At 49.0% G+C, this 119986-nt stretch overlaps 3 protein-coding genes across 4 annotated transcripts; 1 reads left to right on the top strand and 2 right to left on the bottom strand.

Annotated features, from left to right (window-relative positions):
* Nucleotides 1-559: 559 nt before the first annotated feature.
* TMEM9B (TMEM9 domain family member B) lies at nt 560-18979 on the bottom strand. Its single transcript, XM_040409487.1, has 5 exons — nt 18818-18979; nt 11563-11654; nt 10473-10581; nt 9620-9754; nt 560-1467 (listed from the first exon to the last, which is right to left on the bottom strand). Exons 1-5 carry the CDS (start codon nt 18890-18892, stop codon nt 1312-1314), a joined length of 567 nt encoding a protein of 188 aa, XP_040265421.1. The 5' UTR covers nt 18893-18979; the 3' UTR covers nt 560-1311.
* Nucleotides 18980-19610: 631 nt separating this feature from the next.
* LOC120980829 (tetraspanin-8-like) lies at nt 19611-114259 on the top strand. Of its 2 annotated transcripts, none has more exons than XM_040410147.1 (9): nt 19611-19630; nt 100995-101057; nt 102084-102208; nt 105656-105730; nt 105823-105918; nt 106519-106626; nt 112072-112155; nt 112407-112519; nt 114069-114259. In XM_040410147.1, the coding sequence occupies exons 3-8, from the start codon at nt 102122-102124 to the stop codon at nt 112458-112460; spliced, it is 504 nt and encodes a 167-aa protein (XP_040266081.1). In that variant the 5' UTR covers nt 19611-19630; nt 100995-101057; nt 102084-102121; the 3' UTR covers nt 112461-112519; nt 114069-114259. The 2 variants fall into 2 exon arrangements, with proteins under 2 accessions (XP_040266081.1, XP_040266080.1); XM_040410146.1 differs by lacking the exon at nt 19611-19630 and adding an exon at nt 96786-96826.
* NRIP3 (nuclear receptor interacting protein 3) lies at nt 29108-62500 on the bottom strand. Its single transcript, XM_040410145.1, has 7 exons — nt 62188-62500; nt 32890-33063; nt 32674-32756; nt 31014-31150; nt 30422-30474; nt 30136-30221; nt 29108-29374 (listed from the first exon to the last, which is right to left on the bottom strand). The coding sequence occupies exons 1-7, from the start codon at nt 62359-62361 to the stop codon at nt 29356-29358; spliced, it is 726 nt and encodes a 241-aa protein (XP_040266079.1). The 5' UTR covers nt 62362-62500; the 3' UTR covers nt 29108-29355.
* Nucleotides 114260-119986: the final 5727 nt, after the last annotated feature.

Below are 119986 nucleotides of genomic sequence, written 5' to 3' on the forward strand. Positions count from 1 at the left end.
GTATAGGGAGCAGTGATCACTCGTCCTCATACAGACGTGTTCCTTCCAGACAGTCTGCTCCTCGTCAGTGGAGGAGACACATTTACATGCAGAAATCTCCTCCACAGTATAGGGAGCAGTGATCACTAATGCCACCGCTTGTCCCCATACAGAAGCGTTCCTTCCTGACAGTCAACTGCTCGTCAGTGGAGGAGACACAATTACATGCAGCAATCTCCTCCACAGTATAGGGAGCAGTGATCTCTAATGCCATCGCTCGTCCTCATACAGAACCATTGTTTGCCGGCAGCCGATCACATTTACACAGGACAATCTGATTATTTTTGTGTGCGCTCAAACTATCCAATTAACCGATGAAGAAGCGCTCCGCTCGTTAACGGGGTAATCAGCGGTACATGTGCACCGGGCGTTCTGATGAAGGCTTGTTAGCGGTTATCTTTTGGATTCTCGGCCCATTAGAAAAAACTGCTGTGATAAGTATTATTTTGTGACTGGTTTTCACTCTAGAGCCGACCACTACGCAGACACAGCTGTTTAACCGGGCGACGGAGGGAAGATCTTCCATCCGACTGCAAGACAAAATCTGTCGGCTAAAACGATCATTCCTTGTTAAATTTCCACTGACGAATGTTCGTTTAGGTTGAAATTGTCCATTTTGATCAACTTAAGGCGGCCATAGACATCAGTCTAAAATGAAAACAAAATGTTCCCTGTATGCCAAATGCAAGCAGAGATCTTAACTGTTAAGGAATTGAACACAAATTGTATTACAAAGTTGCAGAAGGTTTCATTATACAATCAGGGGTCGTGCAGAATGACTGAATACTGGCTGGTGTGGCGGGCTCATGCACATGGCTGTAAATGTTTTGCGGTGTGCTGTCCACATCTTTTGCGACCCCACTGAAATGAATAGATCCGCATCTGATCTGCAAAAAAAATCACGGATCGGATGTGGACAGAAAATACGACCGTGTGCATGAGCCCTAATCCTTTCCAACATCCGTGTGTTGCAGTGTAACGATACGATCCTACGGTGTGAATAACGGGGGGATCCTGCGGCAGAATGAAAGGAATGGAGCGTCCGATACTGTCCAGTAATCAGTGTGCAGGCAGCGGGACTGATGCAGGAATATGAAGAAGTAACTGCGTCCGCGGTGCTGGCATTAACCGCTGTATTACTAGGACGTGGTCAATACTCAAAAATCAGCACATTACAGGGGCTCCTGCACATTGAGGGGTGGGGGGAGGCATGTGAATCCTGCAGGTACGGTATTGTGCAGGAATCTGAACTGCGGTGTCGCCTCCCTCTGATTAGCTCAATACAACATGGCGGTCGAAGACGGACTTGCGCTGTTCCTGCACTTGTAGTTTCCAGCGCTGCTGAGCGTATTCCACCTTGTTCAGCACATTGGCGCGGCTCCTGGAGCGGGCCAGCACATCATGGGCGTTGGCAAAAGGTTGGTGATCCTGAAAGGGAGAAACAGACAATTATTCAGCCAATAATGTACCGCAACTGCCCGGGAAAATCTGGAGCCCCACCTTTCCGATCTGCACCTAGTAGACTTTGTGTAAGACCTCTGCTTACTGTCAGTGAATGGGTGTAAGTAGGATGATTAAGCTTCTTTCACAGAAGACTGGACGCTGGCTCTTTCAATCTACTCACTCACATTCAATACTGCAGTCACATCCAGAGCTGCAACCCTTTAGCATAGATCTTCTCCTAGACCTCCACCTACAGGACATACTGTGTGCACTGGATCTGTAAGAATGAAATTCACACAAGCGTCTCGACCGTGGTGTGGGATTAACATCATGAGAAGGTGGAATTAATAGGTACGCTGTGTGCCCCCTCCCCCGCACACCTGTCAGGCGACACTCTGCCCGGGGGCAGGAAAACCAGGGGTCATGACCATTGTCACCCGACTTGTGGACCCTGCACTAGGAGCCCCCACACTTCTCTTTGCTGTTGCCTTTCTTACATATTATGCGATGAGACCATTGTCACACTGCATGTTTATGCAACACCCGGCAGCTGATGGATCAGGTTACCACTTAATGCCCGATCTGGAGCCAGAACACGGCGTGGCATGAACGCGGTATTATCATCACACCTCGCCTCTGCTTTGTAAACAGGCGCCATTGTTTGGGGAACTTGTGTATAATGGCGATTTATCGCCTCAGCCTCCAAAATAGTCGGTGTCTGCCAACTGAGACATGACAGGCGATCAAGCTTCAGATACATTCTAGTTTAAGGGCTCGTGCACACGACAGTATGTATTTTGCGGTTCACAAAAAAATAAATAAAAATGACATCCGTGTGCATTCCGAATTTTTGCGGAAAGGAACAGCTGGCCCCTAATAGAACAGTACTATCCTTGTCCGCAATGCAGACAATGTTAAGACATGTTATATTTTTTGCGGAACGGACATACGGAAACGGACTGCACGTGGAGTACCTTCCGTTTTTTTGGCTGACCCATTGAAATGATTGTCTCCGCATACGGTCTCCACAAAAGGACACGGAAACACAATACGTTCGTGTGCATGAGCCCTAAATCTGGGCATTAAAGTTGAATATTTTACAGACGCAAAATGCACTGCTCTGGCTTCAGGAAACTAGCAGCATTCTGAATTTAGCTTTAGACATGAACAGAGAGGAAAACCTCCATTCTTTATACTGCAGGCTGTAGTGAGATTACACTAATGGCTGACTATTTATATCGGTTAGAGGCCTTTAGAACAGCTAAATCTTGGGATTGGCATATTATAAGCACACTGAAATAAGTGGCACAGACCCCCTGCTGTGAGCTCAGGCCCCTCTGTCCTATAATACTGATTTATACCGGAGGTGGATGCCCCGTACTGTACGGTATATACAGTGTAGATGGGATACTACTATACAGTACAGATCCCCTGCTGTGAGCTCAGGCCCCTCTGTCCTATAATACTGATTTATACCGGAGGTGGATGCACCGTACTGTACGGTATATACAGTGTAGATGGGATACTACTATACAGTACAGATCCCCTGCTGTGAGCTCAGGCCCCTCTCTCCTATAATACTGATTTATACCGGAGGTGGATGCACCGTACTGTACGGTATATGCAGTGTAGATGGGATACGACTATACAGTACAGATCCCCTGCTGTGAGCTCAGGCCCCTCTGTCCTATAATACTGATTTATACCGGAGGTGGATGCACCGTACTGTACGGTATATACAGTGTAGATGGGATACTACTATACAGTACAGATCCCCCTGCTGTGAGCTCAGGCCCCTCTGTCCTATAATACTGATTTATACCGGAGGTGGATGCCCCGTACTGTACAGTATATACAGTGTAGATGGGATACTACTATACAGTACAGATCCCCCTGCTGTGAGCTCAGGCCCCTCTGTCCTATAATACTGATTTATACCGGAGGTGGATGCACCGTACTGTACGGTATATGCAGTGTAGATGGGATACGACTATACAGTACAGATCCCCTGCTGTGAGCTCAGGCCCCTCTGTCCTATAATACTGATTTATACCGGAGGTGGATGCACCGTACTGTACGGTATATACAGTGTAGATGGGATACTACTATACAGTACAGATCCCCCTGCTGTGAGCTCAGGCCCCTCTGTCCTATAATACTGATTTATACCGGAGGTGGATGCCCCGTACTGTACAGTATATACAGTGTAGATGGGATACTACTATACAGTACAGATCCCCCTGCTGTGAGCTCAGGCCCCTCTGTCCTATAATACTGATTTATACCGGAGGTGGATGCACCGTACTGTACGGTATATACAGTGTAGATGGGATACGACTATACAGTACAGATCCCCTGCTGTGAGCTCAGGCCCCTCTCTCCTATAATACTGATTTATACCGGAGGTGGATGCACCGTACTGTACGGTATATACAGTGTAGATGGGATACTACTATACAGTACAGATCCCCTGCTGTGAGCTCAGGCCCCTCTCTCCTATAATACTGATTTATACCGGAGGTGGATGCACCGTACTGTACGGTATATACAGTGTAGATGGGATACTACTATACAGTACAGATCCCCCTGCTGTGAGCTCAGGCCCCTCTGTCCTATAATACTGATTTATACCGGAGGTGGATGCCCCGTACTGTACGGTATATACAGTGTAGGTGGGATACGACTATACAGTACAGATCCTCCTGCTGTGAGCTCAGGCCCCTCTGTCCTATAATACTGATTTATACCGGAGGTGGATGCACCGTACTGTACGGTATATACAGTGTAGATGGGATACTACTATACAGTACAGATCCCCCTGCTGTGAGCTCAGGCCCCTCTGTCCTATAATACTGATTTATACCGGAGGTGGATGCACCGTACTGTACGGTATATACAGTGTAGATGGGATACTACTATACAGTACAGATCCCCCTGCTGTGAGCTCAGGCCCCTCTGTCCTATAATACTGATTTATACCGGAGGTGGATGCCCCGTACTGTACGGTATATACAGTGTAGATGGGATACTACTATACAGTACAGATCCTCCTGCTGTGAGCTCAGGCCCCTCTCTCCTATAATACTGATTTATACCGGAGGTGGATGCACCGTACTGTACGGTATATACAGTGTAGATGGGATACGACTATACAGTACAGATCCCCTGCTGTGAGCTCAGGCCCCTCTGTCCTATAATACTGATTTATACCGGAGGTGGATGCCCCGTACTGTACGGTATATGCAGTGTAGATGGGATACGACTATACAGTACAGATCCCCTGCTGTGAGCTCAGGCCCCTCTGTCCTATAATACTGATTTATACCGGAGGTGGATGCACCGTACTGTACGGTATATACAGTGTAGATGGGATACGACTATACAGTACAGATCATCCTGCTGTGAGCTCAGGCCCCTCTCTCCTATAATACTGATTTATACCGGAGGTGGATGCACCGTACTGTACGGTATATACAGTGTAGGTGAGATACTACTATACAGTACAGATCCCCCTGCTGTGAGCTCAGGCCCCTCTCTCCTATAATACTGATTTATACCGGAGGTGGATGCACCGTACTGTACGGTATATACAGTGTAGATGGGATACGACTATACAGTACAGATCCCCCTGCGGTGAGCTCAGGCCCCTCTCTCCTATAATACTGATTTATACCGGAGGTGGATGCACCGTACGGTATACACAGTGTAGATGGGATACTACTATACAGTACAGATCCCCCTGCTGTGAGCTCAGACCCCTCTGTCCTATAATACTGATTTATACCGGAGGTGGATGCACCGTACTGTACGGTATATACAGTGTAGATGGGATACTACTATACAGTACAGATCCTCCTGCTGTGAGCTCAGGCCCCTCTGTCCTATAATACTGATTTATACCGGAGGTGGATGCACCGTACTGTACGGTATATACAGTGTAGATGGGATACTACTATACAGTACAGATCCCCCTGCTGTGAGCTCAGGCCCCTCTGTCCTATAATACTGATTTATACCGGAGGTGGATGCACCGTACTGTACGGTATACACAGTGTAGGTGAGATACGACTATACAGTACAGATCCTCCTGCTGTGAGCTCAGGCCCCTCTGTCCTATAATACTGATTTATACCGGAGGTGGATGCACCGTACTGTACGGTATATACAGTGTAGATGAGATACTACTATACAGTACAGATCCCCCTGCTGTGAGCTCAGGCCCCTCTGTCCTATAATACTGATTTATACCGGAGGTGGATGCACCGTACTGTACGGTATATACAGTGTAGGTGAGATACTACTATACAGTACAGATCCCTTGCTGTGAGCTCAGGCCCCTCTCTCCTATAATACTGATTTATACCGGAGGTGGATGCCCCGTACTGTACGGTATATGCAGTGTAGATGGGATACGACTATACAGTACAGATCCCCTGCTGTGAGCTCAGGCCCCTCTGTCCTATAATACTGATTTATACCGGAGGTGGATGCACCGTACTGTACGGTATATACAGTGTAGGTGGGATACGACTATACAGTACAGATCCCCCTGCTGTGAGCTCAGGCCCCTCTGTCCTATAATACTGATTTATACCGGAGGTGGATGCACCGTACTGTACGGTATATACAGTGTAGATGGGATACGACTATACAGTACAGATCCTCCTGCTGTGAGCTCAGGCCCCTCTCTACTATAATACTGATTTATACCGGAGGTGGATGCCCCGTACTGTACGGCATATACAGTGTAGATGGGATACTACTATACAGTACAGATCCCCCTGCTGTGAGCTCAGGCCCCTCTCTCCTATAATACTGATTTATACCGGAGGTGGATGCACCGTACTGTACGGTATATACAGTGTAGGTGAGATACTACTATACAGTACAGATCCCCCTGCTGTGAGCTCAGGCCCCTCTGTCCTATAATACTGATTTATACCGGAGGTGGATGCCCCGTACTGTACGGTATATACAGTGTAGATGGGATACTACTATACAGTACAGATCCTCCTGCTGTGAGCTCAGGCCCCTCTGTCCTATAATACTGATTTATACCGGAGGTGGATGCACCGTACTGTACGGTATATACAGTGTAGATGGGATACGACTATACAGTACAGATCCCCCTGCTGTGAGCTCAGGCCCCTCTCTCCTATAATACTGATTTATACCGGAGGTGGATGCCCCGTACTGTACGGTATATACAGTGTAGATGGGATACTACTATACAGTACAGATCCCCCTGCTGTGAGCTCAGGCCCCTCTGTCCTATAATACTGATTTATACCGGAGGTGGATGCACCGTACTGCACGGTATATACAGTGTAGATGGGATACTACTATACAGTACAGATCCCCCTGCTGTGAGCTCAGGCCCCTCTCTACTATAATACTGATTTATACCGGAGGTGGATGCACCGTACTGTACGGTATATACAGTGTAGATGGGATACTACTATACAGTACAGATCCTCCTGCTGTGAGCTCAGGCCCCTCTCTACTATAATACTGATTTATACCGGAGGTGGATGCCCCGTACTGTACGGTATATACAGTGTAGATGGGATACTACTATACAGTACAGATCCCCCTGCTGTGAGCTCAGGCCCCTCTCTACTATAATACTGATTTATACCGGAGGTGGATGCCCCGTACTGTACGGCATATACAGTGTAGATGGGATACTACTATACAGTACAGATCCCCCTGCTGTGAGCTCAGGCCCCTCTCTCCTATAATACTGATTTATACCGGAGGTGGATGCACCGTACTGTACGGTATATACAGTGTAGGTGAGATACTACTATACAGTACAGATCCCCCTGCTGTGAGCTCAGGCCCCTCTGTCCTATAATACTGATTTATACCGGAGGTGGATGCCCCGTACTGTACGGTATATACAGTGTAGATGGGATACTACTATACAGTACAGATCCTCCTGCTGTGAGCTCAGGCCCCTCTGTCCTATAATACTGATTTATACCGGAGGTGGATGCACCGTACTGTACGGTATATACAGTGTAGATGGGATACGACTATACAGTACAGATCCCCCTGCTGTGAGCTCAGGCCCCTCTCTCCTATAATACTGATTTATACCGGAGGTGGATGCCCCGTACTGTACGGTATATACAGTGTAGATGGGATACTACTATACAGTACAGATCCCCCTGCTGTGAGCTCAGGCCCCTCTGTCCTATAATACTGATTTATACCGGAGGTGGATGCACCGTACTGCACGGTATATACAGTGTAGATGGGATACTACTATACAGTACAGATCCCCCTGCTGTGAGCTCAGGCCCCTCTCTACTATAATACTGATTTATACCGGAGGTGGATGCACCGTACTGTACGGTATATACAGTGTAGATGGGATACTACTATACAGTACAGATCCTCCTGCTGTGAGCTCAGGCCCCTCTCTACTATAATACTGATTTATACCGGAGGTGGATGCCCCGTACTGTACGGTATATACAGTGTAGATGGGATACTACTATACAGTACAGATCCCCCTGCTGTGAGCTCAGGCCCCTCTGTCCTATAATACTGATTTATACCGGAGGTGGATGCACCGTACTGTACGGTATATACAGTGTAGATGGGATACTACTATACAGTACAGATCCCCCTGCTGTGAGCTCAGGCCCCTCTCTACTATAATACTGATTTATACCGGAGGTGGATGCACCGTACTGTACGGTATATACAGTGTAGATGGGATACTACTATACAGTACAGATCCCCCTGCTGTGAGCTCAGGCCCCTCTCTCCTATAATACTGATTTATACCGGAGGTGGATGCACAGTACTGTACGGTATATACAGTGTAGATGGGATACTACTATACAGTACAGATCCCCCTGCTGTGAGCTCAGGCCCCTCTGTCCTATAATACTGATTTATACTGGAGGTGGATGCACCGTACTGTACGGTATACACAGTGTAGATGGGATACGACTATACAGTACAGATCCCCTGCTGTGAGCTCAGGTCCCTCTGTCCTATAATATTGATTTATACCGGAGGTGGATGCCCCGTACTGTACGGTATATACAGTGTAGATGGGATACGACTATACAGTACAGATCCCCTGCTGTGAGCTCAGGCCCCTCTGTCCTATAATACTGATTTATACTGGAGGTGGATGCACCGTACTGTACGGTATATACAGTGTAGATGGGATACTACTATACAGTACAGATCCCCCTGCTGTGAGCTCAGGCCCCTCTGTCCTATAATACTGATTTATACCGGAGGTGGATGCACCGTACTGTACGGTATATACAGTGTAGATGGGATACTACTATACAGTACAGATCCTCTTGCTGTGAGCTCAGGCCCCTCTGTCCTATAATACTGATTTATACCGGAGGTGGATGCACCGTACTGTACGGTATATACAGTGTAGATGGGATACTACTATACAGTACAGATCCTCCTGCTGTGAGCTCAGGCCCCTCTGTCCTATAATACTGATTTATACCGGAGGTGGATGCACCGTACTGTACGGTATATACAGTGTAGGTGAGATACTACTATACAGTACAGATCCCCCTGCTGTGAGCTCAGGCCCCTCTGTCCTATAATACTGATTTATACCGGAGGTGGATGCACCGTACTGTACGGTATATACAGTGTAGGTGAGATACTACTATACAGTACAGATCCCCCTGCTGTGAGCTCAGGCCCCTCTGTCCTATAATACTGATTTATACCGGAGGTGGATGCACCGTACTGTACGGTATATACAGTGTAGATGGGATACTACTATACAGTACAGATCCCCTGCTGTGAGCTCAGGCCCCTCTGTCCTATAATACTGATTTATACCGGAGGTGGATGCACCGTACTGTACGGTATATACAGTGTAGGTGAGATACTACTATACAGTACAGATCCCCTGCTGTGAGCTCAGGCCCCTCTGTCCTATAATACTGATTTATACCGGAGGTGGATGCACCGTACTGTACGGTATATACAGTGTAGATGGGATACGACTATACAGTACAGATCCTCCTGCTGTGAGCTCAGGCCCCTCTGTCCTATAATACTGATTTATACCGGAGGTGGATGCACCGTACTGTACGGTATACACTACGTGGAGGAGCACCCCCGTGTCCAGACTCACCCCGACATCATCTTCACTTTGTATGAGCTGAGAGTGACCAAAGAGGCGTCTCTTCAGCATGGGCTCCACCAGGGTCAGGTACAGCATGTAGAGCAGGAGGAGGCCCAGGATGGACAAGTAAATGATGATCGTCACCTGCAGAGATACGAACAGCAACTATGTGCAAGGAGCCAATGATAGGAACAAACTTCCCCCAAAATCTGGTTAACTATCCCTGGAAGAGCAGATGAAAGGGGTTTATCCTCAGGAAAGGTCATCAGTAAGTGATCGGTGGGGGTACGACACCCGGTACCCCCAGTGATCCACTGTTTGAGTAGGCAGCAGCGCGCCTGTGAACGCCGGGGCCTTCTCCTTGCTCACCAAGCACAGCGCCATACATTGTATAGTGGCCGTACTTGGTATCGCACTCAGCCTCATTCACTTCAACGGGGCTAAGCGCGATAGCAAGTGCGGACACTATACAATGTGCGGCGCTGTGCTTGGTGAGCTGCGAGAAGGCCACCGCACTCACAGGAGCGCTGCTGCCTTCTCACTGGGGGTACCGGGTGTCGTACCCCCACCGATCCTGAGGATAGCTCATCATCTCCAGTGGTCTCTCAAGATACAATGACCTGACCACAGTGCAGACAAGTACCCTTCATAGCAGTGATGTCTGATTGTCATCTGTGGGATGTATGGAGGCCACACCGAGCAGCGGGACACCTCAGGGGGCTTCTGGAGTCCATGAAGGGTCAGAGAGGGGAGGCAGGGGATTACCTCCATCACTGATGGCTCTCCCGCAGTATGAAACCTCCATGTTTCTGAGACGTCACCTTACATTAGAAAGACCTCCGTCCTTACAGCCGGGCCTCACCTTTATGGTGACAGAGCTCCTCTCCTCGTATTTACATTCACAGCGCAGACAATACGCTTCAACATCCGCTCCGGGAACCGGCATGGGGCTCACCACATGAAGGCAATCGCTGAAACCGAAAGAAAAGAGGACAGGAGAATGGTCACGTGGATGTCAGAACCGTCAGCAGGTCCCGCATATGTGGCGCCCCTCGAGTCTGCTCCCCCCATTACCTGCATCTCTCCTCTCAGACCCTCCCTATACATATCCATCAGTGGCGCCCTCTACTGTCTGCATACGCCATATGACAGGACGTCAGACAGACCCTTCTCCAATCTGTACAACGAAAAGCCCTCACAATTCCTAATACATAGGTTTCTCTCAGTGAATGAGAATCTTCAGTCCAGTGCACACAACTTGGGGTTTGTTACAATGTAGCAGTGCAGACAATCCTCTGTGAGGCACAAAGATCTCTCTCCTTTGCTGGCTCCAAGGGGGGATTTGTTGTCGCACTTTATATCACATTTATCACGCTGTTTGATAAATCTGTCTCATCCTTAAAACACGTAACACTTCTGTCTAGAAAAGCTGCTCCAGTTTTCCTACTGGCGTGAGATTGCACATGTGAAGGAGGGTCGTGTCCCCCTATTTCTCTTCTGGGGTACCTCTGGTTAACATAGCTAGCCACGCCCATCTCCCCACCCATATTTCAAAACTGCAGTGGTGTAAAAATGCAAAAAGTTGCAAAATTTTTGCGCAAGCAAACTCAAGAAGTCCCAAAAGCCTAATTTTGTGACTTTTTGAAGCCAGAATTCTGGAGTGAAGGCATGGTAAATCAAGGCCCAAGCACAGAGCTCTTATCTACACTGACACACTGTAACAAACCGTGAGCAGGACTGTGTGAATGTAGCTATTCACTGACAGTAAGCTGAGATCTAGTCAATATTACCATCTCAGGCAAACACAGAATACCCTTCCTACGCTGGGACCCCCAGTCGACCACCCCTGGCTTTATTCTATCACTGCCCTTTAAGCTGACATCTCTTCATTGTGTGGAGTGGACGCGGGAGATGCTCGGTCTGTGCGTTCCGTATACAAGGCGGGCACTGACCAGTCCTTCTGGGTCACGTTCCTGTTGTATATGTTCCCTGGTTTGTCTTTGTAGGGGGGGCAGATACATTTGCAGCGCACATCCTCCGAATTCTGCAAATCAATGAAAACCGTTACATTAAAATGATTCGGGTCTATACAGGGGAGTGGTATGCGTTTATCCAGATCTATGCAGAGGAGGGATAAGCACTGATCTGTTTATGCAGGGGAGGGATCAGCAGTGAGGCAGGTCTATGCAGGGGAGGGATCAGCAGTGAGGCAGGTCTATGCAGGGGAGGGATCAGCAGTGAGGCAGGTCTATGCAGGGGAGGGATCAGCAGTGAGGCAGGTCTATGCAGGGGAGGGATCAGCAGTGAGGCAGGTCTATGCAGGGGAGGGATCAGCAGGTCTATGCAGGGGAGGGATCATAGAATGTGTCGGCAGATAAGAACCGTGTGGCCCATCCAGTCTGCCCAATATACTGAGTACTATGGATAGCCCCTGGCCCTATCTTATATGAAGGATGGCCTTATGCCTATCCCATGCATGCTTACACTCCTTCACTGTATGTGCAGCTACCACTTCTGCAGGAAGGCTATTCCATGCATCCACTACTAATACTTCCTGATATTACTGTTAACCCTTTGCCCCTCTGATTTAACCCTATGTCCTCTTGTAGCAGTTTTTCTTCTTGTAAATCTTCTCTCCTCTTTTACCTTGTTGATTCCCTTTATGTATTTAGCAGTTTCTCTCATCTCCCCTCTGTCTCGTCTTTCTTCCAAGCTCTACATGTTAAGGTCCTTTAATCTTTCCTGGTAAGTTTTATCCTGCAATCCATGGACCAGTTTAGTAGCTCTTCTCTGAACTCTCTCCAAAGTATCAGTATCCTTCTGGAGATATGGTCTCCAGTACTGAGCACAATACTCCAGATGAGGTCTCACTAGTGCTCTGTAGAGCGGCATGAGCGCCTCCCAATGTCTACTGGTAATGCCTCTCCCTATACACCCAGCATTCTGCTAGCATCTCCTGCTGCTCTATGACACTGTCTGCCTACCTTTAAGTCTTCTGAAATAATGACCCCTAAATCCCTTTCCTCAGATACTGAGGTTAGGACTGTGTCACTGATTGTATATTCTGCTCTTGGCTTTTTACGCCCCAGGTGCATTATCTTGCACTTATCAACATTAAATTTTAGTTGCCAGATTTTTGACCGTTCCTCTAGTTTTCCTAAGTCCTTTTCCATCTGGTGTATCCCTCCAGGAACATCAACCCTGTTACAGATCTTTGTGTCATCAGCAAAAAGACACACCTTACCATTGAGGCCTTCTGCAGTGAGGCAGGTCTATGCAGGGGAAGGATTAGCACTGATCTGTTTATGCAGGGGAGGGATCAGCAGTGAGGTAGGTCTATGCAGGGTAGGGATCAGCACTGATCTGTTTATTCACAGGAGGGATCAGCAGTGAGGCAGGTCTATGCAGGGGAGGGATAAGCACTGATCTGTTTATGCAGAGGAGGGATCAGCAGTGAGGCAGGTCTATGCAGGGGAGGGATCAGTGGTGATCCGTGTTTATGCAGTGTAGGGGTTAGCAGTGATACAGGTCTATGTCGGGAGGGATCAGTGGTGAGGTTGGTCTGTGCAGAGGAGGAGACAGTGATAATCCATATTTATGCAGAGGAGGGTGATACAGATCTATGTGGGGGAGGGGTTAATGGTGGGGTAGATCTATGAGGAGGAAGGATCAGCGGCAATCCATGTGTCAGTAGTGAGGCGGGTCTATGCAGGGGAGGGATAAGCACTGATCTGTTTATGCAGAGGAGGGATCAGCAGTGAGGCAGGTCTATGCAGGGGAGGGATCAGTGGTGATCCGTGTTTATGCAGTGTAGGGGTTAGCAGTGATACAGGTCTATGTCGGGAGGGATCAGTGGTGAGGTTGGTCTGTGCAGAGGAGGAGACAGTGATAATCCATATTTATGCAGGGGAGGGTGATACAGATCTATGTGGGGGAGGGGTTAATGGTGGGGTAGATCTATGAGGAGGAAGGATCAGCGGCAATCCATGTGTCAGTAGTGAGGCGGGTCTATGCAGGGAAGCTGTCAGTGGAGAGGCGGGTCTATGCAGGGGAGAGATCAGTAGTAATACAGGTCTACATGGAAGAATTAGAGGTGAGGCGGGTCTATGAGGAGGAGGTATCAGCGGTGAGGTGAGGGATTAGTGTTAATCTGTGTTTATGCAGAGGAGAGATCAGTGGTGAGCAGTATCTACGAAGGGAAGAGCTCAGCATGAGGCGGGTCTATGCTGGGGAGGGATCAGCGGTGAGGTGGGTCTATGCTGGGGAGGGATCAGCGGTGAGGTGGGTCTATGCAGGGGAGAGATCAGTAGTAATACAGGTCTACATGGAAGAATTAGAGGTGAGGCGGGTGTATGAGGAGGAGGTATCAGCGGTGAGGTGAGGGATTAGTGTTAATCTGTGTTTATGCAGAGGAGAGATCAGTGGTGAGCAGTATCTACGAAGGGAAGAGCTCAGCATGAGGCGGGTCTATGCTGGGGAGGGATCAGCGGTGAGGTGGGTCTATGCAGGGGAGGGATCAGCGGTGAGGTGGGTCTATGCAGGGGAGGGATCAGCGGTGAGGTGGGTCTATGCAGGGGAGGGATCAGCGGTGAGAAGTGTCTACGAAGGGAAGAGCTCAGCATGAGGCGGGTCTATGCTGGGGAGGGATCAGCGGTGAGGTGGGTCTATGCTGGGGAGGGATCAGCGGTGAGGTGGGTCTATGCAGGGGAGAGATCAGTAGTAATACAGGTCTACATGGAAGAATTAGAGGTGAGGCGGGTCTATGAGGAGGAGGTATCAGCGGTGAGGTGAGGGATTAGTGTTAATCTGTGTTTATGCAGAGGAGAGATCAGTGGTGAGCAGTATCTACGAAGGGAAGAGCTCAGCATGAGGCGGGTCTATGCTGGGGAGGGATCAGCGGTGAGGTGGGTCTATGCAGGGGAGGGATCAGCGGTGAGGTGGGTCTATGCAGGGGAGAGATCAGTGGTGAGCAGTATCTACGAAGGGAAGAGCTAAGCATGAGGTGGGTCTATGCAGGGGAGGGATCAGTGGTGAGGTGGGTCTATGCAGGGGAGGGATCAGTGGTGAGCAGTGTCTACGAAGGGAAGAGATCAGCATGAGGCGGGTCTATGCTGGGGAGGGATCAGCGGTGAGGTGGGTCTATGCAGGGGAGGGATAAGCGTGAGGTGGGTCTATGCAGGGGAGGGATCAGCGGTGAGGTGGGTCTATGCAGGGTAGGGATCAGCGGTGAGGTGGGTCTATGCAGGGGAGGGATCAGCGGTGAGGTGGGTCTATGCAGGGGAGGGATCAGCGGTGAGCAGTGTCTACGAAGGGAAGAGATCAGCATTAGGCGGGTCTATGCAGGGGAGGGATCAGCGGTGAGGTGGGTCTATGCAGGGGAGGGATCAGCGGTGAGGTGGGTCTATGCAGGGGAGGGATCAGTGGTGAGGTGGGTCTATGCAGGGGAGGGATCAGTGGTGAGGTGGGTCTATGCAGTGGAGGGATCAGTGGTGAGGTGGGTCTATGCAGTGGAGGGATCAGTGGTGAGCAGTGTCTACGAAGGGAAGAGATCAGCATGAGGCGGGTCTATGCTGGGGAGGGATCAGCGGTGAGGTGGGTCTATGCAGGGGAGGGATAAGCGGTGAGGTGGGTCTATGCAGGGGAGGGATCAGCGGTGAGGTGGGTCTATGCAGGGGAGGGATCAGCGGTGAGGTGGGTCTATGCATGGGAGGGATCAGCGGTGAGGTGGGTCTATGCAGGGGAGGGATCAGCGGTGAGGTGGGTCTATGCAGGGGAGGGATCAGTGGTGAGGTGGGTCTATGCAGGGGAGGGATCAGTGGTGAGGTGGGTCTATGCAGGGGAGGGATCAGTGGTGAGGTGGGTCTATGCAGGGGAGGGATCAGTGGTGAGCAGTGTCTACGAAGGGAAGAGATCAGCATGAGGCGGGTCTATGCTGGGGAGGGATCAGCGGTGAGGTGGGTCTATGCAGGGGAGGGATCAGCGGTGATGTGGGTCTATGCAGGAGAGGGATCAGCGGTGAGGTGGGTCTATGCAGGGGAGGGATCAGCGGTGAGGTGGGTCTATGCAGGGGAGGGATAAGCGTGAGGTGGGTCTATGCAGGGGAGGGATCAGCGGTGAGGTGGGTCTATGCAGGAGAGGGATCAGCGGTGAGGTGGGTCTATGCAGGGGAGAGATCAGTGGTGAGCAGTATCTACGAAGGGAAGAGCTAAGCATGAGGTGGGTCTATGCAGGGGAGGGATCAGTGGTGAGGTGGGTCTATGCAGGGGAGGGATCAGTGGTGAGCAGTGTCTACGAAGGGAAGAGATCAGCATGAGGCGGGTCTATGCTGGGGAGGGATCAGCGGTGAGGTGGGTCTATGCAGGGGAGGGATAAGCGTGAGGTGGGTCTATGCAGGGGAGGGATCAGCGGTGAGGTGGGTCTATGCAGGGTAGGGATCAGCGGTGAGGTGGGTCTATGCAGGGGAGGGATCAGCGGTGAGGTGGGTCTATGCAGGGGAGGGATCAGCGGTGAGCAGTGTCTACGAAGGGAAGAGATCAGCATTAGGCGGGTCTATGCAGGGGAGGGATCAGCGGTGAGGTGGGTCTATGCAGGGGAGGGATCAGCGGTGAGGTGGGTCTATGCAGGGGAGAGATCAGTGGTGAGCAGTATCTACGAAGGGAAGAGCTAAGCATGAGGTGGGTCTATGCAGGGGAGGGATCAGTGGTGAGGTGGGTCTATGCAGGGGAGGGATCAGTGGTGAGCAGTATCTACGAAGGGAAGAGCTAAGCATGAGGTGGGTCTATGCAGGGGAGGGATCAGCGGTGAGGTGGGTCTATGCAGGGGAGGGATCAGTGGTGAGGTGGGTCTATGCAGGGGAGGGATCAGCGGTGAGGTGGGTCTATGCAGGGGAGGGATCAGCGGTGAGGTGGGTCTATGCAGGGGAGGGATCAGCGGTGAGGTGGGTCTATGCAGGGGAGGGATCAGCGGTGAGGTGGGTCTATGCAGGGGAGGGATCAGTGGTGAGGTGGGTCTATGCAGGGGAGGGATCAGTGGTGAGGTGGGTCTATGCAGGGGAGGGATCAGTGGTGAGGTGGGTCTATGCAGGGGAGGGATCAGTGGTGAGCAGTGTCTACGAAGGGAAGAGATCAGCATGAGGCGGGTCTATGCTGGGGAGGGATCAGCGGTGAGGTGGGTCTATGCAGGAGAGGGATCAGCGGTGAGGTGGGTCTATGCAGGGGAGGGATCAGCGGTGAGGTGGGTCTATGCAGGGGAGGGATAAGCGTGAGGTGGGTCTATGCAGGGGAGGGATCAGCGGTGAGGTGGGTCTATGCAGGGGAGGGATCAGCGGTGAGGTGGGTCTATGCAGGAGAGGGATCAGCGGTGAGGTGGGTCTATGCAGGGGAGGGATAAGCGTGAGGTGGGTCTATGCAGGGGAGGGATCAGCGGTGAGGTGGGTCTATGCTGGGGAGGGATCAGCGGTGAGGTGGGTCTATGCTGGGGAGGGATCAGCGGTGAGGTGGGTCTATGCAGGGGAGGGATCAGCGGTGAGGTGGGTCTATGCAGGGGAGGGATCAGCGGTGAGGTGGGTCTATGCAGGGGAGGGATCAGCGGTGAGGTGGGTCTATGCAGGGGAGGGATCAGCGGTGAGGTGGGTCTATGCTGGGGAGGGATCAGCGGTGAGGTGGGTCTATGCTAGGGTTGCCACCTTTCCCAACAAAAAATACTGGGCAAGTTAAGCCACACCCCAAAGGGGGTGTAGTTGTGAGGGTGTGGCTTAACACGGGGTGTGAAGTCACTGTTATACTGTGGCTCCCCAGGAATATTATCGCCCCCAGGAATAGTAATGCCCCCATGAGTGTGCCCCGGTAAGAGTAATGGCCGTATTAGTGTGCCCCAGAATTAATAATGCCCCCAGTAAGAGTAATGCCCCCATTAGTGAACCCCAGTTAGAGTAAAGTGGCCCTCATCCCCCAGGAACCGTCACTCGGGGCCGGCACACTGACTGCAGAGTGTTGTGTGAGAATCTGGCAGCTTTCCTGGGCCCGGTAATGGAGACCGGGGGAGAGGGGAGGTAATAGGAAAGGAGCGCAGCAGAAGAGCCGGGGACGGGAGGAGCGCAGGCCCGCGGCTCGTCTCATTGTTATCCGGCCTGATCTAGGAGTGAGAGCAGCTCAGTCCCGGCGCGGCCGCCATGCTGTGGGGCGAGGGTTTGCTGCTCTCCGTCAGCAGCGTCTTCGTGCTCCTGACCACCCGCAGCCCCCAGCTCTCCGGCTTCCAATCCATCCTGACCGGCGGCCTCGTCCTCTTCAGGTTCGAGACGGTCCGGGAATGCCAGCCGCTGCTCACTCGCCGCCAGCTGTCAGGACCGTGAGCGAGCAAGTCAGACAGTCTGCACTGCAGTTTGAAATGAATCCCGTGCCCGGGCACAGGATTACAAACCCGGACTGTCCGGGTCAATCCCGTACAGGTGGCAACCCTAGTCTATGCAGGGGAGGAGTTAGCAGTGAGGCAGGTCTATGCAGGGGAGGAGTTAGCAGTGAGGCAAGTCTATGCAGGGGAGGGGTTAGCGCTGAGGCGGGTCTATGCAGGGGAGGGGTTAGCGCTGAGGCGGGTCTATGCAGGGGAGGGGTTAGCACTGAGGCGGGTCTATGCAGGGGAGGGGTTAGTGCTGAGGCGGGTCTATGCAGGGAAGGGGTTAGCGCTGAGGCGGGTCTATGCAGGGGAGGGGTTAGCGCTGAGGCGGGTCTATGCAGGGGAGGAGTTAGCAGTAAGGCAAGTCTATGCAGGGGAGGGGTTAGCGCTGAGGCAGGTCTATGCAGGGGAGGGGTTAGCGCTGAGGCGGGTCTATGCAGGGGAGGAGTTAGCAGTAAGGCAAGTCTATGCAGGGGAGGGGTTAGCGCTGAGGCAGGTCTATGCAGGGGAGGGGTTAGCGCTGAGGCGGGTCTATGCAGGGGAGGAGTTAGCAGTAAGGCAAGTCTATGCAGGGGAGGGGTTAGCGCTGAGGCAGGTCTATGCAGGGGAGGGGTTAGCGCTGAGGCGGGTCTATGCAGGGGAGGAGTCAGTGGTGACTGAGGCGGGCTGGAGGGGTGCGCATGCTAATGAGAGTGTGTCAGTGCTGATGAAGAGCTCTGTGCCTAGAAATATCGATCTTCTATATGGAATGGACATGTTGTATGTTTCCACTGACCGCATGCAGGCGCTGTACACACACACAACGGCTTCTCTCACCTTCCCCTCAGCGCTCTGCACCGCCGCCAGCAGCAGCAGGACCGCCGCCGCAGTGTATGCCGGGATTACCGCCATCCTCAATAATACCAGGCAGCACCGATCCCGCGATCACCTGACTCCACAACAACAAGCTACGCCCACTTCCGGCTGACTTCCGAGTAAGTGCGCACCGCATAAACGTTCCTCGGCGTGAGTGGTATTAAGAAGAATAGTTCCGTTCCCCCATTGATCTGCGGTGGGAAGGTCTGCCCTCTGGTGGCCGGCTGAGGTATTACTAGAAGCGATAGCCTTCCGAAGCACTACAAGTCCCAGCCACCAGTATATGAGGGCTCCCATCCTATATATACAGCTCTGGAGAGATCAATGGGGCTATGTGCGCCTCATGGCTGGGTTGTAACAGGTGAGGAACTGAAAGGGTGGATGATGAGAGTAGTTCTCACACGGTGGGAAGAGACTCTGGTGATGATTGTACATTGAAAGGTTATTTTTAATTTCTTATTTTTAACATCCCTGCTTGCTGTCAGTTTATTCAAAGCCTGTTCTCCGGCACACACAGCTGAAGGTTTGTTACAGTACTTTTGACAAGTGGGTGTGGTTTGGCGGTCAGACATATTAGGCAGTGTCCCCTCATGTCCTGGGTGGACGTGGTCGTAGCCGAGAGAGCGGTTTTATCGCTTCTTTTGGTCATTAATCGTCTTTAATGGCATTTTAACAACACTTTTTCTTTTTCACAGCAACCGATCTGAATGAGACAGTCCCCATCGTGATGGCGGCCGTTGTCACGTGTCTGAGTGTTATTTCACATTCCTTACGGTAAGCGCAGAGTTAATTGGACGGAAGTGTGAATTGCGCCGCTCTCCCCCTCACGTGCGGCTGCTGCTGAGATTCCACACATGGATGATGAAGCAGTGACTTGTGCCATTGATTTCATGGGGCTGTCAGTGCCGGGGGGGGGGATGCTGTGGCCTAGTTGTGCACGGTTGCCATGGTAACTGGCCAGGAACTTCTCGGCTCCCGTTTTCTGCTTCGTACATCTGGACGCTGCCGTCCGCCCACCGCCTCTTGTGTTTTAGAAGAAAAGAAGCTTAATTAGATTGTGTGTAGTCAGGGCCGCGCCACGTGCTGAGAGCCTCACATTTATTACATAACCGGGGACGTGAGGGAAGAGGCGGCCGACCCGGCAAAATCTCAGAATGGAAGAATCAGACAGTCAGCAAATTGATGTCAAAACACCATTGTAAGATGCAGAAAACCGGTACGCGTTAGAGAATACAGTTCCCCCGCTCAATACCGGTACACGGTGGAGGGTAACCCTGCGCGGTCCAGAGCATTATTATTCTGACCAGGAGCGGTTACCCAGCTTTTCCAGCTCTGCCTGGTTATGTTGGTGCCCCTGTTTGCCTGCTCTGCCCCCACGCTGGGGCTTCTGCGGGGATCACTCTGTCACCGCGTGTAAAGGGCACGGTCTGCAGGTGATTTGCTGTGTGAGCGCAGCATGCGAGGTGTGTGCGGCCATCAATCACGCAGGATGCAGCGTGACGCCGGGTGACATCAGCGCCGTGGACTGCAGGTGACCATATCCAGGGCGCGGTACGCAGAGCAGCGTCCAGGGGCGCACCTCTACTACGAAGCCTAAATTCTGGAGAAATATGGTGCATCTATTTTTTTCTTGCTTCATTATGTCACAGGAAATATATATAAAACGGCCTTAGTACGTTGCCTTTCTTTTGGTGCGTCGCGAATTCCAGTAGTGAAGTGGGCAATGTTGACATCTATAGACGCGTTTTCTTTAAATGGACCGCGCTGCACCCGGACAGAGCTGGAAAGTCCTCCCGTCCAGATCTCACAGGAATGGGGAAGCTTCACTCGAATTCACCTTTTCTCCAGGGAACCTTATGAGAAATCCGCATTGCTGATACCCCTGACGAAGCTTCCTAAAGCGAACCCGGGTCGGGTGAATGATTTGTGTGCACTGCTCGTTACTGTATCCATCTTGTGAGTATAATAAAACCTTGCAGTTGGAACCTTTTGTGATTGTACTTCACTATTGGCGGCACCTTGATTTCTCATAAGGTTCCCTGGAGAAAAGGTGAATTCGAGTGAACTGACTGCTTCCCCATGTCCAGGAAATCCCTGTGAGATCTGGACGGGAGGACTTTCCAGCTCTGTCCTGGTGCAGCGCGGTCCATTTAAAGAAATTATGTCACAGGACATGACGGCATTCGTGGTTCCCTCAGTGACCTGTAGCCCCCACAGCCGGCAGCCCCAAACCATGACACCCCCACCACCATGCTGGACTGTAGGCAGGACACACTGGTCCTTGTGCTCCTCACCTGGTTGTCACCACACACGCCTGACACCATCTGAACCAAATAGGTTTCTCTTGGTCTCATCAGACCCCAGGACGTGGTTCCAGTAATCCGTGTCCTTACTCTGCTCGTCTTCAGCCGCTTTCTTGTGCGTCATCTTTAGAAGAGGCTCCTTCTGGGACCAATGTGATGTAGTGTGCGGAGTATGGTCTGAGCACTGACCGACTGACCCCCCCCCCCCCACCCCTGTAACCTCTGCAGCAATGCTGGCAGCACTCATACAACCTCTGGATATGACGCTGAGCACTGACAGGCTGACCCCCCACCCCTGTAACCTCTGCAGCAATGCTGGCAGCACTCATACAACCTCTGGATATGACGCTGAGCACTGACAGGCTGACCCCCGACCCCTGTAACCTCTGCAGCAATGCTGGCAGCACTCATACAACCTCTGGATATGACGCTGAGCACTGACAGGCTGACCCCCCACCCCTGTAACCTCTGCAGCAATGCTGGCAGCACTCATGCAACCTCTGGATATGACGCTGAGCAGTGACAGGCTGCCCCCCACCCCTGTAACCTCTGCAGCAATGCTGGCAGCACTCATACAACCTCTGGATATGACGCTGAGCACTGACAGGCTGACCCCCCCACCCCTGTAACCTCTGCAGCAATGCTGGCAGCACTCATACAACCTCTGGATATGACGCTGAGCACTGACAGGCTAACCTCCCACCCCTGTAACCTCAGCAGCAATGCTGGCAGCACTCATACAACCTCTGGATATGACGCTGAGCACTGACCCACTGACCCCCCACCCCTGTAACCTCTGCAGCAATGCTGGCAGCACTCGTACAACCTCTGGATATGACGCTGAGCACTGACAGGCTGACCCCCCCACCCCTGTAACCTCTGCAGCAATGCTGGCAGCACTCATACAACCTCTGGATATGACGCTGAGCACTGACAGGCTGACCCCCCACCCCTGTAACCTCTGCAGCAATGCTGGCAGCACTTATACAGCCTCTGGATATGACGCTGAGCACTGACAGGCTGACCCCCCCCCCCCCCCCACCCCTGTAACCTCTGCAGCAATGCTGGCAGCACTCATACAACCTCTGGATATGACGCTGAGCACTGACAGGCTGACCCCCCACCCCTGTAACCTCTGCAGCAATGCTGGCAGCACTCCTACAACCTCTGCATATGACGCTGAGCACTGACAGGCTGACCCCCCACCTCTGTAACCTGTGCAGCAATGCTGGCAGCACTCATACAACCTCTGGATATGACACTGAGCACTGACAGGCGGACCCCCCCATCCCTGTAACCTCTGCAGCAATGCTGGCAGCACTCCTACAACCTCTGGATATGACGCTGAGCAGTGACAGGCTGCCCCCCACCCCTGTAACCTCTGCAGCAATGCTGGCAGCACTTATACAACCTCTGGATATGACGCTGAGCACTGACAGGCTGACCCCCCACCCCTGTAACCTCTGCAGCAATGCTGGCAGCACTCATACAACCTCTGGATATGACACTGAGCACTGACAGGCGGACCCCCCCATCCCTGTAACCTCTGCAGCAATGCTGGCAGCACTCCTACAACCTCTGCATATGACGCTGAGCAGTGACAGGCTGCCCCCCACCCCTGTAACCTCTGCAGCAATGCTGGCAGCACTCATACAACCTCTGGATATGACGCTGAGCACTGACAGGCTGACCCCCCACCCCTGTAACCTCTGCAGCAATGCTGGCAGCACTCATACAACCTCTGGATATGACGCTGAGCACTGACAGGCTGACCCCCCACCCCTGTAACCTCTGCAGCAATGCTGGCAGCACTCATACAACCTCTGGATATGACGCTGAGCACTGACAGGCTGACCCCCCACCCCTGTAACCTCTGCAGCAATGCTGGCAGCACTCCTACAACCTCTGGATATGACGCTGAGCACTTATAGGCTGCCCCCCCCACCCCTGTAACCTCTGCAGCAATGCTGGCAGCACTCATACAACCTCTGGATATGACGCTGAGCACTGACAGGCAGACCCCCCACCCCTGTAACCTCTGCAGCAATGCTGGCAGCACTCATACAACCTCTGGATATGACGCTGAGCCCTGACAGGCTGACCCCCCACCCCTGTAACCTCTGCAGCAATGCTGGCAGCACTCATACAACCTCTGGATATGACGCTGAGCACTGACAGGCTGACCCCCCACCCCTGTAACCTCCGCAGCAATGCTGGCAGCACTCATACAACCTCTGGATATGACGCTGAGCACTGACAGGCTGACCCCCCACCCCTGTAACCTCTGCAGCAATGCTGGCAGCACTCATACAACCTCTGGATATGACGCTGAGCACCGACAGGCTGCCCCCCCCACCCCTGTAACCTCTGCAGCAATGCTGGCAGCACTTATACAACCTCTGGTTATGACGCTGAGCACTGACAGGCAGACCTCCACCCCTGTAACCTCTGCAGCAATGCTGGCAGCACTCCTACAACCTCTGCATATGACGCTGAGCAGTGACAGGCTGCCCCCCACCCCTGTAACCTCTGCAGCAATGCTGGCAGCACTCATACAACCTCTGGATATGACGCTGAGCACTGACAGGCTGACCCCCCACCCCTGTAACCTCTGCAGCAATGCTGGCAGCACTCATACAACCTCTGGATATGACGCTGAGCACTGACAGGCTGACCCCCCACCCCTGTAACCTCTGCAGCAATGCTGGCAGCACTCCTACAACCTCTGGATATGACGCTGAGCACTGACAGGCTGACCCCCCACCCCTGTAACCTCTGCAGCAATGCTGGCAGCACTCATACAACCTCTGGATATGACGCTGAGCACTGACAGGCTGACCCCCCACCCCTGTAACCTCTGCAGCAATGCTGGCAGCACTCCTACAACCTCTGGATATGACGCTGAGCACTGATAGGCTGCCCCCCCCACCCCTGTAACCTCTGCAGCAATGCTGGCAGCACTCATACAACCTCTGGATATGACGCTGAGCACTGACAGGCAGACCCCCCACCCCTGTAACCTCTGCAGCAATGCTGGCAGCACTCATACAACCTCTGGATATGACGCTGAGCCCTGACAGGCTGACCCCCCACCCCTGTAACCTCTGCAGCAATGCTGGCAGCACTCATACAACCTCTGGATATGACGCTGAGCACTGACAGGCTGACCCCCCACCCCTGTAACCTCCGCAGCAATGCTGGCAGCACTCATACAACCTCTGGATATGACGCTGAGCACTGACAGGCTGACCCCCCACCCCTGTAACCTCTGCAGCAATGCTGGCAGCACTCATACAACCTCTGGATATGACGCTGAGCACCGACAGGCTGACCCCCCCACCCCTGTAACCTCTGCAGCAATGCTGGCAGCACTTATACAACCTCTGGTTATGACGCTGAGCACTGACAGGCAGACCTCCACCCCTGTAACCTCTGCAGCAATGCTGGCAGCACTCCTACAACCTCTGCATATGACGCTGAGCAGTGACAGGCTGCCCCCCACCCCTGTAACCTCTGCAGCAATGCTGGCAGCACTCATACAACCTCTGGATATGACGCTGAGCACTGACAGGCTGACCCCCCACCCCTGTAACCTCTGCAGCAATGCTGGCAGCACTCATACAACCTCTGGATATGACGCTGAGCACTGACAGGCTGACCCCCCACCCCTGTAACCTCTGCAGCAATGCTGGCAGCACTCATACAACCTCTGGATATGACGCTGAGCACTGACAGGCTGACCCCCCACCCCTGTAACCTCTGCAGCAATGCTGGCAGCACTCCTACAACCTCTGGATATGACGCTGAGCACTGATAGGCTGCCCCCCCCCACCCCTGTAACCTCTGCAGCAATGCTGGCAGCACTCATACAACCTCTGGATATGACGCTGAGCACTGACAGGCAGACCCCCCACCCCTGTAACCTCTGCAGCAATGCTGGCAGCACTCATACAACCTCTGGATATGACGCTGAGCCCTGACAGGCTGACCCCCCACCCCTGTAACCTCTGCAGCAATGCTGGCAGCACTCATACAACCTCTGGATATGACATTGAGCACTGACAGGCTGCCCCCCGCCCCTGTAACCTCTGCAGCAATGCTGGCAGCACTCATACAACCTCTGGATATGACACTGAGCACTGACAGGCTGACCCCCCACCCCTGTAACCTCTGCAGCAATGCTGGCAGCACTCCTACAACCTCTGGATATGACGCTGAGCACTGACAGGCTGCCCCCCACCCCTGTAACCTCTGCAGCAATGCTGGCAGCACTCATACAACCTCTGGATATGACGCTGAGCACTGACAGGCTGACCCCCACCCCTGTAACCTCTGCAGCAATGCTGGCAGCACTCATACAACCTCTGGATATGACGCTGAGCACTGACAGGCTGACCCCCCACCCCTGTAACCTCTGCAGCAATGCTGGCAGCACTCCTACAACCTCTGGATATGATGCTGAGCACTGACAGGCTGACCCCCCACCCCTGTAACCTCTGCAGCAATGCTGGCAGCACTCCTACAACCTCTGGATATGACGCTGAGCACTGACAGGCTGACCCCCCACCCCTGTAACCTCTGCAGCAATGCTGGCAGCACTCATACAACCTCTGGATATGACGCTGAGCACTGACAGGCTGACCCCCCACCCCTGTAACCTCTGCAGCAATGCTGGCAGCACTCATACAACCTCTGGATATGACGCTGAGCACTGACAGGCTGACCCCCCACCCCTGTAACCTCCGCAGCAATGCTGGCAGCACTCATACAACCTCTGGATATGACGCTGAGCACTGACAGGCTGACCCCCCACCCCTGTAACCTCTGCAGCAATGCTGGCAGCACTCATACAACCTCTGGATATGACGCTGAGCACCGACAGGCTGACCCCCCCACCCCTGTAACCTCTGCAGCAATGCTGGCAGCACTTATACAACCTCTGGTTATGACGCTGAGCACTGACAGGCTGACCCCCCACCCCTGTAACCTCTGCAGCAATGCTGGCAGCACTTATACAGCCTCTGGATATGACGCTGAGCACTGACAGGCTGACCCCTCCACCCCTGTAACCTCTGCAGCAATGCTGGCAGCACTCATACAACCTCTGGATATGACGCTGAGCACTGACAGGCTGACCCCCCACCCCTGTAACCTCTGCAGCAATGCTGGCAGCACTCATACAACCTCTGGATATGACGCTGAGCACTGACAGGCTGACCCCCCACCCCTGTAACCTCTGCAGCAATGCTGGCAGCACTCATACAACCTCTGGATATGACGCTGAGCACTGACAGGCTGACCCCCCACCCCTGTAACCTCCGCAGCAATGCTGGCAGCACTCATACAACCTCTGGATATGACGCTGAGCACTGACAGGCTGACCCCCACCCCTGTAACCTCTGCAGCAATGCTGGCAGCACTCATACAACCTCTGGATATGACGCTGAGCACCGACAGGCTGACCCCCCCACCCCTGTAACCTCTGCAGCAATGCTGGCAGCACTCATACAACCTCTGGATATGACGCTGAGCACTGACAGGCTGACCCCCACCCCTGTAACCTCTGCAGCAATGCTGGCAGCACCAGATTTTCCACACCTGCTCCCCATTTACACCTGAGACCTTGTAGCACTAACGAGTCACATGACACCAGGGGAGGGAAATGGCTAATTGGGCACATTGTGCCATTGTCACTTAGGGGTGTCATCACTTTTGTTGCCAGTGGTTTAGACATTAATGGCGGTGTGTGGAGTTATTGTGAGGACACGCCCAATGTACACTGTTATACAAGCCGTACACTGACTGCGTTACATTGTATCACAGGGTCAGATCTTCAGGGTTGTCCCAAGAAAAGACAGAAGAAAAGATTTACAGAAATGTGAGGCAGTATCACACAGGATAGGATTAGATACACGGCTCAGCAGGCAGTATCACACAGGATAGGATTAGATACACAGCTCAGCAGACTGTATCACACAGGATAGGATTAGATACACGGCTCAGCAGACAGTATCACACAGGATAGGATTAGATACACGGCTCAGCAGACTGTATCACACAGGATAGGATTAGATACACAGCTCAGCAGACAGTATCACACACGATAGGATTAGATACACAGCTCAGCAGACTGTATCACAGGATAGGATTAGATACATGGCTCAGCAGACAGTATCACACAGGATAGGATTAGATACACAGCTCAGCAGACAGTATTACACAGGATAGGATTAGATACACAGCTCAGCAGACAGTATCACACAGGATAGGATTAGATACACAGCTCAGCAGACAGTATCACACAGGATAGGATTAGATACACAGCTCAGCAGACAGTATTACACAGGATAGGATTAGATACACAGCTCAGCAGACAGTATCACACAGGATAGGATTAGATACACAGCTCAGCAGACAGTATCACACAGGATAGGATTAGATACAGCAGGCAGTATCACACAGGATAGGATTAGATACACAGCTCAGCAGACAGTATTACACAGGATAGGATTAGATACACAGCTCAGCAGACAGTATCACACAGGAGAGGATTAGATACACAGCTCAGCAGACAGTATCACACAGGATAGGATTAGATACAGAGGCTCAGCAGACAGTATCACACAGGATAGGATTAGATACACGGCTCAGCAGGCTGTATCACAGGATAGGATTAGATACACGGCTCAGCAGACAGTATCACACAGGATAGGATTAGATACAGAGCTCAGCACACAGTATCACACAGGAGAGGATTAGATACACGGCTCAGCAGGCAGTATCACACAGGATAGGATTAGATACACGGCTCAGCAGGCAGTATCATACTTGTCAGGATTAGATTCTCCAGGCGGACAGTATCACACATGATGGACTTAGATACATGCAGTACTATTTATTGTAACAATATTGGTATAAATGTTGCTAATTGGTGAAGATTGGCGCGGATTGTCTGTGCAGATGTGGCGAATAGTAAGACTTTCCATTCATGCGTCGCCTGTAGTCGGTGAAGGCGGCCACTTTACGGGTGCATCTACATAATTACTAGGAGTCCGTGTTATCAGGGAGGACGAGGCGCTTAGTACCTCATACCTCTATGTATCACAACTTCCTAGTGACCCTTTTTATTTAATTTTTTTATTATTTTTAAATAAATGCACAAAATGGCAGCTTCCGCTGTATGTAGGTGACGCTTCCAGTTTACAGGCTTAATTAGTAATGCTGCGCATGTAGCCGGACGAGACCTACAGCAGCCAATCAGATGTCAGTATAGCTTGTACACCACTTGCTCTGGGGTTGCCATGGCAATACCCATAGGCTAATGGTTAACGCTGTGTCATGTGACCTCCAGTCTTACAAACCTGATCTTATGAGTCATGATGTCACCATGGCAACCCCAGAGCAAGCGCAATATTCCCAGAGGAACAAAGGGGCAGGTTAATCTAAGATTGTTCGCCGTAGATGGCGGTTTATAGAACATTAACCCGTTAATTTCCGGAGTGGCATATGGCACGAGATGCAGGATTATAATGATATTGGCCCCCTGAACTTCTGTTCTATGGCTGGTCTAGTAATAGACATTGTGCAGGAGTTGCAGGGGCTTGATGGGACTTGTAGTTCCCCAAGATGAGGAGGATCACAGATTGGTCTGAAGAATTGTATATAAATGTGCAGCCTGTGTACAACTATTCACGCCCCTGCAGATGCTGAATGGAATACCCCCGAGTGCCCCCCTCCAGGCGTCCGTACTGCTGCTCTTCATATCATTTACCATAATCCACATTATCGGGAGCAACGCGTTTCAGGCTCTGCCCAAGGCTCTCTGGGCTCCGATTAATAAAGGACGTATTGTACAGCCTTTATTTCATGTTACAGATGCACTGAGGTCGGGGCGTGCCCCCCTGCGCCCAGGATCTCCAGCTACTGCTCCCATCAGAAAGCGCGCACTCCCTGCCCCGGCCATTTGGTGGCGCTGTGGGTCAGTCTGTGTGAATAGATCTTCTGTGCCACCAGTTTTCTATAAACAGCAGAATATTAAAATACATCTAGTAAAAAATCTCCAATTCTAGTGAAATTATCAGGAAGGGGGTGTTATAAAAAGTACAAGGCGTCACAGATCGGGGGCACACGGCGACGACACAGGAGGATTGTTCAGACGCGATGACGACGCTTGTGTTCGGTTCAGGATCCGTCTCCTTATGATACGTCTGATGAGCTGATATAAAGAGAGGGAAGGGTTAATCGGATATTAGAATACTGGTGCATAGTAGCCATATACTGTCCTGCTAGAGCTTGGCGGGCGGGCAGTGTTTAATACTTATTTAACCCTTTAGACCCAGGTGGGTGAGGGGGGTTCTAGACTGCCTTCTTTTTGGTCTGAACTGGGGTCCGTTTTAGGAGTCTGGTCTGGGACCTCATTCAGGCCTCTTTCACACGAGCGATACGGATTAGGTCCGGATGCGTTCGGTGAAACTCGCACCATTTTGAAAGCACGTTCAGTCAGTTTTGTCTGTGATTACGTTCAGTTTTTTCCGCGCGGGTGCAATGCGTTTTGATGCGTTTTTCACGCGCGATAAAAAACTGGCGGTTTAAAAACAACATCTCCTAGCAACCATCAGTGAAAAACGCATTGAATTCGTGCCTGCTTGCGGATGCGATGCGTTTTTCACTGAAGCCCCATTCAATTCTATGGGGCCAGGGCTGCGTGAAAAATGCTAAATATAAAACATGCTGCGTTTTTCACGCAAAGCAGAACTGAGGCGTGAAAAAAACCCCACTCATGTAGACGGACCCATTGAAATGACTGGGTCCGGATTCAGTGCGGGTGCTATGCGTTCACGTCGCACATTGCACCCGCGCGGACTTCTCGCTGGTGTGAAAGGGGCCTGAGCTCTGGAGTCGGGACTGGTGTGAGGGCTCTAGAGTCTGACACCTGCTGGAGGTTGTAGTCCTGACCAGGGGCCCGGTCGGACTCACTTCTCCTCTCTGGAGGCGATGAACGGCACGACCTCTCTCTCCGTTCTTCCCACCTCAAGGTGATTCTTCTCCAGGTTTATCACACACTGAGGAGTGGAAACACAAGGAATTATGGGAGGGAGAAGCGGCATCAGGTGACGCTGATCCTAGTGTTTCCTGGGATCTGGTCTTTGCCCCGGGTTACAGCACATTGTATCCGGTGCAGGGAGCTCAGCAGAAGTGACATCATCAGGTCTGATTGTCGAGGGCCACAGGTATACAAGAGGGAGATTTCCGGGGATCTTACCTTCAGGGAGCGCAGAGCCTGGAGACCCAGGGAGAAGCTCTGCTCCTTGTCATCTGGAGGAGAGAGGCCAAGATGTGAGGACCCTCAAAACAATGCATCAAACAGAACGCAGTAAAATATCCCCCTCAAGATAGAGGGTCCACTCGTTCACACCATCCATGGGAGGGGCCAAATGAGTTGCCCCTCCCCCACGGAACCAACAGTGCTTCCAGTGAGCTGGATGCTAAGTGCTGGGTCATTTTAAGATCTCTGTTTGCTTCCAGTGAATAGAAACACAATTGTTTACATTCAAAGACTGGAAAACCTTACATACCTAACGCTTCTCAGAGCTGAGGAGTCGTTACAGTCATACCAGTTTACAGAACCAGGACATTGCCTCTACAGGATACTGTGTGAACAGGACTAGGGGTATTATCCTCCCTATAAATGCTCATGGCATGCTAGGAGTTGTAGTTCTGCAGAGATTGGTGACCGTTGTTCTAAATGAAAGCAATAATTCTTTCCATTCAAAGGCAACAAACAGAGATCTTGAACACAATGATTTCTGCAGGTGATGGAGGCGTCGGCTCTTCATGTAGCGTCTGATACCCACCGATAACGGCGGCGGTGCAGTCCAGGGAGATGCGGCCCAGCGTCACCGTCAGGAGCTCCACCTGACCAATGCTCTTCATGTTGTAGGGAAGCGATAAGTTCTCCTCCTCCTTGTATGACCTGAAATGTTCCTTCAGCCTGAGACAGAAAAGAGGGGAAGATGTGACGTCCCAAGAGGTTCCAGCGCCAACACGAATTCTTCAAGGGACCCTATTGAGAGTGGAGCGAGCGGTGTCCAGACTCATAGAAAGTCTACGAGTCTGAACAAAGCACAGTCCGCAGAAAGAAAGGGCCCCCGACCCTTCATTGATTTACATTCAGTGACTGAAGAACTGATGCTGCTCACAGCTAAGGGTTTGCTACAATTGCATCCCGCGCAGACAACCTAGACCTGAAGTTCTAGAGGAGGCATCCTCAAACTGCGGCCCTCCAGCTGTTGCAAAACTACAACTCCCACCATGCCTGAACAGCCTACAGCAGGGCATTGTGGGAGTTGTAGTTTTACAACAGCTGGAGGGCCGCAGTTTGAGGATGCCTGTTCTAGACTGATATATTTTACCTGCACTGATACAATGTAACAAACGATCAGGAAAGAGATGTGTGCATCTGATATGTTTATCTAATAAAGGGTTATCCAGACTGATACATTGTAACAAGTCCAGAGAGCAGAGCAGGGCCCCAGTAGGTTTACTTCACTGACAGCAAGCAGAGATCTTCAAGAGGAGTTGAACTACAAAGTGTATTAGAAAGTTTGAGAAGTATTCATTTTATATGACATTCAGACAATCCTTAGTTGTATCTGTTCTGGAAAAGCTGGGTGACAACCAATATGGCCGCCAATACTGCTCCCACACTGTTGGTCACCCAGCTTTCCCAGGTTCTGACAGATCAACCCCCTAGTTATACAGCAATAAGAAAGTGGAGGAATTCTGTGACAATCCCTGTAATGGCGTCCGTAATGGTTGTCACCCAGCTTTCCCAGAAACAGATCTCGATGAGAAACTCTCTTCAGTAGTTTACACGATCTTTCCCCTCGCATTTCTGTGAGGTGGGGATGGGGGGGATTACCAGATCGCTTTAATACTGCGCCATTCTATTTATTAGTAACATTTTCTGCGTTTTCATGTTTAATGTGCAGAATTTGAGCGCGGTGACCTCTGCCGCCAGCTACTGCTCCGGGCACAGGATTTATGTGGTGCTGTCCCTTTAAATTGAAATTCCTCTTCACCTTAGAGGGGAACTCCAGTGTCCATATATGATCTTCAGGTACTTAGGCATGATAACGCACTCTCTCACTTCCAGAGCTGCATTCAGAATTCTGCTGGTTTCCTGTTAGCAGCTGAGGGGGCAGTCATGTCTGTGGCATGGGGAGAAATCACAGACCCAGCAGAATAGAATTCAGAGGATAGAAACGTTACCCCGGGAGTAGAGACCAAAGGACTAACGCGCCTCAAAATGCAGCGCAAAGTGGACATTTTATCCGAAAGTACTGGTCTACTGACAGTAGCTACCAGCAGAATTGTGAATGCAGCTCTGGATGGGACTGGAGTATTTGCTGGGTGACACAAGGCACAGATCTCCGCCCTGATGATCGTGTGAATCGGGGGGAATCGTGCCCCAGCTATGGTCACATAAATAGTGAGTGGAGGATGGGGACTTACCCGAGTCGGTCCAGGCAGGCTGAGGATATGACGCTGTGCTGACAGGACGTGTCAATCTTCACCTTCATCTCCTTCCCTGCGCACTGCGTAAAAAGAAAAACCAAATTACCGCAGGAGGGGGCGCATATACTAGGTATAGCATATTAACCCTTGCAATACACCAGTGGAGGGGGTGAAGGCCTCTATCTTTACATCCATTTACATAGACGCCTCTACCTGACACCAGACAAAGACCGCATTGTCCTCGTCACTCTTCTTCGGGCTCTCTCCCTTCCCATGATGCAGTTTGTTGCTCTGGGCTTCGCACTTTGGGATCCACGTTGGGCGATTGCTCCTCAGTTTTGATAAGTTGCTCTCCAGCAATCGTCGCTGCAGAATGTTGTGCGGCTGCTGCAAAAGTCAGAAACCCAAAGAGTCAGGACCCTGGAAATGTGACCGTCTGCCAGATTCTGTTCCTGCAAGTGCCAAGGAGGCGGAGCTTTACTGTGAACTGCTCTGAGTGACAGCTGTAGCATCCAGCCAAGAGACCACATGGGCAGGGCTGTATTCCCATCTCAGACAAGGGGGGCATATCTAAAAGGAAGCCTAACACGTGGCCGGCGGTCTCGGGTCTGGTCACCACCAAGCCTTCCTATTGGCCCGCCGAAAATAACTGAGCATCGCACTTGACTTTTTTCAGAATCCCCATAGACATTAATGGGAGTGCACAGCGCTTGTGTGGCCACCACTTCCATTCATTTCTATGGGGTCGGCAGAAATAGCGCGCATGCGCATTGCGCCCTCCAACACTTTGCCGGCTCCATTTATGAGATAGGTGTGGGTCCCACCTCTATGGCGATTCTGAAAATCGTGCTCTGCTATTTTTTGGAGCCAATAGGAAGGCTTGGTGTTTGCCAGACCCGGCACCGCTGGCCACCATTTTGCCGGCCTTGTGTTAGGTGCAGGTCACACCTCTGGGACACGCACCTATCAGACAAAGGGGCATATCCTAGTGCATTGTCTAAGATGACACAACCCCTTTAATACCGGGAGCACTTCACAGTGAAGCTCCGCCTCCTGGACACTTGCAGGAGCAGAACCTGTCTGAATAGAACTTCATATTCACATTACTCCTAATCAGAAAATATCTCTCCTTTTCTTCCCAGCCCTTACCTAGCACTGTCAGCAGTTTAGTATGGTCAGAACTGCCTACAGATGCCCTTTTAAATCTGTACCTAATAGAAGCTGGATTATCAGATATTCTGGATGATCAGACAGTAACTAAACAGTGTTATATAAAAGTACGGTGTGATACAATGTAACACTCTATAATGATATTAAAACATGAAAGGACACATCACCGCTAACACGCCGCCACTGCTGCACCTGCGCTGGTCATGTGCTAGAGCTGCCAGCGCCAATGTCAGGGGGCTGCATGATCAGATTCCTCAGCTCGCCTGTTTTTGGGAAAGCTGAGTGACATCCAGTGTAGCACTGCCCAGGAATCTATCGCTGGAGAGGCTGCGACCTGAGGATGTGTGCATCAGAAAACGTGTCCCTCATATGTGGTGCATCACAAAACGTGTCCCTCGAGTGTGGTGCAGCAAACCTCCTCAAAAGTGTGCAGCGTCCTGTAAATGCAGAGATTTCCCTGCAAACCCCAATGTACCACTGATCCTGCATTCACTTACTACACCTAGTGTTATACCGTATACTACAGAACAGTACTGTGCAGTGTCCATATATACAGGACAGAAGTGGTACTGTGCAGTGTCCATATATACAGGACAGAAGTGGTACTGTGCAGTGTCCATATATACAGGACAGAAGTGGTACTGTTCAGTGTCCATATATACAGGACAGAAGTGGTACTGTGCAGTGTCCATATATACAGGACAGAAGTGGTACTGTGCAGTGTCCATATATACAGGACAGAAGTGGTACTGTGCAGTGTCCATATATACAGGACAGAAGTGGTACTGTGCAGTGTCCATATATACAGGACAGAAGTGGTACTGTGCAGTGTCCATATATACAGGACAGAAGTGGTACTGTGCAGTGTCCATATATACAGGACAGAAGTGGTACTGTGCAGTGTCCATATATACAGGACAGAAGTGGTACTGTGCAGTGTCCATATATACAGGACAGAAGTGGTACTGTGCAGTGTCCATATATACAGGACAGAAGTGGTACTGTGCAGTGTCCATATATACAGGACAGAAGTGGTACTGTGCAGTGTCCATATATACAGGACAGAAGTGGTACTGTGCAGTGTCCATATATACAGGACAGAAGTGGTACTGTGCAGTGTCCATATATACAGGACAGAAGTGGTACTGTGCAGTGTCCATATATACAGGACAGAAGTGGTACTGTGCAGTGTCCATATATACAGGACAGAAGTGGTACTGTGCAGTGTCCATATATACAGAACAGAAGTGGTACTGTGCAGTGTCCATATATACAGGACAGAAGTGGTACTGTGCAGTGTCCATATATACAGAAGAGCAGATACTGAGGAACTCTTTTTTATTTTATACAAAAACGTTGCCATAAAATTTTCCAAACAAGGTATAAAGTATATACACTTACCCTACTGGCCCAGCTACATGCATACTATCTCATTCATACCTACTAAAAAAAAGGAGAAAATGAAACCTAGCCTAACGTAAACATCCGATCCGGCTGAGCCCCGACTATATACAAATTTATCCAAATTGCTCAGAACAGAAAATAAATTACAACTTCACAATAAAAAATAAACATAAAATAATCATAATAGAAATATCAAATAACTATTTTTTTATATATATATATATATATATATATATATATATATATATAATTTTTTTTTTTTATATATACACTGCTCAAAAAAATAAAGGCAACACTTAAACAACACAATGTAACTCCAAGTCAATCACACTTCTGTGAAATCAAACTGTCCACTTAGGAAGCAACACTGAGTGACAATCAATTTCCCATGCTGTTGTGCAAATGGGATAGACAACAGGTGGAAATTATAGGCAATTAGCAAGACACCCCCAATAAAGGAGTGTGTAACAGTCCTACAGGCTCACCTGAGTCAGAGGACCGCTGGCTGGAGGTAGGAGTGGAGCCCAGTGGCAAGGACCGCAGGCAGGTAGTAAGCGTGGTCAGACAATCCGGATGGCAACGGTGGTAGCAGTTCAGTAGGTAGGGATAAGGCAGAAGAGTAGTCGGTAGGCAGGCGGTGAGTCAGGGCAGGCGGCAGTAAGCGTGGTCAGACAATCCGGATGGCAACGGTGGTAGCAGTTTAGTAGGTAGGGATAAGGCAGAAGAGTAGTCGGTAGGCAATTCCTGGTCAGCAGTGGACTTCCAGCAGTAGCAGGAGCAACAGATGAGGAGAAGCTTGATCAAGGCTCAGGAGCTCAATAATCAGCAAACTGGAGTGCAAGGGGCTGGACTATATAGGGAAGTACCAGGTGTGGGGAATCAAGGGTAATGAGCAAGGCTAGGCAAGACTGAGGTTAACTAATAGGCTGCAGGGAGGAATGTCCAGAGAGGACGGTAGCCTAGTAAGCAGGGCTACCGCCTGGGATGTGGCTGGTCACGGGTTCGAATCCCGACAGTACCCCCCCCCCCCCCTTCCAAGGTGACCTCCAGGCACCGCAGGGGCAGGCTTACCGGGGTGCCGTTGGTGGAACTCTTTTACCAGTCTGGGGGCGTGGACATTTTCTTCTCGCTCCCAGGAGTTATCCTCGGGAGGGTAACCCTCCCACCCAATTAGGTATTGTAGTCTTCCCCGGTGGATCCTGGAGTCGAGAATCTTTGCGACAACGTATTCTTCTTCACCCTGTACCCTCACAGGTGGTGGAGGGGGCGAGTGGCGGCCTGTGAAGGTGTTCTCCACGTATGGCTTGAGGAGAGAGCAATGGAAGACAGGGTGCACCCTAATGGAGGTCGAGCCGGAACGTGACCTCGTTGATTTGTGCGGTGATCCGGAACGGACCTATGTATCTTTGGGCAAATTTTTTGGAGGGGACCTTCAATCTGAGGTTCCTGGTGGACAGCCACACCTTGTCTCCCACATGGAAGCCCGGGGTGGGTTTGCGACGTCTGTCTGCTCCCTGTTTAAAGCGCCTCTGGGCAAGCTGGAGGTTGTCTATAATGTTCTCTTGTGCCTCCTGTAGGGTTGTTAGGCGTTCGGCCACTGCTGGGAGGGTGGAGGCAACGGGTAGGTGGGGAATGAACACCGGGTGCGAGCCTGTGTTAGCAAAGAAGGGGCTGTGCTTGGTTGAGCTGTGCTCAGCATTGTTGTAGGCGAACTCGGCCGTGGGGAGATGATCAAGCCAGTCATCCTGCAGGTGGGAGCTGAAACAGTGTAGGTATTGCTCTAGGGTCTGATTAGTTCTCTCCGTCTGCCGTTTGACTGAGGGTGGAAAGCAGAGGACAGGTTCACTTTAACCCCGAGCGCCAGGCAGAAGTTCTTCCAGAACTTTGAGGCAAATTGTACGCCTCGGTCAGAGACCACGTCGTCCGGGATCCCATGCAGCCTGAAGACCTCTCTGAGAATGCGCGCTATTTCTGCCGACCCCATAGTGTTCATCCCTTTTGAAGGAGGAAGGTCTACCACAAAGTCCATGGAGATCGAGCCCCAGGGGCGGGAGGGAATCGGGAGGGGTTGTAACAGACCCACGGGAGAGGAACGAGGAGTCTTATTGCGGGCACAGACCGTGCACGAGGAGATGTACCTCTTGATGTCCTCCTTGTATGTTGGCCACCAGAAGGAGCGGGAGAGAAGCTCCTGGGTCTTTCTTGTGCCAAAATGGCCGGCCACCTTGGAGTCATGGTTGAGTTTGAGCACTTCGAGCCGTGCGATTTTTGGTACATATAGTTGTAGGTCCTGATGAAACCAATGACCGTTCTTAAACGTAAGGCTGACATTGCCTGTGGGGTGGGAGAGGAAGGGGTCATTTTCATATCCTTCTTTGATTGTGCCCAGGAGTTCTTTAGAGTAGGTGGCCCCTACGACCCTTCTCTCGGGTAAGATGTTATTTTGGCCCTTGTTACTCTGTGAGGGCTCGGAAAACATTCTGGAGAGGGCGTCAGCCTTGCCGTTTTTTGATCCAGGGCGATAGGTGATGAGATAGTTGAAGCGGGAAAAGAATAGGCTCCATCTGGCCTGTCTGGCTGAGAGTCTCTTAGCGCTGCGGATGAACTCTAGGTTCTTATGGTCAGTTAGTACGATTATGGGGTTGGTGGCTCCCTCCAGCAGGTGTCTCCACTCGGAGAAGGCATCCTTGATCGCCAGTAGTTCTTTGTTCCCGAAGTCATAGTTCTTCTCGGAGGGGGACATCTGGCGGGAGAAATATGCGCACGGGTGTAATAGCATCCTCTCCCCTGTCGGTTGTGACAAAACTGCCCCCACCGCAGAGTCTGATGCATCCACTTCGACTGTAAATGGGAGCTCGGGGTTCGGGTGGATTAGGATTGGGGCAGAAGTGAAGAGGAGTTTCAACTTGATGAAGGCCTCCTGGGCCTCAGGTGTCCAGGAGAAGGGGACTGCCTTCTTGGTGAGTTGGGTGATTGGTGCTATGACCTTGGAGAAGTTCCGGATAAACTTCCGATAGAAGTTGGCGAAGCCAATGAATCTTTGTATCTCCTTCTCGTTTTTCGGAACGGGCCAGTTCATCACAGCTTGGACCTTCCCCGGGTCCATACTTAGGCCCGCTGGGGAGATGATGTATCCGAGGAACTGAGTGGTGGTTCGCTCAAACTCTCATTTCTCTAGCTTAATATAGAGAGAGTTCTGTCTGAGCCTCTGCAGTACCCTGCGGACGTGTTCGCGGTGCTGCTCGAGGTCTTCAGAGAAGATCAAGATGTCATCCAGGTAAACGACTACAAACAGATCCAGCATGTCCCTGAGGACGTCGTTAATGAAGTGCTGGAAGGTGGCGGGAGCATTGCAGAGTCCGAAAGGCATGACCAGGTACTCGAAATGACCATAACGTGTCCGGAAGGCGGTCTTCCATTCGTCCCCAGGGCGGATTCGGACGAGGTTGTAGGCCCCTCGAAGGTCGAGTTTGGTGAAGATCTTCGCTTCCCGGAGTCTCTCAAGGAGTTCGGAAATCAGTGTGAGCGGGTACTGGTTTTTTACGGTTATGTCATTAAGCTTTCTGTAGTCTATGCAGGGACGCAGGGAGGAGTCTTTTTTTCTCTACGAAGAAAAAGGGGGCTCCCGCGGGGGAGGTGGAGGGCCGGATAAACCCCTTCCTCAGGTCCTCGTCCAGGTACTCTTTCAGAGACTTGAGTTCAGGCTCTGAGAGGGAGTAGATACTGCCAAAGGGTATTTCGGCCCCGGGCAACAGTTCTATAGGGCAGTCGTAGGGTCGGTGTGGTGGCAGCTTGTCTGCGTTTTTCTTGTCGCAGACATCCTGGAACTCGCTGTATTGAGGGGGTAGCAAATCCTTGACGGATAGCTTTGAGATGGTGGTGTCTTCGGGTGGAAGGACGGGTCTGTGGGAGCAATTTAGCGAGCAGAACTCTGACGGGAATCGTATGCAGCGGGTTTCCCAGTCTACCGAGGGGTTGTGGGTGGCCAACCAAGGGATGCCCAAGATCACCGGGAACTTCGGGGAAGCGATCAGCGAGAAGTGGATCTTTTCGGGGTGATCGGGTTCTATGAGGAGTTGTAGTTCGGTGGTCTCGTGAGTGGCCGGCCCCGAGGAGAGTGGGGATCCGTCGACGGTTTCCAGGTCAACGGGGGCTGCCTTGATTGTCAGTGGAATGTTCTTTTCGCGGGCGAAGGTTAAGTCCATGAAGTTGCCTCCCGCCCCGGAGTCTAACATCGCTGAACAGGGGAGTTGTCGCCCCTCAATGTCGATGAGGATGGGAATGATGAAATGGGATCCATGAGCCGCCGTATTGTTATTTTCCGGGGCTGCTGACGGGGTTGGAGTCTGTGGTTGCTCCTTTAGTTCCGTGACGGCAATAGTCTTTCGGATCTTATGAGGACATTTGATGGCAAAATGACCCGGCTCCCCACAGTAGAGGCAGAGGTTTTCGGCCAGCCGTCTCTCCTTCTCAGCTGTAGATAGAGACCTACGTAGAGCGTCGACCTGCATAGGTTCAGTTGCTGATTGGGGGTCGCGCTGGGCGTTGGAAGAGAAGGAGTAAGTGGGTCTGTGGTCCGAGGACCAGAGTCTTTCTCTCTTCCTCTCGGAGAGTCTTTGATCTATCCGGATGCATAACTGAATGAAGTCATCCAGATCGTCCGGGGCCTCAACTCTGGCGAGTTCGTCCTTTATTAATTCTGACAGGCCCTGCCGGAATTGGCTCCTCTGTGCCGCTGGGTTCCAGGTGGTGTCCGTGACCCAACGGCGAAACTCGGCGGTGTATTCGGCGACGGAGCGCCTCCCTTGCCGCAGACCATGTAGTCACGCCTCAGCTGTCGCACAGCGGTTGGGGTCGTCGAAGACTTGGCTCATGGCGGTGATGAAGTTGTTTAGGTCGTCCAGGAGCTGACTGTTAGTCTCCACGTAAGGTGATGCCCATGCTAATGCTTCTTCCGTTAGGAGATTGAACATGAATAGCACCTTCTTTTTCTCGGTGGTGAAGGGGGCCGGGTACATCTGAAAATAGATGCGGCATTGGTTTAGAAACCCCTGATACTGGCGTCTGTCGCCGCCGAATCTTGATGGGAGTGGCATGCGGGTGTCTGCGGCCGCGCCGCGGACGTCCAGCTGTTGCCTCTGTAGTTCAATAATCTCCCTTTGCTGGCTTTGGACTACGCCTTGGAGCTGGGCAAATTTCTCCTGATATGTAGTACCAAATTCTTGAAGTTCGGAGACCTGCTTACGCAGAGTGGCCATTGCGGACTCCATAGTGTGGCTGATTATTCTGTAACAGTCCTACAGGCTCACCTGAGTCAGAGGACCGCTGGCTGGAGGTAGGAGTGGAGCCCAGTGGCAAGGACCGCAGGCAGGTAGTAAGCGTGGTCAGACAATCCGGATGGCAACGGTGGTAGCAGTTCAGTAGGTAGGGATAAGGCAGAAGAGTAGTCGGTAGGCAGGCGGTGAGTCAGGGCAGGCGGCAGTAAGCGTGGTCAGACAATCCGGATGGCAACGGTGGTAGCAGTTTAGTAGGTAGGGATAAGGCAGAAGAGTAGTCGGTAGGCAATTCCTGGTCAGCAGTGGACTTCCAGCAGTAGCAGGAGCAACAGATGAGGAGAAGCTTGATCAAGGCTCAGGAGCTCAATAATCAGCAAACTGGAGTGCAAGGGGCTGGACTATATAGGGAAGTACCAGGTGTGGGGAATCAAGGGTGATGAGCAAGGCTAGGCAAGACTGAGGTTAACTAATAGGCTTCAGGGAGGAATGTCCAGAGAGGACGGTAGCCTAGTAAGCAGGGCTACCGCCTGGGATGTGGCTGGTCACGGGTTCGAATCCCGACAGAGTGGTTCTGCAGGTGGTAACCACAGACCACTTCTCAGTTCCTATGCTTCCTGGCTGATGTTTTGGTCACTTTTGAATGCTGGCGGTGCTTTCACTCTAGTGGTAGCATGAGACGGAGTCTACAACTCACACAAGTGGCTCAGGTAGTGCAGCTCTCCAGGATGGCACATCAATGCGAGCTGTGGCAAGAAGGTTTGCTGTGTCTGTCAGCGTAGTGTCCAGAGCATGGAGGCGCTACCAGGAGACAGGCCAGTACATCAGGAGACGTGGAGGAGGCCGTAGGAGGGCAACAACCCAGCAGCAGGACCGCTACCTCCGCCTTTGTGCAAGGAGGAACAGGAGGAGCACTGCCAGAGCCCTGCAAAATGACCTCCAGCAGGCCACAAATGTGCATGTGTCTGCTCAAACGGTCAGAAACAGACTCCATGAGGGTGATATGAGGGCCCGACATCCACAGGTGGGGGTTGTGCTTACAGCCCAACACCGTGCAGGACATTTGGCATTTGCCAGAGAACACCAAGATTGGCAAATTCGCCACTGGGCCCTGTACTCTTCACAGATGAAAGCAGGTTCACACTGAGCACATGTGACAGAGTCTGGAGACGCCGTGGAGAACGTTCTGCTGCCTGCAACATCCTCCAGCATGACCGGTTTGGCATTGGGTCAGTAATGGTGTGGGGTGGCATTTCTTTAGAGGGCCGCACAGCCCTCCATGTGCTCGCCAGAGGTAGCCTGACTGCCATTAGGTAACGAGATGAGATCCTCAGACCCCTTGTGAGACCATATGCTGGTGCGGTTGGCCCTGGGCTCCTCCTAATACAAGACAATGCTAGACCTCATGTGGCTGGAGTGTGTCAGCAGTTCCTGCAAGACGAAGGCATTGATGCTATGGACTGGCCCGCCCGTTCCCCAGACCTGAATCCAATTGAGCACATCTGGGACATCATGTCTTGCTCTATCCACCAATGTCACGTTGCACCACAGACTGTCCAGGAGTTGGCAGATGCTTTAGTCCAGGTCTGGGAGGAGATCCCTCAGGAGACCGTCCGCCACCTCATCAGGAGCATGCACAGGCGTTGTAGGGAGGTCATACAGGCACGTGGAGGCCACACACACTACTGAGCCTCATTTTGACTTGTTTTAAGGACATTACATCAAAGTTGGATCAGCCTGTAGTGTGTTTTTCCACTTTAATTTTGAGTGTGACTCCAAATCCAGACCTCCATGGGTTGAAAAAATTTGATTTCCATTTTTTTATTTTTGTGTGATTTTGTTGTCAGCACATTCAACTATGTAAAGAACAAAGTATTTCAGAAGAATATTTAATTAATTCAGATCTAGGATGTGTTATTTTTGTGTTCCCTTTATTTTTTTGAGCAGTGTATTATTATATTTTTTTTTTTTTTTTTTTATATTACACACATATATGAGAAAACAAACCTATACTAACCCTACCAATCTATCTATCCCATCACCTTCATCCAGGGCCAACCTCTGCCTCTTGTCCCTCCATGAGGCCAGCCCTTCCACCACCACCCACACCCAGCCCCTCGCCTCATGTCCTCCTATGTCCGCATAGTCCAGGGCTGGATGCAGGTCTCCCCATACAAAAATATGAACCCCCCCACCCCATCCCACCCAACCTAACTACACCCCACTTACCCTATCATACAATATATACATCTTATAACAACCATATCAATCTATACAAACCAATATTAAAATCCACCCGAAGGCCCAAGTTCAGTCATTTGCAAACCTTTCTTCAAAAACTCATCTTAAATACAAAACAAAAACCTAATGTGAAATCCTCAGCCCAACACCAGGAAAAGTGCTACTGAGGCTAAGGCACATCAAAGGTGAAGCCTCTCCAGAGGTAAGAGACCCCATCCGTACCCACCTTCTCGCACTCATGAGAGCGAACCTTCGCCAGGTCACCTAGAATGTTCCTACACACCTCTTCCACAGGGAGGACTTTCTGCTGGGTTGAAACTAAACACCGTGCGTTCCATGTGAAGTACCTGATCACTATGCTAACTATAAAAGCTATGCATGGGTCCCTTCTTCCCAAACCTTTGAATGCTCCATAAGCCCATTCCGCATAGGAGAGGTTGGCTAGCCTAGGCCAGCCAATGGATGCACCCACCCGTTTGTATACCTCTGTATTAAAGGGACACTGAAGCAGGAAGTGCTCCATACTTTCCAGTATGTCGCCACACTCCTCCCGGGGACAACCCCTTTCATCAGAGTTCCTGTACTTCAAGTTGTCCCTTACATACAGCTTCCCGTGAAAGCAGCGCCAAGCCAAGTCCCAAAACTTCAAGGGGATCCTTGCCGAATTTAACAACTGTAACCCCTTGTCTAGATCCCGGCTTGGGCAATCCTTAAGGGCCAGGGGCTTCCAGAAGTGGGTCAACAAGACCCTCTCGTCAAGGGATCTCCTTGACTGGGTCTTGATTTCCCTCACTCCCAAACCCCACTGGCGGATCACCTTCAGAATCGGGGTGACATAAACCGGAAGATATCCGTGAGGTGTACGCAAATCCTTCACTTGCCCTCCTGTCTCCCACTCCTGGAAGAAAGGCCGAAACCAACCCCTGCAAGAGACTACCCACGGAGGAGCCCTCTCTTTCCAGAGGTTTGCCAGGTTGATCTTAACAAAGGTGTTCACAAGGAACACCACTGGGTTGACCATACCCAACCCCCCTAATCTCCTCGTACGGTATGTCACCTCTCTCTTCACTAGGTTCAGCCTATTCCCCCATAACAGTTGAAAGAACAGACTGTAAACCCCGAGTCCAGAGAGGTTCTGGCAAGACACATACACTGGCCAAATAGATAAGCAAAGGGAGAAGGTAAGTCTTGATCAGGTTCACCCTTTCCCTGAGGGTCAAAGACCAACCCTTCCACTGGTCAACCTTCTGAGCGGCGATCGTGAGCCTGCTGTCCCAATTTTGGGTGGGATAATCCCCATGGCCGAATTGAACGCCTAGGACTTTGGCTGACGACTGGGGCTCTGGGAGGGTGTCCGGGAGACCGAAAGATGGATCACCCCCTCCCAGCCAGAGACTCTCACACTTATCCCGGTTAATCATGGACCCGGAGACTTCCGAGTAGCGTTCTACCTCCGACATCACGTATTCCGCCTCCCCTCCCGAGGACACGAAAACAGTGACGTCATCGGCATACGCCACCACCCTCAGAGTGGCTTCTGGCTCCTCCAGACTCATCCTGACTCCCGCTAACGGTCCCCGATCAATCCTCCTAATAAAAGGATCAATCGCAAACACGTATAAGAGCGGGCTCAATGGACAACCCTGGCAGACTCCAGAACCGACCTCAAAAGGGCTGCCAGACCAACCGTTCACCAGCGGGAAACTCTCTGCCCCTGCATACAAGATCTTTAGCCAATCGACAAACCCTCCCGGCAGGCCATATTTCAGAAGGACTGCCCAGAGGTACTCGTGGTTAACCCGATCAAAAGCCTTTGCCTGATCTAAAGCCAGCATGTACCCCTTCCAGTTACCCGCCCTACTCTGCTCCACTGCCTCTCGGACACCGAGCACAGCACTAAACGTGCTTCGGCCTGGAACTGAGCAATGTTGGGTCTCCGAAAGGAGCCGGGGTGCAAACTGCACCAACCGTTTAAACAGTATCTTGGCCAGGATCTTTCTGTCCGTATTGAGAAGCGCTATGGGACGCCAATTCTCAATACGGCTCGGATCTTTACCCTTTGATATAAGGATCAGAGCTGACCTCCTCATTGACTTCGGCAGAGCACCCGAGGAAAGGCACTCATTGAATACCTTAGTCAAGAGGGGAACCAAGGAGTCCTTAAAGGTCTTATAAAACTCGGATGTTAAGCCATCCGGGCCTGGCGACTTCTTTAGGGCAAGCCCTTCGATCGCCAGGCTGACTTCCTCTTCTCTGATTTCTTCTATCCAAACGCCAAGAGAGAGGTCTACTCTTGACTCAGGGATGGTTTCAGCCAGGAAAGCCGAAATCCTGTCCCGATTCAGATCCTTCTTCCTCAAGAGGCACGAGTAGAAGGACTTGACGATTTCCAAGATCCCTGATCTGGACCTATCCAGAGATCCCGTACCATCGACCAGTCCCGTCACCAACTTACTTTTCACTGACATCTTACCGTTTCTGTAAGGGTCGGGCGAGCGGTACTTCCCGAAATCCCTCTCAAAAACCAAAGATGTGTGCCTATCGTACTGGCACCTCTTAAGCAAAGATTTCACCCTGGAGATATCCTCTCTGCTACCTCCAGTCGAGACCAGTTGTTTGAGTTTCCTCCTCAGACCCTGATACAAGCGGTACCTGTCCAGGGACCTGAGGCTCGAGAGCTGGCGGAAGAATTTTGCCACCCGATCTTTGAATATCTCCCACCACTCAGACTTAGTGTCACAAAGATCCAGCAACTCTACCTGACTCTGAAGGAAGTCCTTAAAGGATTGTCTCACCTCTGCTTCCTCCAGGAGGGCCGAATTTAGCTTCCAATAGCCTCTTCCCATTTGGGGGGATTCTGCAACATTCAAAGAGAACATAATCATACAGTGATCGGAGAATTCCACCTCTAAAGGTGAAAAGGTAGTCTCCTCCTTTAAATAAAACCTGTCTATTCTAGACCTAATCTGACTACTTCTATAATAAGTGAAACCACCGTGGCCTGGGGTGTGCCTAATGTGGACATCCACCAGGCGAGCCTCGCTAGCTATGCTATTCAGGGATACACTATCATAAGCCAGCCGGTTTCTGGCGCCTCCCCGGTCTTGTGACTGTATTAAAGTCCCCGCCAAAGACTCCTGTCTGGCCCCTCCAGCTTTTCCTCACCGCCCCTGTTACCGCAAACAGGGACGGCGTCCTGCGCCATCTTTGCCACATCTGTCTCCCCACTCCTACGCACCGATCCCACAGCAGAGACCGGGCCAGGGAGGATGGTGGGGTTCGTGCCCTGAGCTGGCTTTTCAGCTAGCCCAGGGCACGCAGGGTGGGTCACATAGACATACCTCACCTCTGGCTTTAATGTCTTTGCCTTTCTCTTCTTTCCCATCGGCTCATCTTCAGGTAATTCATTACCAAAACAAATGTCCTCACTAATTTTGGGGGACTCCAGGTGGCGTATCTCGGCCATAAGCTGCCCCCCAACTCCGCTGTTCTCACTGTACTCGCCTTCCTCGTCAGAACTAGTGGGGGGCAGGCATACCTGCTCTGCGGTGATGCTAGTTTCCGCAGGCTGCCCCCCCCATGTCCGACTCTTCCTCCTCACTAGAGGAGTCATCTTCCTGCTGCTTTAGGTTTCCAGCCATTTCATTAAACCTTTGATCGTTCATGAGCTTTTCCTTGAAGGGACCACTGTTATCCAGAATGGCCCCCATTCTTTCCTGCAGCTCTTTAATAACTTCTTTTAAGATTTTTATTTTTCTCGATATTTCTGGCCTGTTTTTTCTTTCCGCTTTGTCCACCTTCCCCCTCTCAAGCTTTAGGTTTTCCCTCACCTTCTTGAGGGTCCTATTCGCTTCCTCGTACTCCCGGAGATAGGCTGTGATCCGGGAGCTGTAAACAGCGATTAGTTCCCGGGGCTTCATGTTGCCCCAGTCAGCCTCAACCGGAACCGTCCCATCCCCAGGAGCACTCCGCGTACCTCTTGGAGGGCTACTGTCCGCCCTCCTGGAACTGCCGGCGATGGACACGGCTTCACCTCCGGGGGCTGCAGGGGCCGCTGCACCACGACTCCTGCTGGATCTTCTGACCCCCGAGGCGGAAGATGGAACTGAGGCCGGTAGCTCACCTCCCCTACCTCCCGCCGGCCTACCCCGGGAAGTAGGATCCTGGGTCTTCAGTCGCTTCATTGCCCAGGACCCCACCACCTCCCTGGGGAGAGAGAGGCAGGGCCTGGGCTGGGATAGATGGAAAAATCCCTGGAAGTGGCTGGACAATCAGCAGGAGCTCCTCCAAACACGACCACACCCGTCCACTGACTCCTGCACACACGACCACACCCGTCCACTGGCTCCTGCACACTGAGGATTACACCCAGTATACAGGACAGGAGAAGTGGTACTGTGCAGTGTATATATATATATACAGAATAAGAGCAGATACTGAGGATTACACCCAGTATACAGGACAGGAGGAGTGGTACTGTGCAGTGTATATATATACAGAATAAGAGCAGATACTGAGGATTACACCCAGTATACAGGACAGGAGAAGTGGTACTGTGCAGTGTATATATATATACAGAATAAGAGCAGATACTGAGGATTACACCCAGTATACAGGACAGGAGAAGTGGTACTGTGCAGTGTATATATATAGAGAATAAGAGCAGATACTGAGGATTACACCCAGTATACAGGACAGGAGAAGTGGTACTGTGCAGTGTGTATATATATATACAGAATAAGAGCAGATACTGAGGATTACACCCGGTATACAGGACAGGAGAAGTGGTACTGTGCAGTGTGTATATATATATACAGGACAGGAGAAGTGGTACTGTGCAGTGTATATATATATACAGAATAAGAGCAGATACTGAGGAACTCTTTTTTAATTTTATACAAAAATACAAAAACGTTGCCATAAAATTTTCAAAACAAGGTATAAAGTATATACACTTACCCTACTGGCCCAGCTACATGCATACTATCTCATTCATACCTACTAAAAAAAATGGAGAAAATGAAACCTAGCCTAACGTAAACATCCGATCCGGCTGAGCCCCGACTATATACAAATTTATACAAATTAATCAGAACAGAAACTAAATTACAACTTCTTACAATAAAAAATAATAAACATAAAATAATCATAACAGAAATATCAAATAACTCTAATAATTTTTTTTTTTATTTTTATTTTTTATTATTATAATTTTTTTTTTTTTTTTAATTTTAATTATTTTTTTTTTTTTTTTTTTTTTTACACACATATATGAGAAAACAAACCTATACTAACCCTACCAATCTATCTATCCCATCACCCTTACCCAGGGCCAACCTCCGCCTCTTGTCCCTCCATGAGGCCAGCCCTTCCACCACCACCCACACCCAGCCCCTCGCCTCATGTCCTCCTATGTCCGCATAGTCCAGGGCTGGATGCAGGTCTCCCCACACAAAAATATGAACCCCCCCACCCCATCCCACCCAACCTAACTACACCCCACTTACCCTATCATACAATATATACATCTTATAACAACCATATCAATCTATACAAACCAATGTTAAAATCCACCCGAAGGCCCAAGTTCAGTCATTTGCAAACCTTTCTTCAAAAACTCATCTTAAATACAAAACAAAAACCTAATGTGAAAGCCTCAGCCCAACACCAGGAAAAGTGCTACTGAGGCTAAGGCACATCAAAGGTGAAGCCTCTCCAGAGGTAAGAGACCCCATCCGTACCCACCTTCTCGCACTCAAGAGAGCGAACCTTCGCCAGGTCACCTAGAATGTTCCTACACACCTCTTCCACAGGGAGGACTTTCTGCTGGGTTGAAACTAAACACCGTGCGTTCCATGTGAAGTACCTGATCACTATGCTAACTATAAAAGCTGTGCATGGGTCCCTTCTTCCCAAACCTTTGAATGCTCCATAAGCCCATTCCGCATAGGAGAGGTTGGCTAGCCTAGGCCAGCCAATGGATGCACCCACCCGTTTGTATACCTCTGTATTAAAGGGACACTGAAGCAGGAAGTGCTCCATACTTTCCAGTATGTCGCCACACTCCTCCCGGGGACAACCCCTTTCATCAGAGTTCCTGTACTTCAAGTTGTCCCTTACATACAGCTTCCCGTGAAAGCAGCGCCAAGCCAAGTCCCAAAACTTCAAGGGGATCCTTGCCGAATTTAACAACTGTAACCCCTTGTCTAGATCCCGGCTTGGGCAATCCTTAAGGGCCAGGGGCTTCCAGAAGTGGGTCAACAAGACCCTCTCGTCAAGGGATCTCCTTGACTGGGTCTTGATTTCCCTCACTCCCAAACCCCACTGGCGGATCACCTTCAGAATCGGGGTGACATAAGCCGGAAGATATCCGTGAGGTGTACGCAAATCCTTCACTTGCCCTCCTGTCTCCCACTCCTGGAAGAAAGGCCGAAACCAACCCCTGCAAGAGACTACCCACGGAGGAGCCCTCTCTTTCCAGAGGTTTGCCAGGTTGATCTTAACAAAGGTGTTCACAAGGAACACCACTGGGTTGACCATACCCAACCCCCCTAATCTCCTCGTACGGTATGTCACCTCTCTCTTGACTAGGTTCAGCCTATTCCCCCATAACAGTTGAAAGAACAGACTGTAAACCCGAGTCCAGAGAGGTTCTGGCAAGACACATACACTGGCCAAATAGATAAGCAAAGGGAGAAGGTAAGTCTTGATCAGGTTCACCCTTTCCCTGAGGGTCAAAGACCAACCCTTCCACTGGTCAACCTTCTGAGCGGCGATCGTGAGCCTGCTGTCCCAATTTTGGGTGGGATAATCCCCATGGCCGAATTGAACGCCTAGGACTTTGGCTGACGACTGGGGCTCTGGGAGGGTGTCCGGGAGACCGAAAGATGGATCACCCCCTCCCAGCCAGAGACTCTCACACTTATCCCGGTTAATCATGGACCCGGAGACTTCCGAGTAGCGTTCTACCTCCGACATCACGTATTCCGCCTCCCCTCCCGAGGACACGAAAACAGTGACATCATCGGCATACGCCACCACCCTCAGAGTGGCTTCTGGCTCCTCCAGACTCATCCTGACTCCCGCTAACGGTCCCCGATCAATCCTCCTAATAAAAGGATCAATCGCAAACACGTATAAGAGCGGGCTCAATGGACAACCCTGGCGGACTCCAGACCCGACCTCAAAAGGGCTGCCAGACCAACCGTTCACCAGCGGGAAACTCTCTGCCCCTGCATACAAGATCTTTAACCAATCGACAAACCCTCCCGGCAGGCCATATTTCAGAAGGACTGCCCAGAGGTACTCGTGGTTAACCCGATCAAAAGCCTTTGCCTGATCTAAAGCCAGCATGTACCCCTTCCAGTTACCCGCCCTACTCTGCTCCACTGCCTCTCGGACACCGAGCACAGCACTAAACGTGCTTCGGCCTGGAACTGAGCAATGTTGGGTCTCCGAAAGGAGCCGGGGCGCAAACTGCACCAACCGTTTAAACAGTATCTTGGCCAGGATCTTTCTGTCCGTATTGAGAAGCGCTATGGGACGCCAATTCTCAATACGGCTCGGATCTTTACCCTTTGATATAAGGATCAGAGCTGACCTCCTCATTGACTTCGGCAGAGTACCTGAGGAAAGGCACTCATTGAATACCTTAGTCAAGAGGGGAACCAAGGAGTCCTTAAAGGTCTTATAAAACTCGGATGTTAAGCCATCCGGGCCTGGCGACTTCTTTAGGGCAAGCCCTTCGATCGCCAGGCTGACTTCCTCTTCTCTGATTTCTTCTATCAAAACGCCAAGAGAGAGGTCTACTCTTGACTCAGGGATGGTTTCAGCCAGGAAAGCCAAAATCCTGTCCCGATTCAGATCCTTCTTCCTCAAGAGGCACGAGTAGAAGGACTTGACGATTTCCAAGATCCCTGATCTGGACCTATCCAGAGATCCCGTACCATCGACCAGTCCCGTCACCAACTTACTTTTCACTGACATCTTACAGTTTCTGTAAGGGTCGGGCGAGCGGTACTTCCCGAAATCCCTCTCAAAAACCAAAGATGTGTGCCTATCATACTGGCACCTCTTAAGCAAAGATTTCACCCTGGAGATATCCTCTCGGCTACCTCCAGTCGAGACCAGTTGTTCGAGTTTCCTCCTCAGACCCTGATACAAGCGGTACCTGTCCAGGGACCTGAGGCTCGAGAGCTGGCGGAAGAATTTTGCCACCCGATCTTTGAATATCTCCCACCACTCAGACTTAGTGTCACAAAGATCCAGCAACTCTACCTGACTCTGAAGGAAGTCCTTAAAGGATTGTCTCACCTCTGCTTCCTCCAGGAGGGCCGAATTTAGCTTCCAATAGCCTCTTCCCATTTGGGGGGATTCTGCAACATTCAAAGAGAACATAATTAGACAGTGATCGGAGAATTCCACCTCTACCACCTCTAAAGGTGAAAAAGTAGTCTCCTCCTTTAAATAAAACCTGTCTATTCTAGACCTAATCTGACTACCTCTATAATAAGTGAAACCACCGTGGCCTGGGGTGTGCCTAATGTGGACATCCACCAGGCGAGCCTCGCTAGCTATGCTATTCAGGGATACACTATCATAAGCCAGCCGGTTTCTGGCGCCTCCCCGGTCTTGGGACCTTGTGACTGTATTAAAGTCCCCGCCAAAGACCACCTGCCGACTCGTAAAAAGGAAAGGTTTGATCCTCATAAAGAGACGCTTCCGATCCCACCTGGTTTGGGGACCATAGATGTTTATCAGGCGAAGCTCTTGACCCTTCATGAGGACATCTAAAATCAAACACCTCCCCATTTCTAACTCAATCACTCGTCGGCTTTCTACTGGTGCGGTAAAAAGAACCGCCACTCCGCTATACGGCTCAGCCGCAAGAGACCAATATGATGGACCACACCTCCACTCCTTTTTTGCTTTATACACAGCCGCCAAATCTGGCAGCCTGGTCTCTTGCAAAAATAAAATGTCAGCTTCAACCCGGCTGAGAAAATCAAAGGCTGCAAACCTAGCCGCATCCGATTTAATACTGGCGACATTAATGGTCGCCAGCGTCAACGGAGTGAGTGCCGCCATACAGAGTGATTAAGTTAGACGGCCTTCTTCCTTCCCTTCCCCTTCTTGTTCTTCTTCTTACCCCTCTTGGGGCTACCCCCTAAGGTGGCACGATCTCTTTTGAGAGAGACAGTGGTGTCCATCTCATTAGTCACCACCGCCTCCCCCTTCGCACCACCCTTGTCATTCCCATTCCCAGTGTCTGGACCCGCCCCACCTCCCGAGGACCTTGCATCCTCACCGGAGGGAGGCGCGGGCCCTTCCAGAGGCTCCTTCTCTTGCCCCTCCGGCCCCCCACCTTGAACCTCCTCCCCGGAAGAAGAGGAGGCGGAGATCTCATCCAAGGTGAGGTACCGGTTGGAAAGATCCAGGGGAAGAGAGTCAGGATTAGAGAGGTCCAGGGGGGAGCTGGCTTTGCCTTCCACAGGCACTCTAGTCGGGCTAGATCTTTTTTTGGTCAGACGTTTCCTTCTTATTCTTTTAGACTCTGTCTCACTCCCCTCTGTTGCACTCTCGTAGCAAGAGGACAGAGTCACCTCGGAACGGTCTAGTCTCCTGAGTTCCTCATTCCCCTCGATATCCCCCAGGGTCTCAGCTCTAGGAGAGGCATTCTCCTGGGAGGGCTCAGGCATCACCCCAGGACGGGGTTCCACCTGCCCCCTCTCCATTTGACGCCTCTCCCTCCGTCTCTGCTGGGACGGGCCGTCTTTTCTCTTCATCGACCCCACTGCCCTGTCGCCTTCGCCAGCACTCGCCTCGGCGGTGGGGGCCTCCCGGCTCGCCTCCGCGCGTGCACGAGCCACGTTGGCGACAGAGCGAGGGCAACGACTGAACGGGTGCCCTAGCTCACCACACAGGTTGCATCTAATCTGCCCACAAGATGCAGCTAGATGGCCTTCACCCCCGCACAACGCGCACCTCTGCACTTGGCAGCTGGCGCTGAAGTGCGAAGGGCTGCCGCACTTGTAACACAGCTTAGGCTGCCCCCTGTAGAACACCATGATCCTATCCCGACCAAGGAAAGCAGATGATGGTATGTGGGAAACCGACCCCCCTGAATGTTTCAACTTAATCTGAAACGTCCAGGCACCCGACCAGATGCCAAACTCATCCAGGTTCTTGCTAGGAAGACCCTGGACGTCCCCGTACCTGCTCAACCAGGTCAAGATGTCAACACAAGAAAGTGACTCGTTACGGGTGAGAACGGTCACCTTCTTGACCTCATTCTGGCGGGTTATCGCTTGCACAAAAAACCCCTGCCAGTCCGGCTGGTCTTTTGCCAGTTCATACCCAGACCAGAAAAGTTCAAGACCCTCTGGCCGGGCAAAACTGACATCAAACTCCCGGGTGCCATACGGATGTATCAGGGCAAAGATGTCACATGCCCTGATGCCCATCCGAAAGAGAAGCTCTGCCACCCTCTTTCTGGTAGGGCACGCTTCATTGCCTCTCCACTTCAGACAGACAACATTCCGCCTGGTTGACCCGGGGCCGGTTGTGGGTGAGGACCAGGTGGTCTCGCCCCCGCCTTGCTCTCGGAAGGCACGCAGGCCATGCCTGTCTATCCAGAAGGATAGATCCACCTGCTGCCCCCCTACTGTAATGGAATTCTCCCCTCTCCTAAGAGCCTCTAGAAGTTGCCGCTGCAAGTTACCGTCACCAGACATTGGTAATGGGGAGGACAATGGGGACCGCCCCTCCCCCCCTGCGCCGGCAACCACACCAGCATAACTTCTGCCAGGCGCAACCAACGCAGGAGGGGCAGCCGGACCGGGCCCACCCCCATCCCCCCCAGACCTATCTACAGCAGGTGCCACTCCAGACCCCTCTGAAGGGGCTACATGAGGCGCACCGGCCACTTGTACAGTGGGCGGCCGACCTCCAACACTCACCCCTCCATCAGGGCCCAGGGCAACACCAACACCACTAACAAAAACTGTATTTACACAAGTGACCACTTCTTCAGTGGCCACTACCACACTCTCCCCTCCCCCCACACACACTGCTGGGCCAGAGGGGACCGAGGTCACATTATTTGTTTTGTCCAGCATCTCCTTGCTGGACACATTTTTAACAGTCTTTTCTGATTTTTCAGTCTTTCCTGATTTTTCGGGCCGGCGGGCTGTAGAACCACTGGTCCCAGCCACGCCGGCCTTATCCACTTGACGGACAGTGCAGGAGGGAGGGGCGGTGCGCACCACACTCTCATCAGGACCGCCCCCTCCCTCTCTGCCTACACACACACTGCTCTGAGCTCTTTTCTGGACATCCGAAGCCCCACCCCCTCCACCCCTGACCACTCCCACTGCGCCTCCACTCCCCGCCGCCACGACAATACCAGCGGAAGGGACTGAAGCGGAGCAGACCGGGGCAGAGGAGACGGGAACCCCGGCAGGGATTTGGGCATACAAACTGGGAGGGGCGGAGGCAGCCACCTCGCACCCTCCCCCTGCAACTCCGGATCGGGACACCGCTGTACCCGCGGTCCCACCCCCTCCACCCACAGCCGTCCCCACCACCCCCGCCCCCCTGTCCCCCACCGCCATGCCAAAACCGGCAGGGGGGGCTGCAGGGCGCACGGGAGCGGCGAAGCAGACCGGGGCAGAGGAGGCAGACCCCAGGACAGGGATCCCGGCAACAACCTCTGCAAGGGGGTCAGTGGCAGCCACACCGCCCCGCCGCACCTCCACCCGGCACTTGTCCAGTGCCCCAGCAGAGGCGGGCGGAGCCATCCGACCACCAACCATGTCCCCCTCGCCGCCCGCCCCGGGAGCCTTCCTGTCTGGCCCCTCCAGCTTTTCCTCACCGCCCCTGTTACCGCAAACAGGGACGGCGTCCTGCGCCATCTTTGCCACGTCTTTCTCCCCACTCCTATGCACCGATCCCACAGCAGAGACCGGGCCAGGGAGGATGGTGGGGTTCGTGCCCTGAGCTGGCTTTTCAGCTGGCCCAGGGCACGCAGGGTGGGTCACATAGACATACCTCACCTCTGGCTTTAATGTCTTAGCCTTTCTCTTCTTTCCCATCGGCTCATCTTCAGGTAATTCATCACCAAAACAAATGTCCTCACGAATTTTGGGGGACTCCAGGTGGCGTATCTCGGCCATAAGCTGCCCCCCAACTCCGCTGTTCTCACTGAACTCGCCTTCTTCGTCAGAGCTAGTGGGGGGCAGGCATACCTGCTCTGCGGTGATGCCAGTTTCCGCAGGCTGCCCCCCCATGTCCGACTCTTCCTCCTCACTAGAGGAGTCATCTTCTTGCTGCTTTTGGTTTCCAGCCATTTCATTGAACCTTTGATCATTCATGAGCTTTTCCTTGAAGGGACCACTGTTATCCAGAATGGCCCCCATTCTTTCCTGCAGCTCTTTAATGACTTCTTTTAAGATTTTTATTTTTCTTGATATTTCTGGCCTGTTTTTTCTTTCCGCTTTGTCCACCTTCCCCCTCTCAAGCTTCAGGTTCTCCCTCACCTTCTTGAGGGTCCTATTCGCTTCCTCGTACTCCCGGAGATAGGCCGTGATCCGGGAGCTGTAAACGGCGATTAGTTCCCGGGGCTTCATGTTGCCCCAGTCAGCCTCAACCGGAACCGTCCCATCCCCAGGAGCACTCCGCGTACCTCTTGGAGGGCTACTGTCCGCCCTCCTGGAACTGCCGGCGATGGACACGGCTTCACCTCCGGGGGCTGCAGGGGCCGCTGCACCACGACTCCTGCTGGATCTTCTGACCCCCGAGGCGGGAGATGGAACTGAGGCCGGTAGCTCACCTCCCCTACCTCCCGCCGGCCTACCCCGGGAAGTAGGATCCTGGGTCTTCAGTCGCTTCATTGCCCAGGACCCCACCACCTCCCTGGGGAGAGAGGCAGGGCCTGGGCTGGGATAGATGGAAAAATCCCTGGAAGCGGCTGGACAATCAGCAGGAGCTCCTCCAAACACGACCACACCCGTCCACTGACTCCTACACACACGACCACACCCGTCCACTGGCTCCTGCACACTGAGGATTACACCCAGTATACAGGACAGGAGAAGTGGTACTGTGCAGTGTATATATACAGAATAAGAGCAGATACTGAGGATTACACCCAGTATACAGGACAGGAGGAGTGGTACTGTGCAGTGTATATATATACAGAATAAGAGCAGATACTGAGGATTACACCCAGTATACAGGACAGGAGAAGTGGTACTGTGCAGTGTATATATATATACAGAATAAGAGCAGATACTGAGGATTACACCCAGTATACAGGACAGGAGAAGTGGTACTGTGCAGTGTATATATATAGAGAATAAGAGCAGATACTGAGGATTACACCCAGTATACAGGACAGGAGAAGTGGTACTGTGCAGTGTGTATATATATATACAGAATAAGAGCAGATACTGAGGATTACACCCGGTATACAGGACAGGAGAAGTGGTACTGTGCAGTGTGTATATATATATACAGGACAGGAGAAGTGGTACTGTGCAGTGTATATATATATACAGAATAAGAGCAGATACTGAGGATTACACCCGGTATACAGGACAGGAGAAGTGGTACTGTGCAGTGTATATATATATACAGAATAAGAGCAGATACTGAGGATTACACCCAGTATACAGGACAGGAGAAGTGGTACTGTGCAGTGTATATATATACAGAATAAGAGCAGATACTGAGGATTACACCCAGTATACAGGACAGGAGAAGTGGTACTGTGCAGTGTCCATATATACAGAATACAGCAGCGCAGTCGGCTCAGTAGTCACGTGCTCCATGTGGCAGTGATCAGTCATAGTCTGTGGGTTTTATGTTGTCATGTCTGATTTCCCGCAGACGTATCGCTTATTATCAGCCGTCGCTGTGTGTAACGTGGGCGGACTACAACAGCTGCGCTCAAAAGTGCTTTGTAGAGGGTGGATAGAAAGGGAAGGGTTAATAGTCTCTGCTCTGGAGGAGGCTGAAGGGTTAATTAACTCTAATAGCTGCTGAATGTACAAAGCTGTGCATGATAGAGTTAGATACACGGTTCAGCAGACGGTATCGCACTTGATGGGGTTAGATACATGGTTCAGCAGACGGTATCGCACTTGATGGGGTTAGATACATGGTTCAGCAGACGGTATCGCACTTGATGGGGTTAGATACACGGTTCAGCAGACGGTATCGCACTTGATGGGGTTAGATACATGGTTCAGCAGACGGTATCGCACTTGATGGGGTTAGATACATGGTTCAGCAGACGATATCGCACTTGATGGGGTTAGATACATGGTTCAGCAGACGGTATCGCACTTGATGGGGTTAGATACACGGTTCAGCAGACGGTATCGCACTTGATGGGGTTAGGTTAGATACACGGTTCAGCAGACGGTATCGCACTTGATGGGGTTAGATACATGGTTCAGCAGACGGTATCGCACTTGATGGGGTTAGATACACGGTTCAGCAGACGGTATCGCACTTGATGGGGTTAGATACACGGTTCAGCAGACGGTATCGCACTTGATGGGGTTAGATACATGGTTCAGCAGACGGTATCGCACTTGATGGGGTTAGATACATGGTTCAGCAGACGGTATCGCACTTGATGGGGTTAGATACATGGTTCAGCAGACGGTATCGCACTTGATGGGGTTAGATACACGGTTCAGCAGACGGTATCGCACTTGATGGGGTTAGATACATGGTTCAGCAGACGGTATCGCACTTGATGGGGTTAGATACACGGTTCAGCAGACGGTATCGCACTTGATGGGGTTAGATACACGGTTCAGCAGACGGTATCGCACTTGATGGGGTTAGATACACGGTTCAGCAGACGGTATCGCACTTGATGGGGTTAGATACATGGTTCAGCAGACGGTATCGCACTTGATGGGGTTAGATACATGGTTTAGCAAACGGTATCGCACTTGATGGGGTTAGATACATGGTTCAGCAGACGGTATCGCACTTGATGGGGTTAGATACATGGTTCAGCAGACGGTATCGCACTTGATGGGGTTAGATACATGGTTCAGCAGACGGTATCGCACTTGATGGGGTTAGATACACGGTTCAGCAGACGGTATCGCACTTGATGGGGTTAGATACATGCTTCAGCAGACGGTATCGCACTTGATGGGGTTAGATACACGGTTCAGCAGACGGTATCGCACTTGATGGGGTTAGATACACGGTTCAGCAGACGGTATCGCACTTGATGGGGTTAGATACATGCTTCAGCAGACGGTATCGCACTTGATGGGGTTAGATACACGGTTCAGCAGACGGTATCGCACTTGATGGGGTTAGATACATGGTTCAGCAGACGGTATCGCACTTGATGGGGTTAGATACACGGTTCAGCAGACGGTATCGCACTTGATGGGGTTAGATACACGGTTCAGCAGACGGTATCGCACTTGATGGGGTTAGATACACGGTTCAGCAGACGGTATCGCACTTGATGGGGTTAGATACACGGTTCAGCAGACGGTATCGCACTTGATGGGGTTAGATACACGGTTCAGCAGACGGTATCGCACTTGATGGGGTTAGATACACGGTTCAGCAGACGGTATCGCACTTGATGGGGTTAGATACACGGTTCAGCAGACGGTATCGCACTTGATGGGGTTAGATACACGGTTCAGCAGACGGTATCGCACTTGATGGGGTTAGATACACGGTTCAGCAGACGGTATCGCACTTGATGGGGTTAGATACACGGTTCAGCAGACGGTATCGCACTTGATGGGGTTAGATACATGGTTCAGCAGACGGTATCGCACTTGATGGGGTTAGATACAGGGTTCAGCAGACGGTATCGCACTTGATGGGGTTAGATACATGGTTCAGCAGACGGTATCGCACTTGATGGGGTTAGATACATGGTTCAGCAGACGGTATCGCACTTGATGGGGTTAGATACATGGTTCAGCAGACGGTATCGCACTTGATGGGGTTAGATACATGGTTCAGCAGACGGTATCGCACTTGATGGGGTTAGATACACGGTTCAGCAGACGGTATCGCACTTGATGGGGTTAGATACACGGTTCAGCAGACGGTATCGCACTTGATAGGGTTAGATACACGGTTCAGCAGACGGTATCGCACTTGATGGGGTTAGATACATGGTTCAGCAGACGGTATCGCACTTGATGGGGTTAGATACATGGTTCAGCAGACGGTATCGCACTTGATGGGGTTAGATACATGGTTCAGCAGACGGTATCGCACTTGATGGGGTTAGATACATGGTTCAGCAGACGGTATCGCACTTGATGGGGTTAGATACATGGTTCAGCAGACAGTATCACACAGGATCGGCTTAGATACACTTGTTCACAATCTTGCTGTCACTATTTGTTACATTGTTGCATGTCTCAGCGATGATACATTGTTGCTCTTCGGCTCAGGCGGTGCAGATCTGACTATGATACTCTTGCGGCTGTAATAACCTGATTATTCTCCTATTTATTTCTAATAGGATGGAAGCAGCAAATGATTCTTCAGTGTGCACCCCCCCCCCCCTTTACCTGGATGTGGGAGGGGCTTACAGTGCAGCAGGGGGAGGAGTCATCAAGGTATAAAGTTCGCTAATTTACATTTATGCATAAATCTGGGTAATTATCTACTGGAATAGCAGCGGATTTCTTTCATGAGGCCCCTTGCACCTCATGCCTCATGTTATAGCGGGGGGTGGGGGGGTGTAGCCATGGATTGCGGTAAACACTTTCAAATTAGGTTCTTTATCCGGTTTATACAGATTTAATCGCTGACCTGTCTCTGTTGGGTTCTCACATTCCGATTCGGTGACATCATGGCGGTAAATGAGTCTGCCAGTCGGGATATTCAGGTCCTGGAAATAGGTGGCAGGGAGTGTTCTGCAGAGCTTACACTCTAATCCACGGCCGCACGCAGTTCAGTCTCTATGACGCCCATCGTTTTTCGGGGGTGTAAAGTTGTGATTATTTATCTGTTTAGCGATGACTAATTCCACCTCACAATCAGGTTTCTCTGATACACTGTAGCAGCCCATCAGCTGTGTGATCAGAATTAGATCACTTCTCAATGTTTCCATTCAGCAAAGCAAACGCAAGGAATTATTGGATAAACTTCGCTGTAACCTCCATAGTACGCTGGGTTGTCTGCTGCAGAATTACAGCATGTCTTTTACTCCAGTCACATCCAAAGCTGCAGTCTGGCTTTTAGGCCATCTGCTCACGAGTGCAGGTGAACGCACATGAGATCTGCATGAATTTCCGTGCGTTTCTGCGGCACATCCACAATGTCTAACAGCGGTTTCTGGGGTGGATTTCATGCAGTGTACTTGAGATTTGCTGGTGCGGTTATACACAGGAATCCACGCAGAAAAACCACGTATTCCACAATGTGTGTAGGTGGCCTCAGTGTGGCGCTTGTTGATAGATTGACAGACATGCACCTAGACCCACAGTATACCCCGCTGCAGTGGAGGCCCCCCCCCCTTATAAATGTCCTCGTCCTGTCCTCCAGACCCCCCCTTATAAATGTCCTCCAGAGCCCCCCTTATAAATGTCCCCTGTGCTGTCCTCCAGAGCCCCCCCTTATACTCGTCCTGTCCTCCAGAGCCCCCCTATGAATGTCCTCCAGAGCCCCCCTTATAAATGTCCTCGTCCTGTTCTCCAGAGCCCCCCCTATGAATGTCCTCCAGAGCCCCCCTTATAAATGTCCCCTGTGCTGTCCTCCAGAGCCCCCCCTTATAAATGTCCTCGTCCTGTCCTCCAGAGCCCCCTATAAATGTCCTCCAGAGCCCCCCTTATAAATGTCCCCTGTGCTGTCCTCCAGAGCCCCCCCTTATAAATGTCCTCGTCCTGTCCTCCAGAGCCCCCCCTTATAAATGTCCCCTTTATAAATGTCCTCCAGAGCCCCCCTTATAAATGTCCCCTTTATAAATGTCCTCCAGAGCCCCCCTTTATAAATATCCTCGTCCTGTTCTCCAGACCCCACCTTATAAATGTCCCCCGTGCTGTCCTCCAGAGCCCCCCTCCTTATAAATGTCCTCCAGAGCCCCCCCCTTATAAATGTCCTCCAGAGCCCCGCCCCCTTATAAATGTCCTCCAGAGCCCCGCCCCCTTATAAATGTCCTCCAGAGCCCCCCCTTATAAATGTCCTCCAGAGCCCCCCCCTTATAAATGTCCTCCAGAGCCCCCCCTTATAAATGTCCCCCGTACTGTCCTCCAGAGCCCCCCCTTATAAATGTCCTCCAGAGCCCCCTTCTTATAAATGTCCCCCGTGCTGTCCTCCAGAGCCCCCCTTATAAATGTCCTCCAGAGCCCCCCCTTATAAATGTCCACCGTGCTGTCCTCCAGAGCCCCCCCTTATAAATGTCCACCGTGCTGTCCTCCAGAGCCCCCCCTTATAAATGTCCACCGTGCTGTCCTCCAGAGCCCCCCCTTATAAATGTCCTCCAGAGCCCCCTTCTTATAAATGTCCCCCGTGCTGTCCTCCAGAGCCCCCCTTATAAATGTCCTCCAGAGCCCCCCCTTACAAATGTCCACCGTGCTGTCCTCCAGAGCCCCCCCTTATAAATGTCGCCCGTGCTGTCCTTCAGAGCCCCCCCCCTTATAAATGTCCCCGTGCTGTCCTCCAGAGCCCCCCCCCCTTATAAATGTCTTCCAGAGCCCCCCCTTATAAATGTCCCCCGTGCGGTCCTACAGAGCCCCCCCTTATAAATGTCCCCCGTGCTGTCCTCCAGAGCCCCCCCCTTATAAATGTCCTCCAGAGCCCCCCCTTATAAATGTCCCGGTGCTGTCCTCCAGACCCCCCCTTTACAAATGTTCCCGTGCTGTCCTCCAGAGCCCCCCCCCCTTATAAATGTCCTCCAGAGCCCCCCCCCTTATAAATGTCTTCCAGAGCCCTCCCTTATAAATGTCCCCCGTGCTGTCCTCCAGAGTCCCCCCTTATAAATGTCCACCGTCCTGTTCTCCAGACCCCCCTTATAAATGTCCTCCAGAGCCCCCCCTTATAAATGTCCTCCAGAGCCCCCCCCTTATAAATGTCCTCCAGAGCCCCCCCCCTTATAAATGTCCTCCAGAGCCCCCCCCTTATAAATGTCCTCCAGAGCCCCCCCCTTATAAATGTCCTCCAGAGCCCCCCCCTTATAAATGTCCTCCAGAGCCCCCCCTTATAAATGTCCTCCAGAGCCCCCCCCCCCCCTTATAAATGTCCCCCGTGCTGTTTGGATGCATTTTTCAGAACTCGGTAAACATCACACCCATTATCACCAGAACTATTATCACCATCATCTCTGAATGCTTTCATTCCTAGTTTTCCTGTGATTCCCCCACATTTGTCCATTTTTGGGGTCCCCCCCTTCCCATGGCAGCAGCATGTCCCCTACCGTGTCCTTGGAGGTCCCCAGCTTCTTCAGGCCATCCAGAGGCAGGAGGTCGGCTGAATCCTTATGGATGAACTGGAGGGATTGCTTGGTCCTCCTCTGCTGTCTCAGGGAGGGGGCTTCCCGCAGATCGCCATCTTTCCTGCTGCTGTCGGTGAGGATCCCGGAGTAGAACATGTCGTGTCTGCAGCTCCCAGTCCACGGCTTTCTAGGGGAGGACGGACGCAGGTTCTGCTGCAGACGTGACTCTGGTGCCACCTCTCAGAATCGTGCGGATGCTCCGCTCCTCCTGCCGCTCATGCTGTGCCTTTCTAGTCCTCTGCTTCAAGATCTCTGCTTCCTGTCAAGTCTAGAATCTGAAAACCTCTACACACCTTATACTTCTGAGGGTCTGTTACAATTGTATCCACAGCAGCTGCACCGATCTCTCTCCTGGTCTGATTGTCTAGACTGGATACAATGTAACAAACCCTCTGCTGTAAGAAGTATCAGGTCTGTGCCTGTTTTCAGCCACAGCCATTAATCTTAGATTATTACTTATTTGTAAAATGGGGAGGGGGGTGATTTGAAATACAGCATATATGTTTTTATAAAATTCTTGAGAAGGCGCCAGGGCTTCTCCCACATTCTGGTCCCCAGCAGCAGCCTGCACCCAGTAAATGGCCATATAGGTGCAGTGGTTGCAGTTGACCCTGGCATTTGAGGGGTCAAATGTCCATGTTTGCAGTTGGCTCCGACACCCAGTCGCTTCCTGAGCGGGCGCCATCTTTAAAGACCCGCCATCCAGTGCAGTGGCTGTCAGGAAGGGGTTAATGTTGTTGACTTTACGCAGTCTTAGAGGCCTGTGGTTCACAACTTCTCCAGAAAGAGCGACCGATAACCATTGCTTTCCCAGTATGTGGGAAATGTGTTTAATGACGTCCATGACCAGATACGGTTCAGAAGAAAAGCGGCAGATGAAAGGTATTTTGTTGCTGTTCTCCATGGTTCGCTTTTCTTGGCGCTCTCTCCGTTATTATTCCGCCCGTCTTTTCTATCTGTTGCTGACTACTGGTAAAATGTTGTAATTACAGACAAACAAACACAAACACTTGTACCCCTCACATCTGAGTACCGGCCCGGACTGGTAATCAGCCCTACTGGGCAGCTTTCTTGTGGGGCAACTTGTCAGGGGGCCATCTGATATGATTAAATAGGAACTGCAAGCCTGATTAGGCGACCAGTATTGCTTTTAGGGGAAAGGCATTATCGGGACAGCACTGCTGCCAGTGGGAGAGGGGTGGTATAGGAGACAATACTGCTGCCAGTGGAGGAGGTGTAGTTAGGGGGACAATACTGCTGCCAGTGGAGGAGGTGTGGTTAGGGTTATTGATTTTGCTATCAGTGTGTCTGTGTGTAGGGGGTGTTAAGCAGACAGCACTGCTGCCAGTGGGAGAGGGATGATGAAGTCTGTCTTGCCCAGTCTTTTCTCTAGAAAATATTTGCACAGCCTCCTCATCCCACTGGTAGGGGGCACATAACTTTATTTAGATGTCAGTCTCCAACCTCATTGTCCTGTCATCCAGAGGTCCGTCCAGCCGCAACAGTCGCGTGACTTGTCGAGACCTCCTGCCAGCTATTACTGCATGGAATAGCACTGATAGTATGATGTGCCATAGGGTCCTTTATAGGATGTGGACTCTATCAGGGAAGGGTTTATTTATTACTTAAACACTACTGCCTGCACGGCTACTAACCCCTCTTGTCCCAGACTAATAAAACATAACTTTTACTTTTTCATGTTTAAAACTGGTGAAATAATATATTGTGAGCTACCTAAAGGGTTAAAACACACTGTGCCCCATGAGACTTGCTGTGTGTAAAGGGTCAGTAAGGTGTATAGGTTGGCGGGAGCGCACGAACACCGCTCAACCACACCCATCATCCCAGCTGTATGAACAGCGTTCTCTGCTGTGCCTGATCTCTACTTGGCCCCCGAATCTGGGGTATAAACACCAATGTTAGAGGAGCCTGATGGCAATGTGTGTTCTTGTGTCAGGCAATAGCTCAGTAGGGTCAGCAGATTACAAACCTAGATTCCGCCAGCTATTCTGGCTTCATCAGGGGTATCGGGCAGACTTGAATACCTGACGCTGGTGGGGGAATTTAACCTCTCGTCTCTCACTTCCTGTGGGGAGAAGCACCAATCCAGAAGGTGTATGGATCGAACTGGTTAATTCTAGCCTATGACAGGTTTGTGGCGTCACTCAAGGGGGAGGTCCAGAAAGACCCGATGCGCAGTAGGAACCGCCGCACACACTTACCCTCCATGCGTGTCATTTTCCTCGTGATGCGCATGCATTGGGACTTAGATGGAAAAAAAAACCTGCGCAATGCCGATCGCCGCAAACACTTGTCTTCGGTTCGCACTCTCTGATTTTCTGCGCATGCGCCGGGACTTAGGAGCAGTGACAGAACGCTCTCTGTTTCTGTGTCCTTCTCTATCTCCATAGTGCGCATGCGCTGGGACTTAGAAACCAGAAACACAGCAGGAGAAAGAGGTTCACACACTTGACCTCTAGTCGCCTCCACTAGTTACCACTGCGCATGCGCCGGGACTTGGAGGAAACCGGAGCTATGGAGGGTACTGCGGCTGCTCCTATACTTTGTTCATATTGCCACAAGTTCATGTATATACTTGCTCATGCAAGGCAGGGACAATGGAGGCCTTACCATAGGTATCAATGCTACTGCAGACCCAGTATAAGAGACCCTAAGGGCTGCACAGTTTCTCCCAATCCTCATATAAAATGATGGTTATTTAGCATACAGTTTTTACACTGTTACTTTTACATTTATAATGCCTTCCTGACAATCGCTTGTCACTTCAAAGTGACCTCAATATATATTTGTTGACTTTATAGCTTGTAACTGCTGTCAAACATTAATATGAGGAGGTGTTGGCCCCATCTGGGAATACCTATATCCGGCTCTGGTTACTACTCCCCACAGAAGAAAAAATACATATATTATTAGTAAGTTTAATAAACCAGCGTTTGTATCTGCTCACATTGGATTCTGTTTTTTTCAAAATATAGTGTGCGGTCTTCATCTTACAAAAAAGATGTATAGGTAAAGCCTGCATTTAGCCCATTAGGGCTGAGGCTATTCAGGCGGTAGGTCCACCTTGTCTCTTCCTGTAGCAGGATTTTGTCTAAATCCCCTCTCCGTGCCCCCAAGGTTTTTTTTACAGACACCCGAAAACTTTAGGGATTTCGGATCACCATTGTGGAAAGCTCTGACGTGTCTTGATATTGTTGTATCCGACTTAGTATTAATACTGCTTATGTGTTGGCAAAATTCTCGAGATGTTTTGCCCACATACAGTTTGGGACACGGACAGAGTGCAATGTAAATAATGCCCATTGTTTGACAGTTCATGAATTCCCTGATCTCATATTTTCTGTCATCCAGGGGGTTTGTAAACCTCTTTAGTTTTTGTATGTATGGACAGAAGCTACATCTACCACATGGGTAGGTTCCTACTGTACCGGACTTCAACCAGGTGGTTTTAGGTGGATCCGTGCTATGAAAACTATGCACTAAAAAGTCCTTTAGATTTTTATCCCTCCGGTGTGTAATCTTGGGTTTAAATGACACAACCTCCTTAAGGTCATTGTCAGTACTTGGCACATGCCAGTGCCAGTGCATCTTATTGGTGAAGTCTCAAATGTCATTTGTTTATTTACTAGGAGATCTACTCGGTTGGTGCTCTTAGCCCTAGGAAAGGCTTTATGTAGGGTCTTTTTTGGGTACCCCCATTGGTGAAAACAGTGCAACAAGGTTTTACATTCACGAGCAAACCCCAAATCGTCAGATTAGCCTCCGCCCTAATGGGCTAAATGAAGGCTTTACCTATACATCTTTTTTGTAAGATGAAGACAGCACGCTATATTTTTTTAAAAACAGAATCCAATGTGAGCAGATACAAACGCTGGTTTATAAAACTTATTAATAATATATTTATTTTGGTTATTAAACTTACTAATAATATATGTATTTTTTCTTCTGTGGGGAGTAGTAACCAGAGCCGGATATAGGTATTCCCAGATGGGGCCAACACCTCCTCATATTAATGTTTGACAGCAGTTACAAGCTATAAAGTCAACAAATATATATTGAGGTCACTTTGAAGTGACAAGCGATTGTCAGGAAGGCATTATAAATGTAAAAGTAACATAGTGTAAAAACTGTATACTAAATAACCATCATTTTAATGAGGATTGGGAGAAACTGTGCAGCCCTTAGGGTCTCTTATACTGGGTCTGCAGTAGCATTGATACCTATGGTAAGGCCTCCATTGTCCCTGCCTTGCATGAGCAAGTATATACATGAACTTGTGGCAATATGAACAAAGTATAGGAGCAGCCGCAGTACCCTCCTTAGCTTCGGTTTCCTCCAAGTCCCGGCGCATGTGCAGTGGTAACTAGTGGAGGCGACTAGAGGTCAAGTGTGTGAACCTCTTTCTCCTGCTGTGTTTCTGGTTTCTAAGGGTTAGGGTTGTGTCCTTCTCTAAGTCCCGGCGCATGCGCAGAAAATCAGAGAGTGCGAACCGAAGACAAGTGTTTGCGGCGATCGGCATTGCGCAGGGTTTTTTTTCATCTAAGTCCCAATGCATGCGCATCACGAGGAAAATGACACGCATGGAGGGTAAGTGTGTGCGGCGGTTCCTACTGCGCATCGGGTCTTTCTGGACCTCCCCCTTGAGTGACGTCACAAACCTGTCATAGGCTAGAATTAACCAGTTCGATCCATACACCTTCTGGATTGGTGCTTCTCCCCACAGGAAGTGAGAGACGAGAGGTTAAATTCCCCCACCAGCGTCAGGTATTCAAGTCTGCCCGATACCCCTGATGAAGCCAGAATAGCTGGCGGAATCTAGGTTTGTAATCTGCTGACCCTACTGAGCTATTGCCTGACACAAGAACACACATTGCCATCAGGCTCCTCTAACATTGGTGTTTATACCCCAGATTTGGGGGCCAAGTAGAGATCAGGCACAGCAGAGAACGCTGTTCATACAGCTGGGTTGAGCGGTGTTCGTGCACTCCCGCCAACCTATACACCTTACTGACCCTTTACACACAGCAAGTCTCATGGGGCACAGTGTTTAACCCTTTAGGTAGCTCACAATATATTATTTCACCAGTTTTAAACATGAAAAAGTAAAAGTTATGTTTTTAGTCTGGGACAAGAGGGGTTAGTAGCCGTGCAGGCAGTAGTGTTTAAGTATTGTCCACATGACAAAGCAAGCTGAGGCACTCAGGCTACCTTTTAGGCATGTTTAGGGTTAATATATTACCATCTGGGGCACTAGCTGTTTGCCAATATTATTTTGGGGTAACTGTGGTTCTGACACCAAGTACGGTATTTGCAAGCTATTTACTACACAGCAGGTACGGTCATATAATGTGCACTAGGACATAGTATTGGGGTCCTGTGAAAGTGGTGACGGGCTGAGAAGTGTATGTAGAGGGTGAGAAGAACCAAAAACCTCTAAGCAGCAAACTCTGCAAGTCATCGTCAGAAGTCATCATGGTGGCCTAGGTCAGATGGAAAAGAAGAGGCTAAACTCCTGCAGTCAGAGAAGACGTCTATAATTCTACTGTAATCACTTCAAGATTTTTCCCCTCACCCATGACGGCACCCTATGCGACTCAGGACCTCCCATCTGGACAGGAAACCTGAGTAGATAAAAAGAACACCCCCCACCCCCCCACCCCACCAAGCACCAGTTCAGGTTTCCTGTCCTCCGGATGGGAGATCCTGAGAAGGGGCAGTGGAGGTCCGCTGCCGAAGACATACCTTAGCACCATCTGCCGCTGGGGGAGGGTCTGGGCCGATTGCCGTACGGAGACCTTTTCCCTGGGGAGCGATAGTTCTGTGGCTGTGCCGGAAGCCGCTCCCGCAAGTCTGCCTCCTCCTCCTGCGCTACTGTCCAGTCCTGCGGGGAGCCGCTGTAGCCGTGTTCAGGAGGCTCACCACTCTTGTCCCAGGGTGAGGACCGCCGCCAGTACTAAGAATGGCGGCCGCGTGCATCAAGCGCTTTTGCGCATGCGCGCGGCCGCTCTTGGGCGCATTTTGATGACGTCGGGGGGCGGAGCCTTCAGGGACCGTAGGATACCGAGAGTAGGAGCCGAGGCGCGTTTTTTCAAATATAAGAGCGGCTGCAGGAGCAGGCAGCCAGCGTAGAGGCACACAGTGTTTGTGCTGAAGAGGTTCCCAGCTTTGGCAGTGTGATGGAACCTGTGGATGGACGCGCTGAACCCTTGAGGCCCGGTACCGGTCCTAAGGAGTGGGGAAGGAAAAGTTTATTCGCTATGGGTGAGAACGTTCTTTTCCTTACTAATGGTATATTTGATTGTTGTAGACCTCAAAGCCGCCAAAAAAGTCTTCTAGCAAGACCAAGTGCAAGGAATGTGCGGGATGCAAAGTGGCCCTATCCGCTTCATACCTTAAACCTTTGTGTTCTACATGCATAGATAAGCTTGTGGCGGAAGAGTCCCAGAGTTTGACCAGGTCCATGAAATGTTTGATTAGGTCAGAAGTGAAGGCTTCACTTAAAGCATTCAGTAAAGGCCGTACCAGGTCCCCGGATAGGTCCGCAGAATATGAAAGCGGGGAATTTGACTCTTCTGGTACCGAAGATAAAGAATCAGGACAGTTGTTTTCCAGCGACTCGGATGACGAATATTCAGGAAGATCCTTTTTTCCCCCCTGAGGATAGACAGCCATTACTGAAAGCTGTAAGATCCACTATGCAGCTAGAAGATATCAAACAGTCTAGATCTGCTGCGGATCAAGCCTTCCAAGCGCTAGGCCCCAAAAAACATAGGGTCTTTACTATGCACGAAAATTTACAGGGCCTTCTCAAAAAAGAGTGGGAAAATCCTGACCGGAAGTTTTTTATTCCCACCTCAGTAAAAAGAAAGTACCCGTATGATGAAGAGGTATCCTCAACATGGGATAAGGCTCCTAAAGTAGACGCCCTGATCGCCAAAATAGCCCAAAAAGCAGCACTTCCATTTGATGATCTAGGTTGTCTGTCTGATCCTCTAGATCAGGGGTCTCCAAACCCCGGCCCGCGGGCCAGAACCGGCCCGCTTGTGCGTTCGATCCGGCCCGCCCGCAGCTGGCAGGTTGCAGGAACCAAATCCGCACAACCGCCCATGCTGTCACGCTTGTGTTGTGTGTTCGATTCCGCGCCCGCCCGCAGCTGACAGGTTGCAGGAACGAAAGCCGCACAACCGCCCATGCTGTCACGCTGTGCTTTTTGATTGGCTGCAGGGACCGCCGATGTCCCGGCAACCAGTGACGTCACAGGTGCGGCACCTCCCCTCTTCCCGCCCGCTGTTTGAAATAACAAATCCACGTGTGTAGCAGCGGGCGGGAGTCGGGACTCAGGAGTCCAAGAAGAAAAAAAAAAAGAAGAGGAGCAGAAGCCGGCTACAGCGGAGGCAAGTGTTGCACAACGCTGATGGGGACACAATGGGGAACGCTGACATTGCTGTGCTGCGCTGATGGGGACACAAGCTGCTGAGGACACATACTGATGGGGATATTGCTGTGCTGCTGGGGACACTGCTGATGGGGACTTTGCTGTGCTGATGGGGACATTGCTGTTCTGATGTGGACACCGTTGATGAGGACACGGGTGTCCCCATCAATGGTGTCCCCATCAGCACAGCAATGTCCCCATCAGAGGTGTCCCCATCAGCGATGATGGGCACACTGCTGATGGGGACAATTCTGTTCTGATGGGGACATTGCTGGGGACACCGCTGTTTGGCACACTGCTGATGGGGACATGGGTGTCTACATCAATGGTGTCCCCATCAGGATAGCAATGTCCCCATCAGCGGTAACCCCATAATCGATGTCCCCATCAGCACAGCAATGTCCCCATCAGAGGTGTCCCCATCAGCGGTGATGGGGACACATGCTGCTGGGGACACCGCTGACAGGGACATTGCTGTGCTGATGGGGATGTTGCGGTGGACACTGCTGATGGGGACATTGCTGTTCTGATGGGACATTGCTGGGGACACCGCTGATGGGGACATGGGTATCCCCATCAGCGGTGACCCATCATCGGTTTCCACATCAGCACAGCGGCGTCCCCATCAGCAATGATGGGGACGCTGCTAATGTGGAAACTGCTGATGTGAACATTGCTGTGCTGATGGGGACATTGCTGAGGACACCGCTGATTGGCACACTGCTGATGGGGACAAAGGTGTCCCCATCAATGGTGTCCCCATCAGTACAGCAATGTCCCCATCAGCGTCCCCATTCTGATGGGGACATTGCTGTTCTGATGGGGACACCACTGATAGGGACACGGGTGTCCCCATCAACCGCGTCCCCAAAGGCAGTGTCCCCATCAGTGGTGTCCCCATCAGCTGCTAATGGGGACTCCGCTGATGGGGACATTGCTGTTCTGATGGGGACATCATTAATGGGGACATTGCTGTGCTGATGCTGACATTGCTGTTCTGATGGGGACATTGCTGTGCTGATGGGGACACCGCTGATGGGGACATTGCTGTGCTGATGGGGACACCGCTGATGGGGACATTGCTGTGCTGATGGGGACAACGCTGATAGGGACACGGGTGTCCCCATCAATGGTGTCCCCATCAGTGGTGTCCCCATCAGCACAGCAATGTCCCCAACAGCAGCGTCCCCATCAGTGGTGTCCCCATCAGCACAGCAATGTCCCCAACAGCAGCGTCCCCATCAGTGGGTGTCCCCATGATGGGAATATTGTTTTTCTGATGGGAATATTGTTTTTTTGATGGGAATATTTTTTTTTTTATGGGAATATTGCTTTTCTGATGGGGACATTGCTGTTCTGATGGGGACACCGCTGATAGGGACACGGGTGTCCCCATCAATGGTGTCCCCATCAGCCGCGTCCCCAACAGCAGTGTCCCCATCAGTGGTGGCCCCTATCAGCTGCTAATGGGGACTCCGCTGATGGGGACATTGCTGTTCTGATGGGGACATCGTTGATGGGGACATTGCTGTGCTTAAGGGTGACACGGCTGATGGGGACATTGCTGTGCTGATGCTGACATTGCTGTGCTGATGCTGACATTGCTGTGCTGATGCTGACATTGCTGTGCTGATGGGGACATTGCTGTGCTGATGGGGACATTGCTGTGCTGATGGGGACATTGCTGTGCTGATGGGGACATTGCTGTGCTGATGGGGACATTGCTGTGCTGATGCTGACATTGCTGTGCTGATGCTGACATTGCTGTGCTGATGGGGACATTGCTGTGCTGATGGGGACATTGTTGTGCTGATGCTGACATTGCTGTGCTGATGCTGACATTGCTGTGCTGATGGGGACATTGCTGTGCTGATGGGGACATTGTTGTGCTGATGCTGACATTGCTGTGCTGATGCTGACATTGCTGTGCTGATGCTGACATTGCTGTGCTGATGGGGACATTGCTGTGCTGATGGGGACATTGCTGTGCTGATGGGGACATTGCTGTGCTGATGGGGACATTGCTGTGCTGATGGGGACATTGCTGTGCTGATGGGGACATTGCTGTGCTGATGGGGACATTGCTGTGCTGATGGGGACATTGCTGTGCTGATGGGGACATTGCTGTGCTGATGGGGACATTGTTGTGCTGATGCTGACATTGCTGTGCTGATGCTGACATTGCTGTGCTGATGGGGACATTGCTGTGCTGATGGGGACATTGCTGTGCTGATGGGGACATTGCTGTGCTGATGGGGACATTGCTGTGCTGATGGGGACATTGCTGTGCTGATGGGGACATTGCTGTGCTGATGGGGACATTGCTGTGCTGATGGGGACATTGCTGTGCTGATGCTGACATTGCTGTGCTGATGGGGACATTGCTGTGCTGATGGGGACATTGTTGTGCTGATGCTGACATTGCTGTGCTGATGGGGACATTGCTGTGCTGATGGGGACATTGCTGTGCTGATGGGGACATTGCTGTGCTGATGGGGACATTGCTGTGCTGATGGGGACATTGTTGTGCTGATGCTGACATTGCTGTGCTGATGCTGACATTGCTGTGCTGATGCTGACATTGCTGTGCTGATGCTGACATTGCTGTGCTGATGGGGACATTGCTGTGCTGATGGGGACATTGCTGTGCTGATGCTGACATTGCTGTGCTGATGGGGACATTGCTGTGCTGATGGGGACATTGCTGTGCTGATGGGGACATTGCTGTGCTGATGGGGACATTGCTGTGCTGATGGGGACATTGCTGTGCTGATGGGGACATTGCTGTGCTGATGCTGACATTGCTGTGCTGATGGGGACATTGCTGTGCTGATGGGGACATTGCTGTGCTGATGGGGACATTGTTGTGCTGATGCTGACATTGCTGTGCTGATGGGGACATTGCTGTGCTGATGGGGACATTGCTGTGCTGATGGGGACATTGTTGTGCTGATGCTGACATTGCTGTGCTGATGCTGACATTGCTGTGCTGATGCTGACATTGCTGTGCTGATGCTGACATTGCTGTGCTGATGGGGACATTGCTGTGCTGATGGGGACATTGCTGTGCTGATGGGGACATTGCTGTGCTGATGCTGACATTGCTGTGCTGATGGGGACATTGCTGTGCTGATGGGGACATTGCTGTGCTGATGGGGACATTGCTGTGCTGATGGGGACATTGCTGTGCTGATGGGGACATTGCTGTGCTGATGGGGACATTGCTGTGCTGATGCTGACATTGCTGTGCTGATGGGGACATTGCTGTGCTGATGGGGACATTGCTGTGCTGATGGGGACATTGCTGTGCTGATGCTGACATTGCTGTGCTGATGCTGACATTGCTGTGCTGATGGGGACATTGCTGTGCTGATGCTGACATTGCTGTGCTGATGCTGACATTGCTGTGCTGATGCTGACATTGCTGTGCTGATGCTGACATTGCTGTGCTGATGGGGACATTGCTGTGCTGATGGGGACATTGCTGTGCTGATGGGGACATTGTTGTGCTGATGCTGACATTGCTGTGCTGATGGGGACATTGCTGTGCTGATGGGGACATTGCTGTGCTGATGCTGACATTGCTGTGCTGATGGGGACATTGCTGTGCTGATGGGGACATTGCTGTGCTGATGCTGACATTGCTGTGCTGATGCTGACATTGCTGTGCTGATGGGGACATTGCTGTGCTGATGGGGACATTGCTGTGCTGATGGGGACATTGTTGTGCTGATGGGGACATTGCTGTGCTGATGGGGACATTGCTGTGCTGATGGGGACATTGCTGTGCTGATGGGGACATTGCTGTGCTGATGGGGACATTGCTGTGCTGATGGGGACATTGTTGTGCTGATGCTGACATTGCTGTGCTGATGGGGACATTGCTGTGCTGATGGGGACATTGCTGTGCTGATGGGGACATTGCTGTGCTGATGGGGACATTGCTGTGCTGATGGGGACATTGCTGTGCTGATGCTGACATTGCTGTGCTGATGGGGACATTGCTGTGCTGATGGGGACATTGCTTTGCTGATGGGGACATTGCTGTGCTGATGGGGACATTGCTGTGCTGATGGGGACATTGCTGTGCTGATGGGGACACCGCTGATAGGGACACGGGTGTCTTTGCGTTGTTTTGCTAAAGTTTTTTCTCTTTTGTTCTCAGTCATATCATGCTGATTACAAAAACGATCCATGTAAAATATATACATTTAATTTAATACATAACTGATTTTTTTTTCCGGCCCCCGAATACTTGTAAAATCTTCAATGTGGCCCTCCTGTTGAAAAGTTTGGAGACCCCTGCTCTAGATAAAAAGGCTGATATTTATTTAAAACGTGCCTGGGAAACATCAGCCACTTGTCTCAGACCTGCTATCGCAGCTACCTGGGTGTCCAGGTCCCTCCGTCTCTGGTTGGACCAGCTAGAGATTCATCTGAAAGAAACGAAACCTAGGGAAGAAATCCTGGCCTCCTTACCTACATTCTCTAAGGCGGCGGATTTCTTAACGGATGCTTCTACTGATGTTATTCGTTTCGCTGCCAAATCCTCGGCCATTACTAATGCTGCTAGAAGAGCCATTTGGCTTAAGTCATGGAAAGGGGATCAAGGTTCTAAAGCCAGACTCTGCGCCCTTCCATGTGAAGGGAACATACTTTTTGGATCTTGTCTGGATGAAATATTGGAGAAAGCTTCAGACAAGAAGAAGGGATTTCCTACTCCTCAGAGGAATCCCTTCTTTCGTAAACCCCAGCAGAGCTTTAGAAGACAGAGGGGCAAACCTTATAATAAAAAGGAAAGAGACAGGTTTCAGAAAAGATTAGGTGGATTCCTCTTTAAGACACAGGATAATACCCCGAAAGGGAAACAACAATGACGCCAGACTCCAGGTTGGGGGAAGTTTGGCTTACTTTTTCCCGGCTTGGACAGGGATTACCCAGAACAAGTGGGTCCTGGGGGGGATAACCAAGGGATTCCGGTTGGAGTTCCTGTCTTATCCTCAAGACTTTCACCTGCACTCCCCTTCCCAGAGACTACCAAAAGTCCAAGGTGCTGGAATTGGAAGTCCATTTACTACTAGACAAGGGTGTAGTCTGCCAGGTACCCAAGAGGGAGGAAGGCAAGGGGTTTTACTCCCCTCTATTTTTGGTCAAGAAACCCAACGGATCCTTTTGCATGATATTGAACTTAAAAAAGTTAAACAAGTTCTTAAAATACAAAAGGTTTCGTATGGAGACAATAAAAACGACCCTAGCTCTATTGTTCAAAGACTGCTGGATGGCGAGCATAGATCTAGAGGATGCTTATTACCATATCCCAATTCATGCTTCCTCCCAAAAAAAATTGAGAACCGCAGTCTACATGCATGGTCAGCTTCTGCATTTACAATACAGGGCACTCTCCTTCGGGGTATCACAGGCCCCGAGAATTTTTACAAAAGTGGTGGCGGAGATGGTGGCCTTCCTCCGTCTGTCCAGGGTGGTGTTGATACCTTATCTGGACGACTTTTTGTTCATTGCCCACACAGAAGACCAATTACAGAAAGATCTAGTTCTGGTATGTTCCCTGTTAAAAGATCTCGGGTGGAAGATAAATCATGCAAAATCTTGTCTAACCCCGTCTCAGAATTGCACCTTTTTAGGAATGCAGCTAGACTCCAAGTCCCAGAAGACAATTCTCCCTCAAAGGAAAGTCTCGTCCACCATAGAGCATGTTTGGGATCTGTTTCGTTCCTTCCAGTGTTCTTTCAGAAGCAATGATGGTACTGGGTCATTTGATGGCTATGATTCTGGCCGTACCCTTTGCGCAGATTCACACGAGACCACTGCAGGCAGATATATTGCAGACCTGGAATGGACTTCCACAAACGCTGGAGGAAAGGTTCCATCTTTCATCCAGAGCAAGATCATCCCTTCTATGGTGGACGTCCTAAAGGAACTTCTCGGTGGGAATGCCTTGGTCTTTTGCAGATCCCATGATAACTATGGACGCCTGTGCCTGGGGCTGGGGCGTATACTCCAAAAAAAGATACTGGCAAGAAAGGTGGGACTTAAAAACAAGAAAATGCACTTCAAACTACAAGGAGCTCCAAGCTGTAGTGATGGCCCTAAAGATTGCAATTCCGGAAGTCTCAAACAGAAAACTTGTCTTCTACTCAGACAACTCAACAACAGTGGCTTATATAAATTGCCAGGGCGGAACAAGAGTATCATCCCTTCTCTCCCTCTGCCAGGAGATTTTTCAGGTAGCCGAAGAGAGGAACCTCTTTCTATCTAAGGGGGAAAGCATATTCTAGCCGACTTTCTAAGTCGAGTCAAGCTCAGTCAAGCAGAATGGAGTCTGAACGAGGAAGTATTCTCTCAGATTGTGTCCAGGTTTGGGTCTCCAACAATAGACCTCTTTGCCTCCCCTAAATCGTTCAGAGAATCCTACAGCTATAGACGGTCTAGCTCAAGACTGGAATCAGGAATACGGATACGCCTTCCCTCCCCTTTCCCTAATTCCACAAGTCCTGAAAAAAGTCCAGAGGGAAAGAGCCTCCATAATATTAGTAGCCCCAAGATGGCCCAAGAGAATGTGGTATTCAACCCTGATAAACCTATCCAGGGAGCCCCCTTGGATCCTTCCTCCGAGGGAAGATCTTTTCTCCCAGGGCCCGGTCCTACATCCCAACCCAGAAATTCTGCAGTTATCAGTATGGAAGTTGACAGGGATATCTGGTTAGAGAGAGGCCTTTCCGACAGTAGTTTCCACCCTTTTAGGCAGCAGGAAGGTTACTACGGCTACAAAAGTATAATAGAGTCTGGAAAACCTTCTCTTCCTTTTTAGGGTCCAGTCCAGATCCGTTTAGCCCTCCAGAAGTCCCTAAGATCCTGGATTTCCTACAAACTGGTCTGGATAAGGGGCTCAAGGCTTCCAACTTAAAGGTGCAGGTGGCAGCTTTGAGTTACTTTTTTGACTTCCAACTAGCTGTCCACCCTTGGGTTAAGCGTTTTCTATCTGCAGCAGCTAGACTCCATCCTTCCTAAGACCTCTTTCCCCTCCCTGGGATCTAAATAGGGTTTTGACAGCACTTACACAGGAGCCCTTTGAACCTCTGTCCGAAGTTTCGATAGACATCCTGTCCATAAAAATGGCTTTCCTCTTAGCCATCACCTCCGCTAGGAGGATATCAGAGATCCAAGCCTTTTCTGATTATCCTCCTTACACCACTATTCTGGAGAACCAAGTAGTCATTAGACCACTTCCAACCTTTTTACCCAATGTAGTCTCTGATTTTCACAGAAGCCAAGATATTGTGCTGCCGTCCTTTTTTTCCAAACCCTTCTAATAGTTCAGAACAGAAATTTCATTGCTTAGATGTTAGAAGATGTCTGTTGGCCTATTTAAAAGCCACCTCCCCCTGGAGAAAGGATGAAAATCTCCTGGTCCAGTTTCTAGGCAAAAATAAAGGGTGCAAAGTGTCTTCCGGGGTTATTGTTAGATGGGTTAAAAAGGCCATAGTTAAGGCTTATATTTCTTTAGGGCTTCCTCCTCCATCTGGATTCGGGGCCCATTCCACTAGAGCAGTCTCGACCTCCTGGGCAGAGAGAGCAGATGTTTCCCTAGCCCAAATCTGTAGGGCAGCCACCTGGAGTTCTTTATATATATATATATATATATATATATATATATATATATATATATATATATTATACTCTCCTAAAGAATTATTAGTGCCACCTGTTCTATTTCTCATTGATGCAATTATCTAGTCAACCAATCACATGGCAGTTGCTTCGATGCATTTAGGGGGGTGCTCCTGGTCAAGACAATCTCCTGAACTCCAAACTGAATGTCAGAATGGGAAAGAAAGGTGGTTTAAGCCATTTTGAGCGTGGCATGGTTGTTGGTGCCAGACGGGCCGGTCTGAGTATTTCACAATCTGCTCAGTTACTGGGATTTTCACGCACAACCATTTCTAGGAGTTACAAAGAATGGTGTGAAAAGGGAAAAACATCCAGTATGCGGCCGTCCTGTGGGCGAACATGCCTTGTTGATGCTAGAGGTCAGAGGAGAATGGGCCGACTGATTCAAGCTGATAGAAGAGCAACGTTGACTGAAATAACCACTCGTTACAACCGAGGTCTGCAGCAAAGCATTTGTGAAGCCACAACACGCACAACCTTGAGGCGGATGGGCTACAACAGCAGAAGACCCCACCGGGTACCACTCATCTCCACTACAAGTAGGGAAAAGAGGCTACAATCTGCACGAGCTCACCAAAACTGGACTGTTGAAGACTGGAAAAATGTTGCCTGGTCTGATGAGTCTCGATTTCTGTTGAGACATTGAAATGGTAGAGTCCGAATTTGAGGTAAACAGAATGAGAACATGTATCCATCCTCTGATGGCTACTTCCAGCAGGATAATGCACCATTTCACATTGGTTTCTTGAACATGACAATGAGTTCACTGCACTAAAATGGCCCCACAGTCACCAGATCTCAACCCAATAGAGCATCTTTGGGATGTGGTGGAAGGGAGCTTCGTGCCCTGGATGTGCATCCCTCAAATCTCCATCAACTGCAAGATGCTATCCTATCAATATGGGCCAACATTTCTAGAGAATGCTATCAGAACCTTGTTGAATCAATGCCACGTAGAATTAAGGCCGTTCTGAAGGCAAAAGGGGGTCCAACACCGTATTAGTAGGGGGGGGGGTGGCGGCAACAGCTCCAACCCGTCTTCAGATTGTGTCTCCGTTGTAGGAATCTGATGAAGAAAGAGTATTCCCTATCTTCCTGGGGGAGAAGCCCTCCAATCTGAACAATTCTAGTAACTTGGTATTTCGCCACAATGGCGTGGTGTCGGAGCGTCCCCTAATAACGCAGCAATTCTTTATACTTTGACCACGTTTTACTTATCAGTAAATAATCCTGGAGAGAGGTGGTGGCTTTCCCAACTCTGCTATAACAGAAGAAGCCTAACCTCGATCCGAATGTTCCCCCCACTCAGCTGAGCCGCTATAAAGTAAAGCCACGGAATGGGAAGAGCAGCCGCTTCCTCTTTTCCTTTTTGGAGGGTTTTAATCCGTGTTCTAGGAATACATCCCGAATTTAGTAGAATGCACATTGCGGGAGCCTTAACTGGAGTTACTGACGGGGTTTACCCCAGATATTGAGCAGCGGGCGTCGGTGTGATCCCAAATACTTGAGTATATGACAGGTTTACATGGAGGGGAAGAGGGTCAAGAAGGACGGATTTGTCCAAATGAATTGTCAATTCCGACCGTTTCCCAAATTCAATAATACAAAACTCTCTCCTCCTGAGATTCCACGGGGATCAGTTAGATGAAGGACGCAGCAGACAATGGGGGGATAAAGTGCGCCCTTGCCTCGTACCCCTATTAAGTACAGATTGTGCGGAGATCCCCCCATTGGCTCTAATCCTCACTACCAGTGAACTATAGAGCAATGTGACCCATGCCACAAATCCCGGACCATAACCTCCAGGTGTCTTCTGCAGCTTAGAGTCTCTGGAGATTCAATGCCGGACTCTTTTCAGGCATAGATGTACGATAGATGTAATCACCTTATTACGTCAGTTGGCAGCAGGGAGATGGGCCTACAAGATTCGGGCATCGCTGGGTCCTTACCAGACACGTCCTCTGCCTCCCGCACAGACGCAGGTCACATCCATGACCGCAAAGTACGATTGAATGTTTCTAACAAATGACGACTTAGGAGAATTTCATGGTATCTCTTTCCCACGGCTTTTTCATTAGAGCCGCCTTAAGTTCTTCTGGCTGTAGTGGTTCATCTAGGTATGGGGCAGATAGACCGGGTGGGACAGGTTAGAATTGTGAAGGATAACGTCAGTAGAATAATCCCCGTCCAGGTCGTATTCGCTTGTTGTCCGCAGTTTATGTCCATCCATGTGGATTCAGTCTGAGTAGATGGTCCCGCACATACAGTTGTGTTCCAAATAATAGCAGTCAGACATCACTAACCTGGTCAATCGCTGTTTTTGGTAGAAATGATATTTCTACATGGCATATAATTTACTGGCCGGTGTAGTAGAGTAAAAAAGTCAGGACATGCTGCTGCTGATTCTGTGTAATTCAATCACTAATTGAAAGGGGCATGTTCAAAATAATAGCAGTGTGGAGTTCAATGAGTGAGGTCATTCATTCTTTGATAAACAGGTGGTAATTATAGCCCTTATTTAAGGAAGGAAGGCAGCAAATGTCGTACCTGCCGGTTACAGTGCATTTCTCTCTGAGGAAGGTGGGTCGTTCCAGACATTGTTCAGAAGAACAGCGTGCCTTGATTAAAAAGTTGATTGGAGAGGGAAAAACATGTAAAGAAGTGCAGAACATGATCGGCTGCTCCGCTAAAATGATCGCAAATGCTTTAAAATGGCAACCAAAACCTGACAGACGTGGAAGAAAGTGAAAAACTACCATTCGAATGGATAGAAGAATAGACAAAATGGCGAGGACTCAGCCAACAATCCTTGATGCACAGGCCAGGTTTTTCAGGGCAGGTTTCGCAGTGGTGAATGGTGTCTTTCCTTATCCCCATTTTAGAACACATCTTGCATCATTTTTGGGTCCTTCCCTTTCTCGCTGTTTGGTGGAATTTACCTGGAAAATGTTGCCCTGGTACGACACTGGCACCATGACTTTCAGAAGTACTGGGACCCTCCATTGCTTGGCTTAAAAAAAAATGAGGGCCTTTTTCCCCACTTCTTGAAACTGTAGGAATGTTCTTGTATGGCCTCTAGATTTAAAAAGCACAAACGCATTTTACATTGCCATCTGTACGAGGGGCACGGGCAGCTTTTTGTACCACACTTTTGTTTTTCATGTGGCACTGTAGGGCTTCAGAACTTGATTTAAAAGATCTACCCCTCATGTGCCTGCTGTAGTCCAGGATACCAACTGGTTTGGGGAAAGTGGTTGTGGTAACATGAGCAGGGGAGCTGGTGATACTGTGAATGGTGGTCAGGACGTCCCTCTTGTCCATGTACTTAACCACCACCATGTTCTGATTGAGGAGAGCATGGCTTTCTCCCATTCTTAGTGGTTGCCCTACCAGGGATCTAGGGAGGCCTCTGATTTTTGCGTACTGTACCGCACACCGCAGTACCTCTGGCAGCTAGAGACTGGAACAGTGGTAGACTGGTGTAGTAATTATCCACGTATAGATGGTAACCCTTATCTCGCAGTGGGTGCAGTAAGTCCCACACTATCTTCCCACTAACTCCTATGACGAGGGGGCATTCTGGGGGTTCAATCCGGGTGTCCCTCCCTTCTTAAACCAGGAACTTGTCAGTGTACCCAGAGCTACTCTTACAGATTTGTATACATCTTTATGCCATACCTTGCCCGCTTGCTGGGCAGGTACTGGCGGACTCTTATCCTCCCTTTGAAAAGTAATAGGGATTCGTCTATGCAGACATTTTGTTCTGGGGAGTACAAGGATGGGCCTAATTTTGTACAGACTGTCAAATGCGGTGTCCTTCTGGGCTGGGCACTGGAATCCATAACGGGCTATGGCATTACTGTAAATTGGCGTGTGGTACAAGACATCCGCACTCCAATACTGAGTAATCTTAGCTTTTTTAACAACGCCCATATGCAGCAAGAGCCCCCAAAAGGTCATCATCTCTGCTGCATTTACTGGGGTCCAACCTTGGGGTCTAGCGTATGGCGTTGTGGGGTTCTGGGAAATAAATTTGTTTGTTTGGGTTGCCATCAAATTTATTAAATCTTCAGAGAAAAAGATTTAAAAAAAATTCAATTTCAGTGAAGCCCGCACAGTCTATCTGAATTCCTGGGCTGCCCACAAACTCAGGAATCTGGGACTGATAATCGTCAGGGGGTGGGGTCCATATGGACTCACTCTGGGGGGGCTGCCTCCGCTGCTACCCTGGGGCGCCTTCCAGAGGGTTCCTCATCAGCTGATGATGATGATGATGATGATGATGATGATGATGATGAGGGGGTAGAGGAAAGTGGCATCCTCTTCTCCCTCACTGGCAGTATTGGAGGCAAGCATCTTCAGTGGAGTATATGCGGCAGGACGGACCGGCCATTTTTATTTTATTGGGGTGTAACGTGTGAAATGTGTAAAACTTTATTTAGTGTGAGGGGTGGGTCAGGTGCTTTCACACGTGAAGGAGCTTGTAATAAATTGGAAAATTTAATTTAGATTCAATTTAGAACAAAAAAACAAACAAGAATTGGCAAAAAAATTTAATACAATTTTCTGCACCAAAAAAAAAAGCTGTGAAAACTGAGCAGACGCAATCCGTAATAGACACTACTGATCGGTGCTCAGCGGTTGCAAAATGCACGCACGTAGATGGTGCATTCGTGCAAAATCCTAAACTGACACTAACTGAAATTGATATAGATATATACACTCACCTAAAGAATTATTAGTGCCCCCATACTAATCCGGTGTTGGACCCCCTTTTGCCTTCAGAACTGCCTTAATTCTACGTGGCATTGATTCCACAAGGTGCTGATAGCATTCTTTAGAAATGTTGGCCCATATTGATAGGATAGCATCTTGCAGTTGATGGAGATTTGAGGGATGCACATCCAGGGCATGAAGCTCCCGTTCCACCACATCCCAAAGATGCTCTATTGGGTTGAGATCTGGTGACTGTGGGGCCATTTTAGTGCAGTGAACTCATTGTCATGTTCAAGAAACCAATGTGAGATGATTGGAGCTTTGTGACATGGTGCATTATCCTGCTGGAAGTAGCCATCAGAGGATGGAGACATGTTCTCATTCTGTTTACCCCAAATTCGGACTCTACCATTTGAATGTCTCAACAGAAATCGAGACTCATCAGACCAGGCAACATTTTTCCAGTCTTCAACAGTCCAATGTTGGTGAGCTCGTGCAGATTGTAGCCTCTTTTTCCTATTTGTAGTGGAGATGAGTGGTACCCGGTGGGGTCTTCTGCTGTTGTAGTCCATCCGCCTCAAGGTTGTGCGTGTTGTGGCTTCACAAATGCTTTGCTGCCTACCTCGGGTGTAACGAGTGGTTATTTCAGCCAACGTTGCTCTTCTATCAGCTTGAATCAGTCGGCCCATTCTCCTCTGACCTCCAGCATCCACAAGGCATTTTCGCCCACAGGACGGCCGCATACTGGATGTTTTTCCCTTTTCACACCATTCTTTGTAAACCCTAGAAATGGTTGTGCGTGAAAATCCCAGTAACTGAGCAGATTGTGAAATACTCAGACCGGCCCGTCTGGCACCAACAACCATGCCACGCTCAAAATGGCTTAAATCCCCTTTCTTTCCCATTCTGACATTCAGTTTGGAGTTCAGGAGATTGTCTTGACCAGGAGCACCCCCCTAAATGCATCGAAGCAACTGCCGTGTGATTGGTTGACTAGATAATTGCATTAATGAGAAATAGAACAGGTGTTCCTAATAATTCTTTAGGTGAGTGTATGTGTGTATATGTGTATATATATATATATATATATATATATATATATATATATATACTGCTCAAAAAAATAAAGGGAACACAAAAATAACACATCCTAGATCTGAGTTAATTAAATATTCTTCTGAAATACTTTGTTCTTTACATAGTTAAATGAGCTGACAACAAAATCACACAAATAAAAAAATGGAAATCAAATTTTTCAACCCATGGAGGTCTGGATTTGGAGTCACACTCAAAATTAAAGTGGAAAAACACACTACAGGCTGATCCAACTTTGATGTAATGTCCTTAAAACAAGTCAAAATGAGGCTCAGTAGTGTGTGTGGCCTCCACGTGCCTGTATGACCTCCCTACAACGCCTGTGCATGCTCCTGATGAGGTGGCGGACGGTCTCCTGAGGGATCTCCTCCCAGACCTGGACTAAAGCATCTGCCAACTCCTGGACAGTCTGTGGTGCAACATGACGTTGGTGGATAGAGCGAGACATGATGTCCCAGATGTGCTCAATTGGATTCAGGTCTGGGGAACGTGCGGGCCAGTCCATAGCATCAATGCCTTCGTCTTGCAGGAACTGCTGACACACTCCAGCCACATGAGGTCTAGCATTGTCTTGCATTAGGAGGAACCCAGGGCCAACCGCACCAGCATATGGTCTCACAAGGGGTCTGAGGAGCTCATCTCCGTACCTAATGGCAGTCAGGCTACCTCTGGCGAGCACATGGAGGGCTGTGCGGCCCTCCAAAGAAATGCCACCCCACACCATTACTGACCCAATGCCAAACCGGTCATGCTGGAAGATGTTGCAGGCAGCAGAACGTTCTCCACGGCGTCTCCAGACTCTGTCACGTCTGTCACATGTGCTCAGTGTGAACCTGCTTTCATCTGTGGAGAGCACAGGGCGCCAGTGGCGAATTTGCCAATCTTGGTGTTCTCTGACAAATGCCAAACGTCCTGCACGGTGTTGGGCTGTAAGCACAACCCCCACCTATGGACGTCAGGCCCTCATATCACCCTCATGGAGTCTGTTTCTGACCGTTGGAGCAGACACATGCACATTTGTAGGCTGCTGGAGGTCATTTTGCAGGGCTCTGGCAGTGCTCCTCCTGTTCCTCCGTGCACAAAGGCGGAGGTAGCGGTCCTGCTGCTGGGTTGTTGCCCTCCTACGGCCTCCTCCACGTCTCCTGATGTACTGGCCTGTCTTCTGGTAGCGCCTCCATGCTCTGGACACTACGCTGACAGACACAGCAAACCTTCTTGCCACAGCTCGCATTGATGTGCCATCCTGGATAAGCTGCACTACCTGAGCCACTTGTGTGGGTTGGAGACTCCGTCTCATGCTACCACTAGATGAAAGCACCGCCAGCATTCAAAAGTGACCAAAACATCAGCCAGGAAGCATAGGAACTGAGAAGTGGTCTGTGGTCACCACCTGCAGAACCACTCCTTTATTGGGGGTGTCTTGCTAATTGCCTATAATTTCCACCTGTTGTCTATCCCATTTGCACAACAGCATGTGAAATTGATTGTCACTCAGTGTTGCTTCCTAAGTGGACAGTTTGATTTCACAGAAGTGCGATTGACTTGGAGTTACATTGTGTTGTTTAAGTGTTCCCTTTATTTTTTTGAGCAGTGTGTGTATGTATGTATGTATGTGTATGTATGTATGTATATGTGTGTGTGTGTGTGTGTGTGTGTGTATGTATGTGTGTGTATGTATATATATATATATATATATATATATAATTATATACATATTAATATATATTATAATCTCCAACCTCTACATATCCTTGTACAAAAAGAGAGAGAGGATGGAGCCATAATCTAAATACATGTTTTATCCTACAATGTGCTGATTTTACAATAAGTATCACATTCCTCTGTATACTTATTTATACCATATAATAATTAATGTCATACATTGTCTCATAATTAATTAGAACTTTTATGTAGCTAACTTTAATGGGAAAAACAAAATCGTATCCATATCCAGGCCAAAACTATTACCAATATGTCTGTCCTCAATAGACTTATTTCCAGCCAATACTTTACCCTCTTCTTATAACTTCTCTGTTGATGATATCCTGGAATATCCTGCTCAATGCGACTGGTTTAGAGATGTCAAAATCTCTTCATTTAAGAAATCCATTGACTGCATTTTCTTAAATTTTATATCAATAATGACAGGATAATCACATTTTTTTTTTTTTTTTTTTAAAACAAAATTTTTTATTATGATCTGGCATTTGCCAATTGTTTACAAGCATTCATATACAGTGGTTAGTACAATGCGTCTAAGTAAAGTTCAAAAAGCAGTAAAATGACAATTTAACATAACGCAATGCAAGTTGAAGAAGAATATGCCTAGATCACTTTTTTTTTAATTTTTAAACCCCCCCCCCCCCCCCCTCCCCCCCTAGAACAAACAAGTCAAGTCAAGATCTATAACATCCTGCAAATGTTGGAATCTCTACAATGTAATTCTAAAAGATCTCAAGCATAAAGACAAGTGGCTTTGTTATATTTGACTTCCATTTTCCCGTTCCCATTAAACAGTATAAACTTTAGCATTACAAATAAGCTAACACATCTCAGATTAGATCAGTAGATCTCCCAAGCTACCTGCTACTCTAGCTTTCATGTACCATGATGTGTCTACAAATGGTCTCATAACCTCCTTTTTCTCATATAAGGTGAGTGACCTATCAATAAATGGTCTCCATTTACTAATAAAGGACTGTATGGATGATTCCTTGTTGCGCTCCGCCTCCAATCTATCCATGTACATGAGTACTTTTACTGTGCCTATGACTTCATCCAAAGTGGGCAACTGGGGTTGTAGCCATTTTCTCAATATGCATTTTTTTGCCGCCAGCAATACCACATGTGGCCCCTTGGTGCCCACTATGGGTGAGTCAACATCTTCCTGGACTCTAGGAATGAATTGGAACACACATTGTTGGGGAACATCTTTAACTTCAATATTCCAAGTATCTTTAACATATGAACAAATTTGTTCCCAGTACATTCTCAGCTTACTACATCCCCAAATCCCGTGTAAAAGATCAGCTTTGAACATGTCACATTTGGGGCAATGTCTCAAGTAATGTGCAGGCGCATTGTCATAGGACAGGTTATAGGCATAAGTTGCCCTGTGTATAATTCTGAAGTGTGTTTCTCTCCAATGCTCGCTGCTAATGGCACACCTTATCTTGTCCATCCCCTCACGTATTTTAAATGTAAGTTTGTCATCGGTTACCTGTTTCTCCCATTCTTTAAAGACTGCCTGCGCCACCCCCTCCAATTTAACATTCATTAGCTTTCTGTATAGTGTAGAAATAGAGTCCCCGTTGCTCGTCTGGTTCATCAAATAGGCAAATCTAGTTATAGCTGCCTCCGTACCCAGTGTATTTGATTGGGCTGTGCAGAATGTCCTTATCTGTAAAAACTGCAAGTATTGGTTTGCGGATATAGAGTATTTGGACTGTATTTCGTCCCAAGATAGCAGCTTTAATCCATTAACAGTCAACAAATCTCCTAGGGTCTTAACATTTTTCCTACGCCAGTTTTGAAACAGACTATTAGATCTCCCCTGGGGGAAGGATGGAAGGGACCACAACGGCATATAAGCTGATATATAGATAGGTAATTTATATAATTTTCTAACATGTTTCCAAGCCGCTATTGTGTCCCTGATTATCAGGGCTTGTTTGGCCCTCTCTGGAAGTAGCGGAGTTTTGGTATGTAGCAGAGCATGTAGGTCAAAGGGCGCCATCAATTCTTGTTCTAACGCCCTATCAGCATAATGTGATGTTCCCCATACCCAATCTCGGATGTATCGCCATAATGCTGCCAAGTTGTAGCCCCATATATCTGGCAATTGTAGGCCCCCCTCCCATTTTAGTAGGCAGAGTTTCCTATATGCTATACGCGGTCTCTTTTTCTTCCACAAGAAAGCTACAAATGCTGACTGCAGCTTATTAATGTCTGTGTGTTTCAATAGTAGCGGTATCGTTTGCAGCGGATATAAGAGCCTGGCAAAACTTGTCATTTTAATGAGGCTTGCCCTTCCTAATAGGGTCAGCGGGAGTTCCTGCCATCTCTGCAATTCTTGAATAATTTTAGCTATGAGCGGATCATAGTTCAACTTATACATCATAGCCGGGGATTTACTTATTTTAATTCCTAGATATTTTATATAATCTCGTGCCACCGTGATCAGACCTTCCTCCTGCCTTTCTCTTAAACCCTTCCCCACCTGCAGCAACTGACATTTCGTTACATTGATCTTATACCCCGTAAAAGTATGCACTTTGTTTAGGGTATCGAGGACTCTTGACAAATCCTTAGTAGGGTCACGCAAAAACAACAGCATATCGTCTGCGAAACACGTCAGTTTAATTTCCCTATTCCCCACCTTTATTCCTTCATAGACATCCGAATTTATCAGGTACCTAGCAAGTGGCTCAAGAGCTATGTTGAATAAAAGTGGGGAAAGAGGGCATCCTTGTCTCGTGCCCTTCTGGAGTTGGAATTTTTCTGACAAGAAACCCGGAAGACAAATCCTAGCTTGCGGGGCGGTATAAATTGCCTTGACAAACGCTCTAAAAGGGCCTTGAATTCCTATCTTGTCCAGGACTAGATCTAGCCATTGCCAGTTAACGTTGTCGAAGGCCTTTTCAGCATCTAAGGCCAAAAGGGCCTCTCTTCCCGCCTCATCCGTCTGTCGCCTCCTGAGGAGCCAATCTTGAACCGCCAAGACTATTCGTATGTTGATTGTGGCTGAACGGCCTTTCACAAATCCAACTTGGTGAGAGCCAATGAATTTGGGGAGGATACTAGCAAGCCTGTTGGCCATTATCTTTGCTAGAATTTTTAGATCCTGATTTATCAAAGATATTGGTCTATAAGACCCCGGGAGGGTAGGATAATCACATTTAGAACTCATCTGGTTCTGAATATCTTTACCTTTGGTCTCTAAACTTGTATCTACCTTAGAAATCTGACCTTGTTAGACTCAGAGCAGGATCTATAGAGGTATCTGTAGATTGCTGACCCTGAGAGTTATGTTTAGTTACAGTTACTATCTGTGGATTTGTGTGTGTGTGTGACCGGTTTTATCATATAATGGGGTCTAAACATTACATGTAACTTTCTACGTTCCTCATAAAGTGTATATTTGCTTCTTTTACATGTATTAGTAGTCAACTTCAGCAGAGATCTGCAATGTCTTCTCAAGTTGTACTGACCCTTCCTCATCTATACGATTAAGGTCACCTTCAGCAGAGATCATACATATGTGTTTCATCTCATTCTGCTGATTTCTCAAATCATCATTATTCTTACTTTCCTCTACTTTATTAACCCCTTAAGGACCGGGCTCATTTTCACCTTAAGGACCAGGCCATTTTTTGCAAATCTGACCAGTGTCACTTTAAGTGCTCATAACTTTAAAACGCTTTGACTTACCCAGGCCGTTCTGAGATTGTTTTTTCGTCACATATTGTACTTCATGACACTGCTAAAATTGGGTCAAAAAAGTAAATTTTTTTGCATAAAAAAATAAAATTTTTACCATAAATTTTGAAAAATTAGCAAATTTCAAATTTTCAGTTTCTCTACCTCTGTAATACATAGTAATACCCCCAAAAATTGTGATGACTTTACATTCCCCATATGTCTACTTCATTCTTGAATTGTTTTGGGAATGATATTTTATTTTTTGGGGATGTTACAAGGCTTAGAAGTTTAGAAGCAAATTTTGAAATTTTTAGAAATCTTCAAAATCCCACTTTTTATGGACCAGTTCAGGTTTGAAGTCATATTGTGAGGCTTAGATAATAGAAACCTCCCAAAAATGACCCATTCTAGAAACTACACCCCTCAAGGTATTCAAAACTGTTTTTTCAAACTTTATTAACCCTTTAGGTCTTCCACAAGAGTTAATGGCAGATGGAGAAACAATTTTGAAATTTATATTTTTTGGAAAATTTTCCAATATAATCCATTTTTTCCAGGAGCAAAACAAAGGTTAACTGCCAAACAACACTCAAAATGGGTTGCCCTGATTCTGTAGTTTGCAAAAACACCCCATATGTGGTCGTAAACTACTGTTTGGCCAAACGGTAGCACATAGAAGGAGGGGAACACCATATGGGTTTTGGAAGGCAGATTTGGCAGGACTGGTTTTGTTTATACCATGTCCCATTTGAAGCCCCCTGTTGCACCCCTAGAATAGAAATTTCAAAAAAGTGACTCCATCTAAGAAAGTACACCCCTCAAGGTATTCAAAACTGGGTTTACAAACTTTGGTAACCCTTTAGGTGTTCCACAAGAGTTAATGGCAGATGGAGAAACCATTTTGAAATTTCTATTTTTTGGAAAATTTTCCAATATAATCCAATTTTTTCCAGGAGTAAAACAAGGGTTAACTGCCAAACAACACTCAAAATGGGTTGCCCTGATTCTGTAGTTTGCAAAAACACCCCATATGTGGTCGTAAACTACTATTTGGCTAAACGGCAGGACATAGAAGAAGGGGAACGTCATATGGTTTTTGGAAGGCAGATTTTGCTGGACTGGTTTATTGACACCATGTACCCTTTCAAGCCCCCTGATGCACCCCTAGAGTAGAAACTCCATAAAAGTGACCCCATCTAGGAAACTACGGGATAAGGTGGTTGTTGTTTTGGGACTATTTTTGGGGTAAATTAGGTTTTTGGTTGCTCTATATTACTCTTTTTTGAGGCAATGTAACAAAAAAATTTAATTCTAAAATTGTTTCTACATTCACTATTTGGTTTTGTGGAACACCTAAAGGGTTAACATAGTTTGTAAAGTAACTTTTGAATACCTTGAGGGGTGTAGTTTCTTAGATGGGGTCACTTTTTTGGAGTTTCTAGTCTAGGCTACATCAGGGGGGGCTTCTAATGGGACATGGTGTAAAAAAAAAAACTGTCCATCAAAATCTGCCTTCCAGAAACCATATGGAGTTCCCTTCGTTCTATGCCCTGCCGTGCGGCTATATAACCATTTACGACCACATATGGGGTGTTTCTGCAAACTACAGAATCGGGGCAATAAATATTTAGTTTTGTTTGGCTGTTAACCCTTGCTTTATTACCGGCAAAATGGATTCAAATTGAAATTTTGCCCAAAAATGGGTGTTTTGGCACAGTTTTTATTTTATATTTTTAACACCGTTCATCCGAGGCGTTTGGTCAAAAGTTATTTTTATAGCGACGACTTTTACGCACGCGACGATGCCCAATATGTATGGCTCTCAGACTTTGGAGACACTAAGCAGGCATCCTAAAACTGCGGCCCTCCAGATATTGTAAAACTACAATTCCCACCATGCCCTGCTGATGGCTGTAGGTTGTCTGGGCATGCTGGGAGTTATAGTTTTACAACATCTGGAGGGCCGCAGCTTGAGGATGCCTGCTCTAAAACTAATATTTTTTGGGGAAAGAAAAATTGTTTCCGTGTCTCCAAAGTCTGAGAGCCATAGTGTTTTATGTTCTCTAGTGGACTGTTGAGGATTATAAAAATTTAGTACTCCATGGAAGTGTGATACTCCCTGAAGCAATCGATAACACAGAGGCCCGGATGATCGGGGCAAGTGTCACATTGAGTAGTGGTGTCCTTCCGTATCCCCCTCTTGTGACACACTCTGCACTTTTTTTGGGTTCGTCCCTTCTTTCCAGTATGGGGGACCACACCTGGAAAGTGTTGGCCAGGAACGATCCTGGCGCCTCCAGTTCCCGAGGTACTCCGGCCTGCTCTTTCCCGGTCCGAAAAGATCAGGTCCTTGAGGACTGCCTCATAGAACTGGAGGAATGTCCCTGTGCTGCCAGCGCTTCGGGATAGTACAAAAGAGTTGTACATGGCAACCTGTACCAAGTAGACCGCAACTTTTTTGTACCATGCCCGGGTTTTGCGCATGGCATTATATGGCGTGAGGACTTGATCAGAGAGATCAACTCCTCCCATATACCGATTGTAGTCGACGATACAATCTGGCTTGAGGACCGTTGCCGCGGTACCTCGCACAGGGACAGGGGTGGTGCCGTTACCGTGGATTGTGGACAGTACAAGGACATCCCTCTTGTCCTTATACCTGACCAGCAACAGGTTTCCACTGGTAAGGGCACGGGTCTCACCCCTGGGGATAGGTACCTGGAGGGGGTAGGCAGGGAGGCCGCGTTGATTTTTCCGCACGGTCCCACAAGCGAACGTGGATCTGGCGGCAAGGGACCTGAACAAGGGAATGCTGGTATAAAAGTTATCCACGTACAAGTGGTAACCATTATCCAGCAGTGGGTACATAAGGTCCCACACGAGTTTCCCGCTAACACCCAGAGTGGGGGGACATTCTGGGGGTTCAATACGGGAATCTCGCCCCTCGTACACACGAAATTTGTAAGTGTACCCTGAGGCACTCTCACAAATTTTGTATAGCTTCACGCCATACCTCGCCCGCTTTGTGGGAATGTATTGGCGGAAACTGAGTCTCCCCTTGAACGCAACGAGAGACTCATCAACCGCGACCTCCCTTCCAGGTACGTAGGCCTGCTGAAATGTGGCCCCAAAGTGATCGATGACCGGCCGTATCTTATACAGCCGGTCATAGGCAGGATCACCTCAGGGTGGACATGCTGCATTATCGGAATAATGCAGACATTTCCGGATGGCCTCAAACCGGTGACGTATCATGACCATACTGTACAGTGGGGTCTGGTATAGGACGTCCCCACTCCAGTATTGCCTGACACTGGGTTTTTGGACTAGACCCATATGCAGCACGAGGCCCCAAAATGTCCTCATCTCGGCTGCACTGACCGGCGTCCAGCCACCGGGTCTAGCCAAAACTGAGCCTGGGTTTTGAGCGACGAACTGTTGGGCGTACAGATTCGTCTGCTCCACCATCAGATTCACCAGTGGGTTACTGAAAAAAAAACTAAAATAGTCTATTTCAGTAAACCCCACTGTGGGAATCTGGATTCCAGGATTGCCAGCAAAATCCGGAATCTCAGGCTCAAAGTCCACTGGGGGACACCAGCTAAGTTCATCGGCAGGGGGCTCCGGTGGACTTATTTGGTGGGCCGGGAAACCAGTACGAACCCCAGGGCGGCTCGTACTAGGGTGGGCCACAGGATCCCTAGCATGTGGGGCCCCTGGCTCCGCCTGGCGGCGTCTCCGCCGCCTTGGTGGCTCATCGTCATCAGATGATGATGAGGAGGATGCGGATGATAAAAGGAATGTGGGGTCATCCTCATCCTCACTGGGGCTCTGAGTCGGAGGCAATCTGGGCGTATGCCTCCTCGGCCGAGAACATCCGGCGGGCCATGGGTGTGTGTGCGTGTAGGTGTGCGTGTGTGGCAAACTTTATTATATGTGCGTGTGTGTGGGGGCAACGGGTGTTCGCGTACTAAAAAGTCCAGGCAAAAAAATGGGCAAGTGTTAGAAAAAAAAAAAGTTAAAACTTGCTGATCAGCGGTACAACGCTGATCAGCGGTCGGTGGGGTGGTGGGGCGGGCGATGCGCTAACAGTGGACGGACGCTAAAAAGTGCCGGCCAGTCAGCGCACGCAGAAAAAAAAAAAGTGGTGGTGAGGGGGGGAGGCTGGTGGGGGGGGGCAGGTGGGTAGGGGGGGCTGGTGGGGGGGGCAAGTGGCAGGAGGGGTCTGGGTTAGGGTTAGATGGAAGTTTGGAAGTTTGGAATAAAAGTACTTTTTTTTTTTTTTCTAACTTACTTTTCCCTTCTTTCCCTGCCTAACGGTGCCTCTCCCTCACTGACCCTAACCTACCTGGGTGGCGATGGGTGCAGGAGGGTGATGGATTCCGATTAGGGGGACACAGGAGCTGGTGCTGGACGATGCTGCACGGTCAGGGTGCTGGACAGGAAGAGGAGGGGAGAGAGGAGCGCAGGAAGTTTGAATCTCGCGCCTCTCTCCCCTGCACCAATCAGCACCCTGGACAGCGGCATTCAGCACCAGGGCCAGCACCGCCTCTCCAAATCCTCGGACTGCGATAGGTGGTGTATAATTACGCCACCGATCGCAGTCTTTTTCCGGTTCATCGGGTCACAGGACACCCGAATGGACCGGAAACGCAGAAAACCGCAGGTCTGAATTGACCTGCAGTTTTCTGCGATCGCCGATACGGGGGGGTCAAATGACCCCCCCCCTGCATTGTTACGGGATGCCGGCTGAATGATTTCAGCCGAAATCCCGTTCCGATTAACTCCTGCGGCGCCGGAGTTCCGATTTTAAGTCAGGACGTACCGGTACGTCCTCGGTCCTTAAGGACTCGGGAAATAGGGCGTACCGGTACGTCCTAGGTCCTTAAGGGGTTAATTCCACCCTCAGTTGATGCATCTTCACAGATAACCGCGTCTGTGGTTGGAACTTCACTAGTAAAATTATACATGAATCTACCTGACACTAGTCTGTGAAAGACCTTCCCCATATGGACAATATTTCATATTTTCTCTTTCTCTTTACTGAGTAAAATACGCTTAGTCTCTCTTTATATTTTCCTGCTCACATTCTGCATATAAAGTAAACCATATTGTCTGCAGATCTAACTGTTCACTAGGCATAAATGTAAATTGTAGGCTACTCTTATCAGCAATAGAATGTATTATTTTCATACTCACAACCTCAGTAGATTCAAGGCTGGGCTTCTGTCATAAGCACGTCTTGGTACGTCTGGCACTTGTTGTCCTCCTTCAGAAGATTAGATTCTCTGACTTATTAAAGCTTGATGATTCTTTTTGAGTTCACTCTTTCCCCTCTTCAACATTTATATAGTGGTATGGTAGTTCGCCAATTGTAATATATCTCCAAATGTAATATAAATATTTATGAAAAATATCGAACTAATTTGGTAATCCTTTCCAAATATAGTGTATGAGTTATTTTGAAGTAAAGAACATGGAGGACTCATCACCAGGATTCAACAAGAGTTATAAAAAAAAAAATGAATAATGCGATTTATTTTCAGTCTTTATAAAAGTTGATTACTTACAAAAATGGTTTAGGAAAAGTCTTAGTCTATTGTCTATGCGTGAATATGAATATCCGTAAAGTATCCTTTCTGAAGGGGAGGAATTCCTTCTCAGGCTCCATGTGTGTCTTCTATCTTCTTCAGCAGCAAAAATAACCCCCAACAGAGTGAGAGTAAAAAGACGACCCCCTTGTCTGTCTCTGTCAGTCATTTATACCATAGATACGGGCGTGTCTAATGGATGGGCTTATACATATATGGAGACTTCAAATATAGGTCTTGACGTTCTCATACAGACCTCCCATCACCCTTGTGTATCACTATAGATGGTGTCAGTGTGTAGTGTAATACATCCTTTTATATTAAATGTCAATTAATAACTCACATTATTTAACACAGACCGCCCCCTCCCTCCACACAGACCGCCCTCTCCCTCCACACAGATCGCCCCCTCCCTCTACACAGACCGCTCCCTCTACACAGACCGCCCCCTCCCTCCACACAGACCGCCCTCTCCCTCCACACAGACCGCCCCCTCCCTCCACACAGACCGCCCCCTCCCTCCACACAGACCGCCCCCTCCCTCCACACAGACCGCCCTCTCCCTCCACACAGACCGCCCCCTCCCTCCACACAGACCGCCCCCTCCCTCCACACAGACCGCCCCCTCCCTCCACACAGACCGCCCCCTCCCTCCACACAGACCGCCCCCTCCCTCCACACAGACCGCCCCCTCCCTCCACACAGACCGCCCCCTCCCTCCACACAGACCGCCCCCTCCCTCCACACAGACCGCCCTCTCCCTCCACACAGACCGCCCCCTCCCTCCACACAGACCGCCCCCTCCCTCCACACAGACCGCCCCCTCCCTCCACACAGACCGCCCTCTCCCTCCACACAGACCGCCCCCTCCCTCCACACAGACCGCCCCCTCCCTCCACACAGACCGCCCTCTCCCTCCACACAGATCGCCCCCTCCCTCCACACAGACCGCCCCCTCCCTCCACACAGACCGCCCCCTCCCTCCACACAGACCGCCCCCTCCCTCCACACAGACCGCTCCCTCCCTCCACACAGACCGCCCCCTCCCTCCACACAGACCGCCCTCTCCCTCCACACAGACCGCTCCCTCCCTCCACACAGACCGCCCCCTCCCTCCACACAGACCGCCCCCTCTCTCCACACAGACCGCCCCCTCCCTCCACACAGACCGCCCCCTCCCTCCACACAGACCGCCCCCTCCCTCCACACAGACCGCCCTCTCCCTCCACACAGATCGCCCCCTCCCTCCACACAGACCGCCCCCTCCCTCCACACAGACCGCCCCCTCCCTCCACACAGACCGCCCCCTCCCTCCACACAGACCGCCCTCTCCCTCCACACAGATCGCCCCCTCCCTCCACACAGACCGCCCCCTCCCTCCACACAGACCGCCCCCTCCCTCCACACAGACCGCCCCCTCCCTCCACACAGACCGCCCCCTCCCTCCACACAGACCGCTCCCTCCCTCCACACAGACCGCCCCCTCCCTCCACACAGACCGCCCTCTCCCTCCACACAGACCGCTCCCTCCCTCCACACAGACCGCCCCCTCCCTCCACACAGACCGCCCCCTCTCTCCACACAGACCGCCCCCTCCCTCTACACAGACCGCTCCCTCCCTCCACACAGACCGCTCCCTCCCTCTACACAGACCGCCCCCTCTCTCCACACAGACCGCCCCCTCCCTCTACACAGACCGCCCCCTCCCTTTACACAGACCGCCCCCTCCCTCCACACAGACCGCCCCCTCCCTCCACACAGACCGCCCCCTCCCTCCACACAGACCGCCCCCTCCCTCTACACAGACTGCCCCCTCCCTCTACACAGACCGCCCCCTCCCTCCACACAGACCACTCAGGAAGCTGAAAAATATCCAGTTCTCTCCTGCACTGATCATAGAGATGATATTTATATAATTTGGAAGAAAGTCTCTCTCTATTCCTGTGAGATACAGACATATATTGAACTAGAGGATGCACAGTCTGTCTGCAGTGTGTTAGTGGGGGCTGCTGATGGATGGTACAGGTCACATGACTCTCCAATAATGCTGGACTGCAAGTAAGTGATCATTAGAGTAAACACTGATGTATACACAGGAATAGGTGGGTAGCTGCTGCAAAAGTAAGGAATCAAAGATGTTTGGGCAGCAAACTTTGCAGAGGTAAGTCATGGTCAGGAGAAGTCATCATGGCGGCCCAGGACAGATGGAGAAGAAAAGGGAAAGTGAATGACTCCAGTCAGACATCACCTGTGAATCACCGGATGTTACTGTACTGTAATCCCTTGAACATTCTGCCGGGGTGTCTTCATGTCATTGCGTAGCACCTTGAACATGGAGCCTAGAAACCTTGCAGTAACTCGCCACCGCCAACATTTACATATACATGCCCAAAATATTGTGCAGACCGGACATCCGACTCATTTGGACGACATCCCTGTGACTTGGTTAATAGTTAGCTCCCTCTTATATTTGCGCCCACACCTTGTTATAAACTTATTTTCTCAAATTCAGTGTAAGGAGCAGCTTCTGAACATGGCTGGAGTGAGCAAATGTATGAAGTACAGTATGTTCCTATTTAACTTCATATTCTGGGTAAGTGACCATTTACAGGTGGAGCAGACCTTGTCAATGTGTGTGATGTACTGTGCACTTCCACCGAGCCTCTGCCGCCCCATGTTAGGTGGATGACTTATGACCCGCTGAGAATTAAGGATCCTCTTCCTGTTGCAGCCAGTTTTTGTTTCCCCACCTTCAAGGGTGATAACTTGGTGTTGCTGTTGATAGAAACATAGAATGTGTCGGCAGATAAGAACCATTTGGCCCATCTAGTCTGCCCAATATACTGAATACTATGGATAGCCCCCGGCCCTATCTTATATGAAGGATGGACTTATGCCTATCCCATGCATGCTTAAACTCCTTCACTGTATGCAGCCAGCCAGAACCGCAGGGGCTACACGTGAGGTGCACGGTGGGCCGATGAGGGGCCAGTAATAATACAGTTCATCGGTTTACTCACGGTTAGCAGAAAGCCTCCCTGGGCCGGCAGCACAGTGATGAGGAAGACAACACGAAATCCTCCGGGGCACGCTCTGTGGTAGGAAAGCATCAGCCAAGATGGTGGTTGAGGTGCCCTTGATGGCAGTGGTGTTTAGGGTGTTTGTGGCGGCTGGGTCCCTTGGTGGTATTTGTCGTGACGCCAGTACCGTTAATGGTGGTACGACCAATTGTAGTGACGTTGAAGAATGAAGTAGACAGTGGTAGGATACAACTCACAACTTTTACTGATGTTGGTTCCAGTTGCGGCATTTACATCCAGACAGAATACAGTCCTTTGCAATTTAGAGGAATTCTGTTGATCCACTGTTAATAGGTTTGGCTGGGTTTAGCTTGGCTTGAAGGTCCTGTATAAGGATTTCTGGTAGGTGACTCTGCTTCAGGTCCCTAGTAAACCAGAGTAATTTGGTGAGGTTGCCTGTGGCTGAAGTATCCTTCACCTGGGTTCCCAAAGGTCTTTGATGCCTGGATAGTGGCTTTTATCCTTTGGATTTTAGTCTTTCCTTTCTTTTGTCCCTTCCAGGACTAGACTTTTTGCTGAGCAGAAGTGCTAGATCTGCACTCTCTCAAAACGAACTACAGTCGTGGCCAAAAGTTTTGAGAATGACACAAATATTAGTTTTCACAAAGTTTGCTGCTAAACTGCTGTTAGATCTTTGTTTCAGTTGTTTCTGTGATGTAGTGAAATATAATTACACGCACTTCATACGTTTCAAAGGCTTTTATCGACAATTACATGACATTTATGCAAAGAGTCAGTATTTGCAGTGTTGGCCCTTCTTTTTCAGGACCTCTGCAATCCGACTGCGCATGCTCTCAATCACCTTCTGGGCCAATTCCTGACTGATACAACCTATTCTTTCATAATCACTTCTTGGAGTTTGTCAGAATTAGTGGGTTTTTGTTTGTCCAGCCGCCTCTTGAGGATTGACCACAAGTTCTCAATGGGATTAAGATCTGGGGAGTTTCCAGGCCATGGACCCAAAATGTCAACGTTTTGGTCCCCGAGCCACTTAGTTATCACTTTTGCCTTATGGCACGGTGCTCCATCGTGCTGGAAAATGCATTGTTCTTCACCAAACTGTTGCTGGATTGTTGGAAGAAGTTGCTGTTGGAGGGTTTTTTGGTGCCATTCTTTATTCATGGCTGTGTTTTTGGGCAAAATTGTGAGTGAGCCCACTCCCTTGGATGAGAAGCCACCCCACACATGAATGGTCTCAGGATGCTTTTCTGTTGGCATGACACAGGACTGATGGTAGCGCTCACCTTTTCTTCTCCGGACAAGCCTTTTTCCAGATGCCCCAAACAATCGGAAAGAGGCTTCATCGGAGAATATGACTTTGCCCCAGTCCTCAGCAGTCCATTCACCAGACTTTCTGCAGAAGATCAATCTGTTCCTGATGTTTTTTTTGGAGAGAAGTGGCTTCTTTGCTGCCCTTCTTGACACCAGGCCATCTTCCAAAAGTCTTGGCCTCACTGTGCGTGCAGATGCGCTCACACCTGCCTGCTGCCATTCCTGAGCAAGCTCTGCACTGGTGGCACTCCGATCCCGCAGCTGAATCCTCTTTAGGAGACGATCCTGGAGCTTGCTGGACTTTCTTGGGCGCCCTGAAGCCTTCCTAAGAATTGAACCTCTTTCCTTGAAGTTCTTGATGATCCTATAAATGGTTGATTGAGGTGCAATCTTAGTAGCCACAATATCCTTGCCTGTGAAGCCATTTTTATGCAACGCAATGATGGCTGCACGCGTTTCTTTGCAGGTCACCATGGTTAACAATGGAAGAACAATGATTTCAAGCATTACCCTCCTTTTAACATGTCAAGTCTGCCATTTTAACCCAATCAGCCTGACATAATGATCTCCAGCCTTGTGCTCGTCAACATTCTCACCTGAGTTAACAAGACGATTACTGAAATGATCTCAGCAGGTCCTTTAATGACAGCAATGAAATGCAGTGGAAAGGTTTTTTTGGGATTAAGTTAATTTTCATGGCAAAGAAGGACTATGCAATTCATCTGATCACTCTTCATAACATTCTGGAGTAGATGCAAATTGCTATTATAAAAACTTAAGCAGCAACTTTTCCAATTTCCAATATTTATGTAATTCTCAAAACTTTTCGCCACGACTGTACAGACTAACTGATTCCTTTTTTTACACTAGGCCTGACCTAAGTATTTATATGACCTAAGTGCTATCCCCATCTAGTGGTGGGATGTATAAATTGCACCAGACCAGCCTATGAACTGGGATACAACAGGTGTTGCAATACAAAATGACATGCAGTAGGATAATGCCGTTTCACAGTAATTTTGCAGTTCCCACGTGTCCTGAGTGGGACGCTGCATGTATTTGCAGCTACCACTTCTGCAGGAAGGCTATTCCATGCATCCACTACTCTCTCAGTAAAGTAATACTTCCTGATATTACTTTTAAACCTTTGCCCCTCTGATTTAACACTATGTCCTCTTGTAGCAGTTTTTCTTCTTTTAAATCTTCCCTCCTCTTTCACCTTGTTGATTCCCTTTATGTATTTAGCAGTTTCTCTCATCTCCCCTCGGTCTCGTCTTTCTTCCAAGCTATACATGTTAAGGTCCTTTAATCTTTCCTGGTAAGTTTTATCCTGCAATCCATGGACCGGTTTAGTGTCTCTTCTCTGAACTCTCTCCAAAGTATCGATATCCTTCTGGAGATATGGTCTCCAGTACTGAGCACAATACTCCAGATGAGGTCTCACTAGTGCTCTGTAGAGCGGCATGAGCGCCCCCTCTGTCTACTGGTAATGCCTCTCCCTATACACCCCAGCATTCTGCTAGCATCTCCTGCTGCTCTATGACATGGTCTGCCTACCTTTAAGTCTTCTGAAATAATGACCCCTAAACCCCTTTCCTCAGATACTGAGGTTAGGACTGTGTCACTGATTGTATATTCTGCTCTTGGGTTTTTACGCCCCGTATGCAGCTATAGGAGGCTTTTTGCAGTAAGAGTTGTATCTTTTAATAGCAGCATTTAAAGGGAACCTGTCACCGGGATTTTGTGTATAGAGCTGAGGACATGGGCTGCTAGATGGCCGCTAGCACATCCGCAATATCCAGTCCCCATAGCTCTGTGTGCTTTCATTGTGTAAAAAAAAACTATTTGATACATATGCAAATGTATCTCATCTCAGGTTAATTTGCATATGTATCAAATCTTTGCTTTTATTGTGTAAAAAACAAACAAACACAGAGCTATGGGGACTGGATATTGCGGATGTGCTAGCGGCCATCTAGCAACCCATGTCCTCAGCTCTTTACACAAAATCCCGGTGACAGGTTCCCTTTAATGATGAATTGCAAAACTTAAAAAAAAAAAGGCAGTTAGATATAAAGACTGTTCCGCCGCTTTTTTGGGGGGGTTTTCTTTTTACTGATTTCACTGCAGTAAAAACAACTTAATAGCCGTGTTCTGCGGCTCAGTACGATTACGCTGATACCAACTTTATATTGTTTTTATTTTTTTATACAGTAAATGGGAGTTCTTTTTTTTTTTTTTTACAGTGTATGCTGTTTTATCATGTTAAAAATTGTATTTCTAAAGCCCGCTCCAAAAACTCCGCTGTGACATATATGTTCGTCACATGTCGGGAAGGTTTTAATATAAGGCCCAGGGACCGCTCAGCATGCGGATGATTTACTATTTGATGTAATTTTTGCTTGGCAGGTCTGCGGTTGTGTTATTTTGGGAGTCTCCATATGGCTTCGAGTCAGTGCAGAAAATAAGCAGGTGAGTACGGCCAATATATGCAATGTAATAATGTAATGTAATAATATATGTAATGTAATAATATATGCAATGTAATAATGTAATGTAATAATATATGTAATGCTATATGTGAGCCTCTCTACAACCACCTGTGTCCAAACCAATCTGAACCAAAATCTCAATGATTTGATAAGATGTGAAATAAAGCAGCGTAAACGTGGAGAAGGCACATACAGGCAGTTCTCATCAGTGACCTTATTAGACACAGGGAATGATGACACCTGCTTGTCTATTAGCCCTGGGCTACACAGATATTTCTTATAACAGACATTTCAGGGAGGGCGACTGCTCTTCTGTGAATCCAGTCTGCTCTTATTGTAGGCATTGACGTTCCTTTTCTTCTCCATCCATCCCAGACCACCATGATGATTTCTCTGCTGAGTTTACTTCTGGCTCCTCACTTCTGCAGCCTCAGCCTGTATAGTATCACAAAACAAATAGACCCCAGACCTGATTCCTAAAGAAATACAGACACAGGAATAAACACAAACCCCTCTAAGCAAATATAGGCCAAATAATAATCACGGATCTCTGACCAAACCTCTGAAACTATACATTACAGACTACTCCATAAGACCCCTAAATACTGTAGTTACAGATCTAGGACCAGTCTCCTTATACAGACCCCAGACCAGACACCCTAAATACAGGCCTCAGACCCTACAGAGACACACTCCTCCTCTGCTGCTCAGGACCTGCTGCTGAGGTGACCTTTTCTGTGCAGGTCCTTTTTAACAGTCACATATCTGCGCATGCGTCTTCTGCATATCCTGCACTTTTTTGCCATGGGTAATTGTGCAAAGCAGTTTTGTGATGGATTTTGCCAGAATTTGTAGAGATTTCTGCGCACTTTGGGCAGCCTTGGGCCCCGAGTGCTGACCAAATTGCCAGCTCTGCTGCTAATTGTTCTGGGTCAGACTGTTGTTTTCTGCTTTATGGTAAATGTAGTAAAGTTTCCGGAAAACCTCCTTTCTTATTTTCTCCTAGAAACTGAGATAAGTTATGTGTTCTCTGCAGTCGATGTTATGATAGCAGCGGGAGCCATAATTATGGTGCTTGGATTTCTGGGATGCTGCGGAGCCGTAAAGGAGTGTCCTTGTCTCCTTCTTCTGGTACGTGTTTCCTTATATACAGTCTGGAGCCGCACGAACCTTCAGGAACCGGGAGAGAGGGGGGGGGGTCATTATCTTATACGAATCGATCAAATACAATTCTCTGTGTGCAGACAAAACGCCTACAAGGAGGAGAACTCCGCTCCTGTCCCTCAGAATCTTCCTTCATTGTAATCTTTACTTCGTATCAATAAAAGAACCATAAAAACTATAAGAGGGTGCGCCGAAACCCTGAGCACAGAGGCTCGCTATTCACAAAGCATCCCGGGACTCGGCGCACAAATCCCAGGAACTTTGGGGTTGATTCCTACCCTGGGAAATGTTTCCAAAGCATTCATCATCTGATCTTTAATCTTTTTTTATTTTAATGAGATCAGGCGGGAAGGTAGCGCTTCAGCGTCGGCCCCTCCAGTCCGACCACCAAGAAAGGCGATCTCTGAAGCAGTAGAGTAAGGACTGTAACATGGCTCCCACATGTGCCTCCGTAGCCTCTGATCTGGCGGTGTATGGTACTAGGACTGCTCAGGTGCATGAATAGACGCCCTAATACAATGCGGTATTTCACCATTATAATGGGCCTGTTTTATACTGAGAATTTTGCAGGCAATTAATCCAGATCCCTAAGAATGACTCTGACTCTATAGACCGGACCAGACCCTAAACAATCTGTCATCTAGAATAAATTGTGGAAAGAGCTGAACTTTCCCCAGACCAAAAAAAAGAGTTTTACGTGGCATTCTTTATGGCGCTGCCTCTACCCCGTCCGCTTTATTACATAGGACACTTGAACCAGGAGTAGAGCTGATGCGGAGGGCCGGGGTCGTCCATACCTGCAGGCTGTCTACTGGTTTGTTTTTTTTTCTTTTAAACCTCTTTTTATTGAAGTGGAAGATTACATACAGTACAAATATTAGTACCATACAGAAAATAATTACATTTTCGCTTGATAATACATATCATTGATCATCACTCAAGTCCATCTTTCCACATCATTTTTAATTTTTCCCTGCCCTCCCCTCAACAATCCATCGCCCCCCCCCCAACCAGGAACCCTGATTTGAGACACTAATGCTTTCTGTTTGCTTTACATGTGTATCGGAAGCTCCCTCCATCCAAATTATGTTTCCAATTTCCCTAGTCTATTAGCCAGTTGCTCTTCCAGGTACCATTTCGTCAACCTGAACGGGTCCATAAGTCTCGCTACATGACAGCAGCTTCTCGGCAAAGGTCCTCCATTTTTTGATAAACTTCTTGACCAAACGCTCCTTGTCCTGTTCTACCTCAAGCCTCTCCAAATAAAGGACCGCTTTCATCATACCCATCACCTCTTCCCGAGACGGCACTTCCCCTTCCAACCAATGCCTTAAAAGGGCTTTCTTTACAGCCATCAACATAAGATGTACCCCTCCTTTGGTGACTACTGTACCCATTTCCTCATCCTGATTTATGGGTATATAGTGAAAAATGCACTGTTGGGGTGATAATCCCACCGTTTCCCCCCAAACTTCTTTTATTGTATCTACAGATTTTTGCCACAAGGGGTTCACTTTCGGGCATTCCCATATAGCATGCAAAAGCCCAGCTCTTGGGAGATTGCACTTGGGGCATTTCCGCAGGTAATGGGCAGGAGCGTCTCGATATGACAAATTAAAGGCATACGTCGCCCTATGCATAAGTCTTAGTTGCGATTCTCTCCACTGTTCATTATATGTGGCCCGCCTTACCAAGTCAAGACCCACTCTCATTTTTTTTGCAATGTTTTGGTCCTGCAGCTCTCTTTCCCAGGGCTTGTATGCCCCTTTCACCAAACCTATTGTTTGGATATTATGAATCCTATTGTGCAGATCTGACAAAGACATGCAGGAACCACTTCTGCCTAGCAAAGCTGTGAACCATGCCAGATTCTCCAAGTCTCCTGAAGAGCTCGCCTGTGCTTTACAATAACTCTTGATCTGCTGGTAAGGGAGATAGTGTGCGTCTCGCATGTCATATTTCTGTTTGAACTGTTCCCATGATTGCCATTGGACCGTGTTATCCAGCAGTAGATCACTAAGTCTGGTGATGTTTTTGTCCCTCCATCCCTGAAATAAGATATTCTCCCTACCTTGGGGAAAAGCCGGGAGTGTCCACAGCGGCATGCTAGGAGAAATGTAGTAAGGGAGCCCATAGATCTTTCTGATAGCCTTCCATGCCACTATAGTGTCTTTTAACAAGACGGCCTGTCTAGTTGACGCTGGGATGTCCCTTAGCCTGGAATGTAGTAGGGCCTCTAAATTCTCCCTCAAGCAAAGTCGCTGAGTAGAATCCGGTATTCCATACCCAGTCCCGTGCGTGTCTAAATAACGCCGCTAGATTATAATGACGGATATTGGGAAGTTGTAGCCCCCCCTCGTACTTTAACATTGTCAGCTTGGCATAAGCAATACGCGGTCGTTTAGTTTTCCATAGGAAGCGATTAAACGCTCGTTGCATCCTCACCACATCTGCATGTCTCAGCAACAAAGGAATCATTTGAAATGGGTACAGTAGTTTCGGGAAACTCATCATTTTGACTAAGTGGGCTCTACCACACAGGGATAAGGGCAACTCCTTCCATTTTTCCCACTCAGATTCTATCTTTGAGAAAAGAGGGGGATAATTTAGTGTATACAGCGAGCTCGGGGTGCGACCTATCTTAATGCCCAGGTAAGTTATGTAATCTTTCCGAACCTCAACCCCATTCATCGTACGGGCCCCTGGCTGCGGTTTTCGCCCTAGAGACAATAGTTGACTTTTATCCACATTGATCCTATAACCTGTCACCTTCCCATAATCACTTAGCGCCTCCAACACCTTCCCCAGCTGGGCTTCTGGAGCCCCCAGATACAGGAGGATATCATCCGCAAAACAACTAACTTTTAGTTCGTTACTCCCTATTTTAATCCCCTCAAATACCTTAGAATGAATAAGCCCCCTTGCCAAGGGTTCCATTGCCAGGTTGAAGAGTAACGGGGACAAAGGGCAACCTTGCCGCGTTCCCTTGCCCAGTACAATAGGCTTGGATAGAAAGCCTGGTACACCTGTGTACTGTTTTATAGGGGATTGTGTTTATCTAGGAGTCTAGTGGTACCAGGTGTTTCGTGGTATGGGCATCTGTTCCTGTTTGTGGACATAGTCCCTAATTATTTCATTGCGACTTTGCCGCTGACTATTTCAGCCAGATGCGCTGTGGCCTCACTGGGTATAAACACTGGGCATTTGCTGCCATGGGTTTTCATTGCCAGCATTTCAGATGCAACAAATGAATTCATTCCACCATGGATTTTACCCTTTGCAATCTAAAGCAAAATCCACATGTAACACAGCAGAACAGGAAAATCCTGCAGCAGAGACTCTGCTTTGTTATAACGCCATTCTCCTGGTTGCTCACATTAAGTTGCTTTGTCCTCCCTTTGTGTCTCTTTTCAGTTCTTCATTGGGTTGCTTTTGATCCTGGCATTGCAGGTAACCGCAGGGATTCTAGCGGCACTAGATAAGCCGCAGGTAAGTTGAGCACTTGCATGTAGCCGCCTGATGCCAGGTCTAAATGAAAGTCACATTATTGACCGAACATTTTCTTTCTTCTCCCTTGCAAGTCGGAAGAAAAAGTGAAAGAAATGTTGCAGAAGGTTATTCCATTAAATACGAAACCTGACCTCGTCCAGCATATGGTAGAAATGATCCAAAAAGAGGTAAGTCCGCGGGGGCATTCGTAGGTTCTTCTGACGGCGGCCATGCTGAATGTTAGTATCTAGGGTTTCCGTACATTATCAGTGGCCTGGTAGGATGTTAACCCCTCACTATGGGGGGGAACATACTGTACCCCATTGAGTCAGGACAAGGGGTGAATCCAGGCAGATGTAGACATTGTAACTTCACACTTACTTATTAGATACATTGTAGCAGCAAACCATTAAAGGGTCCGGTTGGGGCGTTATCGGGTGCAGGGAACGCTCGCCATTTGCCACTAATTACACTTCTCATATCTGCAGGTTGTAAATGGCGCGCTCTGCCTGCAGCCGCTTGTGTGATGACCCCCTTCTATTGAGGGTTATGTGCGAATGCTCACTACATCTCTATACCAAGCTGCACCCATTCATTACCTTAGACGCCAGAGCTTTAGAGATCGATCAGTCACGACCATTGCCTAGAAATGAACCATTCATCGCAAGCTTACGCTTTTCTCCTCCTTTTGCACCGCGCTCTCCTCCATTCTCTGATCGATCCGGATCTTTTTACAAGTTCACTGTTTTTATTGACAGGAAATGTAGGGAAATGTATTTGTCTCTTAGAACAAGTGCTGCGGAATTGTTAGTGGCGCCAGTGACTGGGGAAACCGACCGCCAGAATCCTGTTCCTGCTCTTCACCATCTAAATGTGGTAATGGTTACTATGAGCAGGTATGTAGCGTATCCCCCATCTACAGGCCGGGGGGTAATATCTGACCAGTAAGGGTCCAACTGCTGGTATCTCCACCCGCCAGGAGAATGTGGGCCCTGATGACTGGAGATAGGTGAGCACCGTAGTGTCCATAGAGAATGAATGGAGTGGCACAGGACCACTTGTGATTGGGGGGTTCCTGACAGTGGGACCCCCATTGATCAGATGATTATCCCCTCCCATGCTGAGAGCTGCTGGTGGAGGCTACGTGCAGGGGCATATGGTACAAAGGTGTAACTGTAATGTGGCAAAAAACGGTGCAACACTAATAGAGTGGAATGAGGGCTCGTTCAGAGGAGCGTGTGCGAGCGCGACCCTCCGTTCTGGACACTGCTCAGGGCAGAATACTGATTTATAATGCTGTGCCGGGGAGTCCTCTCCTGCATAACAGAAACCGGACGGATCCGTTTTGCAGCTCGTAGACTTCTATTATGACGGAATACCTCTAAAGGCATTCCGCTATGTATTCCATCATAGAATTGAGTTATGCTCCGTGATGACGGAATCCATAATTCAATTCTGCTTTTACCACCAAATGAAGCGTGAACGAATTTCAGAACATGAAATTCGCTCATCTCTAGTCACTTATCAATAATGGCGTAACTTGCGCCAAAAACATGTTACAAATCAAAAGTGGTGATTTGTTTCACCTCATATCAAAAGGCGCCCGCTGCTTGTAAAATATCAACCTGATCATCTGCTGATTTCTCTTGATTTGCAACCTTTTAACACCAATGGCACTAAAATTAGACTTTTTAAAATTAAAATGCGCCATTTCAGCCACCCCTGCCCAGACCACACTTGCGACTTTTGAAACATATTTGTGACATTTCCAGTGGTAAATTGGGCCTTTTGTCTTAGACTCGGGACGTTTTTGTCATTGTTTTCTTTTTGTCGAATGTTGTTTTGCGGTTTAGCTCATTTATCATCCAGTTTTATCACTTACCGGTCACTTTTTACACAAACCACCGCCACATAAACTGCTTAATTGTCTGTAACAATTGGAGCCATTTCTACCGATAAGAGGATGATAAAAGAGGCGTAATATGCGCCAGTTTGATAGCCCCGCCCACTTTTACATTTATAACTTATTTCTGGAGTCATGCATTCTTTATGGTGAAAATTGTGGAGAAAACAGTTGATCTACAGGTGAAACGCGAAAAATGTGAATATTGTGCGAAGTTCATTTATTTCAGTAATGCAACTTAAAAGGTGAAACTAACATCTGAGACTCATTACAGGCAGAGCGCGATATCTCAGGCCTTTATTTGGTATAATTGGATGATTACGGCTTACAGCTTATGAAACCCCAAAGTCACAGTCTCAGGTCCCCTTTGCTCAGGGGGTACGGATTAATTAGCCGACTAGAGGGGGACACTTTGAGCCCAGAATGTTCAGCCTTTTCACAATATTCTAATTTTAAGTTGCATTACTGAAATAAATGGACTTTTGCACGATATTCACATTTTTCGAGTTTCACCTGTATTTGGTGCAAATTAAAACCCCATTATTTTTGGTGCATTTTACACCATAATTCTGGAGCAACATGCTTTGTATCTGGATCCAAAGGGGGACGTTTACTATGTGTTCTTCTCGTCACTGATGGTTGCTAGAAGATGTTGTTTTTAAATCTTCAGTTTTTTTTTTTTTCAAGCGTGTGAAAATCGCATCAAAACTGATTGCACCCGCGTGGAAAAAACAAACATTGTACGCAATTGTAGACACAACTGACTGAACTTACTTGCAAAATGGTGCAAGTTTCCTGCCAACAGGAGAACCCATGAATGATGTCCAAAAGTAGAAGATGAAACCAAAACTGTGACTCTGACCAAAACTGACTCGAGGATACAGTTGCAAGAAAAAGTATGTGAACCCTTTGGAATGATATGGATTTCTGCACAAATTGGTCATAAAATGTGATCTGACCTTCATCTAAGGCCTCCTGCACACGAACGTATTTTTTTGCGGTCCGCAAAAACGGGTCCCGTTTTTCCGTGATCCGTGACCGTTTTTTCGTCCGTGGGTCTTCCTTGATTTTTGGAGGATCCACGGACATGAAAAAAAAGTCGTTTTGGTGTCCGCCTGGCCGTGCGGAGCCAAACGGATCCGTCCTGAATTACAATGCAAGTCAATGGGGACGGATCCGTTTGACATTGACACAATATGGTGCCATTTCAAACGGATCCGTCCCTTCTGACTTTCAATGTAAAGTCTGGAGTCCCTTTTATACCATCGGATCGGAGTTTTCTCCAATCCGATGGTATATTTTAACTTGAAGCGTCCCCATCACCATGGGAACGCCCCTATGTTAGAATATACTGTCGGATATGAGTTAGATCGTGAAACCTCATTTCCGACAGTATATTCTAACACAGAGGCGTTCCCATGGTGATGGGGACGCTTCTAGTTAGAATATACTACAAACTGTGTACATGATTGCCCCCTGCTGCCTAGCAGCATCTGATCTCTTACAGGGGGCCGTGATCAGCACAATTAACCCCTCAGGTGCCGCACCTGAAGGGGTTAATTGTACTATCATATCCCCCTGTAAGAGATCAGGGCTGCCAGGCAGCAGGGGGCAGACCCCCCCCCCCCCCTCCCCAGTTTGAATATCATTGGTGGCCAGTGCGCCCCCCCCCCCTTCCTCCCTCTATTGTAATAATTCGTTGGTGGCACAGTGTGCGCCCCCCCCCCCCCTTCCTCCCTCTATTGTAATAAATCGTTGGTGGCACAGTGTGCGCCCCCCATCGGCCCCCCCCCTCCCTCTATAGCATTAACAACATTGGTGGCCAGTGTGCGGCCTCCCATCTCCCCCCCCCGATCATTAGTGGCAGCGGGTTACTAGCAATAGTACAATAGTAAAAGATTCATACTTACCTGGGAGCTGCAATGTTCGTGTCCGGCCGGGAGCTCCTCCTACTGGTAAGTATGAATCTTCTACTATTGTACTATTGCTATGTAACCATGGCAACCAGGACTGTAGTAGCGTCCTGGTTGCCATGGTTACCGATCGGAGCCCCAGCGATTAAACTGGGACTCCGATTGGAACTCCACTGCCACCAATGATGATGGGGGGGGGGGGGGAGATGGGAGGCCGCACACTGGCCACCAATGTTGTTAATGCTATAGAGGGAGGGGGGGCCGATGGGGGGGCGCACACTGTGCCACCAACGATTTATTACAATAGAGGGGAGGGGGGGGGGGGTCTGCCCCCTGCTGCCTGGCAGCCCTGATCTCTTACAGGGGGATATGATAGTACAATTAACCCTTTCAGGTGCCGCACCTGAAGGGGTTAATTGTGCTGATCACGGCCCCCCGTAAGAGATCGGGTGCTGCCAGGCAGCAGGGGGCAGTCTTGTACAGTTTGTAGTGTATTCTAACTAGAAGCGTCCCCATCACCATGGGAACGCTTCTGTGCTAGAATATACTGTCGGTTCTGAGTTTTCACGAAGTGAAAACTCAGCTTTGAAAAAGCTTTATGCAGACGGATCTTCGGATCCGTCTGTATAAAAACTAACCTACGGCCACGGATCACGGACACGGATGCCAATCTTGTGTGCATCCGTGTTCTTTCACGGACCCATTGACTTGAATGGGTCCGTGAACCGTTGGCCGTGAAAAAAATAGGACAGGTCATATTTTTTTCACGGCCATGAAACACGGATCACGGATGCGGCTGCAAAACGGTGCATTTTCCGTTTTTTCCACAGACCCATTGAAAGTCAATGGGTCCGCGAAAAAAAACGGAAAACGGCACAACGGCCACGGGTGCACACAACGGTCGTGTGCAGGAGGCCTAAGTCACAACAATAGACAATCACAGTCTGCTTAAACTAATAACACACAAAGAGTTAAATATTACTATGTTTTTATTGAACGCATCATGTAAACATTCACAGTGCAGGTAGAAAAAGTATGTGAACCCTTGGATTTAATAACTGGTTGAACCTCCTTTGGCAGCAATAACTTCCCCCAGACGTTTCCTGTAGTTGCAGATCAGACACAACGGTCAGGAGTAATTCTTCACCATTCCTCTTTACAGAACTGTTTCAGTTCAGCAATATTCTTGGGATGTCTGGTGTGAATCGCTTTCTTGAGGTCATGCCACAGCATCTCCATCGGGTTGAGGTCAGGACTCTGACTGGGCCACTCCAGAAGGCGGATTTTCTTCTGTTTAAGCCATTCTGTTGTTGATTTACTTCTATGCTTTGGGTCGTTGTCCTGTTGCAACACCCATCTTCTGTTGAGCTTCAGCTGGTGGACAGATGGCCTTAAGTTCTAACTGCAAAATGTCTTGTTAAACTTGGGAATTCATATTTCCTTCGATGATAGCAATCCGTCCAGGCCCTGACGCAGCAAAGCAGCCCCAAACCATGATGCCCCCACCACCATACTTCACAGTTGGGATGAGGTTTTGATGTTGGTGTGCTGTGCCTCTTTTTCTCCACACATAGTGTTGTGTGTTTCTTCCAAACAACTTCACTTTGGTTTCATCTGTCCACAGAATATTTTGCCAGTTCTGCTGTGGAACATCCAGGTGCTTCTTGTGCAAACTGTAAACGTGCAGCAATGTTGTTTTGGACAGCAGTGGCTTCCTCTGTGGTATCCTCCCATGAAATCCATTCTTGTTTAGTGTTTTATGTATCGTAGATTCGCTAACAGGGATGTTGGCATATGCCAGAGACTTCTGTAAGTCTTTAGCTGACACTCTAGGATTCTTCTTCACCTCATTGAGCAGTCTGCGCTGTGCTCTTGCAGTCATCTTTACAGGACGGCCACTCCTAGGGAGAGTAGCAGCAGTGCTGAACTTTCTCCATTTATAGACAATTTGTCTTACCGTGGACTGATGAACAGCAAGGCTTTTGGAGATACTTTTATAACCCTTTCCAGCTTTATGCAAGTCAACAATTCTTAATCGTAGGTCTTCTGAGAGCTCTTTTGTGCGAGGCATCATTCACATCAGGCAATGCTTCTTGTGAAAAGCAAACCCAGAACTGGTGTGTGTTTTTTATAGGGCAGGGCAGCTGTAACCAACACCTCCAATCTCATCTCATTGATTGGACTCCAGTTGGCTGACACCTCACTTCAATTAGCTCTTGGAGATGTCATTAGTCTAGGGGTTCACATACTTTTTCCACCTGCACTGTGAATGTTTACATGGTGTGTTCAATAAAAACATGGCAACATTTAACTCTTTGTGTGTTATTAGTTTAAGCAGACTGTGATTGTCTATTGTTGTGACTTAGATGAAGATCAGATCACATTTTATCCATATCATTCCAAAGGGTTCACATACTTTTTCTTGCAACTGTATGTATTTTCCATTATACAGTATATTAACTCTATACATGATTATCATTAACCCCGTAGGGACCATTCATTGGATGCTTTCTTCTCTCCTGCAGACGTGCACTTCATTATTTATCGAAGACTTCACAAAGCCTCATTTAATCATAATCGGGATTGCGTTTGGGCTCCTGGTGGTCGAGGTAAAGGTTCAGGATCTCAAATCTGTGAAATGCCATTAATCTTCTCTTCTGTAAAAAGTACTAAACACATCTCGGTTGACATCACGTTGAAGTTGCTCACTTTTCCTTTTCCTCTCTATCTGGGCCCAGACCACCATGACCACCAGATGAAGATTAAGACAAGAGGCAGAAGCTTCTTCCCAGTTGTAGTAAATGATGGAGTCTTTTCAATGATTTCAGTGACTGGTTTAACATTGTGTCTTTCTTAACAGCTCTGTGGCCTCAGTCTTTCCATGACCTTGTATTGTCAGATAAAGAAGAAATGAGGAGACCTGGATTATCTCAGGCTGGGGCTCGAAGTACAAGAACCTGTGGATTTTGGATATACAGTCGTGGCCAAAAGTTTTGAGAATGACACAAATATTAGTTTTCACAAAGTTTGCTGCTAAACTGCTTTTAGATCTTTGTCTCAGTTGTTTCTGTGATGTAGTGAAATATAATTACACGCACTTCATACGTTTCAAAGGCTTTTATCGACAATTACATGACATTGATGCAAAGAGTCAGTATTTGCAGTGTTGGCCCTTCTTTTTCAGGACCTCTGCAATCCGACTGCGCATGCTCTCAATCACCTTCTGGGCCAATTCCTGACTGATACAACCCATTCTTTCATCATCACTTCTTGGAGTTTGTCAGAATTAGTGGGTTTTTGTTTGTCCACCCGCCTCTTGAGGATTGACCACAAGTTCTCAATGGGATTAAGATCTGGGGAGTTTCCAGGCCATGGACCCAAAATGTCAACGTTTTGGTCCCCGAGCCACTTAGTTATCACTTTTGCCTTACGGCACGGTGCTCCATCGTGCTGGAAAATGCATTGTTCTTCACCAAACTGTGGTTGGATTGTTGGAAGAAGTTGCTGTTGGAGGGTGTTTTGGTGCCATTCTTTATTCATGGCTGTGTTTTTGGGCAAAATTGTGAGTGAGCCCACTCCCTTGGATGAGAAGCAACCCCACACATGAATGGTCTCAGGATGCTTTACTGTTGGCATGACACAGGACTGATGGTAGCGCTCACCTTTTCTTCTCCGGACAAGCCCTTTTCCAGATGCCCCAAACAATCGGAAAGAGGCTTCATCGGAGAATATGACTTTGCCCCAGTCCTCAGCAGTCCATTCACCAGACTTTCTGCAGAAGATCAATCTGTCCCTGATGTTTTTTTGGAGAGAAGTGGCTTCTTTGCTGCCCTTCTTGACACCAGGCCATCTTCCAAAAGTCTTGGCCTCACTGTGCGTGCAGATGCGCTCACACCTGCCTGCTGCCATTCCTGAGCAAGCTCTGCACTGGTGGCACTCCGATCCCGCAGCTGAATCCTCTTTAGGAGACGATCCTGGCGCTTGCTGGACTTTCTTGGACGCCCTGAAGCCTTCTTAACAAGAATTGAACCTCTTTCCTTGAAGTTCTTGATGATCCTATAAATTGTTGATTGAGGTGCAATCTTAGTAGCCACAATATCCTTGCCTGTGAAGCCATTTTTAGGCAACGCAATGATGGCTGCACGCGTTTCTTTGCAGGTCACCATGGTTAACAATGGAAGAACAATGATTTCAAGCATCACCCTCCTTTTAACAGGTCAAGTCTGCCATTTTAACCCAATCAGCCTGACATAATGATCTCCAGCCTTGTGCTCGTCAACATTCTCACCTGAGTTAACAAGACGATTACTGAAATGATCTCAGCAGGTCCTTTAATGACAGCAATGAAATGCAGTGGAAAGTTTTTTGGGGATTAAGTTAATTTTCATGGCAAAGAAGGACTATGCAATTCATCTGATCACTCTTCATAACATTCTGGAGTATATGCAAATTGCTATTATAAAAACTTAAGCAGCAACTTTTCCAATATTTATGTAATTCTCAAAACTTTTGGCCACGACTGTACATTAACATCCTGTTCTGCTATTTTGCTGCGATCTATCGACTGGTGCGAGGCTCCGGATACAATCCATTCACTTGGGTTTACGGCTGCAGAGGGTATTTTCATTTTCTATCTAATGTTTCTGTTTAATAATGTAACCAATGAATAAATGGAAAATAAGGATTCTTCCCGATGACTGTGACGTCAGGCTGGTTCTGTACAGATATCTATATGTCCACAGTGAAATGAAGGTGGAGCAGAATCAAATCCATGTATATTGATGATCCGACCTCCTTGTTATATAGACAGATACTCTAGAAAAGGTAGAAGATGGGGATGAACCAATCTATAACAGTGAAACTCGAAGAATGAGGGCAGAAAGAGCCCCGGGTCCATCCAGTCTGCACTCCCAGGTTTACGGTCATTGAATGATAATTTTGTACACATATTACATCTGATACAATACACTATTACAACCGTACTATAATTATATTCCACGTGGGAGTGAGCTCCTCCACAGCGGATGTCTGCACACGTGAGCTGTAATTCTCTATAATACCACAAGATGGAGACAGAGAGCAGGAACTATCATTAATGAGATTTATATCTGTAACGTTCCTCATCTCCATCCCCCTCTGCACATTGGGACACTGGACCTGTCACAGTAATCTCCTTGTCTGCATCTCTGTGTATATAGATGTATTCACTCAGCCGCACATACAGTTTATACAGCCACCACTAGAGGGAGCTCAGGAGATTACTACATACAGATATATACAGCCACTACTAGAGGGAGCTCAGGAGATTACTACATACAGATATATACAGCCACCACTAGAGGGAGCTCAGGAGATTACTACATACAGATATATACATCCACCACTAGAGGGAGCTTAGAAGATTACTACATACAGATATATACAGCCACCACTAGAGGGAGCTCAGGAGATTACTACATACAGATATATACAGCCACCACTAGAGGGAGCTCAGGAGATTACTACATACAGATAGATACAGCCACCACTAGAGGGAGCTTAGAAGATTACTACATACAGATATATACAGCCACCACTAGAGGGAGCTCAGGAGATTACTACATACAGATATATACAGCCACCACTAGAAGGAGCTGAGGAGATTACTGCATACAGATATATACAGCCACCACTACAGGGAGCTCAGGAGATTACTACATACAGATATATACAGCCACCACTAGAGGGAGCTCAGGAGATTACTGCATACAGATATATACATCCACCACTAGAGGGAGCTCAGGAGATTACTACATACAGATATATACAGCCACCACTAGAGGGAGCTCAGGAGATTACTACATACAGATATATACAGCCACCACTAGGGGGAGCTCAGGAGATTACTACATAGTGATATATACAGCCACCACTAGAGGGAGCTCAGAAGATTACTACATACAGATATATACAGCCACCACTAGGAGGGAGCTCAGGAGATTACTACATACAGATATATACAGCCACCACTAGAGGGAGCTCAGGAGATTACTACATACAGATATATACAGCCACCACTAGAGGGAGCTCAGGAGATTACTACATACAGATATATACAGCCACCACTAGAGGGAGCTCAGAAGATTACTACATACAGATATATACAGCCACCACTAGAAGGAGCTGAGGAGATTACTGCATACAGATATATACAGCCACCACTAGAGGGAGCTCAGGAGATTACTACATACAGATATATACAGCCACCACTAGAGGGAGATTACTACATACAGATATATACAGTCACCACTAGGGGGAGCTCACTACATACAGATTATACAGTCACCACTAGAGGGAGCTCACTACATACAGATTATACAGTCACCACTAGAGGGAGCTCACTACATACAGGTTATACAGCCACCACTAGGGGGAGCTCACTACATACAGATTATACAGTCACCACTAGAGGGAGCTCACTACATACAGATCATACAGCCACCACTAGAGGGAGCTCACTACATACAGAGTATACAGCCACTACTAGGGGGAGCTCAGGAGATTACTACATACAGATATATACAGCCACCACTAGAGGGAGATCACTACATACAGATTATACAGCCACCACTAGAGGGAGATCACTACATACAGATTATACAGCCACCACTACGGGGAGCTCACTACATCCAGATTATACAGCCACCACTACGGGGAGCTTACTACATACAGAATATATACAGCCACCACTAGAGGGAGCTCAGGAGATTACTACATACAGATATATACAGCCACCACTAGAGGGAGCTCAGGAGATTACTGCATACAGATATATACAGTCACCACTAGAGGGAGCTCAGGAGATTACTACATACAGATATATACAGCCACTACTAGAGGGAGCTCAGGAGATTACTACATACAGATATATACAGCCACCACTAGGAGGGAGCTCAGGAGATTACTACATACAGATATATACATCCACCACTAGAGGGAGCTCACTACATCCAGATTATACAGCCACCACTACGGGGAGTTTACTACATACAGAATATATACAGCCACCACTAGATGGAGCTCACTACATACAGATTATACAGTCACCACTAGAGGGAGCTCACTAAATACAGATTATACAGCCACCACTAGAGGGAGCTCAGGAGATTACTACATACAGATATATACAACCACCACTAGAGGGAGCTCAGGAGATTACTGCATACAGATATATACAACCACCACTAGAGGGAGCTCAGGAGATTACTGCATACAGATATATACAACCACCACTAGAGGGAGCTCACTAAATACAGATTATACAGCCACCACTAGAGGGAGCTCAGGAGATTACTACATACAGATATATACAGCCACCACTAGAGGGAGCTCAGGAGATTACTGCATACAGATATATACAACCACCACTAGAGGGAGCTCAGGAGATTACTGCATACAGATATATACAACCACCACTAGAGGGAGCTCACTACATCCAGATTATACAGCCACCACTAGAGGGAGCTCACTACATCCAGATTATACAGCCACCACTAGAGGGAGCTCACTACATCCAGATTATACAGCCACCACTACGGGGAGCTTACTACATACAGAATATATACAGCCACCACTAGAGGGAGCTCAGGAGATTACTACATACAGATATATACATCCACCACTAGGAGGGAGCTCAGGAGTTTACTGCATACAGATATATACAGCCACCACTAGAGGGACAGCCACTACTAGAGGGAGCTCAGGAGATTACTACATACAGATATATACAGCCACCACTAGAGAGAGTTCAGGAGTTTACTGCATACAGATTATACAGCCACCACTAGAGGGAGCAGAAGATTACTACATACAGATATATACATCCACCACTAGAGAGAGCTCACTACATACAGATTATACAGCCACCACTAGAGGGAGCTCACTACATACAGATTATACAGCCACCACTAGAGAGAGCTCACTACATACAGATTATACAGCCACCACTAGAGGGAGCTCACTACATACAGATTATACAGCCACCACTAGAGGGAGCTCAGGAGATTACTACATACAGATATATACAGCCACCACTAGAGGGAGCTCAGGAGATTACTACATACAGATATATACAGCCACCACTAGAGGGAGTTCAGGAGTTTACTGCATACAGATATATACAGCCACCACTAGACAGAGCAGAAGATTACTACATACACATATATACATCCACCACTAGAGGGAGCTCACTACATACAGATTATACAGCCACCACTAGAGGGAGCTCACTAAATACAGATTATACAGCCACCACTAGAGGGAGCTCAGGAGATTACTACATACAGATTATACAGCCACCACTAGAGGGAGCTCAGGAGATTACTACATACAGATTATACAGCCACCACTAGAGGGAGATCACTACATACAGATTATACAGCCACCACTAGAGGGAGCTCACTACATCCAGATTATACAGCCACCACTACGGGGAGCTTACTACATACAGAATATATACAGCCACCACTAGATGGAGCTCACTACATACAGATTATACAGTCACCACTAGAGGGAGCTCACTAAATACAGATTATACAGCCACCACTAGAGGGAGCTCAGGAGATTACTACATACAGATATATACAGCCACCACTAGGGGGAGCTCACTACATACAGATATATACAGCCACCACTAGAGGGAGCTCAGGAGAATAACTGCATACAGATATATCCAACCACCACTAGAGGGAGCTCAGGATATTACTACATACAGATATATACATCCACCACTAGAGGGAGCTCACTACATACAGATTATACAGCCACCACTAGAGGGAGATCACTACATACAGATTATACAGCCACCACTAGAGGGAGCTCACTACATCCAGATTATACAGCCACCACTACGGGGAGCTTACTACATACAGAATATATACAGTCACCACTAGAGGGAGCTCACTACATACAGATTATACAGTCACCACTAGAGGGAGCTCACTAAATACAGATTATACAGTCACCACTAGAGGGAGCTCACTAAATACAGATTATACAGCCACCACTAGAGGGAGCTCACTACATACAGATTATACAGCCACCACTAGAGGGAGCTCACTACATACAGGTTATATATCTACCACTAGAGGGAGCTCACTACATACAGATATATACAGTCACCACTAGGGGGAGCTCAGGAGATTACTACATACAGATATATACAACCACCACTAGAGGGAGCTCAGGAGATTACTACATACAGATATATACAGCCACCACTAGAGGGAGCTCACTACATACAGATTATACAGTCACCACTAGAGGGAGCTCACTAAATACAGATTATACAGTCACCACTAGAGGGAGCTCACTAAATACAGATTATACAGCCACCACTAGAGGGAGCTCACTACATACAGATTATACAGCCACCACTAGAGGGAGCTCACTACATACAGGTTATATATCTACCACTAGAGGGAGCTCACTACATACAGATATATACAGTCACCACTAGAGGGAGCTCAGGATATTACTACATACAGATATATACAGCCACCACTAGAGGGAGCTCAGGAGATTACTACATACAGATATATACAGCCACCACTAGAGGGAGCTCAGGAGATTACTACATACAGATAGATACAGCCACCACTAGGGGGAGCTCAGGAGATTACTACATACAGATAAATACAGCCACCACTAGAGGGAGCTCAGGAGATTACTACATACAGATATATATACAGCCACCACTAGAGGGAGCTCAGGAGATTACTACATACAGATAGATACAGCCACCACTAGGGGGAGCTCAGGAGATTACTACATACAGATATATACAGCCACCACGAGGGAGCTCAGGAGATTACTACATACAGATATATATATACAGCCACCACTAGAGGGAGCTGAGGAGATTACTACATACAGATATATACAGCCACCACTAGGGGGAGCTCACTACATACAGATATATACAGCCACCACTAGAGGGAGCTCAGGAGTTTACTGCATACAGATATATACAACCACCACTAGAGGGAGCTCAGGAGATAACTACATACAGATATATATACAGCCACCACTAGAGGGAGCTCAGGAGATTACTACATACAGATATATACAGCCACCACTAGGGGGAGCTCAGGAGATCACTACATGCAGATATATACAGCCACCACTAGAGGGAGCTCACTACATCCAGATTATACAGCCACCACTAGAGGGAGCTCAGGAGATTACTACATCCAGATTATACAGCCACCACTAGAGGGAGCTCAGGAGATTACTACATAAAGATATATACAGCCACCACTAGAGGGAGCTCACTACATCCAGATTATACAGCCACCACTAGAGGGAGCTCAGGAGATTACTACATCCAGATTATACAGCCACCACTAGAGGGAGCTCAGGAGATTACTACATAAAGATATATACAGCCACCACTAGGGGGAG

Source organism: Bufo bufo, chromosome 10 (genome assembly GCF_905171765.1).
Source record: "Bufo bufo chromosome 10, aBufBuf1.1, whole genome shotgun sequence".
In the NCBI taxonomy this organism is placed as follows: domain Eukaryota; kingdom Metazoa; phylum Chordata; class Amphibia; order Anura; family Bufonidae; genus Bufo; species Bufo bufo.

What these genes read in the sequence shown, in the direction of transcription:
- TMEM9B (XM_040409487.1), bottom strand. Translation starts at nt 18,892, where the DNA reads ATGGCGGTAATCCCGGCATACACTGCGGCGGCGGTCCTGCTGCTGCTG. An exon ending in TGCAGAGCGCTGAGGGGAAG is followed by an intron (nt 11,655 to 18,817) that starts GTGAGAGAAGCC and finishes ATTGATTTGCAG; the next exon opens with AATTCGGAGGATGTGCGCTG. An exon ending in GGAGCTCTGTCACCATAAAG is followed by an intron (nt 9,755 to 10,472) that starts GTGAGGCCCGGC and finishes GTATCTCTGCAG; the next exon opens with GTGACGATCATCATTTACTT.
- LOC120980829 (XM_040410147.1), top strand. Translation starts at nt 102,122, where the DNA reads ATGATAGCAGCGGGAGCCATAATTATGGTGCTTGGATTTCTGGGATGC. An exon ending in GTCCTTGTCTCCTTCTTCTG is followed by an intron (nt 102,209 to 105,655) that starts GTACGTGTTTCC and finishes GTCTCTTTTCAG; the next exon opens with TTCTTCATTGGGTTGCTTTT. An exon ending in GTAATGGTTACTATGAGCAG is followed by an intron (nt 106,627 to 112,071) that starts GTATGTAGCGTA and finishes TCTCTCCTGCAG; the next exon opens with ACGTGCACTTCATTATTTAT.
- NRIP3 (XM_040410145.1), bottom strand. Translation starts at nt 62,361, where the DNA reads ATGTTCTACTCCGGGATCCTCACCGACAGCAGCAGGAAAGATGGCGAT. An exon ending in CGGTCTTTGTCTGGTGTCAG is followed by an intron (nt 32,757 to 32,889) that starts GTAGAGGCGTCT and finishes CTTTTTACGCAG; the next exon opens with TGCGCAGGGAAGGAGATGAA. An exon ending in GCCTGCCTGGACCGACTCGG is followed by an intron (nt 31,151 to 32,673) that starts GTAAGTCCCCAT and finishes TTTCTGTCTCAG; the next exon opens with GCTGAAGGAACATTTCAGGT.